Below are 144,179 nucleotides of genomic sequence, written 5' to 3' on the forward strand. Positions count from 1 at the left end.
TACCTGCCTGACCAGGATTCTGACCTGGTTCATAAATGAAGTAAAAATCGCACAAATCCAAATGGAACATTCATTTAATCAACTATGCTTTAAGAATAAGCAAGAAAAAAATCACCACCACCAAAAAAAAAACACCAGACCCCACCCCAAAATGCTACAAACCATAAGCTAAGCTAAGGTCATGGAGTGGCTGCTTGAAATGAGCTCTTTCAATTCCGTGTTGAGCTGTGTGAGGAATAAAGTCATCTGCATCCAAAGAAAAGCAAACCAACTGCTTTCTGATCCGCTCACAGCTGAGCAGGCATACAGGGAATCTAGGCTTGAAAGTTCTTAGATACTCTTGTGTTTTGTGCTGTCACAACATTTGGAAGGTACGTGGGCAAGTCACTTCTGCAATTGCGAGAGTCTTCAAAGTCTGAGCACTTCTCTACATTGCGAAATATGATGGGAGTGGATTGCACAGCTGTTTTCCACCTGCTGTACAGCTTCAGCTGGAGGAACAGCTAGACAAAGTGCAACCAAGCCATAGTGTGAAACATCTCCAGTCCACGGAGGTGATCGAGGCCCCTCGGCACATGAAGCAGGGAGGCTGGCTACCCCTACAAGAGTAGCTTGGCCACTCCTGGCCCTGCGCTCCTTCCACCGAGCCATTTAAGAACTTTTTGCTTTCATTCCTGGGTTTGGGCTGTGAAAGAAGGGATTAGACTAGCAAGGGCACACAGGAATGCTACGGTGTAGTTTGGAAACCATACTTCGGGTTGTTCCCTTGGAGCTGACCCTTCTGCTACTTTGCAGATGAACAGACTCCATTTTTATAAAAGAAATTCACAGCAACAGTGGAAGCGCTGCTTTATGAGAAACTACTTTTTAAATGAGATATTCATGATGTTTGTTTCGGTTTTACACGCCTCTGTAATTTTATGGGAAAGAGGAGGTGGAAGTCTGAGGCCACATAAAATCTCATGGCTGGCAGAAGCCAATACTGGAAGTACCTGTTGCAGTCCTGTCACAGCTCTTCCTCGTTCCTCCCACTTCACCGCACTGTTCGGAGCTCTCAGGGAGTTTGCTGCATCTAAGGGATTTGTGACCTCGCACTGCTCCTGCTCTCAATGCTCCACGCGCTGCTGTTTTTGATTTCTCCCCTCACGTCGTGCCGGTGCTTGAGCAGTGGCGCGGGCAGGGGGACAGTGCGAGCGCCCCTCACCGCTTTGGCGGGAAAGCGGTCGCGGCCCCCTCGCTCGCTGCCGGGGGCGCCCATGGCGGGCCGCGCTCAGCCGCCGACGGCGGGGCACAGCTGCTCTCCAGCCGAGGGAACGTCCTCGGCAGCGCCATCTTCCCTTTTCCCCCGACAGCGGGGCCGAGCAGCCATTAACGGGCGGCGGGAGGAGGCGCCCGGTCGCCCCACCCCCAGCGGCCGCTAACGGCCCGAGGCGCCGCCTGTTTGGACGCTGTCTGTCCATCCGTCTGTCCATCCGTCTGTCCGTCGGTTTGTTGTCCCGCGGCAGCGCCTCCGCCCGCCATGGCGGTGAGGCGGCCGTGGCGTGGGGCCGCCGCTCCACCCGGGCCGCCCGTCCGCTCCTCCCGGCGGCCATGCCGGCAGTCCGGGGGGCGGGCGGGCGCCGCCATGAGCCGAGCCGCCCCGCTGCTGGCGCTGCTGGTGGCGGCTGCGGGCCTGGCTGGCGCCTCGGCCGCGGGCGGCCCGGAGGTGCGCAGCCTGCGGGGGAGCTGGCGGCTGGGCAACGGGAACGGCTCGGTGGTGCTCCGAGGGGAGGTGCCGGGCTGCGTGCACACCGCCCTGCACCGCCGGGGCTTCATCCAGGTACGGTAGGCCGGCACGCACGGCGGGGAGAGCCCGGCAGGCCGCGGCCGTGTGGCGGCCCGAGGAGAGGCCTCGCCCCAGCTGCGCCGCTCCCGGGTGGGCAGCCTGCCGCAGAGGAGAAACACCAGCCCCCCCGGCTGCCCCCCCGTGTGAGGTCTGCAGAAGCACGCTTAGAGGCAGCCCCCTCGGCCCCCGGGAGCTGCCTCAGCCGCGGCAGGTTCTGCCAGCATCGCTAGCGCAGCAGCCAGGCTTCATTGCCTTAGTCCCTGCAGCAGCAAAGGGTTTGGTGGCTGCGGTATCCTTAGGTGGGTAACTGGAAGTCACTCACGGCAGAGCAGGCCCAGGCTGGGCCAGGAATACAAGTGCAGTGTGTTGAGATTACGTGGTTTGGACACGGAACCAAGGTGCCGACACCAGGTATCTACAATATCACCACAGCGTGTAAGTCATGTTTACCTACAGCATTTCCTCAAAAGAATGAAAAGCTGAACCCACCCTGTTTAAATTTGACCTGTTGATGCAAGAAGTCGAGGGATTTGGGGCATTTCAGTCCATTGAAGATCCCTTTTAACGCTTGCAGAGCACATCAGAATAGTTGAGACTGTCAACTCCCATGCTGCAAAAGGGAAGTATATTCTGGAACATGGGTATAAAACTTAGATTTAAAAGACTAGTTCCTGCCTTAACACTTTTAAGAAGCTTTGCTGCTGCTGTGTACTATTGCCTCTTCTAGTTTTCAGGTTTATGAAAACATAGTGACCACTTTATGGGACAAATTATCAAAACTGCAGTTGTGGATTGGTAGCAGAGTTTACCCTGATAACAGCGTAAGCTGCTTGTCACTCAGGCCTGGCCAGAAACATGTTACTGACTGGGTCATCATTAAAATAAGATGCCTTTTTGAAAGGAAATACATAGAAAGTGAAATATGTACCTGGAACAAGGAAAAGACAGAAAACATAGTGAAGTTAGCAAAATTATCTAAAAATTGATAAATGCACTTCTGTACTAGGAAACCTGAAGTACTGTCATACATTGTCTGAGTATATCAGACATATCTATATATTGTGTTTATTGTGGGCCCAATGTTGCATTTCTTGTACAGCAGTTATTTAAAAAATATATTCTGGATGCATGCATTTTATATTTTCTGTTCTTTAATTTTTATTCTTCAGATTATTATTCTGCTCCACTCTGACTAAAGTTAGAGAGGTATAAGGAGAAAGTGACACCACTTCAGACAGGATAATTTTAGCATTGTTCTGCATTGGTGTAGCTTGGGAATCCCAGTACTGATAATGGGTGCTGAGGAGTATCATTACCAGGTAAAAGAAATAGTCAACGATGGAAAAATAAATACAGTACGAAGGGATAAGCTGAGCCGTGAAAGTGGGTTGTTTCAACATCTGTGTGCTAAGTGACATGACATTTTGCACATAGGCAATTGAGGTTTCAAAATGGCTTTCCTAAAGTTTTAGAAAGTGCGGTGGGCAGGTAGACTACATATGGAGGATCAGTGAAGAGAACTGTGCCAGTTTCTCTCATGCACAAGTGCGTAAGAAACTGAACATCTGAGATGTTTGGCTGTGCTGGGAGGCGTTGCTGTAAGAAGTGTGAATAATCATTCAGGAGAAACTGTGACCAGTGCGCTGACTCAGGCACGCAAGATAATGACGTAATGGAAGACTCACATTTAACTACTCACATTAAGTACTCTTACGAAGTGAGAAAATGTGATTGCTAATTTAGCTGCATTGCTGTAAAATGACTTGTAACTTTAGCCATTTTAAGCAGCAGTATGATGTTTGGAAATGAGGCTGCGATCGTGAACTCTCATGTGCCTGGGCAGAATCCCAAGCCTTCACAGAGGTGGGAAAGCTTAGTCAGCCTGCTGGCCAGCAGCTTGGGTCTTGCTAATAGGTAGATGGGTGCTTGGCTAATTAAATGCATGATGGTTGGTTGTGGACGCTTAGGACATGTTTATGTGAATACAAGTATGAACTTGCTCCAAACATGTGCTGGTATGGCTGGTTATGAACCCACTGTAGTCTGGAAACAGTTGCTAAGTTGGTGGTGTTAGAATTAGTATGCTCTGCCCAGGAGCCGAGTTAACTGAAATGCTTCACTAGTGTGGTTGCTTGACCACGAGACTGGACCCAGCTGGTGTCTGGCTAGTTCCAAGCTCAGAAGGAATTAACTTGTTTCTATGTATAGGCATGTGCAGGTAACTTACGATCAATTTAAGCCTATTCTTACTCAGGTTAGCAAAGCCCAGTTTACAGAAATAAGTGTTGACACAAGTATTTGCACCAGGATAACTAAACTGTTTTAAAATTACAGTTTTGTTTAAAAGATAGAATGGAGAGCGTACCAAATTACGGGAGCAGCCTTAGCAGATTTCAAATCTATCACAGTATTAAATGTAATCAATCACTGCCACCACAGTTGTAGCATTCTTCAAAGCAGCAAACCTGGGCTGTTTAGAGGGAGTCAGCGGCGTAATTCTTTACTGCAACGCGTGGCTTCATGCTGCAAAGCATGGCTCAGCTGTTTGTCCTGAGCTTTCTTCATTGTGGTGAAAATGCTTATGACCAAATGGTTTCAAATGCAGCTGCCTAAAATCATATTCCTGTATTCCTGTTTATACAAAAGCATGCATACAGCCTGAATTTTAGAGGCATAGACCATAAAGGTTGCTCGGTTTCTTCGGTGCTCATTATTTCTGGAAATCAGCCCTTTTTGGTGTTGTGTCAAGTGTAGAGTTAGGAGTTTAATTATAATTGCCTAAATACAAAAGCTTTGGTCTTCAGTATTTTTTCATTTGCTCCTTTCACTCTTTGCCGTGGAGTGTAGGATTTTTATTCATCCCACTGCAAATGTCACTAGACCAGCAGTCCAAAAGCTTACTGCTTGTAATCAAAAGCAAAGATTGGTCTGAAAAGCTGTACCAGGAAACAGGAGAACAAAGCTGGTGGGAACTAAATTATTCTGGATGGCAAGACCCATATGCTTAGCGACCTAGTGAAATCTATGTGCTGTTTTCTGTGTGACTTGCAAATGGCAAATAGCACTGCATCCTTTGCTTCTGTGTCCTTGGGAATGTTTCATGGGTTAGCGACCAAAACAGAAATTTAAAACAAAATTTGGGAGGGCCTGCTCCAACAATGTAGCTGAGTGGGCATCTCACAAATGAGGGGAAGGAGGGCAGCAAGAATAAGCTGCTGGATATTAAGCCTGCAAAATGTGGCTTTGATTGCAAGAGAAGGCTGCAAGCGACTTATTTGTCAGTATGTGGTTCATTTCAAATTTAGGTCGATGCGCAGACTGTTTTTGCCCAGGGATGCTCTAGCTGATTGCACATCTATAGCCTTACTTTAATCTGCTGTGCGGGTTATACATTTGATTTGAAATATATCTCTCTGACACTGAGGGTTTGTTACTCAACTGTCTGGATCCTCTTAGCATTTGTTCTAGAGATGTCTTTACTCTTTGGCTTATAAAATATACATTGGATGAACACATCTTTTTGAATGCACCAAATGCACGCATCTTAGAAAATGCTCTTGGGGGAGATACTTTTGAGTTTCCTAGCGAAATATGATTTTCTTCTGTGTTCAGCCAACGTAGTTCAAATGCTGGATTAACTATGATAAAAGCTCAAAGGGCAGGAGGTAGCATCAGAGTATGTGTTCAGCTGGGTTGTTTTAATAACATTTCATTAGGACTCCGTAGCTCTTACTACTATTTACATGTAAAATTTAAAAAAGGCATGACAAACGCACTTAAACGAGGGTAATAGTCACTTGAATAAAGTTAGTGCAAAGCTTGGCCATAAGCACAGACATTTTACAAGCTTGCAGCAAATCTGTTGCTAGCCGTACATTTCTGGAAAAAGAAGATTTGCTGAAACCATTTTGTGTGAAGATTTAGTTTTTACCTACTGTCAGCGTAGTATTTTCTTTCAGGCGCAGTTCTGATAAGCAATATGTATCAGCAGGTAACTTGTGCATTAAATCTTTGTGCTAGAAATAGTTGTCCTCTAGCATGTACTGTCCAAGTACTGCATGATGCCATTTCTGCTGGCAGGTGACTCCTATAAAATTTCAGTTCTGATGAATATGGCTATTGTAGCTGGATTTTCTCATCTGCCAGCTGTTTGCATTCATACAGAAAGGCTATTTTGTCTTATTAGCTGTCACTTTAATTTGGCAAGAACTATTATGGGGGGTCTGCAACTGTGATGCTAATACAGGGGCTGGATAACATTGTAGATTCTGCCCCGTTACACAACAAGCGCATGCACTTGACACGGAAGGTTACAGTGGTCTTGTTCATACTTCGATATTAAAATGTATTAGAAGAGACAGAAGCCTATGCATCTCAAGTGATATTTCTGCAGTTCTGTAAAGTAGCGTGTATTTTTTGTAGCTTGTCCTGCATTTGTATAAAATATGCTGTTGCGTATTTTCTGACACTTCATCATGACTTAGATTTTTTTCAGAGCAAGCCAGGTAACAATTGCATTGGGTATCATGTGGTTCTAACAGGATAAATGGCATTCACTGATGGAATAATTGATTAATATAAATAAATTATTTTCCCTTAGAAACATATGTGCTCTGCTGAGTTGTGTGAACATATGTGGAAGTGTTCAAAAGCCTTAGTGAAACTTAGGATGAATATCGAAGGGCACTCAAGTTTATCTTTCGAAAGCTTGTGAAGTTAAAATAGGTAAAAGTTATAGTAGCCTGTTAAATACAGCAGAGTATTCAAAGAATATGAAGCAATGGGTATTAATACCTTGTTAATTAACTCTTTAGTAGTATTTGGCTCAGTGTTCAGCTGTAACACATCTTGAGCATAAGGTGACATTCCGTTTTCTGCTTTGTTAGAGGAACTACTGAAAATGAATTACTTTAGGATAAACTTCCAAAACCCAGGTTTCAGGAACATGATCCATTCATCACTACTGTTAGTTCAGCTTGGCTTCAGGCTGTGAATACATGAAACTGGGGTTGCTGAAGATTGTGTAAATGTCCTGACCGATGTCGCCTGAGATATCAGGGAGTGCATGGATATAGTATCGTAACCATTTAGCTTCCAGTCTGAAGTTGGCATTAAACTGTAAATCATGAAACATCATTTGCAAATTTTATTTTGGTAATCTGTTAAATCAGCGGGATTTTCTTATGGTGTACTTTATAAAATACCAGCAGAGTTGATTTACGAGAGAAGAGCATGCAAAGCAGTTTCAAATTAGATCATAATGAAAGTAGGACAAGGCAAAGGAATCTGTTTTTTGTTCCCTTTAGTACATGTCATTTTACTGCACGCTGATCTTCTGCTTGGATCCCGCTGCCTCTGCCCGGTGCCATTGAGGTGTCTGTGCCGCGCTCCCGGGACCCCGGGTTGCGTGGGGGCCTGAAGCCGGCCCTGCATGGGGCCGGGGCGAGCCTGGCACAGCTCGCTCGCTTGGGCTTTGGGCCTCACTTCTTATGTGTTCCTGTCTCATCCGTTTCTTAGCTGATACGGCTGTAGCTTTTCAGTGTCCCCTTAAAGTCAGTGCGAGGAGGAGCTTCCATCTAGCTGCTTGGCAGCGCTTGCAGTTGAGTGCTGGCAGTGGTTTTGAAGTCCTGCTGATGTCCTGTTATCCCAACTGGAAACTGCTTCCTTTTGATGCGCTGTAGCAGGGCTTTTTACCGCATCTTAGCGGGTGATTTGCTTACGGCAGTGAAGGTGGGAGCAGAGAACAAACAGGCAGCGAGCTTGAGTGGTTCAGAAATTTTCCCCAAATTGCAGGGAGCAGGAAAATGCAAGGCTGTAGTGTTTGGTGGGGTCTAAAAATAGTTGTCATTGACTCCACCCCTCTATGACTTTCTTCCAGGAACACGTTGAGCTAATGAATGTGGAGTATGTTTAATACATGTGCGGTCTATTTCCTACCATCTTTGAAATTCTCCCAGTGCCCTTAAGAGTTTTAGATTTGTCTTATTTTCATCCAGTTTTCTGCAATAAACCTTTAATTTTAATGTGAGCTGATTTAGTGTGGGATGAAATTCTGTTTCAGATAAATAAAAATAATTTGACTTCTATAGGTACATCTTCCAGCACTCAAAACAGTTGCATTTAATAATTAAAAAGTCAATAATCTCGCAAGTGTATTGAAGAAGTCGTTTTCCTTTCTTACAGGACTTTGTTGTGGTTATGCATTTTTCCTGAACCTTGATAATTGCCTTAAAAGCGTCGCTTGAACATTGCCACATAACTGATTTTAGAACAAGCAATATTTGTCATGCTTAAAATGACTAACCAGTATTAGCATTTAACAGCTTTTCTGTGTGATATGTAAGCTGTTTTACTAGTTAGGTGGCAATGATATCAGTAAGCTGGTAAGTTTTACGTAAAGGTATACAGAACTAGGAGCTTCCCATCCACCAAAAAGGTGGATGCCTGCGAGGGAGCAACGGTATTCATACGGGTCAGAAGGGGATAATTAGCACCTTCTGTGATACATATTTTACCAGTCAGTGCATTTCTTGAAGTTTGAAGGCTTTAGACAGAAGAAGGAAGCCCCTTCAGGAAAAAGTATCTGCAGTATGCTCTGAGGAGATTTAAACAAGAAGCTCTGTTTGTAAACTGCTGTAAGAGCCCATCTGATGGTGTAGTTTCTGCCTCTGATGAAACATTTCTACATTTCTCTCTGCTGCTAGACAACCAGTTTTGTGTTCTCCAGATGTCAGGTCTTTCTTCTTTAACATCTCAGTAGCCGTGCTTTCATGGAGAAACAGTGCAGGTTTCTTTTATGCAGGGTCTTGATCTTTGGTGGGGCACTGATGTTGATCGTCTGCACTAATCAAATTGGTTTTGGCTTTACAGTCTGCTGTTGCTAGTGCATTTGCAACTTGCTTCTTATGTGTTTTGTTAAATATTTGACACATACACAAGTGGCAATAATTGAAATTTAACATGTACATTTTCCAAAACATAACCTAAAATACAATGTTAAAACAAGATAGTCGTTTAAAATGTACTTTTTAAGGATACATTGTGAGTTTTCATGGTCTCTGACATTTGACACTTGCCTTTCGTTGTCTCAATAGAGTAATCTTAACGGAGTTTCTTTTATGAGCCTAAATTTTGCATTTTAATATGCATTTATTAGTCTTAAATTTTGCATCTTAAGAAAAGTATGAGATATATTCCCCAAGCATTTTGCATATAAAAGTAATGGTATGGATATCTTAATTCAGTAATTTTTCTGGTAAGCTCATGACAACTTAACTTTTAGAGAATACACTGTATTGCCAATACAGAGGTCACAGATTTACTGAGGTTAACAAGACCTTTCCTTCTTGACTCTTATTCCCGTGTAGTAAGAAATTTGATTGATCGAGCATAGCATGTTGAGGCAAGGCGACAACTTCCTCTCTGTGTGAGCTCAAGGAATGATATTTATATTACTGTGGGACTCCAGAAGAGATAATTCTGCTGAGAACAGTCACTTAGATGTTACAGTTTTGCTCTGCTGTGTAAATAGGTTTGTGTTTATACTGCAGAGCCTGGCCCTATTAGTTGTGAAACAAATATGAGATATGAAACAATATTTCTGAGAAGATTTAAATCCACAAGTGTCACTAGTATCTATACAGACTCCTGAAATGGGTAGAAAAAATGAGATTCGTTGAGAAGGAAAAAAAAGCTAAGCAGATTTTCTTCAGTGTGAATCTGGGTATTCCGGGCAGAGAGTTAGCTGTGCTGGTACTGTAGAAGACTCGTATCAAAGGGAACCTTAATGCAGCTATGCTCTCTCTTAGCTGGGTTTGAGTCACGAAGTCCAGAAGAGATTGATCTTCGTCTTGGGAAAGCAGTTCAGCTGTGCAGCTGCTGAAGAGGATTGAACTGAGCTGTCAGTCACTGACCTGGGTACCTGCACTCTGAACTGGCTGTCACGAGGATGTAACACCATACCTTTCTGCTGCGTTTTTATCCGGTGCAAGGCGGTGGGTTGTCAGGTCCACATAACTGATTCCTTCAGCCTAGGTTAGGAACGTTGTGACCCACCATAAGGTAATAAATACAGCATGAAGCCAAAAAGGTTGAGGACATAGCTGAGACCAACTGTGCCTTTATTCTTCCTGGGTCATGTGACTAAAGGGAAAAGAACACATTCAGTATAAATGCAGCATTATTCTCAAAAGTGGTCGTTTAATTTTATACAACAAACTAAATTGTGTTGCTTCTCCTCTTTCTCCCTGCCTTCAAATATAACAATTTGGTTTAGCCTTATCACATCAAGACTAGTTGATGAGGACGAGAACCAGCTGGAGTATTTGCAGTTATTTTAAACTGCAGAGATTTGCTCACTGCTGTCCCTAGAGGCCTAAAATGTCATTTCTTTGCCTCTTAAAATCCTGTTAGTCTTACTTTCTCCATCATTATGAGGGTGATCAAGTTTCTGTTCCTCTCATAAGTCACAAGCTGTCCTGATTTTTTTTTCATTTTCAGCCCAGTCATTTCTTATGTAAAAACAAATCTTGCTGCCTCTAGTTTGAGTATGAATGGATTTAGCAAGCAGGTTTTGACCTATATAAGTAAAGTCAAATATTACCAAAGCGTTGCTTTCACATACATTTCAAAGGTGAAAAGGAGTATCAGGACTGACTAAATAAGGTGGATTTTGCATTTGCAGACTGCCTGAAGCAAGAAATGCCCATCTAATGGATATTATGATGCATTTCATATGATAACACTATTACTAAATAAGTCTTGTAATTTTCTTCTTGTTGGTCTGTTATTAGGATCCATACTACAGATTTAATGATGTGATGTACAGGTGGATCTCACTGGATAACTGGACTTACAGCAGGACTTTCAAAACTCATTTTGATGTCAGGTATGCAGTAAAGATATGTCTAAAATAGTTCTGTGCCATCTTTCATGTAGAATTGCTGGTTAATCCATTAGCTCAAAATATGCTTAATACTTTTGTATTTTTTATTATTTATTTGTATTAATAAAATTGTGCAATAATGTGCAGCTGCAAAGTTGTTGCTAAAGAACACTTCAGTAGTTGCTTTTTCCTGTTTTTTTTTTAAATTCTTAAAAATTACTTATGAATTACCAGCTAAGGGAGAACAATACTTAGGGTAATTGGAAGCTAGCACATCTGATATCTGGTGGGTATGTGAACATGCTGTGTTGCAGACTTGAGCCACTTCAGCTGTCATGTTAATTTAACTATTTAAAGATATAATGTAGCCACACTAAGTCAAACATTTTTGGAGGTAGTTGAGACAACTGCTGCTAAAGATATGACATACATTTTTGTGTTGTCTGTCTCCTGTGTGTAGGTATTCTAACAGTTTTTTATGCATATGTTATTTTCTGTAGAAAGTGGCAGAAAGTGAATTTGGTTTTCGAGGGAGTGGATACAGTAGCACAGATCCTGATCAACAATATCACCCTCGGGAGAACAGACAACATGTTCAACAGATATGTAAGTAATGTGTTTATTTCTGAGGGTGCTTCTGTTTTTTCTTCAAAGCCCTTTTGTGCTGAGCACTTTCAGTGCATTCAAGTACACATAAAAATAGGTCTTTGGGTGCAGAAAGTATTGGACCTGCGGACTGCATGTGTAATCAGATAACTGTTAGAAAGAGAAGTGTATTTACCTTTTCAGTAGCAGCAGGGTCAGATTTGGAGGTGAACGTGTCTCGTTTTAAATAAGTGGACCCATGCAAGAGGATCAATTCAGCTAATAGTGTAAGTCTTGCTTCTTGGGATCTGTCACAGCTCCAAGAAAACATAAGCCTTAATCTGTTGTATTAGCTGTAAATCTGCTTACTAATTGACATTTGAATGGTTTACCTGTGAATACAGAAAAGAAAATGCACATGTTGCAAAGCCTTTGTAAGTGTTCCATGCCTTTTTTTTTTTATATATAGGGTTTTTGATTGTTAGTATTAGGCTTTTGATAACTTGTCTTGCGTTTTTGGGCCTAGCCAATGTCAGGATGAGAGTACTCATCATGGAGAGACCTTGAGAGCTGCAAAAACATTCAATCGAATTTTATAGCTTTAAAATACAAAATTAATCTGGATACTAGCATAAGGGACAATCCTTACTTTTCTCTTAAAAGAATCAAAAGAAGAAAAGTTAAAGGAAGAACATTAGTGGAAAAACTGAATTACAAAGGAACTCTGGTGTCTTCATATCTCAATGTTTATGATTCTGACGGGTTTTATTGCAAAGGTACTGGCCTGAGACATGAGAGCTAGATTCTGCTGCCTGGGTCTGTGTGACCTGGGACAAATCACTTAGTTTCTCTGTGACTTAGTTTTACCATCTGTAAAACAAGAAATTTCATAGAGCTTTTATGTAATTGTAATTATTTACTATTTGGAGAGTATCTAAAGGATTGCCAGTAACAGGCTCTGTAGAATTGGGAAGTGATATTATTTTTCCCTTATTTCTGCAACTTCATTCTGTCCCAGATTGTAACAGTTCATGAAATGGCCTTCACTGTAAAACCAGTCTGAACTGTATTAGATTGAGTCTAGGATTACTGCGAACCAGACTTCTTGCTTTGTTCACCTGTTCCCACATGACGACTATGTCTGCAGGAAGGACTCGAAAGCTCTTTATGGGGGATGCTATTTGCTTTGTAATTTTCTGCTGTATGCTGCAGACGTAAGTGATGCTAGCTGGGCTGCTCACAAGTTGGAAAAAATTGCCAGGACTTGGCTTGTCACAAATGAACACTGTGAAGAAGAGGTGAGTGTTAGCCATTGGAACCATATTATCTTGATAGCACAGGAGAATTCTGAAACGGAACATTTGTCCTCCTGTCCAGCCATACTGAAGAGGATTTTGTAAGCCAGAGAGGAAGTCCCCAAGTGCTTTATTTAGTGCTGGCATTGAATATTATCTGTACGTTTGGGGGATGAGAGGGCAGGTGGCTTGAAATACAGCTTTGCAGCATTCACACAAAAGGCAGCCCAGTGGTTTGTGGTAGGTAAGCTGGCAGCACAGTGGGAGTTGGAAGGACTCCTGCACAGACCAGCTTTCTGAGTTGGAACAAGGTGTCTTTCGAAAGATGCAGATGAGTTCTGAGTGAGGAAGGTGGGTAAAGATGCTCTTGCCGTCCTTATCCTTCAAGCACTTCTGCATGCAAGCAGAGTACTGCAGCCTGCAATGGGGGCTCAGTATGGGGAAAGTGGTTAGCCCAGAAACATCTCCTTGTATCTGGAATGTTACTGTGTATTTTTCTCAGCTTAAGAAGTAGCTTTACTTTTCCTTCAAAACCAGAGCCTGTTGGGACTGTAGTTCAAATGCCTTGGAGTAATATATGTATGGTATTAAAATCCCAGTGTAACACTGATTATAAATCTCATAAATAAATGTCAGCGTTGTGATGATTCTGTTCTGTTTTCTTGACCTAGAGCTTTGATATTACCAGCATGATCAAGGAGGTCAATTTTGTTGAAGTCCGTTTCTTGTCAGCCGTTTCATATGCAGCAGAGCAGAGCAGATGTCACAAAGCATACCGCATCCCCCCGGCGTGCCCTCCACCTGTGCAGAAAGGAGAGTGCCATGCTAATTTCATCAGAAAGGTAGGGGCAGAATTGTCTATCTCTGGCTTCAGGCTTGGAAAGAGAAATGCACCACGTGCTGTCCTTACAGATGTATTCTGAAACCTGCAATGTCATCTGATAAGTAGGGCATATTTTTCATTGCAGCTTCCTCCTCCTGTCCCCCTCAAAACCTGTAATCTAGCATGTTGATACTACAAGAGGCATAAGAGGGCCAGGCTTCATATCTAGGTGATAAGAATGTTTGAAGTGCTGTTTGCATCAAGGAATCAGCAAGGAGACTTGCTGCTAAGAGAGCAGGATAGCACTGGGAAATGTGTAATCATTAGGTTTTGATCCACTGGGTGGGTTTAGCAACAGTATGCTGACAATAGAGTTCACTGTTGCAAATGCCAGTGTATATTGCCAAGGCTGTAAAAATCTCAGCCAAACAGCTTTGTGAGTGTTTTCTGTTGCTCATGTGCTATGCTATTTATATTGGGCAGCTCTGGCATGTCCCAAGAAGTGTTATCTTAGAGGACCTTTTCTCATCTTATGATGGTATTTTGAAGTGTGACTTACAAGTATGCATTCAGTGAAAACAACAATGTAATATACAATGAACGAAGCTCAGAAACTCTGATTTAAGACATGGCTTCGCTGCTGTTAAAACTTACTCCAGGCAAACTATCATTTGAGTAGCATCTCATATATTTCTGATAGCTTTGCAGCAGCTAGAGACAATGGCTAGCTATTCTTATTTTGGAATTTCCCTTTTGGGGCATTTTTGCATGTTTGTCTCCACTTAAATGCATTTCTTATTAATAACTTTTAATCTTTTCAATAAAGTCCATTTAGAGCCTCCTCAAAAAAATGGCTGATAATCTAAACCTAGATGTGATTTCCTTTAAAATTTGTTAATGGAAAGATGGACCCTGCATTGTCCTGGGAAGATCCTTCAGGATTAAGATATTGTCTTTATTATGACTTGCTGCTACTTTTATTTTCACTACATTTTCGAAAGTTGGTCAGTTCTTCTGAGTCCACTGTGTTTCTTAGAAATCAGTGCAGGGAGGAGCTTGGAAGGAAGAAGGCCCTTAAACAGCTGTAGATTTATTTATAGAACAAAAATGGCCAGGAATGATTCTGTGCTTTACTGAACTATACCTTTAAATTTGCAAGAAAGTACCTTAGTGCTTTTCCTCAAAGGAGTTTGCCTGTACTTGGAAGCTGCTCCAGACATTTTCAGAAACATTTTTAGTTCCAAGTATATGGCAACAACAGCAGCAATGTCAGCGATGTCACATTTAAGAGCAAACAGACGTACTAGGACATTGCTAAAGTAAGCTGGCTCCTTACCATCTTAAAGTAACAGAGAGCTGTTTACATGTTTGAGGTTCAGGATTAAGTGCAGTAAACGTATCTAAATCTTAATAGGAATCTCTGGCAAAACACAAGCCTTTCACTGGTAATGTGATACAAGCATATTGTTATTAGGACATACTATTTCTAATAGCGGTCTCTGCGATGTTAGTGAAACCTGATTGTGAAATCTGTCAGTGATTCATTTGTTTATTTTTTATAAAGGGAAAATTACTTTCAATCTACTTGTTTTCTAAGAATGTGTTGTCCCCGTTTTTACACTTGAAATAGGTACTGTGCTCGCTTCCTGGAAGGCTCTTTTGCAACTTGATAGGCAGGCTGACTCCAGCGATGCAAGGGATAGGCCAGACTTGTGCAGTGTGGTTTGCCAAAATTAGTATGCCTCGGCTGTAAGTTATTAGTCTCTAAATTTAGAACTGTAGGTCACTGTACAAGACTTTAAGGAGATCTATTGTATTTGCTTTGGGGGCTGGGGCTGTGTGAAGCTTGGAGGGCAGCTGAGTAGATGTCTTCACGGAATTTGTTAACTAGAGGTCTGACCAGGTTTGAAAATAGCTAAATGGAAAGCAATGTAGGTACTTCTCTGCCTGACGAGCATTTTATAATTCTGACAGTTATTCTGATGTTAGAACCAGAACTAAGCTATTTCTCAACCATGGTTTTGTTCCCTTTGTTTTTGTATGAGAACCATAAAAAGGGGAGGAACAGTGAACATGACTGAACTACACAAATGCACCAGACATAAGCATCTCTTTCCTTGTACTAATCTGTGGAGTTACAACAAAAAATAGGGGATAAAATATTTCAGATATACCCACAGTTTGTAATTTGTTATTGTTCTTGTAGAATACTTTAACATTTGTAACCATCAGTTTTCTGCTTACTTTGTCTTTTAGGTATACAATTAAATACTGACATTACAAACTAAGATAATTCAGAGCTGGATTGAGAGTAACCTGCTGGCTTGTTTTTTTGATCTTTACTGTTTTTTTTTAAGTGGTGGGTTAGGTGGTGTTTTGCTCTCTCACTAATATAAAATTTTGCTATACATAGATCTGTAATACAAAATTGTATTTTTGAATATAATACAGGTAGTAGCAGCAGAGTTCCAGTCAAGAAATAAGAGAAAAAATACTGTAGGCTCTTCTGGGTTTATGGAAATTGGAAAAATTATTTCAGTACAGGGCAATATTTTATTTCTATATAACACATGATTTTTATTTCTGGCACAGCATCAACGTCTGTGTGAAAAACAGGCAATTGTAACATAATCATTCTGTATTCCAGGAGCAGTGTTCGTTTAGTTGGGACTGGGGCCCTTCTTTTCCCACTCAAGGAATCTGGAAAGATGTTAGGATTGAGGCCTATAACCATTATCATCTGATTTACTTTTCTGTGACTTCTTTCTTTGGTAAGTTGTGTTACTACTTTTTATTGTTGTTTTGCCTTTGGAATACAAACTATTGTTAAGCTCAGTTAACTATCAGTTTAGGAAAGGTTCTGTTGTTGTTATGACTTTGTGTCTAGTTCTTACCACAGCACACACTTTTAGGTCTTGAAAACAGTACGTCAGTGCAAACAACAGTGATTAAAAATGTTAGAATTGCGAATCTGTTTTTGCTTGAAGTTTCACAAATAACTGCAGAAATATATGTAGTGTAGCTGAGGTTAGGTCCCGTTCTCCTGTTTTTAGAAATTTCTTTTTTATTGGCATGTGTTTTCACTGAGACTCCCAATAAATATGTCTCACTTTTGTCTCACCTCCATTTAAAACAAAGGCAAAGCAGCTACAGGAATTTGGTTTTGTGTTGGGAAGACAAATGCACAGTGAGCAGAGTTCCAAGAGCGCTGAGTTTTCAGGACACAACATAAAGTCTGAGACAGACAAGCAGTCGTGCTATGCAAGAATAATTTGTTAAGGCTGCAATTTGAGAGGATAGCCTCTTGCATTCCTGCTACCTAACTTACCGAACCGGTTTCTTCCCTTGCCGTGGTCTTTGATTTTCCTCTCGTTTGTCCTGAAGATCATTGCAGCTGAGCAAAAGTAGTTAATTTTCTCGTGAAACTTTCTGTGAAAGGTAATATGCCCCATTGTAGACCACCTGCATGGTTTCTTTCACTGCCTGTTGAGCCCAGTCTTCAGTGGAGTAAAGGCTAGCACATTAGTCCTGTGCACTGGGTTGAATTTCAGCCCTTGGGAATAGAGTTGTTGTATATGAATAAAAGAGGAAGACGTTACTCCCTGGCTGCTTTTAAAGCTTCCTGAAATAGCTGCAGGTCTTAGCTAGAATTAACGTGACTGGAATTTCCATGGAAAGCCCCAGCACAGACTCTGTGCTCCCTAAAATTTAGTTACAGTAAAAATGTTTTCTGGTCCCACAACATTCCCACAACTCCACCTTCTGGCGGGTAAAGTCTTGCTCCAGATAAGCAGAAGAAGCAAACCTCTTTCATTCATCAGAGAGTGGTTTGGAAGCAGAGCCAGAGTTTATTAGTATTCAAACATAATAACATTTAAAAAATAAAGAGTAAATGAGCAACTTGAATTTAAGCTGCCTATGCAGTTATGTTGCTCATCAGATTTGGTGTCACAGCCTTTTGACCACTGAGTCTGTAAAAGATTCATTGTTCTTTATTTCTGTGCCTAGATGTCACAGTTCATGCAGTTAAGAGTGGGCTGGAATTTCCATATGCCTTTGGAGGGGAGGGAAAACACACTGCAATGGCTGACCCTTGTGGGGTGGGGTGGATGTTTAACCCCTTCAACATTTCTAAAAATTGATCTTCCTTGGGTCATGCTGCAGGTAATATAAATTTGGGAACACATTCATTGCTCTTCATTCTACAAAAGACAGTGAAAATCACACCAGGGCTGAATGTAATTCTTTGCTTTTGGAGGGACCTGTCTTTTTCTTCTGGAGGAAGGAGAGCTAGAATATATATGTGAAAAAAGAAAGTGATGAGTAGTTTGTATACAAAATGTGTCTTAGTTCTGGTTTTCCTTATTTTCTGTTTCATTTGCTTTTGCTTAGAAACTCATCTGTAATATCTGAAGTATAGGATTAGTCAGACTATGATAGTAGAAAGGTAATTTAATTGCTGAAGTTAATGGAATATTTACACATTAATCTTTAGTACCCTTGACCCTGGCTTTCGTTACTCAGTAGGTTCTGTAAAGGAGAGGACTGTCTGAGGTAACTGTAGAGAGATCTCAGGGAAGTCATTAACTTGTTTCCTCTGCTACACTTCAGTGGCAGAAGGGACATAAAGAGACAGCCCGTCAAGTCTAGACACAGTGGGCCCAATTCATCCCCAGTGTAACTCCATTCATTTTGTCCAGTGACTCTGGGATGAATTCAGCTCATTTTCTATTAATACTGTTTTTGTTTCATCAACAAAAGTGATTGTACTGCCTTGTGATTACGATCTTTCCCAAAGAGTACCATGTTCATATGAGTGCTGACTAAAAGCAAATATAATGTTAATGGGAGTTGGTGGGAAAAAATCCTTCCTGATGAAGTGACTGGTGGCATGGTCTCTGACTGTTGTACAGAACTCTGAAAAACTCCTGGATGGCTTTTGGATGAAAAATAGAGAGAGTTATAAAACATAGGTCATATTGCATAGTTCTCTTCTAAGCCAGCAAATGCAAACACGGATGTCAAATGTGCTAAACAAGAAGATTAACCTTGTAGGTCTGGTTCAAACACAGCCTGAAAATTGTGAAGTTTAATCTGAGGTGTTCTAATTGTTTCTTTGATGAGAGATTGTGTTAACTAATAGGTATATAAACACAATTTCTAAATTCCCGTTTTTTCTTCCCTTTCACTTAGTAAAGAGTGCTCAGCAGTGGAGTCTTGAAATCGAGTCTATTTTTGATGTAGTCAGCTCCAAGCCCATTGCAGGTCTTGTGACTGTGAACATTCCCAAATTGCAAACACAGCAAACATTCAGTGTGAAGCTTCAACCTGGAGAAGGCAGCATTGTGCTGCTTGTAAACATCAACAAGGTAAGGAGGTGTGTGTGGAACCCTAGCCAACTGCAAAATGTTTCCTCTGGTTTCCAATGTGCCTTTCTGTCTCCATGCCAGTTTTAGGTCTCCCCACCTCCTTACTGTGTTCCTGACTGTAAGAACAGTTCCGTACCCCTTACAGGATAGACCAGTTGTTTTCCTCTCTAAAAACTGATGTCTGTGGGGCAATGTAGCTTAGTGTCAAAAAGATGATTAAGCCTTTCCCTTGCTGCAAAACAAAAAGATCACATCATCACCAGCCACTGTTAAATGAGCTATTTAGGTAGATAGCCTTTGGATACCCTATATCACTTCACTTAACTGGCAGTAGGTATCTTGTCACCCATGCTATTATTTACTGGGCTGATCAGGACTAGCATATACTGCAATGTGCATGGTTCTCCCAGGAAAAGAGAGGAAACATACCTCAAACCTCTCAGTAGATACTCTTTCAGGTAAATAAAAGCAAAAGAGCCCTATAAATAACTTGTCTGTCAGTAAGATTGGTGGAAATTTTGTGGAGTTGTGTTTCCTTACATTGGCTTGTATTCCCTTGGGTAGACAACACTCAGGAGGAATTTTAGAGAGGTAAAGGATGCTCTAGTGAGGAGAGAGCTCAACTGAAAAATTATCAATTGGTATACACCCCAGTGATGGAACAGCAAATAATTGGTCTGCTTACCATCAGAGGGTGTTGGGAAACTATCTGGTGGCAGATTTACTTCACCAACATTATTTAACTTCTATAGAATTTGTTTATTTGTTTGTTTTTTTCAGAAACTGATTTTTATCACACAGGTATAATTAAGAAAAGATAAATAGGCTTGAGAGATGAAGAAAATCGGTGTGTCTGTTCTAGTTGACGAATAGGTAGGTGTCTTGAGATCGGCAGTGAGTCCAGTGTGGCAAAAAGAAGCAAGAACTTTGTCTTGGCTTCTTGCTCGGAGAGCAGGGCCCCAGTAGAACTGACAGTGCAGAACTGAAGCTGACAGCAGCCGGCCTAGGCGATGGGCAGGGTGGGAGCCCTGGCAGGCGCAGTGGCAGCCACTGCTGATGGTGTTCTCCAGTAGAGCCAGCAGCATAACGGGAGCTGCCCTCTGCTTCACTGCCACAGGGCACAGTTAGATTTCCGGGCAAGCGATGTGCTGTGAGCAGGAATTTGGGGCTTCTGGCAGTTAATAACGTATGAGGGTCTGCCCTCAAACCTTTGTATGTTTTACGGGTTCTACTGATTTCTCTGTTGCTGTGTAACTCTGTATTTGTTTCCCTGGTTTGATTACAGTATGCGTATATTCTCAAGTTCTCTTGTCAGTTGTTTGAGTGGAGAAAAAGCATGTGTTAAAGGCAAGCTAGGTATTTATGTTCTAGTATGCACCTCAGTGACTTTCATACTTATGTGCTTTGTTGTATTTTGACACGAAAGTATAAAAGCATACAAACATATGATTTTTGTTACTGTTGTCATCTGATATGCAAGTTGCCTGAGCATTAACAAATGTCCAGTTTCACTTAAAACAATCATTAGTCTCTGCTTAGCCTTTTCAGGAATTACATTAAGCAGGCACTGCAATATGAAACTTCAAAAATGATTTTGATTTATTTAATTGCCCCACCCCCAACCTCAGAAGAAATCTGTTGGTGGAGTATGACTGCAAGTTTGTGAGGAAGCACTTCCTTCAGAGTAGAGTCAACAATGTTTTATTTTTCTTTGTACTCAAAAGGCTTTGCTGCGTGAATTCACAGCAGCTGATTTTATGAGAAGCCCTGCAATGTGTTCTCATGTATCGAAGAGCCTAATGGAGCACTTACTCTGTATGACAGACTTGTGTGGGGCATGTTAAATAGTGAGACCTCACCAGAAATTTATTTCTGGTTGAGAGTTTATTGCAGATTATGTTGCAAAGTCAGTAGGTGTTTCAGCGGTGCCTATCCCCCAAGATGTGCAGCAGTCTTCCTGCAATTGCCACACAAAGTGCTGTGTTGCTAACATGACAGCATTTTGCTTATCAGCTAATGGTGAGCGTGGGGATGACATCATTAGTGGCCAATGAGACACTCCAGCCGTGCCGGGCGGCTGCGAACACTCCCTTGTTGTTGAGGCACACGCTGATTTTGTGCTTCCGTTTGTGTCCGTGCAACACAGAGATTAGTAATTCTGCACAAGCAGTTATGAAAATTCTGTATCAGGGAAGCTGAAATGTTGGTAGATACGTTCATGGTTGTGTCCAAGTACGGCCACAGCAAAACATATTGTCAAGCTGCTCTCTGGCCTCATTTTATGTGAAAAGACCGAGGCATTCCTTACGTGAAGCTGTTCAGTGCTGATCCCTCCATTGTTTGGCTGCATGCGTGGCTTTCTTGCCACGATTTTTGTGTTGTGCACTCAACTGGCAAATGTTGGCAATAGGATTGAACAGCAGAAGTAGGCTGCTGGAATGAAGATATAAGTATTACTCTGTGACTAGAAAAATTAGAAAATTAAATCATTCTGTCATCCTAGAGGTAGTTTTTTTATGTTTGTAAAAATTATGGAGTACTAATGACGTGATTAGGAAGCATAGAGAAAAAGCAGAAAACACTGAAAACAAAGAATGAAACAAAATTTGACTTAAAAGCTTGACATAAGTGAAGTAGTCAGTATGGTCACATATTACCAAAGTCGTAACTGAAAAGTGTCACCTCTGTATATTGAATGTTGTATGTGGTAGGTGAAAAGGTCAGTGAGAGGGAAGGGTATGATACAGAGGCTAATGAACAATGTCTGCTCCTGACACAGATATTTGATTTTTGGAGGAATATTCTGTCAATGTACTTCAGCTGAGGGTAGCAGCCAGATGTGCACATGCGTGTGTACGCGTGCTTATGGCCTGTTGTGGACACAATAGATAAAGTGACAGCCTGGACTTCAGTGGAAGAAATCATACTTCTCTCTTTAAGTAATTTTCACCTCAGAGCTGCAGCTGGAGAGAACCCATTTACCATGGCTCAGCTATAGCACATAAACTAACTAGACTTGTGGTAATTTACTCAAAGGTCTCTGAGCCCCTAGGTGTGTGCTGTGCCTCTTTCTATACATACTGGTCTGACTTTGTCTTGTACGTTCAAGAGTTCTACAGTGGAGGCTTGGTGGCCAAATGGGCATGGAAAGCAAACTGGATACAACATGACAACAACTTTCGTCATGGAGACGGGATACCAGATTGAGAAATTTTCAAAGGTGAGCCCTTTAGTTTGATTACAGCTGGCATTGCACTGCTGCTGTTAGGACATCTGCTCTGTGTATTAGGTATCTAGAGCTCTGAAGTATTTTGCTGGATTGTAATATGCATGTGAAAATGCTAATGAGAAGCAAGAGTTTTTTTAATGTCATACATACATTACATAATAATGTTTTTAATCTATGTTTACCTGTTTTCTGGTAGCCTTAACTTGCCTTAAGTGTATGGGTGCCTTTACGTGCATTCAGACTTGGAAGATGGCTTACAGTTAGTTGGAAACCTCAGAAAGGAAAAGATGTTTACTACTTAAGTTTTCTATCTTATGAAAAAAAGCACTTTTAAACTTGATATATCATGCTGATGTTTTTATATCATGTACTGAAAACCCCTTTTAGATTTGTGTAGATTATGTGAAGGTTTATTAGTGAGATTTTTTTTTCTTATTAATTCAACTTTTAAAAAATTTGAGGGATAAACACATTCCTAAAAAGCTAACGTACACTCGACTATTAGAATGTGATAGATGCGCTTCAGGTTTAAAAAGAGGTACCATCTTAAATATGATAATAATATTCAGGGATATTTGCATAAGGATTCCTGCAACACACTGGCTGTATAATTATCTATTTGTTTTTACTAAGATGCATGGAAGAGGTAGTTTTCAATTGTCCATTAAAAAACCATCATACAAATTAGACTGGGCTCCTTATGCCATCAACATGTGGAAACAGCCAAGTAAATTTACACATTTATTAGGTGGTTCCGATGTGTATTGCTTCAATAAAAACAAATCTGGTCACCAGGCATCTAAAACAGCTATTTGCTGTGACATTTGTTCTTGTGAAAAATCCTGTGAAAAGCAGTAGCTTCAGGAGTCTTAGTCATTACAGAGCTAGTCCTTAGTTTTCTTATGAAGTCATAATAATAATTCTTCACCAGCATTAGCAATTGAATTTTGAAACAATTGAAAACCCACACCAAATAAACATGGCATATTATGCTTGGAAAACATGGTTGTGGGAAATATGGCTATAAAGCCTGTAAAAATGAAAATTGTGCTGTTACTGTGTGAAAACTGCACAATGACAGGAAAACTAATTGGTTCCACTTGGGTAGTTGCGTCAGGATGTTTCATAGAGCCCTGTGGCATCTGATCATAGGGACTTCATGGTCTACAGAAGATATTAAGAAGCCTCTTTTTTTTTTTCTCCTTAAGGGGAAAGAGGAGAAGAAAAGCAAATGCACTACACAGTGGGCATTATAAAATTAACCAGCATATGAAGCCTTGACAGATTCATAGTATGAAGTCTAGTCTTCTGTCACGTGTTCTGTGAAGCTCTGTCTTGGAATCTGACAGATGCACATGCACCTCACCACCATCACCGCCTGCCCCGAGCTGTGCAAGTGGAAGAAGGCTCAATATGCAGTTTTTTCCATGTCCTAGCACAATTTGCTTCAGGAGACACAATCGGGGATACGTGTTCCTGAAAGTTGTTGTTCTGTTGTCAGTTCTGTTGTCTGTCTCGTGCTGTATCCAGGTGGAATACATTTCCTACCCCCATGCCTCTATTTAAAAAGAAAAAAATAGGAGTGAGACAATTCACAAGCAGTGTGTCCCTGTATGAGTATCTACGTAACTTTGGACAGGTGAAAACTTAAGGGTGAGAACTGTGTGTGTTAGAAGAGACAGCTTGGTCTTATGTTGGATTCAGTTACCCTTGGCCTGAACTACTTTCTGTTTTCGGACATGATAGAGTAGTCTCCAAAACTGATGCTTTGGGAAAATTTCTGGGTAGCCTCCCAGTATGTACTTGCGGGAGGTCTGTGGAGCCCTAGCCAGCTGTGCTGGGAACCTCCTTGGCTCCTTGTACCTACTCACTCCTGTTGAGAGAGACGGAAACCCATAACAGAATAGTGCCAATGTCCAGGACAGGGCTGGTTTTGTTTTTCTATTTGAATTCTTTGGTTTAGAGTTTGTTTCTCAGGATAATGTGAAACAAAGTCATAGCTAGACATTATCTTGGAATGGAACTGGTTTTCTTGTGGGAGGGTCTGTCCAGTTCTGTTTGCTATTGATAAGTTGCTTTTTTTTTCTTGTCATGCCTACATCAAGGAATTTATTACCTCTTTCATTGCCTTATGAGGCATTTGTTTTCTTTTCAATTCTGTTTCCCCATCTTTCTTATTTTTTCAATGCTGTCATCAGAGTTTTTTATTTCATGAGGCTGTTTTGGTACTTGGAAGATCTTAACCTCTAGCTGTCTTTCCCTCCTTCCATCTACCCCCTCTTTTCCCCCCAGACCTTTTAGCATGACTTCCAGAAGTCATCCCTTTTGGCTTTGTAGTTTTCACATTGCTTTCATGCTGCGTGCTAATTTGTTAGGTCACTGGGGCGTTCTGTGATCTTATTTCAGCTCTAGGCATCTTCATCTCTCTTGCTTTTCCTACTGGTAAATCTGGGAACGCCATATGTGATCCACGGGTCACTTGACTGGGTACAGAGCATTTGTATGCAACTTAAAAAGACCGGTGTCTGTTTCTTAATTTTGCTCATAACCAGCTGATAGGTCTGTGGTGGCTAGAGAGCCTCTTCTGTGTGCTCCAAGACTGGGAGAAATGTTCAGTCCTCACGTAGCAAGGTCTGTCAGAAAGATTTCAAGGTGGCCACGGTCTTGGTAGCCAGAAAGGCACATAACCAAGCATGCCAGGTGCTAGTTGTCTCCCCTTGCCCTTCTTTACCCCACAAGGCAGAAGGAAGCTGTTGTAGGAACAGGAAGAGGTGCTGTGTTACCAGGTGGGCCCCTGGGGAGCAATGGAGTGGGAACGCAAAGGCACCAAACCCTGGAGGCCTGAGAATATGAGATGGGGGCTGAGGAGCTTTTCCTCTTGCTACTGCTGTATGGGTGGTCCTGGCTGGGTGTTTCAGCCTCTCGGATTGCCTCGGATTTGGCCAGTTACATGAGTTCCACTTGAGCATGAATAAAGCAGTATCGTATTACTTCTGGTAGTAATATAAATACTCCATTACAAATGCACTCTGAGACAGTCCCAACCTGCCTGATGACATCCATTAAGAGGACCTCCCAAATACTTTGGGAACCCCAACTATAAATCCCATTCCATTTTGTGCCACAAAAAAGAGCTACACTGAAGACTGAGGAGTTTTTCTTCAAGTAATTGAATTCTCTGTAGGAAGGTCATAACTTTTTTGCTAGTGTAGTACTCGTAATGTAGTTTTTCTTTTGCAGCCTTCAGTAGTTAGGGTAACCGTGAAAATTGTATGAAATACTGTGTTGTTTTTTTTTTAATTCAGCTTCTCATGTTAAAATAAATCTGCAGAATTCTAGGAATGAGTGTAAGACGCTTGTCCTAAAGCTATGTTCATCATGCTGGTCTGTATTCAACCAACCTAGCGTGCAACAGGATTGCAGTAGAAAAGAGGCAGTGATTTTCTTTGTCTTCCCTACCACTAGAAATAATTTTCTATCTGTGTGATTTTTTTGATAAGCTTGAAAGTTTAAAAAACACAGTCCCACAGTGGGATTAGTCATTTCCCATTTGAACTTCAGCCTTGTCTGGTGTGTGAAATAAAGAATTGCATTTTATCTTAAAGACAGGTATATCACTTACTAGGTTAATTTTAGCCTGATTTACTGACCGATACCTGTCTCAGCTGTAGCTTGTGGCAGAGAGAGAACACGCTGTGCTGTACAAGCTGACCTTTTGCAAAGGTATAGCAAATAGTCATCTGAGGGAGGAGTGGTTGCTATCTTAGCCGTAGTCTAGAAAAAACAAGGTTCCAGCCCTCCTGACCCAAACTTACTGCTTGGTGTGAGTTGGCTGAAATTTGCTATTAGCTTTCCTTCACTTATTAAATTTCCCAATTATCTCCCTATGACAATAAGCAACAGGTACCAGAAAGAAAGAGTTTTCTTTCTGGCCTAGCTAAGTTGAACTAGAACAAGGATGCAGGAGACAAAGAAGTCTACAGCCTCCCTGAGAGATGTTTTCTGTAATGCTTCTCTGCTGTGCTCTGCATCTGCCTCATGGCAGGTGGGGAAGACACTGCTACAAATAAGGGCTAGGTGCAACGTGTTATTGCACTCAACTAACTGCTCTCTTGTGACTATGGAATTGACTGTGCTTATGTCTGTGCAATCAGGATATCCCTCAGAGAAGCGTTGTTGCTTTGGCTGAAATAAAGTCCCAGGAAATGTCCAGAATGATTTCTTGAGAACTTTTCTTCCACTTGCAGCAGGAATATTTTCTTGTTTCAGCATATGCAGTACACAATGCCAGATACTAGGCTGAAAGAGCAACCGTGAAAGTTTGGCTTCTGCTTGAGAAGTGCTTTTATCTGGAGTGACCTTTAATCCCTTGGGCAGAGTTAGTGGTTATTTAGCTGATCTCCCTGAAACCTTTTTTCTGATCATGCTGTTCAAACACAGCTGCGAGGGCCAGAGGGCCCTTCACTTCCAAAATGGCATTTGTGTTTGCATGCATATCTTTTTCTGTTTAATTATTACACCTATTGAAAATGTATAATACCAGGGCAGCAAAAGAAGATTTTGCCTTTACTGGATGAACCTGAAGCTAGGCAATCAGGGACAAGACTTACAGTTGAGCTGCTACAGTCTCCTTCTGTAAGGAGAAAATTGCAGTTTAAATGGTGTGTCTGATCTAATGCAACCACTGCATTCTTCTTGCTGGTCCTCAGCTGGACTTTTGACTGAATTCTGCAGTGAGCAAACACGCACCTGTCTCTGACATATGTACACGCATGCACATGGACGCTTGTTTGTGTATGCCTTCTCTCTCTCCCTTAATATGATAGTAACTTTAAAAAGTGAACAGGTTTATCAGAAGGGTTCTTTTTAGCCCTGTTATAGCATGTTTTAATGAAGGAGGAATTTAGAGATGAGACCATGTCTTTTGACTCCTTGACAAATTCTAAGCTGTTAGTGTTCAGTCGAATCCCTTTTGTAACGGTTTTCTTTACTTATTTTGTTTTATTTTTGTCTGCTTTAATTCCAAGTTTCATGTCTTCACAGGCCTATTTTCGGACAGTAGAACTTGTTCAGGAGCCTATTCCTGGCTCACCAGGTCTGAGTTTCTACTTCAGAATCAATGGCCGACCCATTTTCATTAAGGGCTCGAACTGGATTCCAGCAGATTCTTTCCAAGACAGAGTGACCTATGACATGTAAGCCACATTTGATGTTCTCTAAGGAGAAAGGATTGTGTTTTCCTCCTCCCGACTCTCTATCGGCACTCTATCAAAGGGTGGCATTAGTGGGCGGAACTCCTTTCAAGGTAGGACGCTAATTGTTCTGGGTTGGAGGCCTCAGAATTAGGGCTTAATTGACATTAGTGTATTTGAGTGATGTTCAAGGCATGGAAGTGCAGTAACTGATAGGAAGGTGGTTGTTTGCTGTCCACAGGTTACTGGCCTTTTGGGTATTTTTAAGGATGATCCTTGGGCTGTCTGATCCTATTGCCTGGGACACGTTCATTGGTACTCGGAGGAAGTGCACTTCAGCCATGTCCTAACCCATCTCGTACAGGGAGACAAAAGTGCATAGTAGCTTCTCTCCCTTTTTTCCGCCCTTGGTCCAGGCTTCCTGGATTTCAATGATGCAGCACCCCAGAGACGCAGGTGGGATGGGGACCACACTGTACTTTGACTAAGGTTTGCTCTGGGTAGTTGGGGAACGAGTTCAACAGGACATGCTGCAGTGTGCATTCACATGCAACTTAGAGGCTGCCAGCATGATTAAAGAAAAATTAATGGAGCCTGAATCCCTTAAAATGAGATTCAGAGTCTCAGCCTTTCTTCTTCTCTCACTCCCTTCTTCTCGCTATGCATTGTGGAACTCGGGAAGAGAGTATAGATTTCTGAATGTGTTTAGAAGAGGATTTAAGTTCAAGTGATAGATAGTTAAAGCAAGTAATATCCAAGGAGAAAAGAACAACCTGATTAAGAAAATACAGTATTTCTAAACCGCGTCCTGCCAATACTTCTGTAAAGGCACTTACTTGCATGTGTCACTCCATCTATTTCATAAGTGTTAACAGGACCAAGTAACTTTTTCTGCACAAAAAATTGCTTTTTGAGAACTCTGCCCAGACATGCAGGCTTAGAAGGTATCAAAATAGTCTGGTTTCTATCAGAGTTATATGTCTTAGATTGCCTGCTAATGAAGAATGTTTGGGAGTTTGGGGGTTTTTTTGGTATAACCTTAGAAACTCTTAAGTGATACAGTTTCACAAAACTTGTATAAATCTTCTTTTTTGTATTTGACAGATTATGGCTACTCTTGAAGTCTGCAGCAGATGCTAACATGAATGCACTTCGGGTTTGGGGAGGAGGAGTATATGAACAAGATGAATTTTACGATATTTGCGATGAAATAGGAATAATGGTAAAAATAAACACAGAACACTCACTTAAAAACTGATGAGAACTTCTAAATAAGAATCCACTCTAAATGAACAAAAGACGAGAATGAATACAGAAGTTCGAGCCATCTTTCCAAAGGACATGGTAGAGTACCAACCTGAGAAGTCAGATCAACCTGATTTTTTTTTTTTTTTTTATTTGAATGCTTCCTGATTACCGAGGCTGTCTGTTGAAACTGGAAGTGATATTTTTGAGACTTTATATTAGAAACTTGGCTTGTGTTTTCTCTTGTAACTAAGGCTACAACTCTGTTGTTCACTCACCCCTACTTCCCTTCCCAGGCCAGATTCTCCCCTTCATCTCCTCTTCCTTTTCTCCCCACTGTCTTTTTTTCCTGTCTCTCTCTTACATTTCCCAAAACCAGAGCAACAGGACTGTGCCTTTAACTTTCTGTCTTCTAGTTCTTTTCAGACCAAAACTGTCATCTTTATGTGCTGTATCTCTTTCCCAGTTCTACATTTCCTAATCTCTTGGGAAAGAATGAGAGAAGAAATGAAAAGCTGAGGGACTGGTACTAGTGATGTCACTTAACGCAGGAAGAAGATGTTTACTCTGTAATGGTGAGCACCATAGAAGAACTTCTGCAGACTGTACACATCAGCAGGGACTTGTAACACTCAGTCAATTAGTCGTGAAACAAGTAGTGCATGGGAGGGCGGTTATTCACAAGACCAAATAATATTTTTTCCAAAGCAGCCAAACTGTGGGGCCCCGTAGCTGTGCTTAGGGCTTACTCATGTGAGAATAGCCCTGCTGAAGAATCCGAGTTCTTGAGTAGATGCCCCAGATTGAGAGCAAAGGCCTTGCAGTCTGACCTCAATGAGGGCTGAAGGCCTGCTGTATTTGAATTTTGTGCTTTCAGGCACCTGCAAGTTATCAAAACACCTAAGAAGGTAGTCATGCTTTTCTCTACTGTGGAAATGGATTTTATTTCTTTTAAAAGTATTTTCTCCTTTATAGCTATAGCTGAAGGGGTTTGGAGGTTTTTTTGTTCAAACTTTTTAAACAAAAATATTTCACTTGGCCTGAAGCCAAGCATGGAAGGCCTTATCCAAAAGGCCATTTTGAACAAGCTGTAATTGAGTACAAATGTAGCTGTAAGGGGAACACCTGCTGCAAACACTGATAATCCTAGATGAGCACCTTTGATTATATGAGCTTGGAGGCACATGTTAATAAGTTTTGATGAAATAGTGACTAGACGACTGAAGGCCAAGTTACATCTGGTATTAAAATCCTAAGAAGTGTGTTTGGTCTTACTCTACAGCATAAAAAATCAGAGAAACAGAATTGATGCCTTGCTGCCTTCTGCTGTGTGTGCTTGAAAAAATAAAACGTTACATCTATTTTAGTCATCTGAATGAATGCCCTGATTTTAAGGGCTTCTGAGCACTTACAATTCTTATATTTTTGACACTAGGCACCTAAGTAGGCCACTTAGATCTGTGCCCGTACAGTGCTCAATGCAAGATTTAGATCTTATTTAACAGCCAAAATAGCAAGTAACTGCAGAAAATGGGACCCTTACTCTGGAGGGGGCGGTGCTGGACACTTTTGGTTTTGTTTCTTCTGATAGTCTCGCAAAGGCTTAAAAGTGCATTAGAGTCAAACTGTGCATAAGGAAAAACAGTGATAGCTCACTGAGGGGAAATAGCAAGAGAAAGTTTCTTTCAATAGAGAGTTTTGTCTCTACACAGTCACTGAAGGATTCTGAGGGATTCTTCAGCAATAGCTCTGCTTTTTTGTACAGTGCTAGGAGTGTAACAATTATTAATGGATCCATTGCCTCCCACTGTCCTGTTCCCTGTCTTCAGTTTTCTTGGGGAACATATGCTGAAAAGAGTCATGGAAAAGCATGTTCTCACGGCAAGGAAAATGCAATTGTATGACAACGGGTCTGGCAATCTCTATTATTTATGTAGTGTGGTATTCAGAAAAGTGTAGTCTCCTACAGACTCTTTTGGGTTAACATGCTCCTTCCAGAGATCTTTCCGTTAATGTTTGAGATGGACTATCAGGAGTCTGGAATTTACAGCAATTTGAAAAACAGAACAGGTAAAACAAGAAATCTTACCCATCTCATTGGGCTTCTTCCTTTTGCCTTTTTTGTAATTCTTCTCCTTCAAGGTACAAATGGAGTTCAGTGCTGAATTGAAAGGTTTGCTGTTCTTTAGTGGTATCTACTTGATCTTTCTTTGAAGAGAAGGATTGCTGTGTTGTTAGAGGACCTAGTTTGTTTCTGCCCCTCTTACTGGGTAAGATTTGCTCTTTTTAAGATGAATTCATGCATTTAGTGTGGAAGTGTTCTTTTAACAAGTACACTTGAACATCTGTTAAGTGTGCTTGATACCACATTGGAAGAGTTGCTGTGTCTCTTTGATAAGTAATGGGGATTTGGTGTTACATCTGCAGAGTAGTAAATACAGAATTGTTCTGTTCAGCTGGAGGTTGTCCCATGTTCACATTTGAGCATTGGATGGGTTCTAATTATTCCACCGAAAATTACTGAACTCAGTCTGCTGAGCAATATTCCACTCATCGGTGAAGGCTGTCAAGATCTGACTCCTAAGGATAAATATTTTGTAACTCTGATATTGAGGAAAACCACAGTGGAGTATGCATGTACTGAACCCTATGGAGGATGTGAGTGTTTTGGTGATACTTTCCAAGTATAAGAAACAGAACATTTCAGTTTAATTCTTTTTGAGATAAATAACTTCTGTGTGAGCAAAGGATTGTGCATCCCAATAAGCATGTGTTTTTCAAGTATGTAAAAATGATTTGCTAACAGGTTTTTTTTGTTTTGTTTTTTTTTCTTTTTTTCTTCTATTTTCTTTCCTTTTCGCTGTAGATTTGGCAGGATTTTATGTTTGCATGTGCGCTATATCCAACTGACCAGGATTATTTAGAATCCGTAAGAGCAGAAGTTTCTCATCAGGTATTTTGTCCGTGTGTCGAAGCTCTGTTTACCATTACCTCTTTTTGAGTGACTGACTGTATAAGTTAGCTTTCCAAAAATGCTTATTTAGAAGTGCTTGTTAGTGTACGTTTATGTAGCAGACACAAAATCGAACCCTGCTAAATCCTCTTTAACTGACTTGCAGGAGTAGTCAGTCAAGCAGAGGTGCAGACTTTCCTCATATCCAGACTGCCCTCTTCTCATGGACATGTAAGAGCATTCACTGAGAGCAAGCTCTAATGATTGCAATATGCCTTAGCACAGAATTTAGCCTTTACATGTGTCTGAGTAGATGAGGATGGAGGTACACATATGCATATGGTAGATATATGTCAACGTATTAAAAGTTTGCCCCTCTGTAAGTGTATATTACAAAAGTTTGAGCCTGGTGGAGGGCTAAGGGAATAGTGAACAGTGTGGATACAAACAGGAGTTGTAGGCTTAGCATATGTAATGTACATGTGGACTTGTAATTCAAGTAGTAATAAAGTGCGGTGGGTTTGTTTTAATTTTTTTTATTTTTAAAAGAAGTAATTTTGCTTGACTCCTGAGGTTGTAAGTTGTATTTCAGGTAAGGCGTTTAAAATCCCATCCATCAATTGTTCTGTGGAGTGGTAACAATGAAAACGAAGCAGCAATTGCAAGCAACTGGTTCTCCATACCTTATGCTGCCAGAGAAGTCTATATCAAAGACTACGTGATGCTTTATGTGAAGAACATCCGAGAAATAGTTCTTACTGTAAGTGACCTCAAGAAATTGTAGGGGTGTATGGCTTGGCAGAAGGTTTAAATGTTTGCAATTTGAGCGACTTGGGATGTCTTTTTTTTTTAATCCTTTTGGAAAATGGAAAAGGCACATTATTGAGGAATTGCACTTTCCAAGCTTTTATAAACAACTCTAAACTCAAGGGTTGTCCTCAAAGTGAAAGCAACCAAAAAATTACTTATATCTTTAACACTTTGCGATGTGTAAAGGAAGACCTGAAAATATAGGGGATCTTGCTTCTTTTTTCCCTTCCTATTTTTAATACCTCCCCAAATGCCTTCACTTCCAGTGGACAAAAATCAAATTGCCCATTAGTTAATTAATCTAGATGATCAGATTTCGTTTATCCTGATTTTGTTGACGGATACTGTAAGAAAGATTTAACAACCCTCAGGCCTTTTAATAGCAGTTGAAGAAATTCATAAAGATGTTATTTCTTCAAGTGTGCTCTTCCAGTATTTGACTTAAGTTTTTTGGCTTAAGCAAGTTAAACAAAAGCTACGCTAAACATTGTCCTCATGCTGTGTAGTCATTATATTGTGTGTTTTTTAAAACAGACTAATAGTATTTTACAGTATACGAAGGCAAAATAAAATATTTTGAGATAAGACTTAAACTGTGAGCATGCAGACCAGAAGCACCTGAAATCTGTGAAGTCCACTGTGATTTGGCATTACCTATTTTGCATAGCTTTTGTAGTTTTATTTTTCCTCCTAGAAGTATTGCAGTTCTTCATTATTTAATGGAATCTGCTTTTAACTAACTTTGATGTGTGTACATAGAGTGAAATTGAGTTAAAAGTCCCAAATTGGGGTTGCATAACTGTATAGGGATTAACAGACAGTGCTTGAACCACGGGTGAATATTCTAAACTCCCCTGTTAGCTAAGAGACAAAACGTTGCAAGAGTTTTGTCCAGTTAGAACTTCCTTCTTCAGATGCTCGTGGCCTTTTCCTTCCCAGTTATCCCTTGTATGGTATGATCTTATCGACTTCAGGGTATGATAATTTTAGTCTAATCTCTCCTTTATGGGATGAGATGCGTTTCATGTTATGAGGTTCATGACCTAAAGTTTCTCTTTGCTAAGACAGGCACGCAGTATGTAGGTGACAGTGATGTTATTGCTTGTTATTGGAGGCTGCTGATGTTGCCAGACTAGTTGTACTCTTAAGAATTTAGAATACCTTTCTACTGGAAAAGTTGAGATAGAGGAAACAATAAAAATGAGGCCAGGTTTGAAAGAGCCTACTGAAAATGAAAAGGATGCCGCTCTTGAGGGCAGTTATGCATTCTCAATGGTAGTGGTGTTTTATATTCCTGGTTAACATCTTGATTCTAGGTTTCTGTATTTCAGTCAGGTTTTCTGGAACTGAGTTGTTTGTAAAAGTATGCTGTGGTGTTTCTGTGATTAGCTACATGAGTTGGATAGCCAGTGCCTGTGCAGCAAAGTGAGGTGTTCTGTCTTGATACTGGTTTTGAGTTACAGTTCACTTGTCACAGAATCACAGAACGGTAGGGGTTGGAAGGGACCTCTGTGGGTCATCTAGTCGAACCCCTCTGCCGAAGCAGGGTCACCTACAGCAGGCTGCACAGGACTGTGTCCAGGTGGGTCTTGAATATCTCCAGAGAAGGAGACTCCACAACCTCCCTGGGAGTGCTGCTGTTCAGGACAGACCCTCTTTTATTTTAAACCTACAGAATAACTATTTTGAGTGCCAGAAGGAACCATACAGTGAAATAATTTCAGGTCCTGTGCAATACAAGCCAGCTGAGGAAACTTGTAACTACTAGCAGTACTGGACTGTATAACTTAAAAAGACTTCGAAGTTTGAACTAAGGACTTGAAGGAATCCAGGATATCCTATAGTAAATTGGTTCAGTTAATTATTAATTATTCATGTCAAAAAAAAAAAAAAAAGAAAAAGACGGGGGCTTTTAAGATTTTTCTTAAAATGAAGCACGTGTCTAAGTGCTTTGTTGTATTCGAGCCAATTGCTGTAACTTGTAAATGGTAACTAACTCAGGCCCCTATCTTACTACAAGTAGGGTGCTAAATGAATTATACCTGTGAAAGGATTCCTTCAGTATTTTGTAGAGTACTGCTAAAAGATTTAGTACACTAAATCTACTGAGGCTATAAATAAAGGCAGCTCTGAACAATTTGAAATGTAACCCTTCTTATAGTCTCATCTGTCTCAATGTGCAGAGCCAGCCAAAATTACAACAACCCGCAATGCTACCATGCAGGCATTCGTAGCAGAATACCTTGGCTTTGTTAGGACTAAATTTTGATGACGACTTAAGAAGAAACGGGAAAATCATGGCCTTGTTCCTACAAAAACACTGCAAAAGTAATGATTTTCCATAAAGAAGTCACAGTACTCAAATATTAATGTTCCTTGAGTTTATTTTTCACAAGGCACACTTTAAATAGATTTCATTAAGAATTTAGAAGCATATAAAGATAGAAAAATCTCTTGATGAGAGGAGAGACTCCCTTAGAACGGCAGAGCAGGCAATATCATGCCCAGCTGTCCTCCAAGAACATAAATAAGAAGCTAATTAAGCAAGTAACGATGATGAATGTCAGTACACAAAGGGCAACATTGCCTAAGTGGGGACTCAGAAATTTGGAAAAAGCATGTTCTCCTTGCCCCTCCCTCCCATCCCCTTTCAAAAATGTGGTCTATGTATTCAGATGATAAAAGCCATTCACTTTGTGAGGGGGGTGTGGTTTTGGTTTGGTGTTTTTTGGTGTTTTTTTTTTTGTTTGTTTTTAAATCCCAGGAAGATAAGAGTCGTCCTTTTATTGCATCCAGTCCCACCAACGGCTTGGAGTCAGTTAAAGAAGGTTGGCTCTCCCAAAATCCTTATGATACCCATTACGGTGACACTCACTTTTATGACTACAGCAATGACTGCTGGAACTGGACAGTGTATCCTAAAACTCGTTTTGCTTCAGAATACGGATTTCAATCCTGGCCTTCCTTCAGTACAATCGAAAAGGTAAGGCGGGGCTTCCATACCTTACTGTCCCATCTTCCCTCATCTAGCGAGGGCAGTGAGTCTCTTCCCAGCAAACTACAGCATCCGAACCATAGCTGGGATAAGATGTCGTTAGGTGTGGTATGGCGCAGGTGGGATGGGGGTGTGCGCTGGCATGGGAGAGAGTGAAGTGGGACTGTTTCCCTTCTCATTGTTCAGTATATTCACCTTGATGTTGCAAGAGGAGCCAAGTTGAGATGAGAGCCTATTATGAGACTATTAATTTTAATAGTAATTCTATTTAATACATAGCTTAGTAATGATTGCCTGACATCTGTTTCCTTTTGCTGTGTCTAAGCATAAGTGTTCATTTAGAAACAGAAGAAATGTGACAAATGCTGAATTGTGCTGAGTTCTACAATGTTTCAATTTTTATCATGTTTACCAATTTATTTTACTTAAATTACTTGTTTCTTTATGTCTTACATATAAGAGGATTTGGTTTTGTCTTCTGTTAAATTTAGATATTGTATATTCTATCTTATTATCCAGTTGGAGCAGAGACGTACTGTGCTGTTTGTCCGTTTGTTCAGAGAGAAGGGAATATCATGCTGATACTCGTGCATGCAACTAAAAGGAGTTCAGAATGTTCTTTTCAATTTACTGGGCAAAGTGTATTATCTGAGACATCAGTACATTCATCCATATTAATAACAATGAAAAATATTCAATCCAGCCTAAAAAAGAACAAATTTAAATAAAAAGATTTTATAGAGATTGTAATTACAATAAAAGCTTGACACTAATAACTGTATAAGCTATGCTGCATTGTTGTCCTTAGTTGAAAAAGACTGTTTAATGATCATTTGTTTTCAGAGACAGGTTTTGAAAATACACACATTATTAGAATTTACAGCCCTACTAACTTCTGTAACTTTTATACCTAAATGTGTTTGACTAGAGTACGTTCTTCCATCTTAGTCTGGGGTGTTTCTGATTTACTATGAATGCAAGCAAACCTATGAGCTCCCTTGGCCAAACTGAACCTTGGGACAATAAGTTAAATGTCATTGAGCCAAAAGTTGCTCTTCTGGGTACGACAGCAATGTCTGTTTTCATTTATTTGTACAAGGAGTATAAGCAAAGGGTGTTGCTGATTCAAAATCCTTGCATGACTGCATGAGGCACTGTAGAAATATACCACCAATTTTAAACGGTTTGGATGATGTCAGCAGGCTGTAATGGATATCCTTTCCTGAATATCCTGTCGGTCATTAAATGCACATTTTGCCTTTTCATTCTGATCTCTTTCTTTTGTGTATTTTAAAAGGTTTCCTCCACTGAGGACTGGTCCTACACAAGCAATTTTTCTCTCCATCGACAACACCATGAAAATGGCAATGATCAGATGCTTCAACAGATTGGGCATCATTTCAAGCTTCCCCAGAGCACAGATCCTGTAAAAAAGTTCAAAGATATGATTTACCTCACTCAGGTAATGGTGGTGTCTTCAGTATAAGTAGCTGTCAATACTTGTTCCATTAGATACTGTCAGCGGTTAAAACTGGGCCTGTTCTGTTTGGTAATGTTCAGTTATATGGAAAGTTTCTGCATTGAGGCATTGGAGGGTCCAGTTTAATTTGGAACGAGCTTGTCTCTCATTTATTGGAAAGAGACTCCAGTTTTCACCATAGAAGGGCTGGAATGTTTCTCGGGGAATTTCCCAGAAACTGGCTCAAGGGGAGAAAGTCTGGCTGTGTGTATGACCTTGGTCCCTGTCCCCAGCTGGGACCACTCATGAAGCTGGCTGGGAGAGCAGGGACGTGCTGCCCTGCCTTGGTACGTAATTTTTCCTGGTGCTGCTCTGTTACTCCCTGTTCCAGGGTAGGTATGCTGTGCTCTTCATGTGGCCCCTGTAGGCTTACTCCTTTGATTTTTGCCTCAAAGAATACATGAGCTTTTGAAACAAGACAGTTTCTAGAGAATGCAGTTCTTTATGAATGAGACTATTAGTAGCCGTTGTTTTGTTACGGACTCAGATATTGATATTTTGCAGAATCTATTCTGGTTTTTTTTTCAAATCAGTCGGTTATATTTTGCTCTTCATCTGTAGTAGTTTACCTTGTGCTTATTTCTGTCTTCGTGATTTCTATGTGATGTCTAAATGATGTTAAGTAACTTTTTAATGCTATTAGGCAAGTTTGAAGTGCTGTTCCTTTTTGTTGTGTTCCAAGAATTTCAGAAACACTCTTGATGGGAACAACTGCGCATTCACTAAGTTTTTAATGTTTGAGAGCTGCTGTCAGCAAGTTTTATATAAACACAAAACAGCTGGAGAACTTCAGGCACTGATGACAAGAGAACAAGGATAGACGATGCTGTGAAATTGAAAACAGGGGTAAAACATGCACAGTGAGGTTCTGACTCAAAAAGCTATGAGAGTTTCTGCAGGGTTGTCTGTCAGGGCCTTATTAACAGGTTAAACAATTTAAGAATACCAGAATAAGGATAGCAAAAAAGATGAAGAGAGTAAACTTGGCTCCAGTGGTTAACTTAAAGACACTTAAGAGAAGTGTTCTCTTTACCTTTTGAGCTGTCCTAAAGAATAACTTTTTCCTTTCTTTTGAGACTTCCTTTTAATACCTGCCCAGCCTGGTAATATACTTTGTGAAGAAAATAACAGGCTGTTTGGCTGCTATTGAGAACTTGGCCAGTGAAAAATTCTGAAAAGTCTTTTTTAAAGACAAAGTGGGGAAGGAGACAAGAAGTGGAAGTGCACACGAAAAAAAGGTTGCTCTTTTGGTGCACAATTTTGACCATGTACTGGGAACAGGTGGTCAGAGTATAGGCATGTGGGCATCATGGTGATGTATGCTGGAGGTAGGGCAGCATAACATCATTTTGCAACTCTTGGGCTTTTTATTTACATTAATTTTTTAAAAATATATTTATTTTAGTTTTTTTTTCCCCTGTCTTCCGTTTTCCTTTCAAAGACCCTGTTGCCCAGTGGCCTTCACTGGATGGAAGGCAGGAAGTAGCCCCTTCAGAGTTTCTCTAAAGATACTGCTTGCAAAGCTGTTGGGAGCTGCTAGGAATAGATCTCCTTCAAGCAGAGGCCCACTGCACTGCAGATGTATAGTCTTCAAGGCTCAAATTTAAAGTTATGTGCTGTTGCTGTGAAGTCTGTGTTGTATGTTAATAGAGACACACGTGCTTTGAAAGTAAAGTGAGATACAATACACCAAAAATATTTTTTTTATGTGTGTTTGTTGACCAAGGTGATGCAGGCTCAGTGTATAAAGACAGAAACTGAATTCTATCGGTTTAGTCGAAGTGAAATAGTCAAGGGAGAAGGACACACAATGGGAGCTCTTTACTGGCAACTCAATGACATTTGGCAGGCTCCTTCCTGGGCTTCCTTGGGTAAGTTTTATAACAGTCTGGTGAAAAGCACCATCAGTCCTGTTTTCCTCATCTGGAAGTATCAGAATAAGAAGTATGGCTCTGCTCTCTCTCTTGGGCAACTTTGCAAACTTTGAACGTGTTTCTGTCCATCCTTTAGAAATGCTTTCCAGAAAAGTGTTTTTCAGGATTGTCCTAATAGACTGTGAAAGCAGAAGAGGGTGAAGAACAAAGCAATTCTTTTTCTGTGGACGTTCTGCTGTTCAGATTTAGCAGCCACTAACTCTTACCCTCGTGTTAGCAAGGTTTAGTTTAGAGAAGTTAAAATCATATGTAACTCCTAATTTCTTAAAAATACAGTTTTTTATTTAAGCAGTATTCTCATTCCTTCTAAGGAAATAATATCATTGAAGCCAGACAGAGCTGCCTGTTAGGAAGCAGTAATGGTTTAGACTGAGGGCACAACCCCGTTGTGAGGTAAACTTTCAGCTGCCCTTGGTTGTCATATGTAGAGCTGGATCTTCCTGAAAGTGTGTGCAATGTATCATCTAGGTTTTTCCAGAGAATTTTTGCCTTTTTTTTTTTTTTTGCAAGTTTAAGTATTTTAAAATTAGAAAGATAAATTCTTCTAGAATTGGAGAATTCTAAGAAATTCTGTTTCCAAAAGGGCCTGTCCTAGAAATCCCTGGTTATATTTATGGGCTCAGCTTGTATGTACCTAGCCACCCTAGGTGAGAATGGACAGAGAGGGAGCTAGTGGGATAGGAAGGTAAGAAGGAGCACCAATGTGCAATTATACTTTCTATAATATCAACAAATCTGGTTGATTTTGTTCCACCTGCCCCCCCCCATGGTAAAATGATTGAAACCTCACCCTTCAGTAGGCAGTAAGGGCACTGTCAAAAAAAGCTGCAGAACTGCAGTCCTTTTCTGAGGAGGATGAGATTTCGTATGTAAAGGCTAGGCATCTAGATTCCTTCTGTGTTCAGTTGGGGGGGGAGATGGTTATCTCTAGGGTGTGATTCATTGTGTCCTCAGCTATCTCATAAGTGGGATGAATTATCTTCTCCATGTTGAATTTGATTTTCATAGAACTTAGTATGACACCTCTCACCCAGCATAGCTTCTGAGAAGCTCTTTATAGGAGAAGATGACTAGCTTGAGATTTGATGTCTAACTTAGTGTCAGGTGAGGTGAATCACTCTTTGTGACTAAATTATTCTGCTAATATGCTATTTATGCACATGATATCTCCTTATATATTATATGTGTATTTTTTTCCTTTTAGAACACAGAAATGGAGTAATCGGACATATAAAAAGATAAGTCAGTAAGAAATAGGAGAGGAATGTGTGGTATGAGGGAAGTGATTGTGTTTCATGTTCTGAACATTTTGTCTAGAAGCCATTTTGAAATGGAGAAGCTGTTCTGTGGGCAGCTCTATAGGACTTGGGTAGATTCTCTTTCAATTTTAGTTATTTCTCACATACTCTGCTTTTGAAAATCTTGGTTTAAGAGTTTAATGTGTGATGAAATCTGAGTGAACCAGGAAAAGCTAAGAGTTAGTGTGAAGTTCTCGATCTGTCCTTAGAACACAATGCTATTTGATTTTGCTTTAAAAAAAATTAGCCCACCTCCCCCTCCTCCTCTTTCTCTGGGAGGTGTTTGTCGCTCTCTCCCTTCTTCTTTTGCTAGTGGTTTGTGGTGGTTTTTTCCCGTTTCCTTTATTCATCCGAGCAAAGCAACTGAAACCAACAAAGGAAAATGAACCAGTAGAAGAAACATGCTATTTTGTTTAAATGTTAAGGCAGCAGTCCAACTATCAGGCTCATCTTTCTGGACTTTCTAGACTTGTATTAGGAAATGGAATATCCCAGTGTTCGTTTTTATGATTCTAGCAATGGCTGATGCTCTTAGGCTTTAAGTGCCTCAAGAGAAAAAAATGCTTGGGAAAATGTCTCTTTTTGAAGACAGGTGTATTGATAGATGAAGAGGAGACCATAAATGTCGGTTTAAGTACAGAGCTGACGTCATTGTAGAAAATATATCAAGTACTTGAATTATTCATATGTTCTTGAAGTTAGTGTACAGAAGAAAAGCTCAGCAAAGATACAGCTGTCCCTTTGTTTTGTTCTGTTCCCTCAGTGGAGTGAGGAAAGGTTTAATATTCATTTAATTAGTCAGTGTGGTAGAGGGATTTTTGAGATGCTAATGGATGAAATTATGCAAAACTTCAGAGAAATTAGTTTTATTTGCACTTCAAAAACACGTTTCTGCATCTTGTTAGATGGCACAGTAGTATCATCAATGAGTGTTTCTTATTTAAATCTGTTATTTCACAGAGCGCCAGGGAGGGCCTTACATAATTTCCCGTACAAAGTGGAAGTGTTTTCTTGTGAAGTGGGAAGGGGAGAAGGTAGCAAATGTTTCTCCTTTTAATTTACCTTTAAGATGTTTGCTTGGGAGTGAATAAGAACACAGCACTCCTGTCATAGTACTTCTGTCTTCAGTTCAGAAGTAAACAGCTTTTACCACAACTGGATTTTCACTGCTGGCGGCTGGTTGTGGAGCCAGTTGTGTCATGTTGTGTTCTTTAGCATCTATGCAGTGTGTTTTGGTGAAAAGCGCTGCGATACACACGGCAATTTACCTCATTCCCACACAAGTGTCACCTTGAGGTACCCAGCTGGTTTGTCATGAGATTCCCTTGAACAGATAACTGGCTTTTACTGCAGGCTCAATATTTAGAGCCCCTGATGAGCTGAAACCACAGCCTATTGTGGACAGTAACAGGTACGAATTCATGAGACTGAGGTGAGGAAAGAACTAGCAGCATGCTTCTCAGGTTGCATTTAATAGTGTTAAGTGATTAATTTAAAATCTGTTCCAGGGAGAACTGTTTGTTCTCACTCCTGCTATCAGTGTAGAAGGCTACAGGGAACAGTCAGAAAAAAGGGTACTGGGGTCTCATTACAAACCTGATTTTAGTTTCCTGTTCTGAAGTTTGATACTGCAGAGAGTGCAGACCCCATGTTATTATCCGGAAAAACTTGGGGAACTTGGATTTCTTTAAGCATTCATTTAAATGTAGGGGGGGGGGGAGGAGAAAAGCACCCCAGGGCTGGTTTAAATAACTTTTGACTGATGCCTTTGGGCATGCATGTCCATAACAGGAAAGTTTAAGCCCAGAGATTTCTCATGATAGCTACCTGATCTCTGGATTTCTTACATCCATTTTTGGGGCAGGGGGAGTATTTTACATGCAACTTACCTATTTTTAAATCAAGAAATGTGACTGTGGTCTTAAGGAAATCATGACAACAGATGAGCTGGAGAATGTGGCTTTTTTAAAATCACTGAGCTTCAGCTGTGCTGTCTGAAGTTACTTTAACAATTGTGTTACCAAGATCCTGTTGATGGAAAAGTTCTCTTTGGAAGACCCTTTCTGTGAGAAACTGCTCCGTCAGTTGAGCTTTATTCTTCAAAATGGCTCTAGGCTTTTTGGGAAGGGAAATACCAGCCTTGAAAGGCTGATCTGAGGCTAGCAGATTAGTGATGTTTGCAAACATCCCAAAAGGATAGCTGTAGTAGTTGAACCCTAGAATGACTTTTGAAATTGTACAAACTTTTAAGTGTGTGGTTTGTTTGCTTTTGTTGGTTGGGTGGGTGTTTTTGTTTGTTTGTTTTGCTCGGTGGATGTGTAATGCCAAGTTTAGCCTGAGTTGTTTTCTTCACTGCACAGGTTCTTTGAGAATCTCTGTATCTGCTGCGTAGGTAGCAAACCTGCTTTCTGTCCCTCCAGTAACCACTGCAATGTGGTCATGTAGTCCCACTGGAAATGAACGCACAGCAGAAACTGAGGGTAGGGCCTATTGGAAGAGAAATGGGATTTTATGTTACACTAAATAACAGAAGCTGCTCTACTTCAATTGCATTATTCATTGTCATATTTTAGACAGTTGTAGCCCAGATTTTCATCATGTAAACTAAGTTGAGGGAAAAATTCAAGGCAGCAGGGACTGAAACCTCAGCCCATGCTGGGTGACTTGTCTGAGGTTGAGGTGGTGTGTGTCTGAGGCCTTCCGTGAGCAGCATCTATTGCACTGATCTATTGCACTGACAATTGAAGTTCATGAGAGTCTTGTAGCAGCTCTGAGGGCTGCAGGGAGTTCAGCCCTTCCCGAAGCCTGAGGTTAGGCACAGTGCCCATTTCTCATACAAGGCCTGTTGCTTTTATTTTTTAGATCAGATGTTGCCCCACAGTTTATTTCAGATAATCCATCCCCAATCCAAATCTCTCATCTTCTGAAGTTTCATGGCCCTAAAAAGTAATTTGTTAGTGCTCCCTAGGTTTGGCAGAGTTGTCCTTTAGACCACCAGCGTTTTCTGCAAGAATTGTCCTTGGAATGCAAGAGCATGGCTTCGTTCATGTACTGAACATCACCAATATGCTGAGTATGTTCATCAGTTTATCAGCAGTCAGTTTTGAGGAAACTCAGCAGCCTCTCTAAAGATTTCTTTCAGGCTTATTTCTTTGGTTTGCTTCAGCGCTATTAACTTGAATGCTGGTGGTGTTTTGTTGGCAAGTCTGATCTCATAGCATGGTTGAATCTTATGTGGGTTTTCCAGACAGATACGAGCTTTTCTTGCTTGTTCTCCAAGATACCTGGTTGTGAGCTTGCTGAAAACAAGGTGATGTGAAAGGTGCTAAGCTGGAGCTAATGCACTTTGCTCTCAACAAAGTTCATTCATTTCTATGTGGAGTACAGACAGACCATGTTCAGGTCTGCCTGTGAAAGCCACAAACACACCCTTCACTGACTGTTATCACTCGGGATGAAGTCCTTAATTGTGAAATATTTGAAAGTGCTAATAGCTTTGTATAAGCACCAAAACACAGAGAGGTAATCGGTTACAACAAAAACGCATTACTGGAAATATTTTTCAGCGTCCCTGAACTTTAAACCTGTTGCATACAACAAAGAGCCAGAAACAAGAATGAAACAGATATCTAACTTTTCTTCCCTTGTGAGATGATGCAGCTGACCTGATACTTCTTTTTAGTGCCATTTCAATGACTAGGTAATGGTTGAGGAAGGACAGAGGTAAAATGCTGACAGTGGGTGCTAGATGGAAAGTTAATAGAGAAAGAAATGGGGAAGCAGCTCCTTTTTCAAAATCACTGTGTGGCAGTGTTGAATCTGGCAAAATTGCATTTTTTGGAGAGGACACAATGTTTGATGGCTTTTCCAGTTTGTTAGTGGGAGACTGTCAAAGTATTGAAAGTAATGACATCCAGCTTTCCATCAAATAGGCAGAGTGAACTGTTTGGCATGTGTCTACTAAATTTCATACAGTTAGTGTTGTCTCTAGATACTGGCAAATTCATTTTGCCTAACTTAGATCTGTCTTTGGTTTGAGAACTTGTTTTTTTGCTTCCATTGCTACTGATGTTCCTCTAAGGAAGAACTGAAAGAGGAGAACTGAAAAAAGGGGAAGAAGGTGCTTTGTACAATCACCAAAACTCAGACACTGTTGTCTTTTCACAGTGGTGATAGTTTGTGGCAATGCCACCAATTCCCATGTTTGTCTGGATTCTCAGCAACATAGATGCTCCAGCTGCCTGCTTAGTATGTGATGCCCTGTGTCAGTTTTGGTAACGTCACCTGTGTTTAAGGCTTTTTTTATTTTAATCGAATAGCAGCATAGAAATGATAGGACCAACACTTAAAACGTGTGACAATTTGGTGAAGCTCAGAAAAAGACTTTAAGGAGGTTCAGATCCCTTCCAGAGCAGAGCCTTGACTGGAAGAAAACGGGTAACTTAGTCATTCTCTGCACCTGACAGAGGTGACAAAGGGGGAGGGGGTATTATATTGCCATAGCAGGACCAGAGAGCACAGGAAGAATTGTGTGCCAAGGCAATTTGGTCTCCATCTTTCTTCCTTTTAACCCTTTTCAGAGTATGGAGGCAAGTGGAAACTGCTCCATTATTTTGCCCAGAACTTCTTTGCACCACTGCTGCCTGTGGCCTATGAAGACAAAGGTGTGTTGTACATTTACGGTGTCTCAGATCTTCACGTGGACCACAAGATGACTTTGAGGGTAAGTGATGTCTCTCTTGCCACCCTTGTGTCCCTCCTGCAAAAATGTGAGAAGTTGAATAAGCCTATCTTTATATACCCAAGCTTTAGTAAGTTCATATTCGAATGCAATGAGGTGCTATTCTTGTCTTTAACCTTCTTGGGGGCAACATTATCCTTTCTTATAGTAGTGCGTACTGCTTCACAGAACAAGGAATTAATTGCCTCGCTTATAACCTGTAGGTATAGGCCTGAAATTAACTATTCTGTTGAAATCTTAAAGGAATTGGTGGTTAAATAGAACAAAGTGTGGAAAATGGTACCTCAATACTTAACAAAACTGTTCCCTAGGTGTTAGAAGTAGATTAACAAAAGGTGGGGGGAGGAAGGATTGTACCATTGCTTGCTATTACTCTTACTTACACTAGTTTTGGAAAATGAACTAGATTATCTTCTGAAATATCAACAGAACATCTAGGTGTACTTTAATTGCAAGGTCACCTCTACAATGTCATCGTTTTACAGTTGATGCCGTAACTGTTTTCTGATAATGCTATAGAAACTGTTAGGATTTCTGTGGAAGTATTTGGGCTGCCGAGTTGTCCTGTAGAACACAACCTTCCTTTTCAATTTGTTACACTTTGTCGTTGTTACTGGTATGGCAACCAGATCTCAAATAAATTTAGGGGCCATTTTGCACTAGGAGATACAATTCCTGACGTAAGGGGTGTCCCATGTGAAAAGGCTGGGAAGGACAGAAAAATAGATCTAGAGACGTGGAATGACTCATTAGTCATTTCAGAACTTCGTAGTTTGAATATGCCTAGTTCACTGCTCTGTCTGTTGGGCTGCTATGAATTTTCAGTTTTATAAGGTTACTTTATATATAGTAATATATAGTATAGAAAATTGTTGCAAATTCTGGATAGTCGGTTCTTGGAGAAGGACTGCACTTAATCAAATTGTTTATTTCCGGTCTGAGTTACTATAACAGGCTTAAATTCAGATTTTCTGATAGCGTCAGAGAAGCATTGGCAGTAGGGTAGTTCTGATGAATACTGTATTTCGCACTTCAAGAAAATTTGGACCTTGAAACTTCTGAAAGGAGTTAAGATCTGTTCCTGACTGTGGACCCCTGTTAAGGTGAAAAATAACCTAAATTGTTTGAAGAGATAGAATGCTGTAATTCTCATTAAGTGCCTATCTTTGAAATTATGCTGCCTTTTTTAACATAAAGGCACATTCATAATGCGCGCGTGATCTCTGGGAATGTATATTTTACTGCACTAATATAACTTCTATAATGACTTTTAAAATGGTGCAGCTTGCTTCTGTTTAACGGTAATTGTGCAGAAGCTCTAGATTACCCACTTGGGTTACATCAGATAACACTGAGCAATCTCAAGAAAATCCTTTGTCTGACTTTTTTTAATCAGGGAGGGGAGGAAAAAGAGTCAACAAAGTAGTCACTAATTCCATTTCCCAGCACTCCCTTGGCAGGAATTGGCAACCCCCTCCTCTCAAGGAGCCTGGAGAAAAAAAGCCTTGCAGATCAAACACACCAACAGATCCAGACTGTTTGAAGCAGACTGCTTGTTAGGTTTATATGATTTAATTATTATGCCCTATCGATTGTTTAAATCTTTGTGGAGTTTCTTGCTAGATGGAAATCAGCTGGTACTGTCAGGCAAACATCTCTTGCAATAAGCAATGTGGAACCTGGGATGCTGGGTTGTTTCCACAGATGTAACTTTGCTTCTAAGCTTTGTGCTCTCTCAACGTGCTTGATAGGTCGTTGTGCATGCCTGGAGTTCCTTGGAGCCAGTATGCACCCTTGCCAAAGGCAGTGTGACTGTTAAAGCACAAAGTGCTGTCCCCATCTATGAGGAGTCCATAAATGACTTGCTGGAAAGATGCAGAAATTGTACCAGGAAAAGCTGCATTGTTACTTTCTGTCTTGTTGGAGAAGGTGGGCTCCAGAGTCCTGTGAACCATCACTTTCTTTCATCACTGAAGGATGCTGTAGGATTAGAAAAGACCCAGCTTAGTGTAAGTATGAGTCATGCTGAATTACTGTACTTGGTTTTGCTAATGGTTTGAGTTGTTTGCCCGCTATGCAGTGTCCGATTCCTCTTAATGTTCTTTCTCCTTAGCTGTTGCAATTCTAGCTTCCATGCTGAGTTCAAAATCAGTTGTTTTTTTTCTGTCACTATATGCATATCTAAACAATGAAGTCTCCATTTCATTTGTTTTGACTGTATTTCACCTGACTGCTGCAGCACTGCTCCTTTCATTCTTTTGTCCCTAGATAGCAAATAGCATCATGGCCAATGTGTTGGCTTGCAGACAGTACTGTACGTCAGTGCTAGGTGATGCTGGTTCAGCTGAGTGCAGAGTGCATCGTTGTCGGCAGCGTTTGCTCTTGAAGTGCTCAGACTCTCAGATCAGTGTACCATTGCTAATATGCAGTATTGCATGCGCCCTTCCTTCTTCTGCAAATCCCTGCCCTCTAGCTAAGGGTTCTGATTTGCATAATAGCAATTATTTCTTAATATCTGGCAAGTGCGTCAGTCTTCTGAACAGGCTTAAAAAGCATCAGTGTTGTATAACACTGTCATTTAGTCCATTTGCTACTTTTCCCTAGATTTCTTCCGCTCCTAGCAAGCGTGCTCTATATATAGAGAGCAAGCATACTCTCTGTGTGTGTGTATACACACATTTTGCTAAGCCTCACTTCTTAGCATGTAAATCTTATTGCAAAATTCTTAATCAGCAGATTGGCAGGATGAGGACCTGCATATTCTCACATTTGGCTTCCAAACTGCAGCTTTGCTCTTTAGAGCTAAGCTAAACAAGGGGGGAATAGAGGTCTTTAATCTCTTTGAATCTGGACGAGCATAATTGCTTTACAAAAAGAAAATGGGCCAGATTTTCCCCTCTTATCTCTTTTATAACAGCATGGTCTGCCTCCTGAGTATACAAAGGAAAGATATCAGCCTGTTTTGGGGTTTTTTTCAGCTGGTGGCACAATCTGGAGTCTGAGTCATGCTGGGTTTTTTTGTGGATGACATCATCAATAATAAAAGCTCTGCAACTGGAGCATCATTGGGAAATTTCACTCCTTTTTCCCATGGCTGTGTTGTCTCCGCAGTACTAACGAATAAGGATAGCTAGCAAGGATAGATGCAAAGTGGTTATTTTAAGGAAGTATAGAGCTGTGATTTAAAAAATTATTCTGTTTTGTGAGAAGCTGGTGCTTCTGTACATAGTTACTAATAAACTAACTAGACTTTCAAATACGTTGCTAATCCAAGTGCTACCCTTCATAGCATTGCTTTTAAAAAACATGAAGACTTTAGTGTTTCTTCAGAAAGCACAAAATGTAAAGGATGTGTGCTTTTTCTTAAAAATGAATAGTGTTGTCTCTCTTGTAAGCGGGACATTTTCTGCACTTAACATAATTTGTCTGCTTTTTATAAGTATTTATTTGGTATTTGAAAATGATGTAGCATAATTCATGATGGTGAATGGGGAGTGCTGTGTGAAAATGCATCCTGGTTGTGCTTGTAAGCCTCTCTGAGATGAACTACCGATAGAAGTTAATACAAAACATTATACCTTGTTCTGATATTTCACAACATAGCTGCCTTCTAAATGTAGTATAAGGGCTTCACTGCCGTGTTCCATTTAGATGAGGTGACCTACTGTGTTACTGTGATTTTTACCATCTTTTGCTTCTGTCTATTTCTATTACCAATGTAATTGGAAAGGCCAGCTACTTTAGTAGCTGTGAATTTATAGGTTGAGCCAAGTATGTTCGTGGAAGGACAAAACTTTTTCACTGTAGTAAGTATAGGTACAAGTCAGACTACCATTTATTCAGTTATTTTCATAAGAAGATGGTAAAGTGGTGACACTACATGGCATTTTTCCACAATCTGTAGTATTCTGTAGGAAGGCTATAATAACATTTGCAATTTTTGCATGATTTTTACATAGGAATGCTGTTGGTTTGACCTTTTGTTCCAGAAGAGACTTCCAAAAGAGAATAGTAATTTTGACCAAACACGGTTATTTACTCCGTTTTACTGACATGCGGGTCTTTCCCAGTTTGGGTGTAACTGGGTTCTGCTTTAACATGTATATCTTATTTTATTTATTTAATTTTTTAATTTATCTTCCAGGCCTCTGTATCCCAACAACATGACACTTATATATTTGTTCTTCAGACCACTGCAATTGCTCCTTTTGTTTCTCTGGATGTAGGGAGTATAAAGGGCAGATTTAGTGAGAATGGTTTCCTCATGACTGAAAAGAAGAAAGTGGTCATGTTTTATCCTTGGGAACCTACCAGTGTTGAAGAATTAGAAAAGTCGCTAACCTTGACCTCTCTGGTGGACGCTGTCTGAGGATAGTTCATTTCCTTCTGGATAAGGAGTGAAAGAGGAGGAGGAAAAAAATCAGAAGAATTTGACTAAAGTTGAAGTGACCCGCAGCTTGAGCAGACTGGAGAACATACTGTCTATTCTGTCATGTGTGAATTTTACCTGCTGGCTCAATGTAAAGATGTCAACAGCAAAGCTTGCGTATAATATATGTGGTGTATTGAAAGTACGGCTTTCTCAAGTAACGGGGGAAAATATCTTCCATGGACAAAGTGGGAGGGGTGAGTCGGTGCAAGAGAGCTAGTCCAAGTTCTCCAGTTCACATGAGATTGGAGTTGTGAATTCATCCGAACTAAGAGGCAACGCAAATATGCACCTCCAGACTATCGCTGTAAAAATCCCTATTTTTTCCAGTTTCACTGTGCCATAAGTGGAAATTCATCTTAGGATAACAGCAAGGTATGCCGGGGGCAAGGGGGAAGGGCAGGGAGTGAAGCTGAGACCACCCCCACATGTATGCCCCTACTTGGAGTGGTTTGATCTTATCTGCACCCAGATCAGGAGAGCACTACTCCTACCCTTTCAGATCTGTGGCTGTCACATCTGAGCCATCAGGTGTCCTGCCTGCCTCCTGCAAGGTATGCTTCCAAATAGACATGAAACCTGGGCTGTCTAGTCAGACATCAGGCAGATCTGTTCCCCTTCTGAAAGGGGAATTGAGTAGGAGATTGTTTTCTTCTCTCTACTCGTGCAACATTGAGCAATAACCTTGAGAGCTCTGCATCTAGCTTTGTCTCTTCCCAGAGGGCTGCAGGTGCAGCCACAAACCTGCTGCTGCTGCATGGGATCCTGCATAATGTGGCATAGTACGAGATACGCCTGGCTCTGGGGAAGGGAACAGGGAGAAGAGTTGACCAAATGTGCAAAGAGAAAGGAGGCAGCACGGAGAAGAAATGGTCATGTGAGAGGATCACAGCGTTACAAGTGACTCCATTTTCTCTGGTAGATGCATAGTGCAGGGGATGCTGTTCTCGCTTGGATGTTGCTGCACAGCTGTTCTGTTACCTCGTGGCATTCCTCACAAGTGGCCCTGTGCTCCACATTGATCCTTCTCCCTTTCCAACAAAGGAAAACCTCAACATCTTAATTTTGCTTCTTTGTGTGGGGGTTGCCCGTAGAAGACACGGTTGCCATCATTAGATGTGGTGGCACATTGAACGCCTTAGTCCATATGAAGTAATGGTGTTTCACCCTCTATTCTCTTTCGGAGTAATTTGTTTATAAAATGTTTAGGTTGCCCATAGAAGTGTCATCTCGCTTTGGCATTTGATACAAAGAAAATATGCTTGCTTCAGTATGAGGGGCTGCTGTAGCCTGTGGAGCTGAAAGCCTGAGGGCTCGGCTGCGAGGAAATCCAAGCCACAGAGCCCTGAGCAGCTTGCTAAACATTGGGCTTGTCTGTCAGATGTGGTTTGAAATGCAGCTGGGATCTTGCTGGGGTTCTGCAAGGATCCTCTCACAGTGCAAGCAAGTATTGATTTTCTTGCAAAGCACCTAGCAAAATCACCACTTTACAGTAGAAGATACTTGAACAATCTCTGCTGGTGATGTCCATCATCGTCGTAAAAACACCACGTGGATGATGCTTGTTGGGGGTCTGGAGCACATGTGGGGAGAGCGGCTGTGTATTCCATGGGTCAGAGAACTGCGAACTGGTGGTGGTTTTCTTGCAGTAATCACAGTTTTAATGGCCAGATAGATGAGCATACTGACTGATGCTCGGCAGTCTCTAGTGCTTTTTGAACTGGGCATTAACCAAAACTGACATACTCCTGAGCAAGAGGGAAAACTTAAAAGACGAAAGAGACATGAGATAAATAGGAGTTGCTTACAAATGCTTTATTAGGTCACCAAAACAACTAACTGCAGTTGCATAGGAGGGTTTTTCTGGTCCAGAACTTCTCCTAGTTGAAAGAAAACATGAAAGCAGTCAAAATATGTACATGTATGTGCCAATGTTTATAGGTTATATAAAATAAATAGGGAAAATGATAGTCATGAATAAAACTTATCAGTTAGAAAATGCAGACATTGATAAAGGAATTTAGAAGTTACCTGAGAGGCATCCTGGGCCAACAATACAAAAAAAATCCTTCAGGTTTTTCAGTGTCCTGGGATCAGCAGAATTAAAGCAGCAACAGAATTAATACAACGTAAGGATGAAAAAATGTGGAGAAAATATGGAATAAATATGATTAATAAATATTGCTGCAGTGTATTAGGAGAAGGGCAGGTTGGTCGATGTCTTACATTGATGTAGAAATGTCTCTCCCAGCAACATCTAGACAGAATTTAAAAATGGCACTTAATAGTGTTAAATAAATAACACTTTGACAGAATTACTTGTTTCAAAGACAATCAAGAGGACTATCTGAAGGTCAGTGACGTTTGTTCTTAGTGCATCTCGGAATATGAGTGAAGTTTCAGAGATATAGAAGGGAGCTTTTGGACTGCTGGAAGCCATAAACCGTGAATTTGGATAACTGTGACCTTGTTTAGCCTGTCACGACTTCTAGGCAAAATCATGAAAGAAATGACATGGTGCGTGATGAATAATTGATGAAGTGGCTGGGCACCTAACGCCTGTCAGCACTGTTATGCAGAACAACATTCTTTTATAAAATAGGATTTTTTGCTGTTGCATTCTGTAGTTGCCAGATTGGCATAAAAAGGTTCAGACAATTTTTAAATTGTTGTTATTTTTGAAGGTCAGGTGCTCCCTAAAGAGTGGGTCCATTCTTTCTCACTGGAAAGCTTTAATTCCGCACTAGCTGCTGTTATGAAAGATTAACAATTGCTTAGGCCAAATGCTTGAGCTCAAAACAGAATTTAATGGGGGAGGTTCACTTCCATTATTGTCTTAATATCCTTAATATGTTCTTTTGGTTTCCTGGTGTTGTAGTAGGTATGTATTAATAGATGCTATTTTCTCCTCTCCCCTGTGCAGCAGCGGCTGTAACGTGTACCTTGGTTAACCATTTCCCCTTGGTACTTTCGCCGTTGTATACTGTGCTATATTTGGTGGTGTGGTTCTGCCTGTGTCTCAGATCGGGGCAAAGACAGGAATGCAACAGTGAAGAGGGCTGCATCCCTCACTCCTATCCACATTCCTTCTCTAGCCACCTGAGTGGTGTTGCAGCCACTCGGCAGCACCTGTATTGCCAGTTGTGTCTGATGGGCTGCGGATCAGCAGCAGGAGCACTGGGAAAAGCATTTGGTAAGTGTCATGGGGGCTTGTCCTCGGTGTCATTGAATTATTGGTGGCAACAGTAGAGGGGAATGGCCTCATCAGCATTCTTTCAGGGTGCAGCCTTGCAGCATTTTGTTCAAGGGATCACTGGGTTTGCTTGTGCTGGTGGCTTTTGTTTGCTTTCCAGCTCCTGCTGGGCTGTTCTCTGCCGACAGAAAAAGTGGCAGAGTTCCCCTCAGCAGGAGCCATGACAAATGCCCTTCCAGAACAGAACCTGAGAGCAGGTTTGGAAGAAAGCTGTATGGCACTGGCTAATTCATGGTCCTAAAACTGGTCTCTGGCAGAGATTTGGCTCTGAACCCATTTAGGACCTGCAGGGACCATTCTGAGCCTCTTTGTTGGTACTTTCTGCCATGTAAGGAAGAGCTGTTCTGCTCCGGTTTACTGCAGCATTTCCTTGGAAGCTTTTCCAAGTTCTTCTAGATCTTTTCCAGGAAAGAAGCATGTGAATGTATCTATAGTTCCTCTCTAAGTAAGCGTTCATAGCTCTTTGTCAGTCTTTGTTACCTGCGGTTTGCATACCTTGGAGCCTGGACAACTTTTCTGCCTTAGAGGCACGTCTGTCTGCAGTACTTCTGTTAGTCCTCTTGGTTTTGGAGACGAGTAGCAGAGACCACTTCGGTGACCTGTAGCAGTGTCAGGTGCAGAGGAACAGGCCAGTGAGTTTCTTATTCTCAGTAAAGTTGCAGCTTACAAGGCAGCCTTTACGTTGTCAGAATCGCAATTTTCTTTCTTACCCTCTGAGGGGTAAGCTGAGTCATCCAGGAACTTGCGGTTTGAATGTTTAAGGACATGTTCCAGTCAAAGAACTGGGTTTACATAACTCTGTTTTCCAGTTAAGATGTTACAGGATAGTGATGTGAAAGCCCCAATTTAGTTTAATTAGGGTGGAAAACAAAAACAAAAATGAAGAGTACAGAACCTTGAGATTACTTAAGTTTTGCCTCTGCCAACACTGAGGAAAGGCCATCTTACTGTAGGAAGTAGAGTTGGTTAGTAACGACCTGTAAATACCAGTTTTGATTATTAGTGTGCATTGTAGCCAAAATAGAGGTGTCTTTGGTGTGGGCCATTACAGTGAAGGCAACATGCTGCAGCCTGAAGGGAAACCACACCCTGAGGACTAGTCAGGAGGAAGGTGGTGAGCCTGGTTGCTTATCAGGACCTTTTCGGGGGGGATCTGCTTTTGGAAGTTGATCTTTCCTGAAGGGCTCTGTGAGTGCAAAGCGGTTCGGTATTGCTCGCTCTTGGCGTGGCTTTTTTACTTTGTGGCTCGCTGGGGACCTGGTTGGCTCTGTTGAGGGAATGGTTGTGGTAGAAGGGACATTACCCTTGCGTATTAGAACCACTGGCCTGTGGATCGAGCCAGGCTCTCTGGCCCAGCGGGGAGGTGGGTAATCCAGAACAGGAACTCTAAATAAGAATGAGCGTGGTCTGTGTCAAGCACGCTGTTCTCAGATGCAGCAGCTGAAAGTTTCAATCCTTTTGCATCGTGGTGAAAAATCAAAACCTTAAATGCTGGCCTCTGATAGCTCTTGGCAAACTGGGATTGTCGGACTTTTGCCAGCATTCTGGCTTATCTCCTCATGGTGTAGCAGTCCTTCTTTGCCCATTGTAAATATGCTAGATAGCGATACTCGGGCATGCTGGCCCTGTGATTCTGTCTTGCCAACTAGCACTTGACATACCAGGATTTAAGCTTCAGCTCACTTCCCCGGCAACCGCAAAGGAGCGATGGTGTGAGCCAGCCCTCAGGTGGTTTCCTGTGAGTGGAAAGCTTCATCTCTTGTAAGAGGTGTTCCGTGGTACTGGTAGGGTGGTAGGAAGCTGGAGTTGGGTGGCCCAGCCTGATCACTGGGGAGGAGCTGCAGAGCTTCCATGAAGAAGCAGGCCCAGGGCTGAGGACAGTGATGTGGTTTGTGTATCTGGCCATCAACTACCCATCCGGGAGGGCTCTGGCCACAGATTTTGGTTTGTACAGTAGCCAAACATATAGTTGCCTGCCTGGGCTGCTGAAGACAAGAAGATACTGAGGTGACTGCACATCTGAAAAACAAGTGAGGTGTTAGTCATGCTCCTGTTTTTCTGGCAAACATCATTGTATTTGCTAGCCCAGAAGGCATGATACTACTTGGTGCACGTGCGCGTCTGTGTGTGCTGACTCAGCCAGAATGTCAGCAAGTGCTGCTGCAGGCCACAGGTTAACTGATGTCAAGTCAGTCACAAGTGTTCTCCCTCGCAGTGTGTAATGAAGTCCACTGATCTGCTAGTGCTCCTCTGTATCATGGAAATAGCAAATGTAAACGGATGGCTGAAAATTTTTTATAACGGTTGCTTTTAAATGAGCCCATGAGGAAGCCTCTACAGCTTTGACTAACGTACATACTACAGCCTGGCTCTAAGTGGGGCATCAGCCAGCTTCATAACCCAACCCTGAATGCAGACAAGTAAGCCCTCGGGAATTAATTTGTGCTGTCTTTTACTTGTAGCTGTAGGAATCTTCTGAAGCCAGCAAAAGCTCAGACCATGCCTTTCCCAGCTGCTTCAGAACCGCTCTATTGTAAGAGATGATCACACGCTCCAGACGAGCCAAAACCTGTGGCTGGTGGGCGAGTATTGACCATTGCACCCTGCGCTAACAAACTGGCACCACCACTCCTGCCCCTTAGGTGGAGGGAGCCAGAAGAGTTGCTCTTTTTTCCTTCAGTGTAGGAAAACAGCATTTCACTTGCCCAGAAAAGGGAGAAAAGACACTTCATCCACCACCACGTGCAGGTAAGATTCCTGTCCTTCCTGCAGAATTCTGCCTGCAACTCCCCACTATCACATTCATTTCCAAGCTTGTAAATGCATCCCAGGGTGATGCCAGAAACTTGCAGCTGTGGCAGCCAATCTCATATCAAGGGCAGTTCTGCTTTCTGAATATTCCTTTTTACATCAAATGTAGAGAAGATCCGTAGTGTTCTGTTGTCACAACTTTTGCTGCACTCCACAGGTTTCTGGCGTTTATTAGTGCAGTACAGTAACAAAATAATGTAGCAAGTTCCAATTACTGCAAGTGCAGATTGTTTAGAATTATTTCAGATTTTGATCCTCACTAATTAATTTAATACTAAGCTTGACTGAGGATTCCCAAAGGTTACACCGCACTACATTCCAGGAAAAAAATGCTTAATTAGATAATCTTTCTTATTTTAATATTGATCCATTTAAATATTGCAAGTGTTTCCAGATAAATCTGTGCAGTCACTGCCAAAGCGACAGGAAGAGTGGCCAGCACTCAGAAGGACAAACCCCTAAAATCAGCTTGTAAGGATCAGTTTGAGGTTGTTGGTTGATGCTGCTAGGAAAGCAGTTGCCAGACTGCCATTTAAAGCACTTGAATACACAGGGCCTAGGAGAGATGTCCTGCTGCATGATCACTAACCTGAGGAATAGCTGTTATGCAGCATTTCGTCATGAGGTGCTTAAGGAAATACAGACCCCGGTGTCTTGGAGTGGTTTAAAAGCAGAGCTGGTCAGAAATAAGGCTAAAAGGCGTGAATCAAACAGCCAGGATGCCGTGGTGACCTGCAGGATTGTAGAAACCTCAATAGGTATCTCTGCCAGCCCCCTGAGTTATGCTGGAAATTCTGTGGCAGCAGAAGGTGCACTTGACTCGCACAGCAGCTCTGCAAGAGCTCAAAAAGCTCCTCCACCCCCAGAATACGAGAACCTTTGCCTGCTTTTGTTACAGCTGGAATGCAAAGAACACTGCACAAGTACATTAATTGAACAAAACCCCACACACCTGTGACACTGCATATGTAGATTATCCATACAATAATGGAAGAAAGAACAGCATTTTAACTACTGATGCATCTTGTTCTTTGGAACCAATAAACGTACTCAGTAATTCAGTGGGATATGATATTATTTCACAAGTTTTTCATTACTCATGGTTTAATTCATCACAGCAAAAACTGCTCTAAACGTAACAACTCTCAAGGTTTATCTCGATTCGTTTTCTCAGGAGTGACACCCAGGTTGCTGACAACTAAGCTGAGCCAAGAACACCACAGTCAGTCTCTACCTTTGTGCCAAGACTGATAACAAGCGGTGACGATGGTACGATGCTGCTTGTTACTTTTTCATCATGAAATCTGATTTTGGTATTCTTAGTAAGGCCAACATCTGTAACGGTTACACTCACCGTCTCAGCAGTAACATGCAACAAGAAGAAATACTGCTCAGGAACACAGTCATTAGTTGTTCTTTGGGCTATCTAGAAACTCCTCTGTCTCATTAGAATTTTGCTGAGATGCTAAATAGTTGCTTTCACTGTAAATGATTCTCTGCTGCCATAATTATGAGAAATAAAAGCGACCACGAGTCAGAAGCACAGGCAACGCGCAGCTGCTCCGCAGTTGCTGATGCTCCTGGTCTCCTACCACAGCAGATACTCAAGCTTTAAGACAGGTGGCTTGCAACCCTGTGTTTATTTTTAGTACTTGGAAATCAGCATAATCTTGTATCAATACCTCAATCTTCAATAACTCTACTTGAAACATTATGTAACAATTACAGCAAGCGTAGAGAAGGGATTTCATTTTGGGCTTTTATTATAAAATAAAAATAAGCATTTAAAAAGCACATTTTTTAAAAAAAGGAACAGATATAAAAAACACTATTTACAAATAGGAAAATGCCAAAGTTGAATTTTTTTTTGAATAAGAGGCACCAAAGTTTTCAGTTTAAATACATTATTTGAAATATACAAGATTCTTTTTTAGGATTCTCTTCTCTCTCTGAGTTGTCATTGTGATTAAAGTCATGATTTTTCTCTGCCAGCTATTTTATGAGCTCTTTTCATGCAACTGTGCTGCCAAAATTACAAAGAGAGCAGCTAGAAACGGTATCCTTTGATTGCGCTGTACGCCTTACCTCTTTTTATTAAGTGACGGTATTATACATTAATAGAGTGATTTTCATCTAAAAAAGAAAATCCTCGCAAACCAGAAATGCTCAGTCAGTCACTCACAGTGTCTAGTCCTGCGTAGTAATGTGGCAGTAGAGCCCTGGTTATTGTACATGGCTTGTAAATGAACAAAGTTAGATGTACTTGAGGCAGGAAGCAACAGCTCGGAGCCACGTGCTGAAGTTGCCATTGGTTCAGGTTCACGTGTGGTTCCTCCAGCGCGCTTGTGGTTGGGAATTCAGTTTCCTCTGGCCAGGATGACACCAATGTAATTTTAAATGTCACGCTTGTTCCTGTAACTGCATGTTTCTAACTGAGTATTACTAGTTGGCTATATAATTGCTTTGCACTGAACTTTCACGTCTGTAGCCCAGGGTCATTTTGCTAAGTGTTACTGCTGACTTGCTGTTCAGAGAGTCTGAGTAAGTAAAGCTCAGTTTGCGGAAGGAGGTCTCCACGCCACTGTCACACATGCTTTCGTTGTCTTGAAATTTGCCATTATAAAGCTCGCCTGAGGGAGAGAGGAAAGGGACATTCATTATTGTTTGTGTTGATTCAGTAATGCTGCTTTCAGAAAAGCCTAAGGAATGCAAACCACTAGGTTAAAGCTCTTCTACAGGAAAATAACTCTAACTTTAGATATTATAATAGGAAAAGCTGTGCTGAATGTTCTCAGTTGACCACAACGTGTGATCTGATGCGCTGCTGGCAGAGATCGACTGCAGCTGGAGCTTGGACAGGACAAGAAGCATGGTGCTCTGCTGACACTAATGCTGTCACCCCACTAGTCAGGACTGCCCGAGTGTGGCAGTAGCATGGCAAAAGGTTCTCTGGTTCTCAGATTCCTGGATTCTGTGCAAGTATACAGCCCCAGGATGAGGCTCCCAAAACCTCCTCGTGTTATTTCAGTTACAGATTTGAGATAAATACTTGAACAATTTTCATCTCATTAAGCGAGTCTGAAATAGGAAGAAGTCAGCAGCAGCTGCCATCTGCGCAGAATCCAGAAAAGGAATGCCTGACTGCCAAAGAACTGTATCTGAGTTGCAGGTAAGATGTGGGCTCAGTGTGACTAGAGCAGTGGTTGGCATATTAGCGTTCACTATTATTTTTCTAAACAACTATCTTAAAATAAATGACGTGATGCAGGCCATTCACATTGCAAAGCAGCAGAACCCCTCTTACCCTCCAAGGTTAACCTAAAGAGGTAGGATGTGTACAGGCACATTTTTGGATCGGTACGAAGCTTCAGTCCGTGACTGAACAAACAATTTTTCTACAGAGAGTAAACTGGCAATGTTAGACCAGAATGGAGTTACTGTGTTGTTTCTTTTTTTTTTCCAGAAATACCTACAGTATTTTCACCCAGGGCATACATTTCCACGCTAGGGTGCTGGCAGCACTACTGGTGTTCGAACAGAGCATCAAGAAAAAGGGTTTTGTTACTTGACATGGCCAGGCAGTGACTGAATATCCCTGGTGACTTACTGCCTTCTCACAACCTCTCTTTTTCTGTTAGTAGCGTCCCTTGCCCAAAAACACCGTAGGACCTCCATCAGTGAAGATGCTCCAGACTCAGCTGGACATGAGAGAGGCAGCCTCATGTGATGTTAGACTGGCCCTGCTCTGAGGACACAGCTGGACAGCATGACTGCTGGGGGTTCCCTGTAACCCCAACCATCCCCACCCTCTCTGCCTACAAAACACTGGGCCACTTCAGAGTGTCACGCATTGTGGAAGGAGGAATTTAATACCAAAGTCTCACAGAGAAGTTTATGAACCCAAAACATTTTGGTTTATCGGGGATGGGGGTGGGGGGTGGGTGTCAAAAGGTAATGGCCTGGGAGATCAGCCCCTAGGTTATCCCCAGTACATCCCAGGAGTCGCCATCGGTAAATGGCAGATGTCTGGTTTTAGAAAAGGGAGCCAGAATCATCAATACGGTAATACAGGACTACTGATTCAAATGGCCCATTTTCCCCCTCTCTTCTAGGCCTAGCAAATATCTATGACGAGAAAGTCCTGCTGCAGTAAAGCATTTCTGAAGGCGTTGTGTGTAAGAAACCCTGCAATTTATCAGCAGTCCAAGGGGGGGTGGGAGGGGGTGAGGAGAACTGAAAAAATGTTTTTAATAAAGCTGTTGATGTGTTGCTGTCAAGTTTACCTGTCCTTCCATTTGCAAAGGTGGGTGGTGATGATGACGGAAGAGCTTTCGCTGTACTGTCCTCCTGGTGAGATGGGCCTTGTGAGATGCATAGTGCTTTCTGAATGATTTCAATGGCTTCTGTGTGATCCATCTGTCTCAAAGCAGCAATCAGCTCTTGCACTGTACCTCCAGAAACCTAAGAGGGAAGACACCATACGCTCACCATCATCCAGGCTGGCTAAAACCGAAGGGCTGCACTGTCTCACCATGCAGGATGACAACATTCCCTACATGTCTGTGTGTTCTTTACAACTTGTTGCAGCTGCATTACCTCATAGTTATCTAGCAGAGTTTTCGATGGGGAAGGGCTCAACCTGAAGGCATTATTAAGTGTGCCAAGACCCAGATGTTGTGCTAGAGTGGACCAGTTTTTGTTTGGATGAGGCACTTCCAGTAGTTTGTAAAGCTGCGTCTTGGAACTTTCATTCAGCTCTCTCAAATGTCCTGAGGAACAGAGAAATATGTTAGCGTATTATGTATACAAATCATGCACCAGTTCATTTCACAGCAGAACCAAAGCCACGTTAAAGAGTATTCTAGTGTCCATCAATCCCAGTGTTTACTCATGTATACTGAAAATATACTCCTCTGTGTCCTTGTGACCTACATCTTAACAGAATCACGCTCATTCTCTGAACGAGTGAGTGGGAGGGCACCTCTTCTCCCTCCCCACTTCAGTTGCAAGCTAGTGCAGGGCCATGGCTTCTGAGAGTACACTTTCACTACTTAGTAACTAGAGGGATATTGTCAAGTCTTTATAGATGTTACCTTGTGTCAGTAAGTCCTCCGAAACCACTGCTGGCTTGTAGTGTTTGCCATTTAGTATGTCATACACCTAAGAGAATACATTAAAGTCAGTATTTAGCAGAAACTTGGTTAGTGTCCATTATTTATCTTGACAAGACTCAGTAGTATTGTGTAAAGCCCTAACTCCATCTGTAAATGGCAATTTTGTCTGTCCCAGGATCAGTATGACTAAAGATACAGCAAAGTGTGAGGGAAAAATCTGGAGAGGTTAATCTCCCTTACCTTTAGCCATGCCATCTGGCAACTGTTTTCAAGCTACAGAGGAAGTCTTTGCAGTAAATAAGTGGCAGTATCAGTGGCTAAGTGAGGAGTTATTGCCTATCTTCAATTAGTAATTTAAAACAAAGCCTGGGCTACATTATCACCTAAGGCTATGTGGTTAGAAATGCTGACTGCTTGTACCTTACACTCCCACCAAACCAACTGCATGTAATCAGCTACTGAAGCATGGATGTGCAGCCTAATCACTGTTTGGGTAGGACACAAGACTGTCTTTTCCCTACGTGCACAGTCTGAAATTCTGCAGAACGCGCACCAGAGAAACCCACTGGAGAGTGTCTCTGAATACGGGCCTTCGAACCCAAGCTGCCCAACCAGTTAAGTCCTTTTCCATACTGAAGGCTGTAGTGCAACTATTTCAAGAAGCGCCTGGTCATTCCTGTTCAGCAGAAGTAATCTGCTAAGTGGGGCTTTCTTCCAATGCTATTTTATGGTGTTTTTTTGTGGCTGAGTTAGTTTAATATTTGATGGCAAATTAGTAGCTTGTCACCACTGAAATAACAGTGGATGCAGTGAAAAGAGCTGAACTATCATTTGTTATTAAAGAAAAAAAAAAACCAGACCACATACCTCACAGTTGGCTGCCATATCCAGTGGTGTTGTTCCAGGCACAATCCCTTCATCATCATCTTCATCATCTTTCACATCATCTAGATCAAACAATGGCTCAAAGTTCTCAACGTGAGGATTTGCACCTGGAAAAGCAGCACGCAAAAAATATCATAGGGCTTCAAGTTGCTGGTCAACAATATTTAGAACATACATTCCAAGTTCTGAAAGGCAAGTCTGCTAATTTATCTACTGAAGCTAAATTACATTTTATATTACATCAGCAAATCATTTCTTCTATCAGCTGAAGTTAAATGCTGTCACATGTCTCCATAATGCTACTCTCTATAATAAAGAAGGGAGAAATGACAAGCAGAGTGTTAGGACCCAAAGAGAGAGCAACAATGCCAGCGACTGACTTCCAGTCCCCTTCTTGGCTCACACAGAACGCAGCGTGTATGTAATGAAAGGAGGGTGTGGTGCTTCCTTTTATAGTGTCAGAGAATTGAAAGACCAAGCACACAGCCAGAGCAATGGGAGGCTTGGACTTCTGTTTCAAAGGAGAAAAATCAGGTCTAAATACAATTGAAAAAATGTTCCAATACATATTCAAAGCTAAATCTTCCACAGCGATACGAAATAGGAGACACTAACAAGCTCGTGTTGCAGTGACCTATTTTTTTTTTGTTTTTAAAACAGTCCAACACTTATCCCAACTGTGTAATGAGGTCTCTTCTCTGCTTCAGCTGTAAAAAAGCTACAAAAGAAATACTCAAAAAACTTCCAAGAGCGCTCTAGAGATTTTTTCCTTGACTAACGTAATTTGCTTTCTTCAGCCATTAGATGGTGCCAAAGAGTAGTACAGCACCTGAAAGTAGGCCCTTCCCGAGGAAAAACCAGCCACGCTGCTAACATCTGATTTCTTCTGCTCGTTAAACAAGTTCACTGGCACATTCTTTTCTGCTTGCAGTTCTTCTAACCTGAATTTCCACTGTGAAAGAAAACTCTCCAGCAAGTATCCGTTTTCATACCTGCTGCTGTGAGAACTGCTGCCAATTTTGTAGAGCCCCTTCCAGCTGCTATGTGAAGAGGTGTCGTCCCATCATACGTAGTGCTGTCCACATCTGCGTCGCCCTACGTTTTTATTGAACGACAAAGAGAGTACAGTACAGCTGCAGAGACTCAGGCCTGCATAAACATTGCTACTGTGCAAATAAGCACCATTCCACACCTGTTCACATGAAAACTCCCATCACTGTCTGAAAAGAAGGAATTGGGCAGTAACTCCAACTGTCTGCCTGCAGGAACAGGTGGTGGTTGTGTGCTCCGGTGTCAGAGCAGGCGGCACAGTGTATAAACCCAAACAGGTCAGGTCGATAAAATCCACTTTATACCCCACGTCATAGTTCTGCCATCCAATTACCCGTGGCGTTTGGAGCCGGAATGGGTGCGCGCAGAATGCTGCCATTTCTGCTGCTGCTCTTCAGAAGAGCGGGCAGGCTGCTGGCACACGGGTACACACGCACCAAGGGCGGCTGCTGCGGCCAGCTTTGGGGGTGCAGAGTCAGGCACACTGCGATCAAGGTGTTAAAGGGACGAGATAAATATTTATAGGCATATGCAACTATCTGTGCACACCTGTACACACATTCCACTTCACAAAGATGAAGCGATTAACTGGTTCATGAGTAGTTTCATTGGCTGCGGGGATTACTCTGCGCAAACTAAACATGGCACATGCGGTCAGGGCAGGGTCACAAACTGTAAATCCCTCACCTTGGGCAAAAGGTTCACCAGCAGTGCTGAACGAGTAATAATGAACAACATTAGCAATAATTTTGCCATTACACCAATTTAAGTAATCGAGTCAATAAACAGGAAAAACCCCTTACTGCTGGTTCCTCTGAAGCCCTTAAGGATTTTCAAGAGTTTTTAAATATGTAAGTGAAAAGACCTGGGAGAAAGAAATTCTGCTCTCACCTCAAGCAAAAGGCAGCAGGCCAAAGGGATGTTCTCGTGTTCAACAGCTAAATGCAACGCAGTTCGTCCAGATTTTTGTTCCTGAGCATTGACATTAACTCCAGCTGCAATCAGCTGTTTGAGGCAGGACATGCTATTTGCCATCACCACCATGTGAATTGCACTGAGACCTACACAAAACAAAGCCCATCCACTGTATGCATTAATATTTGAAAAATACGGAAATGTCAGAATAGTGAGTTTTGAAGTGGCCGCATCTATGAGAATTGTAAAATGAGTGAGAGCTACTGCTAAGCATAAGTGACTTACTTTGCCTGTTTATACACTAAAAAATGGTGTTAATGAGAATGTTCTTTGTGCATAAATTGGAACTAGTTGTGTTACTGATGGCGAATCAAAGCCATGCAATGAAAAAAAAACCAAACCTAAGAAAAATAAAATCAGCAAATTACAAGGTAGAAAAGAAGGCAGAAACTAAAAAGCTCACCTCAAGTACCTCTTTGCCTCCAAGGAGAGCAGCCTCAAAAAGAAAATCTGCATCTTGCTACTAAACAAACAGGTAACCTGCACTGACCCCATCTGCTACTGAACATCTCTTCTAGAAACATTCTAGGGAATAACTGGGTTTTTTAGTATCATCCTCTTGTAAGGTTACACTGCCCTATCACCTCAAGATTACCTGCACCAGCTCAAAAAGAGAGTAACAAAGCCTCGTATTTAAAAACCGAACAACCACCCCAACCCAACCAAAATCCCCTCTCTCTGAGGAACTTCATACAGTTTTTTGATTCCCGTAATGATATTTTTAGGTCAGACATTTTACTACCTACTAGAGTGGGAGTACCAAACTCAAATGACCTGTACCACTGACAAATGGGAGAATTGTGTTGTGGTTATTTTATAGGCTCTAATGCTGCATGGTCACAAAGTACCAGATATGAAACCTGACACTGGTCCAGAAATTATTTTTGAGGGGATTTCATTCACTAGAGAGGAGCAAACATTTTCTTCTGGAGGGATTTTTTTTTTTTAAATGGTGATTGCACAAGGTATCTCAGGAGGAAGACAGTGCTTGAAGTTTTGCGAGATTAAAAAGAATATACAGTAACAAAAATTCAAATCCATACTGTGTCACATGGCCATTGCCGGTCTTCATGTTCTGTATAACCAGAAAAGCCGCATGTCTGTGTTCTCTCATCTGTGACTGCAGGCATATAAAAGCCAAGGACAGCAGGTGCAAAATGGGGAAAGATGCTGTTTCCATGTCTGTATCTACCTGTGTAAAACCACTGTGTCGGCAGGAACTGAGGTGTGCTTGTGTGTCTGGTAAGTGTAAAATATAGCCATTAACTTAGCATACCTTCACCATTGGAAAGGTCGACCATCGGAGATATCTTCTTATGCTTGAGGAGCAGACTCAAAATCTTGTCATCTCCTTCAGTAGCAGCTAAATGTAAGACAGAATTACCATGGCGATCCAGAAGGCTGGCATCTGCTCCAGCCCTCAGCAAGTCTTCTACCACCTCTGCCTGCTTTGTGATGACTGCCAGGTGCAAGGGCGTCTAGAAGTGACAGAAGCAAGCCATGAGAACATAAACAACAGCTACCTCACTTCTACAGAAATCTCTTAAACCTATAAAAGCCGCTAGTGCGAGACGATGTTACTCCACTTCAAAGCCAACAGAAATGAAAAGCTTGTGTATGTGTACTTTTTTTTTTTCCTACTGCATACTACAAACAGGGTTTCTACTTACTGGAAATAAAAGCTGCCTTGCCAGTGTCAGCAGTCAGACTTTGGGAGGAACAAAGATTTTGCCTACTCTTATAAGCCAGGACACCGACCTGGTTATTTTGAGCGCTACGGCGCAAGGGACGCAGGAAATGAGGTAATGCCTGCGCCCCCCAGACGCTGTAACCCTGCTTTCAGCTGCCCCAGAGCCGAGCTGGAGCCGCAGAGAGCGCACCCATACTTTCCAGGGCCTGCTCAAGCCTGCCTTTGGCACTGAACTGTGCTCTGACTTTGCTCCTGCATAGGAGGTTTGCAGCCACGGGCTTAGCATTTCCGTCTCTCAACGTGACTGCACAGAACAGAAGAAAATCCTGCTGTTCTGGGCATTTGTCACAGTGCAGAACAACTGTGCACTTACACAGCACGTGTCTAGCTGGTTCTATCTGCACGTTCTCCGTTTGTGTGCAAAGACACCTGCAGCACCAAAAGTCTCTCAGGCTGGGAGGTTTCCAGTATTTCCAGAGGCTGATTATACACTGCATTCCTGACAGTCTTGCCAGTGAATAGCACCATGTAGAACACACTCAGAAATACATGTATTTAAACAGCAAGGCATTCCAGTAAGGTTTGGGAAATCATATTTCGAACACCAAAATAACCTAAAAATTGCACATGATTCCATCTCTGTATCATTATCCTTACCTTATCAGAGGACTATAAAAAAAGGACTAATTCCAGCTCTGTACAATAAGCTTGTGTTTGTCAATAGATTGTCAACATACTTGCAATTAATTACTGAATCTATAGGGTACATGTACAGTTCAGCTTTCATAATACCTGTACGGAAGGAAAATTCTAGCCCAGGCCCACATTCCCTCCCACCACTGGCTTAAGGTTTAAGTAGAAGGTAGGAATAGCTGTAGAGGTCCTGGTAGTCTGAGATTTATTTCTTGTGTGGAGCACAGCCTTTGCTTCCCGTTTCTGTTAAACAGAGGGCACAGAATTCAATTCAGAATCTCCTGCTTGCTTTCGTCAACCTCCACATTTCAAATTTGCTTTATATGAACGTAAAGATGAAACGTGAAAGAGAATAAAAAAGTCAAAATAAACCCCCTGGGACTATCTGTGCAGAATAAAAACCTGCCTTTACTGTTCACAGCAAAAGAAAGGACACAAGTGCCAGAGTGCTGCCATGTAACCTCCAGCTGGTTACCTTTGGGACAACCGAATCGTGTGCACAGTTGAAAGGAGATTTTTTTCCAGGCAGGTTTCCACAGCTCTTTTTAAAGCCTGTTATAATACAAAAAGCTCAAACTTTGTCACAGATGAAGCTGAGACTTGTGCCTGGCAGTTAAGAGCTCTTTTCCTACTAGGTACAAGCCATGGGGATGGGCTTTTTTTTGTTTTGCTATAATGTTCATCTAGAAATGAAAGGGAAATCTTGGTGCCTGTGTGATGGGCTATAGGAAGGGCATAGCTTGTTACAGCTTCCACATGCCTACAGATAACTGATGATGCCGCAACTGGCTCATCATCCCAAGTTACTCTATGTCAGAAAGGCCAAAAGAGCCCCGAGGTGGCATACTGTAATCCATACCGCTGGTTTAATACTGGAGAAGCCAAATAATGAAAACATGAACTGAAGAATTTTGTATTTTTGGCCTGTTCTATGATTCTTCATGATATATGGAGATGTTTCTGTTAACATCAAGGGGAGTTATGAAGTGAAACAGTGAAAACATGCTCTTGCTCCCCCACCACCTTGCAATACGCCATTGTGTTTCTAAACTTATTTGCATTACAGTTTGATCTGGGCTCATTCCAACAAATAGAAGAAAAATAAGACAGACAGTAAGTTGTGCAATTTCTTGTTTGCTGGCTGAACAATCAGTAAGACTTATACCACCACAAACGTGCACCTGATAAAGGTCGTTCCTCATGTTAATGATGTCGTTATAATTCAAATCAGGCATCACTTCCAACAGGTTTTTCACCAACTCAGCATGAAAATGGATAATCGCTAAATGAAGAACACTGAAACAAACAACAACAACAAAAATAAACAAATTCACACTATTTTCAAATTCTTACAAAAATTTTAAAGTTTTGCTGCAGAGCTGGCTGAATTCTAACCAATATAAACACTTCACCATTAGAGGTCATGATTTCAGCACTAAATAACAGCACCTAAAATGAATCCCAAGATTAAAAACAGCTAGTCAGAAGGTAACTGTGTTTAACCATTCCATCACAAAAGCAGACTCAGGATGGCTTTCCCTGGTCCTGAGCATAACTTGTCTACTTGTCTAATAAATAGAAACTTTGTAGCACAAAATAATTGTTTCAGAACTTGTTGAAATCCCCAGATTCTTTGCTGTTTTGTGTTTTTTTTCATGTTTTGAATTATGCAGCACATGAACACCTCTTACTGTTAAAACCTTCCTCCAGAATTTCCACAGGCGCCTCTGTCACCAAAGCAGATTTTCCCTTGGGGGTTTCCCCAGATCTGTGGGTTTTTCTTTTCTTCGTTTTCAAACAGAAAAATGACTAAGGATTCAGGCCTGGTGACTAACAGCCACAGGATTCGCAGCAGTGGCCAGAGCTGTCATGCCAAAGGAAAAACCTGTTTTGGGACATGAGTGACTCTGCACAGCAAGACACTTCACCACTTCCACCAGGTTAATGCAACGGCCTTTCCCGCGCTCGCCTCCAGAGCCAGGTCCTTCACCAGCAGCCAGAAGGGCTGCACTTGCAAATCGACCCCAGGAAAGAAGCAGGTTGTGAATCCCATCACCCCTCCCCAGCAGAGCTGGAGTTGTCTCATTCCCTTCAGGGTTCATTACAAAGTCATGACCTTTGTTTTGAAACGTATCTTGCCAAGCTCTCCCTTAACAGATGTGGGCTAACTTCTAGATTCACTTTTTAGCATAGTGCTGCTGACATAAAATATCAACATAGAACAGGTGTGTGTGTTACGCTGCTCCAGAAATGCCTGAATATACTCAGATCTACACTTTCATCAGAAAAAGAAGCTCCTTGCCATTCGGGGCGTAGAGTCATCTTGAAATTGAGACTGTGAGCACTCAAAACCAGATGATATTTTGAAAATGGAAAAAAAAAAATTTCTAAACCAAACTCACTCTTGAAGGGCCTGTTTTATTCATTCTGGGCACTGCCATCGGCAGCAACATGGCACCTTCCCTCCTTCAACTCTCCTCATGCTGTTCAGACAGTCCCACCACTACCATAAGAGACCTGTTCCTCTGCTCTCTGGTAGATGCTTCTTGTTATGCTCTATCACGCTGACATTTCATTTCTACATCTCACTTCAGAAACGAATTTTCTCTTCTACTGTCTTTAGTTCTCTTTCCTGTAGGAATTATTTTAATTGTACCCTGCCACTACATGTGATGCTGTAAAGACATGCTGACTAGACCATGAAAGGGCAGTCAATTCTATTTCTTCAACAGTCCTACATCAAAAAATGCATTTCTGCACTGCTGTGGAGGCAGAGTGCCATGATACCGTCAGGCTTCTGGAGAGCAGTGGTACTGGTATAAATGCAGCAACGGCCGGTGTTACTGAGTGCCCACTGTAAGTACACGCTAATCACAGATTAACGTATTTTGTCTCTAAGCCATGAAACACAACACAGGGTCCCATTAAAGGTATTTTCATTCCCTACATACTACTTTGATGAAAGATGAGCAAAATTGTTGACAGCAGTATTTCTTTAAAAGCTTAAGGAAAAATTTGATAAGTTTCTGCCATATAATTTTAAAGATTAAGTGAAAATTAGGAAAACTGACTTACAAATTTTAACTTTTTTTTTTAACAGCTCCTTCGAGAGAGCTGAAAGACAGTCATCACAAGTTTGTTTTGTTAAAAAGCTGCAGAGTAATTTAGATGTATTACACGCTCACAGGAGAAAGGCGCTATGAGCTTGAGCCTCAGATACTTGCAGGTACTTCTTGACTCAGAAAGAAAACAACTGTTTACCATCATTCTGAAAAGTATTTTGACTTTGTTGAAATGCCTCGCAAGTCCAACTCTGAGGGGCATCTTATTGATATTTAAATGCAGGTCCTACTTGCTCAATACTCCTTTACCCTCCCCCGCTTTTTTTTCTGAAAAACCACAGAGGCTGTATTGTCCAGAGCGCTACCAGATTTTGTTGCTAGCTCCTGCCTCGTTGCTAGCTCCTGCTTTCCTCAAAGCAGACATACGGCTGCCAGCTGGAAAGCAAAGCAAGTACAGGAGCGATCTCTGATTCTGCAGTCCTTAGCGTATGCTGGTTATCAGTAATCTGAGACCTATTCTCACTGAAGGTGGAGTGGAAGTACTGGCCTCTCACGAGTAATCAAACAGTGGGAAAGCACATCTCCATCATGTGTAATTTTCCATCTACCTACACACCTTCAGGCTGCTATGGCTTCTACTGTACAAAATACTGCAATTTAAGGAAACAAGTGATTGCACAGGGCCTGCCAAAAGCCTGCCAGCTAAAAAGTGAGGATGTGATAATGTCACTTGCTTATTCAAGAGATTATCTTTGCATGTGTTTAGAGCCATTTCCATTGAATTTGCTTTTAAATAACTACTCATCATTAGTTCCTCACTCTCTTTCACTCTCCTGAGTCCCACAGGATCTGCATAGCTGTAGAGGAACAAAATGGATGTCTACTGCTCACATTATTGAGGACTGATAAGCAAATATTAGCAGCCAAGTCCGCCACAAACATCTGTGCAATCCCTTGGACAACAAAAGTACAGTACGGATGTAGGCGAGAGCAAAATACCGTCCTCTGGGAAGCACCTGATGTCAGTGAGAGAAAAGCAGCACGGACCCTCCAGCTGTAACTTAAAGCTTCCTACGAAGACTTAAGGACTTGCATGGAATAAAAAGCAGGGCCCTCTCCTTCAGCACAAAGCTGAGTATCCGCCATCAGCTGCGTATCATGATGCATGCATAGCACTTCATGCTCAGTCAAGATTTTAAGGAGGCAAACTCACAACATGCTCAACATACCCTCAACGACCAGATCACTTTCTGACAGGTACTGGATCAGTGAACTTTGTGGTGCGAGTGACTTTTCTGCAAATGCAACAAAAATGTCTAAATCGCAGCTGTACCTCTCCCAGACAGCACAAAGGAGAATGATATCCACTGGGTTAGAGCAGTGCTGTGATCCATCATCGGCACCCACAGGGGACAGAACACACTGACCACACCATCCTACCACCACAAACATGACTTTCAACCCAGTAAGTACAGGCCAACTTACTTGTCCCCATTATCATCCTGGACAACAGTGAGATGGCGCTGCACAGCCAACAGCATCTTCACATCTCCAGTTACAGCATAATCAAAGAGAGCATTGCAGTGACGCTTGGCAAGCTGCATGGCCTTCTCCAGGAACCCACCATCTGCAACACAAAGGTTTGTCTTCATCAGTTCGGTTGTCTCACTCGCAACACCATCTTCTTCTGACAGGCATTTGTACTGCCAAAGAAATATGAAGTGCACACCACCAAGCATTATCAATCGATTCACTGAGATGGGTTGCTAACTGCTCCTGAGAGGTAAGGATAGAGGGAATGAGTGCCTTGGAAGAAAAACAAAGTGCATGCTGAGCACTCAGGCAGCAGGAATCCTGAGAACAGTCAAACTCTGGAAGCTACCTTTAGTTTGAATTGCACAGAATTAACTGCACTGATGGGCACTTGTGTGTAATGAGACAAAAGGAGCAGGAATATGGATTTGCTTGGATAGAACCTCCCGTGCAGTTCTGAGTAGGTTAGACTGAGGAAACTGAGGCACAAGAAGCTGAAGTGACCTGTCAAATATTGCACAGAAACTCACAGAAAAGCTATGGAATAAATGCAGGGCTTTGTGCCCCCTCTCCGACTCTAACCATGCAGTCTCTCCCGGTTTACAGCAGCGGCACAGAAAGTCCGTTCACTTGTTTAAAACATCCCAATGTTTACAATGCTCATTATTTGTAGTATCTCAATTTTAGATTTATAAAATACACAACCACTGAGATTTCAAAAAGCAGAATTTGTCATGGTGCGGAAGCAAAAGGGAGAAAGGGGAAGAAAGAAACTCATTTGTGGAAAAAAAGTCACTCTAGCTGCTCTGTCGATACCTTTGTGGTTCTGTATCGGCAAGAAACCAGCGAAAATGAAACAGATGAAACTTTCAAACCATAGCCGTCATTCTGGGAAGCAGTATCATCTGAAACCAGCCTGTATTTTAAACAGCTTTATGTTTCTATAAAGCCTTGTAAGTTTAGAAATTACTAATAGCAAACAAGTAAAACAGACTTTGTAATTTAAAACACACAGGGAAAGAATACCCAGGATTTCCAGTTACACAAAACTGGGCATTTAGACTGGGTTAGAAGTGTATCCCTGATGAACATGAATACATCGTTCCTGTAAGCCGAAGACTTGCTCAGCCATACACAAAGCTTACTGTTCTAGCTAATACATCGCTGCAGTTCCTATACTATATGCTCAGGCTGACATATTTATACTTGCTGTTTACCTCTTAAAACTAAATAGCAGCATTAAATGGATGTTATGTTCAGGATATATACCCAGCGTAAAGGGTGTTAAGCAGTTCAGTCTTTTCTCATTATAGACATTTCCAAAGTCCAAGAAACTGGATGCTGAACCTCCCTGGTTTCTGCTATCAAGCACACAGAAAAGATACCCTTCAAAATACTACAAGATAGCATCTTTTAGTCTTATACCCAAATGTACTAACCTGCAGTAGCCACTTCATGGAGCCTGTTCTTCTGCATCTATTCTTCATATAACCTGGAGCTTGAAATTGCCTCTTTTCATGCCATTACAACAGATAAAGAAAAGAAACATTCAACTTCCTACCTACAATGTTCATTGCTCGGAAACCAGGTCAACAATTCAGGCCCCTCCTTGCTGACTGCTACACGGACATTATTATTTCTTCACACATAGGCAAAAGATCTTACTCTCTGAACCAATCACAGGATTTATCACAACCAGAACTGCAAACGGCAAGTTCTTCAGCTTTTCTCAGGAGCATCATCGGTTTTTCAGATCACAAGAAGCTACCTCTTGGAGGCTTTTACAACTACAACCCATCTACTACATGATTTTGGTGACCCAAGCCAGTTTCTAGTGTGTGCCCTCTCCCTGACCAAGGAGGGAACAATAAACATGGTCTAGATCACACTGAACTTGAGAAAGGCCAAGAACAAAAAATTCCCTCCTGCTCAGTTCCTACCACTACCATATCTCTCTAGTCCAACTGCTGTTTTGTTAAATTTATGAGAGGCTCGATTACTCAAATGCTTTTAAAAAAATCACCACCAACTCTTTTAAAAAACAACCCAGGAAAAGGAAGACTGTCTGGGAAAGGGTGATTTGTAGTCTTTGTGTATTTTACAACTCTACTGCTAAATCATTTCTAGTGACTACTCTTGCCTTCCTCCCCTTTTGTCCACTGGTTTGATACGTAAGACTTTGCTATCCAACAGTGTTATTTTAGCATGTACTTGTCACATGGGAACAGATACATTTATATTTTAAATCCAAACCTTTAACGCTACTTTTCATGCAATCTAATAGTAGAATTTCAGGGAAGAACTACTGCAACATTCACGCCAACATCCACTTACTCATCCATTAAAGCCTATCAAACATCAAAAGCCATGTCAACTGCTGAATTGTACTCCATGTACCTTCACTGCTTTTAGTGCTTCTCACCCAGGTTTATTATAAAGCAGTGTTAAATGTGCCCAGCAGGCTAAGCTATCTCTTCTCCTTGCATGACAAGCAGAAGCTCAGCTGCCCAGCGGCAATACAAAGGTGGAAGGTTATCTACAGAACTATGTATGGGGAGGGACCTTAGTTTTGAGGGACTGGAATCCCTCCTGTTTCCTCCAGGAGACATTATTGTATTTTGAAAACGGCACGCAGACCTTTATGGAGTTTTCAGGCCTTTAACAGCAGCTTTGCCCACATCACGGTTTGATCTACCCTAAACACATTTATTTTGTCACTTACCCTGCCACCTGCAATCTGCTTCATTTACTTCAGTTTTACAGGAAGGAGCATCCTCCCTCTCCTCAGTATCACCAGAGGTTCTGCACTCATTCCTCTCCATAGCTTCCACCTTCGCATCATGTTTCGTGTCCCATTTGTCACTTTGTTTATCAGAGCTCCCCCCATCTTGTTCAGCTGTGCTATTTGATAGTCCTTCAAACAAAAATTTGTTTTCGTTAGTGTCCAATACTGTTTCTTTTTTATGCAAGTGATGAAGATCAACTAGCGAAAACCAAACCCTGAAGAACTCAATACAAAAATTTACTTTGACACAGGTGTTATCGTTAAACACTCATGAATCACAATACTGCAGATGCCAACGCATGTGGACAGTCATAGCAATGTAACTTGCTCTAAAATGACGTTATGTTTTTGACAGCCTCTGCTTTGAAGACAAACCTTTATATGTATCAATAGATATACCTCTCTTTTTATGACACAAGAATGCAAGTCTGAAGTATTCCCAGGAAATCTAGCAGAATTATTCACATTTACTTTTGTTCTTCTGACAGCAAATTCAACCCTGAGACTTTGCAAGTAACTACAGAGTATTCAATATGTGGATTTAAAATGAGTTGCCTATTTTAAGAAGCCAAGAATGCCTTTAATTATTAATTCAATCTCTTCCATTGACTTTTATGTTTTTTCTCTGGGCTACCATGTAGTACCAGACAGCGGCACCACAGGAAGATACCTTTTCTCTGGTCTAGTCCTTGGGTTACCTGTAATCGGCACATTTAAGCAAGCAAAACGGTTGTTGCTCGAAACATACACTGAACACAGAACCTGATTGAGGGGTTCTGGTGACTGCTTCTCAGGAGTTAGCAGTAAAATGGAAGATGCACACAGCTTTTAAGCTAGACTTGGAGAGAATTAAAGAGAAGCAGGGCAGTATAATCTACACATACGCCTCCACTGGCAGAGGTTCTAGAAAAGAGACTACGAAAAAAACCCTCCCCAGCACACTTAGCTAGACCTGCATGACACTTCAGCTGATACTGTAAAGAAAATAAAGATGGTCAAACTCAATTCAACTGCTGCAAGAAAAAAATTTTTACTGTTACCATGTTTCATTCCAGCATTAGACTTTGTTGTGCCAGGGTGGAAATGCATCCCTCCAAAAGCAGAGTATCCATATGAAGGGTAACTGAACCCTAAAGAAAGGAAAAAGGTGAAGAATTATTAGAATTATACCCTAAAGCAACGAAAACATCATCTGGAAGAATGCTGAACCTAAAGAACTGAAAGTTTGTTTTCTACATACCTTCTGCTGTATTCCATCCGATTAAAATTAATTTTCCAGAGTGAAGGCAAACTTTCCCCTACCCCTTCAAAAATCCAAAGAAGTTCTAGATGGTTGGCTAGCGACACTCACTATCTCAACATCCATAAGACCGCACAAAAGTGGTATCACTAGTATGCCTCGACTAAGACTTCACAAGTTACCTCCATGCTTTTCAACCTTTGTGATTACAACAGATTTGTATCCTGCTGTTACGTTACAGATGTGCTGCTAGCAACGCATGTAACAATCTGAAAACTGCTGCTGCATCCCCTGCTCTAAAAAAAGGGGTGCAAAGGTACGGTGGTTCAGATAACGTTTCCTGATCGACAGGTTTTTAATGCTCTGCTGCAAGATTCAAGGCAATGCTCTTATGATCCTGCATATCAGATATGCTCTGGCTTCAACAGATAGAGCACAGTAGAAAATTTACTAAATAGTATCTCATTTTTTTTTAAATAGTTCTTAACAGGGTTAATTTGTCAAATTCCACTCCTGGCCCCAGAAATAATTAAGAACCTGTTTAATTTTAAGCACACAATATGGTATTTAGCTGGGCTGTCTCATGAATTTCAGTGCCTTCAGGGCCCTAGGAAGCAACAAAGCTAAGGCGTAATGGATTCCCTGCTCGGACTCCCTCAGCTAGCAAGGTGTTACCTGTGACTTAAAGCTTCAAGGAAGAGAAAAAAAAGTAGTCACCAGGAGCCTTATATCCAAGTAGAAAGGCAAAGCAGCTGATGAAATCTTTAGAAAACAAGGAGATGCTTGACTGAAATGAGTAACAGTGGTACAAAGACAGGAGAGTCGGGTCTTATCTACCTAGAAGATAACATAATCCTCATCACATTTTAAAAAACAGAATTAACAACTGTCCTGTTCTCAACATAGAACCCCTTCCCCTCTTCACCCAAAACTGCTGCCTTACCAGAACCAGCACCGCCACCTCCCCCTCCATACATGCCACCGCCTCCTGTGCCACTGCCTCCACCATAGCCATCAGAGAAGTTTGGCATGAGCTTCTGTCGTTTCCTTTGCACTTCTTCTTTATCTGGGTTAGAAGGAATAGACGGGATAGGAGTCACTCTTAATGGTAGCCAGGCACAGAACAGGATGTGTGTACAGAAAGCACTACTAAAGTTTACTCGTTTATAAACGAAAATGCAGAGTGCTGTAGAAGAGTCAACTCTCTTCTAGCTCCAAATAACAGAGTAACTTGGCATGCAATGGAGCAGTGAGAATCCCTGTGAGAAACAAGCTATTGCCAAGTCGCCAGCCAGACCAACAGCATCGCTCAGGCCCGCGTGGTCTCTTCAAGTTACGTCACGTGGCTCGTGCTCAGACTGGGAGGGGAAATGTGCAGAGATGTAGTATGGGGCCCAGAGTTTCCTTCAAAAGGGTCTCATGTAACTAAGAGCCCTGGACATCAGTGGTCCCAAAATTCTTCTATGTCTAAGCCAAGTAATAAACCAGCACAAGTGCCCCAAATCACAAATTTGCTCAAGAAAATTTGCCTTTGGGGAATATAAGCACAGGCTCTTCTACTAAGCACATCTACTTCAGAAACTGACCCTTACCAAGGGGTCAGCAAATCACAAGGCACTTTGATTTCCAACAATGCAGAGTACCTGCAGTACCCTTTGAACTTCTGTTTAAGGTAAGGATGGTGAGAAATGGTGAAAACAACATTTGCTTCAAATGATTTACTTAAAATATCAGAAAAGCCACCAGAATAAAAATAGCTTATTTTCAGGCAGGACATAATACTGTCAAAACATGCTGAGCAGCAGTAGAAAAAAAGCCTAAATATTTTATAGTGTAAGTACAAAATAATCCTTAGCCCCCCCTGGAAAGCAAAACACAAAGATGTAAAAGAAGAATCCCAGTGACTAGGGAAAGTGAAAATGTCATGACAAGAGCTAAAAAAATAGTAATACAAACATTATGGGGGTTAAAATCCAGTAGAACTGCTGAGGAAAGAATAAAATATCCTTCCTTCATTAAATCATCTTGTAATTTTCAACAGCCATATGACAAAAAGAAATCTCATGCACAGGCACATCAGTCAGTGCATCAAATGAGACAGCTGAATATATGAAAGAGTATACTGAAAAGTACAAGTGCATTATTTCCAGGCATACATGACCTGTAAGTATGTATGCATGCACGCACCAGGCATACTCACACTGATGAGGAGAGAAAACTCAAGAGAGCAATCTAGTCAGAGAAACAAACAAAAAAAATCCACATACAGACGGCTAAGTTTGTGTGAACACTTGCAACAAGGGGAAAAAAACCAGTCCCTAAATTCTAATTTCATTATTAGGTTGTGTCGAGGATCCGAAAATGCACAACTGTGCAATTCAACAATGTTGAAATAATTTTACTCCATTAAGAGGCACATAAAAAAGGTTTGCTTCAAATCTGGCAACTTTGCTCTGCAGTTGTACACTTCATTTTCCATAAAACTTGTGCGAGCGATTCCTAAAATCATTACTGATATCAAATCCTCTAGCAACTCTGGAAGTTTTTCCGAATTCATGCTTTCTGTTATTTTATTATAATAGGAATAATGTAGATGCACTTGGACATCAAACACCACCTCCTCAGCTGCCCTTAGCCCATTACCACCGATGCACACATATTTTGGAGAGTATGAAAGGGTATTGATTTCAACATGGCTCTCAGCTAGGCACTGAAAACGTTCAAGACTGGGACTTAGCAGTGTAACCTGCAGGCAGATAAACTGTTAAGCAAAAAGATTATTGTCTGCATACAATGAAACACTAATTTCAAGTCTGACTTGGGCCTCAAGGCATTTCCATATCATTAACATTATTCATATTTAAAACCATGACTGCTGCTGCCATTCAAGTCAAACATTTCAAATGCAGACTTCCAAGGGCACAGATCTGCTAGTTAAACTTCAGTAACAATTTAGGAAGCAGGTCTGACGCCAACTATTCTCCTTCTGCTAAGTGACTAACTTAACACAAGAGACTGAAACAACACTTTCCCTGCTCTCATAACAAGTGTTTTGCGCTACTTTTTCCACCAGATACCAACCCATCTTTGGTTTAAGGTTTCATCTGGAACTACTGACAGTAAAATGTCCTCAAATATTATTTTGCAGAAACTCAGAGGAAGAGAGTGCCATCTACTGTATGGACAGGCACGTGTGCACACAGAGGAAACTTGCAGGGAGTAAGCCCCACTAGGAAATTACTCACGGATTTACTGCCTACCAGTCCAATAACAAACCTACAAACCCACCCCAGAGCCACCACTTTTCATATTAGCTCTGCACAAAAGGAGTAGGCAAATATCCTAGTTTGTAAAAATAACAACCAAAAAAAAAAAACCAAACATCCCTCATCCAACTAGTCCTATCTTCTTAAAAACATTCCTAGAGACCCTGCAGTTTCTGTTTCCAATATATATAAAACAGGTTTAATGAATTACCTTTGATTTCCGGATAGTAGAGGAAAGGCTTTGGTTCGCTTGTTTCTAGATCCGATTTCCGACGCAGTTGTACAAACACAGATGCTGGCTTTGTAATGTTAACATCTCGATACTTGGGTGTTTTGAACACAATAGCAAACTGTGAAGGAAAGAACGATAAGCACCTCTATCCTGGAGCATGGGTTTTGACAACTTTGCTTTTACATTTGTGTTATTTTGTAGGAGCTGGTTCATGGCTTAGGAGGCAAAAATTCTTAGCAAAAGGCTGTTACAACAATAAACTTCCATTTTAGTTTTCAGTTTCACTTCTGAGTCCTAAAGCCTTTTGGGAAAGACAGAACTGCCACGAAAGTATCACCAGATCATGTATCTTAGTACTGCATGACTTGTCGCCTCATCATTTAGCACCTATTCTGTCGCGCTCTCAGTGTGTTCACAGGAGCTCCGAGAGCTTCTTCTACACCCTACCCCAATCTACACTGGCTCATGTTAAAGCAATGGGTCTATCTCCCAATTTCCTCGCACTGTATTCCCAGCCTGCCTAGTTACCTAACATACTTCTTTAAAGAACAGGTAAGATTGCATTATTATTAGGAAGTAAGCAACAAAAGAAGAAGTTAGTATGGGATACAGATGCTTTCACCTAATTTACTAGTTATAATATAATCCTCGTTTATGGAGATGAGAAAATCATTAACAAATGACAAATGCTCTGTTACTTACCTGTCTATGTACATCTGTAGGAGAAAAGTCTCCAAAGCCTTCCCACATACCTCCATTCTCATCCTCTTCATAGAAACGTATTTGAATATCATCTGTGAAGAGTGAAAGAACGACTCTTTCGGATGTTTGTGCATTTGTTTAACCTTTGGCTAAGTTTATTTCAGATAAAAATCAACACGGTTACGTTTTGTCTGGATGATACTACGACATGAATAATACTTGAATTATCTTTATCCATTTTATGAAAACATCACAACCCATTTTTTACATCAGTTTTAGATCACCCTAATTCTAATGACTTCACTGAAGTCGCTCTCTATTTACTGAGCAGTAAAAGCAGAACCAGGTTCACTACCTCTTCCTATTTTAGGGTTATAAAACATTCCAGAAGTGCTTTATTTGGAAAAAACATGTAGGGAGGGGAGAACTTGAAGCGTGAAATGTAGAAACCACTCTCTCTCCTCCAACAGTTTCAGTTCAAAAAAGTGCAGCAAAACCTGAAGTGCCACAGTTCAAGTTCCGCTTGCTGCTGGCAGAGTGCCACTGTGGAGCTGTGGCTCAGGAGACGGCAACAGTGTGAGCGAGTGGCATGTTGGCAGTGATCCTTCAGCCCCTGAACACAGCACGGGCCAGGAACATGACATTCGGCTTCTGCTCCTCTTAAATTTTCTTTCATTCTCTTTGTATTTATTGGTTTATATTTTTTGTTGAAGCTGGGAAATACCACACTAGTATATGCCTTCCCCAGCACTCTTGGTAAGAAAAACTAGAAAAAGCCTGCTCTCTTAGGAAGACTGATGCAGGACAGGCTTCTGGAGCAGACAGACTGTTTCCTCTGATCCACCACCTGCTAGTCTCAAGACTGTGAACCACCACTTCCAGCCCTGCTGTCCTGCACACGCAAGCTCCTTCAGGCAGGAGGTTTCTGAGAGCAATGAGGTCAGGGGAAACCCCAATTGGGCTGAGGGGAAACCCCACCTCAGGGTTTCCACTGAGTCAGACATTTATTTATTTTGTGCACAAGAGCTATATTTCATCTCAGTCCTTCTGATAGCAGAGGGTATATATGCTACAGAAGGAAAACAGTTCTTTCAAAGCCCTTAAAACCCTCTCTCCTTCCCAAGTGGCAGAAGAACATTTGCAAGAAAGAGAGGTGGAAAAGGACAGTCTGTATTAACAGAAAACATCAGTGTGATTTTATCAACATGTGCAGAGACTGATTCTGAACAGCTGAGAACAGGGCACCCACTCCACCCTGCAATCTACACCAGGGAATCCCAGGTACTACCTATAGCTGAAAAATACAAAGGATTTTCCCCACTCCCATTTTCTTCTTTGTAGTTCAGCCCAAATACTACAACCGATCACATTACCCGTTATCTTCCCATCCAAAAACACAGCATCCAAATCCACACTGCCCAATCCCGACACATTCACAGCCATGAGCAGAGATTACCAAAGTAAGTCTGCGAGAAAGATCTGTTTACACCGAGTATCTCTACCATTATCATACACATAAAAATGAAGTTACTAGCAGAGGTGTTGAACACATTCAGTTCCCATTGGTGGTTAATAGAGAATGCTCATAATTACTTTTTATAATCAGGAACTTAAAAATAAATCAGAAACTTCAGATTAGTTCAGAGCAGGTGTAAGTTAATGGAGTCAAACATCAGCCAGGACCCAACAACCCACAAAAAACCCAGAATGTGGGCAAGGCCATAAATTTGAGAAGAACAAAAAATGATCACATAGTCTCTGTGGAGGCAACACAAGCTGAAATTGCTTTGAGACAGACTATTTTGATTTACTCCATTTTCTGGACTGCTAGCCTGACTTCCAGAAAAGGTGAGTGCTTACAAACGTTGCTGCTGTGCTGTCAGACTGGGAGAACACTAAGGCAGCACAGCAGGAGTCACGTGTACTCCAGATGGACACCCCATGTGCCTTACAATACTGAGGACTCTTACCTTTCTGAACCTTGTCACAGAGAAGGTAAATCTCTTCCCCTCCTGTTACGCACCCTGCTGTTCTGTCCATTCTTACAATCTTTAAGTTGGAGGCATTGGGAGCTTCTATTAAAAGGAAAGATTAAAAAAACACTTACCTTTGTAACAGTTTTAGATCACAAAAAAACCCAAGCGCAACACACAGAAATGCAGCAGAAAGACAAGCCTCCAACACAACCTACCTAAATTTGTCTACATTTTTTTAAACGTGAACAAATCAATAGTTTTTCATCTGAAAGGAATAATCTTGTATCCTCTAAACTTTGACTGAATTGTGAAGTATAAAATAAGACCCTGGCCATTCCAGCACAATTACTGCCCTAGTAAAGTAGCACAGCAGTGAATTGCATCCAGCACTCTGCACTAGTACTAACTTTATGACAAGAGCACATTACAACAGGACATAATTTTTTCTTCCCTGCTTTCTTGACAGTGTGACACTCTTGAGAGCTCTTCCCTGTATCCCACTATTGGAATGCAGTATGCATTGCTTTGCCTTACACTGTGGCTTACTTGAAAGCATTGTCAGTCCTCGGCCAGCGTACTGGACTGCGACCAAATAGCCCACCTCCACAAATCTTAGTAAAGGCATCAATGGATACCTGTTAGTCCTCAAGACAGAACTCTCATCTGATAAATAAAAGCAGCTGTGATAGACAGTTATGCTACCACAAGTTGTGTCTGCCCTGCTGAAGAGGCCTGCCTTCTTTGCTTCAGTCTTCAGTGCTAAGACTGGCCCTCAGGAATCCCAGGCCCGGGAGGTAAGAGAAGAAGCCTACAGAGAGGACGACTTTCCCTTGGTCGAGGAGGACTGTGTGAGGGATCGCTTAAGCGATCTGGATGTCCACAAATCCATGGGCCCCGATGGAATGCACCCACGAGTGCTGAGGGAGCTGGCGGATGTCATTGCTGAGCCACTCTCCATCATCTTTGAGAGGTCCTGGAGGACTGGAGAGGTGCCCGAGGACTGGAGAAAGGCCAATGTCACTCCAATCTTCAAAAAGGGCAAGAAGGAGGACCCAGGGAACTACAGGCCGGTCAGCCTCACCTCCATCCCGGGAAAGGTGATGGAGCAGCTTATCCTGGAGGCCATCATCAAGCAAGTGGAAGAAAAGAAGGTTATCAGGAGTAGTCAGCATGGATTCACCAAGGGGAAATCATGCCTGACCAATCTGATAGCTTTCTACGATGACATGACTGGCTGGGTAGACGAAGGGAGAGCTGTGGATGTTATCTACCTTGACTTCAGCAAGGCTTTCGACACAGTCTCCCATGATATCCTCCTGGGGAAGCTGAGGAAGTGTGGGCTGGATGAGTGGTCGGTGAAGTGGATAGAGAACTGGCTGAATGGCAGAACTCAGAGGGTTGTCATCAGCGGCGCTGAGTCTAGTTGGAGGCTGGTGACAAGTGGTGTCCCTCAGGGGTCAGTACTGGGCCCAGTCTTGTTTAACTTCTTCATCAACGACCTGGATGAAGAGTTAGAATGTACCCTCAGCAAGTTTGCTGACGACACCAAACTGGGAGGTGTGGTAGATACACCAGAAGGCTGTGCTGCCATTCAGCGTGACCTGGATAGGCTGGAGAGCTGGGCAGAGAGGAACCTGATGAGGTTCAACAAGGGCAAGTGCAGGGTCCTGCACCTGGGGAGGAACAACCTCATGCACCAGTACAGGCTTGGGGTGGACCTGCTGGAGAGCAGCTCTGCGGAGAGGGACCTGGGTGTCCTGGTGGACGACAGGTTAACTATGAGCCAGCAGTGTGCCCTGGCTGCCAAGAAGGCCAATGGGATCCTGGGGTGCATCAAGAAGAGTGTGGCCAGCAGGACGAGGGAGGTTCTCCTTCCCCTCTACACTACCCTGGTGAGGCCTCATCTGGAGTACTGTGTCCAGTTCTGGGCTCCCCAGTTCAAGAAGGATGAAGAGCTACTGGAGAGAGTCCAGCGGAGGGCTACAAGGATGGTGAGGGGACTGGAACATCTCCACTACGAGGAGAGGTTGAGGGAACTGGGCTTGTTCAGCCTGAAGAAGAGAAGGCTGCGAGGGGACCTTATAAATGCCTACAAATATCTGAAGGGTGGGTGTCAGGAGGATGGGGCCAAGCTCTTTTCAGTGGTGCCCAGTGACAGGACAAGGGGCAATGGGCACAAACTGAAGCAGAGGAAGTTCCGTCTGAACATGAGGAAGAATTTCTTCCCTCTGAGGGTGACGGAGCACTGGAACAGGCTGCCCAGGGAGGTTGTGGAGTCTCCTTCTCTGGAGATATTCAAGACCCGCCTGGACAAGGTCCTGTGCAGCCTGCTGTAGGTGACCCTGCTTCGGCGGGGGGGTTGGACTAGATGACCCACAGAGGTCCCTTCCAACCCCTACTATTCTGTGATTCTGTGATTCTGTGAGGCTTGAGTGGTGCCAATGAAAAGTATCAGAAAAAACCCAAAAACCGAGAAAAATCTTTTGGAATTAACATCCAAGAATTCACCTTGGGAGCTCAGATACTAGTAACTGACATCTACGTAGCAACTTAAAACAGCAGAAAGATGCATACAAAATCTCCCCTCTATTCGTGTCCTTGGTTGGAGTCAAAATTTTGACGGTCAGATTCAGGAGGACAGGATAACTTCAGCTGGTTTTGTATGTGTGGATTGATACACGCTCTCCCTCTGTTGATGATTTGTCCTCCTCCTCCTTGCTTTACAAACCCTCTTCTACCATTATGATCAGGCATGACAAAGAGCAACGAAAACAAACGGAATCTGTAATTGCTTCTAATGAAAATCAAGATGCTATAAAGACACTGCTCGGTAAATCACCTCAGCCTCCAGATGAAAAGACTGTGTTTTCTCATCCAGAAAACGCAGGTTAGGTGAGCCACAAGAACAGCAGACATCACTTTTTTCACTCCATGAATATGTGCAAAATGGCTGCGCTACATCACTACATTCCCCATTTAATAGCAATCAATAGACTTTAATAGAAAAGTTGCATATAATATCTTTTCATCAAGGCTTCGACCTTAAAAAGTGATGATACAGACATGACTGTTGCACAAAGATTAAAAAATGGTACTACTTTGAGTCATTACAGAATGACTATCAGGAACATGGTAATCCACAGCTACAGGGAGGAACACTCAGGCAGAAGAAAGGGTTCAGGTAAGATGAGTAAGTGTAATTGAAAAGCACAAGGGAAAACATGAAGTGAAAAGATTAATTTAGAAAAAAGACAAAGAGAGGGATGCAACAGAAGTGTGAAAAATACTGACAGGTCTAAAGGAAATGGATCAAGAACTTGGTTGTGTTAATCTCACAAAACAAGGACAAGCAGATGGACAGCAAAACCAAAACGTGTCAAATTCTCAACAAAGATTGAAGCAAAGTAGTTTTTTCCTCGCATCTTGTGTGACAAGACTTTGCCATAGAAAGCAACTGAAAACTCCGCAAAATTCAAGCACTTCTTATGAATGTAACAAGAATTTACAAAATCCTCATAATAAAAGTGGCAGGATTGAACATGTTAACAGCGAAACAAAATCTTCCTTTACAGCTTAAATCACCATCTATTAAAAACCAGAATGATACCATGTGTACTTGGATAGGATAGACATGGGGCCAATTATCCATGGGCTACTTACTTGTTATTGATCAAACAATAGGCAAGCAGCAGGGCTAGATAAGTCTACGTATAGCAATATCTATATATCATCTTTGTATGTACAAAAGCTTGCCCCTTATTAAAAAAGTAATTAAAGCCAAATATACTTACTGCTGTCATATATTGCATCTGATATAACAGGATCAAGCTTCCGTGTGAAACTGCCATTACTGTCAGGGAGGAAGGCTGTAAACATAAGACGCACCACACTGAGATCCATTTCTTTAGTCTGCTGTACTGCTGCCTGACGGATAATTTCTTTTTCTCGTTCTGGAACCGATAAGTAGACAGACAGACGAATTAACACAAGGGAAAGGGGACCCATAAGAAAACAGAAAGCGTGTTTTCCAAACATTACCATCAAAAGGCACCAATAGCAAGGAAATATTTTCATTTAGTATCCATCTGCTTCTCTCTTTTTAAGCAGAGGAGCAGCTATTCACAATATACTGCATTCAACTTGCACTTTGTATTTCAGATGTTATTTAAGATAAGGCATATAATTAAGAGACATATAGAAAATGACTGTTTTCTGCTCTCAATTTATAAAGGCTGCAAAAAGCTCAAAGGCTGCCACTAAGAACACTGGAATGCCTGGTATCAGAGTGATAAACAGAAGGCTGGCCTCTCAATACATTGCCAGAAAGCAACATAGATCACAGGTTTTACAGGAATACATATGGGTGAAATCACAGAATCACAGAATGGTAGGGATTGAAAGAGATCTCTGTGGATTCAGCAGCTGAATGAAACAGTATCCTCAAAAGAAGGTCCCCAAGTTACTGAAGGATATCATGTGTTGTAGCAATAATGCAAAATGAGTCTAATTATCAGCTTACTAAACAGGGTAAGAGCAATCAAATATAGGTGCAGAGGTGGGTACAGGCAGCTACGGAAGGAAGTTGCTCCATTCTCATGAGCGTGTTGACAGAAAAGACTTTCAGATTCCCTAAACCATGGGAACAACACACCACCTCTGAAAGCACATAGCCATAGACTGCTTTCCTACCCAAGGCCGCCTTCTGCCTAAGAATCTGTGTTTTCAGAAGCTAACCTGTTTTTAGTAAAAGACCTATTAAAACCAGACCATAAATTTGACATACCAGTTAGCTGTCTGTCTCCACATCCTTCTGCCTGCAGATAGCCAAGTTCAGGATGCACCAGCAGTCCCGGGTTGTATCCCTTTTTGCAAGCATCTATCATGCGTGTTTCCAGAGTTTCAAACACTTTCTTCTTTGTGACATGAAGTATTCCAAGATTTGCAAACCTGCCGAATTTTGATGGAGGGAAATATTTTCCTGACGCTTTATGCCAAACCTGCAGTAGGCTTGCTCTCTCTTACCACAGGCAGCTACACAACTGAAGTTAACGGGGACGCGACAGGCTTACTTAGGCACTATTGATTCTTGAGCACAAGTTTTCCAGCAAGAAAAATTCAGCCAAGCTTAGAAAACTTGTAAAATGTGCACAATTATACAGCAGTGATCATATGGGTGCACAGGATTCTCCCATGGCATAAGTAGTAATCTATTACGTTTCAGACTTACTGTTGAAGCAGCTTACAAAACATCTGAAAATCTGATTGTCACACTTTGTTGGCTCTGTCTGGCCAAAGACATTAATACGTCATTCTATATGGCTGTTACGCAGAGTAACTGCCCAGAGTAAGCTCCATCCGTTCAAAATGATTTGGAGAGCAAGCTCAGAGGCCAAAAACAGTGCAACATTTTCCAAAGGAAACATTTTAAGCAAGGACATTCAGCAAGACACTTCAGGTATCCATTTGGATGAAATCTTCCATAATACAAGATCTGCTTTTGTAAAAATCTCCTGGCACGTTTAAAAATCAATTAGATCTGGAAGTATGAAAACAAGACAGTAACTCAATTTTCATGTGGGTCAACTGAGGATAGGAAAGCTGTTTCTAAACATCTGATGAAAAACAAGACAAGTTAGGAAATGAGCCAAACTTTTCAAGATGAAAAGAAGCATTTAAAATAAAGCTATTTATTTAAATTGTTGTGCTTAGTAAAGTTAGTGCACCGGGCTTGGACATCAAAAGTTACAGTTTAAAAGAATCTCTCCCTCCCAACCTTCTCAGCTTTTTAAACTTCATCTTCTTCACCAACAAAGACATTCTTGAGATCACAGAACTGAACCTCACAGCCAGGATGAAACCTGATCTAAGCCTGAAAACGTAGACAGGAGACTCAGCTCCATTTACTGATATAAACAATTATTCTTTTAAATTAAACAAGAACAGACCAACTCCAATTTCACTACAACCTTACTCCTTTAAACTTAAAAAGTTTGACTCATTTAGTATTTTCATGTTTAGACGTGTCTTGCATTAATTTCAAATATACTAACCCTATTTTCTTCACGCTTCTGTCTTTACTATATTCCTACTGGCAGACTTCAGCAAAAGTAAAACATTGCTCAAAATGGTAACAAAGGCTTTTCTTCAGTAATTTCACAGTCCCTTCTCTTTGATCGAAACTACTTACATTTTAAAGAATGGACTTACAATACAAATTTGGACTGCACACCAAGAGATTGAAACTCTACAAATTCTAAGTGAAAATAATTTGCTTAAACCTATTTAGCTTGCTTAGGGCAAATTCTACAAAGCTAAACAGAAATTCCATATATTTTTCTATTTAAGATACAAACAAAACACAGATCAGAGCATGAAGACCAGTGCTCCACTTAGCTGCCTCTTAGTAGTATTTTTGTATTGCTCCTTACAGTGTTTATACTTGATTCTCTCTCCCTTAGCTCAGCTTTACAAATGAGTTGACAGACTTACCCTACAACCATATCCTTAGGTCCTGCATTAACCGTGCATACACCGTCTTCACAAAATTTACCCACCAAGCTGTGAGCGTGTAAGTGGACATACTTCCCATTAGTAACTAACTGGACGATTACTTTCGCAGGTCCAACATAATTGCAGATCTGTAAATAAATATGAAAAAACGTGGATGCTTCTTTGGGGTTTTCTTAATGGAACAAGCAATGATTCCAGCTGAGTATTTTCTGTCAGCTAAGTACAATTGAACTTAGATAGGAGAAATGTGTATGTATTTCCTCGTGAATTACAAGTGACAAATTAACTCGATCAGATCATCACAAATAAAAGCCAATGCTTTTTTTCGTGATTTAACTTGACGTACAAAGAGCAGGAGTAGTGACCAGAAAAGTTAAGAAATAAAACAAAGCTGAAGGAAAGTGACCTTCTGTTTCCAAAATCATGGATCTCAGTGTTACATGCTGCCAGTTACTCCACATGGCCCTCCTTACATTTCAGTTAGTACACTGAATTCGCAACAGACACTGTTACATGTTAAGAAGCATACAGAAAATGTATCCATTTAACAAAACCCCCTACATTATTTTGCCCAATTTGAAAACACTTAGAACATTATTTTTAGATATTATGATTGTTTTAAAACATTTTGGCCTCATTACAATTACTCTTCAGGCAGAGATTTTAAAGTGAATTAATTCTGTGTTCCTAGGTATTTTGTTAGTTCAATATGCTACACAAACACATATTACCGAGTCCAGTAAATATTCCCCTTAAGTGTACATGAGGAAACATGCTACATCTCCACCTAAAATTTTGCAGGACTAGAACTATGATAAACTGGGTGTCTTCATCTAGCCAACCCTGGAGGATTACAAAGCTTGTTTTCCCTGTTATAGTTTCTAATTGCCATATATTTTTTTAATAGCTGTTAAAATTGTGATGTCAAGTAATGCCTCAAAAACAAACGTTAAATTACTAGTAACATGCCATATTGGTAAGTTATTTGCTTTACACATACTATTTAGAACTTCATTTTCTTTCCTCGCAAGTAATACTCTTCAAGTCAGTTATCAGTTATGCACCACTTTCAAATTATGCTGAATATAAAATTACCCCACTTTTAAAAACACAAACATTACCTTCCCTTCCAATTCACTTAATTGACCCTTTTATCAAGGTTGGGTTTTTTTCCCTCCTCCTCGAATTTTTCTTCTACTTTGCCTTGGGCAAAGTTCTTTGTATTACAGCAGCTTACAGATCTAATCAACCATGGTATTAAAGGATCACGATAAACATTAAAGTGATGAACTGAATACTTAAGGTTATATTGTTGATAAAATGCTGATAACCACGGATTGCCACAATTTCACCACATTACTAAATCCTGCTAGCTTCCTCCACTCTAGTTAAACTCTCTCTTGAACCCATTCCATCACAGCTGAAACACTGCTTAGGTACAACACGTGCCCTCCCCGTCTTCCTATTCACTGCTAAAAGCAAAAAAATCCCAACTATGAAAAAGCTGTTCCAGGAGGAACAGGTGTGCAAAACTCCTCTCATTACTCACTGCCTGCTAGTTAACCATACAATACTGTATTAATGTGCATTTTACAATCAGCGGCTTCTAAAATACAAAACACAAGGTACTCATGCTTCCCTCCTGTTTCCAAATTGTAATCCCTCCTGGACTGAAACAATACAGAGGTGCAGAATAATCACTGTTTCACCATTTCCACCATTTACCAGCAGTAAGAAAACGCAGGGATCCTTTCACAAAGTCATCTGAAAAGAAAATGATGGCATTTGGTGCTACATGTCACCACCACTACTACAATTAACTTTTCAAGGGGGGAGGGAGGAGCTTTTAAAAACTGGTTTTATGTCTCACTAAACAAGCCTTTCCCTGCTATAAAGTTCCCAGCACATCTATAGTGTTATATTCATTATGAGTAACATGCACGTTCTAGTATCACATCAGAAAAGTTCAAGACAATCCTTGATCAGCTGTAGAAACCACAGCAAAACTGTAGGTAGGACTGCTGCACGTCAAGGACTTTCCAGCCCCTGAAAGCAGAACATGTAACTGCAGCGGTAACCAGATTGCAATCTCCCCCTGTTACTCAGCTCAGCATGATCTTTGTAGTCTCTCTCAGGGGAAAAACAAGAGACTTCTTCAAACGCAATACCTTATGTAGGTCATAAGGCAAGAAAGAACTATTTTTGTCATCCAGTCTGATGTCCTATGCTGCAAAGGCTACAGAATGTCCCTGAACTGTTTCCTACCTATGTTTCTTATAGAAAGACTTTCATACCTGATTTTGAGACACCCAGGTTATTTTGGTGCCCAGCAAAATAGCCTCAGTGACTAAATATCCTTAGGTACCACAAATCAGGTCTGAAATAATTTTTCCATGTCTTTGAATCATTGACGCCACATTTTCAGAATAACGTAAAATTTATTCTGGCACCAAGATAACACAAATAACTACCACCTTTTACATAAGAACTTAAAAAACACTGTCAAAGGCATTAAAAGGTAGATGGTGTATTACAGTGCTGAATACCTACAGAAATGTAAGGATTACGGTGCTGTCACAACAACATACACTCAGCATAAGAGGGAGACTGCATGTGGGTGCTGTACTGCTCAAAATCAGAGCTGTGATCTGAAAAAAAAAAAAAGCTACTGAACTTCAAATTAAAGATAGGGGAGAAAAAAAAAAACCCAAGGAGTTCCTGGGAAGAGCATAGCTGTAATACTTGATTACATCCTGTACTGAAGCAGCATTCAATTGATCTAATCTGATAAAAGTTAAAATGCTGCAGGCTCACATTTATCTGTTGTTTCTGTTTGAGAGAGATTTGTCTGAGAGATTAAAAGGACCCTGTGAACTTGAAATTGAGTCAATTTCAAAACAAGAGTTGAAAGTTTTTTCAGTTATTTCACATCCTTCTGCAACCCAGACCCCAGCCAGTTTTTTAAAGTTTCTGAAACTTTACAAAAACTTTATAAGAACATTTTCCCACTTCAAAGATGTTTTTTCCAGTTACTCTTACAAGCATGAAGTGAAACCAACTGGTCAATGGCATAAAGCAAGTGATGGAAAACACCATGTCGAACCTACAAAGCCAGCTATTTCTCTTTCTAATCACTTTGTCATAGCAACTATAGCCCCAATCCTGCCTAACCTTCAGAGTGTGACTAGTGCTGTCCTCAACGTAGGCACAGAAAAAGTGTTCCACAGATGAGGCATCACTCTGTAAATGGTGTGTTTTCACAGAGCGGCATCATTTTTTTTTTTTTACTTGCCAGTTTAAGGCAAAATATTTCAGATGTGGTACAAATTGTTTATGCAACTGAATACTTACTTAGAGGTCTAAGAATAAGCAATGTAAAGTAACGCAAACCTATGGGATCTGAGGATCTTCTGATCCTCTGAACGCAAGGTCACCCTCATGTCAAAAACACAGAGTTATGTGCTCTGCTTTAGGAGCCCAAATAAAGGAATTCTGTGCCCCATGTACAGCCAAACTAACCGTAACAGTAAAAAGCACAAATGTCACGGAATTTAGCTTTGGTTGAATTTGGTTCAGTACAGGTTTTTAAGAGGGGTGAAGATTTATAACAAAAAGTCTGCTTGTTCGTGTCTCATGTTTATTCCTTAATTCAGCTGTTAAATGAATTTTTAACTTCTAATCAGCAATCTATCACTCTACAATTTAATTCCTACGGGGGAAAAAAGCAAATGTGCTGCTCCTTTCTTCACCAAGAAGGCTCACGAACAAAGTACCTTGCCTAATTTTACATCAATTTCCCTCCTGAACTTGAAGTATGTGCTGAAATCCCAGTTTCAATAAGAATGTTTAACTGAGGTATAACTTAGGACAGCCCCAGTATATGACTGGATGGGCAGTTCTATTCGGGTGCATGGGTTCAGGGCTGCGTAACTGGTATGCAGCTTCGATGTACAAGCTGGACTGCACAATGTCTGAACTCATTGGCAGAGAGATGGTGCCATTCGCACGGGCACACCTCTGAGCAATCGGTTATTCGGCCGGGGCTGGTTTACACCCAGCTCACAGACAACAGGCAACTTGAGTTTGCAGCCACCTATGTAGATTTGCCCCCAAGGAGATGAAAATTCAGGACATTTCCTTCACACCACTATTTTCAGCAAATTCTTTTCACACCCAAAACTGGATGGAGTACTTCAGTGCAGAACATGAATCTGCCTACACTAACATCAGTATGCAAGATCAGGACATACATGGTAAGCATGTAAGGCCAGTGGAAATTTTCTGTGTATCTTCTCTCACAGGTTTTCAAATACATAAAAGCAGGAAAATTATGAATAAAAAATTTAGATAGTTAAGTAAGCTGGTGATAATACTAGACAACCCAGTCTTATTCTTTCTTCTTATACTATCGACTGTTCTTTTCCCTGGACAAAAAGCTCATGATGAATAAGCAGATCAGGAGCTTTGATTTCAACTGCTCTAGATAGTAAAATTTTCCAGAGTTTTGTTACTCACACTAAGCAGATGAAAATGAAATTTAAATGAAGAATTTTAGGTAGCTTTCTACTGTAATCATGAAACTTGTCATGAAATGTAACTTCAGGATCTACAATTTCTCTGCTCTCCATGACTACATGCAAAGTTATATAAAATCCTCTGAAAATGTAAGATGTTTTGTACATGATATTAGGATTACTGTTTGCAAACACAGGGTTAAGCAAAGGAATGTAATTCCATAAATCATAAAGATTAATTAACCCCATTTTTGGTACTACAGAAAAATGCTGCTGTTATCTAGACTCCGTTTGTCATGGCTGTGCGGTTAAAACAAGAGGTTTTAAATCAGTTCCACCTTGCTGGTCAGTGCAGATGACTGTGCAGGGTAAAGACTGGCATTCCAGAACTGCTACACTAGCTCCTGACCTACACCATCTCATAATATACTATACAGGAGGTGGTTAAATATGTAATTAACTTTGAAAACATCTTGCTTAGAGACACAGCAAAGCCTTCAGCACTCCAGCTTTTAAATGAAAGACACATATCGATGAGTTCCAGCTCAGCTACAAATTAGGGACTAGGTGTAGGAAAAAATAAAGGGTAAAGTTGAACAGTCCACATTATGGAAGAGGTAATATCAGATAAATGCTTTCTTTTGGCCTCCAATCCACAATCCTACAACAAGAGACTAGGGAGACTGCAATGCTTTTTTTTTGTGCACTGAAGATGTCTATTTTCAGGACATTCCATGGTAGCTACTGGCAAATTACATCAGGTTTCTGTGCAGAGCTGGCCAAGCAGAAAACAGATCCCAGCGTGAGCTGCACTGACCACACCACCGCCAAGATTTAAAGATCTGTCACAAAACCTCCTTTCCACAGTACAACCAAAGCTCACGCTACTGTCCTTTCACAGTACTGGGATCAACTAATGGAGGTTTTATGGTGAAAGCCTTGGCACAAGAGTGAAAAAAACCCAAACAAACAAAAAACCTGAAACAAAAAATAAACCCAATGCAACAAAACCCGGCGATCTTCAATTGTGCTCACCGCAGTTATGACAAGGCGAGCACCCTTTGACAACACACAGAAGAAACTTACAGGAAAAGGTGTGAAACACTTCTGTCTTTACTGGCACCACTTAAATCAAGAACAAGCACTAACAAGCAATGGCCTTGAGGAATTTACTTGTTGTGTTCCCTTGCCAGCCTCTCCCAGCAGGTGTTGCCATGGGGGGATCTGTACTAGAAAAAACCCAGATGCACACAGTAGGACGAGAGGGAGGAAGGGGATGGGACACACATGGGGGGGGGGAGCTCTAGATGCAATTAAAACCTGATGATCAATGAAAACAGAAGGTTTGATGGAAAGCCAAAGAACATTTTGCTTTCTAGTTTACTCACAGATAAATTTTATTTCCTGTATAACTCCTCACTGCATATCCCCCTGTCATGCTACTGTGCGATCCACCACACCTTTTAAAGTATCATTTGTATCATTATCAATACAGACTGGACTTGAAACCAAATATCTGGCTCAACTGAGGTAAATTATTTTATATCTGAACATACCAGTGAAATTTCATTCATTGGTTCATCATCACCATCACAATAGTAAAGGGAAAAGCAAGTAGATCCTTTGCCTGTGCTAGTAATTTTTCACAGGAGTTTTGCAAGGCTACACGGAATTAGCTTTCCTAGCCTCTTCTCAACTTGCAAGTAACACCCTAGGCTATCTCAGCCAATGCTGATTATTTTCCATTGAGTCATGCTCATACTGATTCATTATGGAGATGCAACTGTTCCAAACTTCAGCCTTTCTCAGGAGCTGCAGAAGAACTACATGCATACTGCAGAGAAAGCTGAGGAGTGCCACACACCAAGACAGAGGGTGATTGTCACTCTTCCCTCCACCTCTGTCCCCATAAAGGAGAGAGTAAGAGGTAACACCAGAATTTAAGTATGTTGACCTGTTCCTCATGAGATAATCTCTAGTGCAATAGTTCAGAGGTAATGCAATACAAAGACTAAGACTTATCATTAAGTTAAAAAAAAATACTGAAAACACACAGTGTATCTTTTCCCTGCTTCCACAGAAAAAAAAATTGCTGCAAGAACTATAGGCAGTTTTTCTCTAATCCTACAATGATTCATCATCACTGTTCTAATCTTCATATTGTGCTAGCACAGAATGTTTCTTTGATTAACATCCTTGAATTTTTTCCAGGGAAAAAAAGGCCCCAAAAATGCTCAGTGAACACCTGAACATAATGCTGCTCCCATTAAAATCAGAAGTTTTCCACTGACTTTAAAGGAATTAAGCCCTTAAGAACACAGTATCCTAGAGATATTGAATAAGGAGTAACATGAACAGAAAAAGAAGGAAAAGCTGGTAAACAGCATCTTAGAGCGAAGGGGAATAACTGACCAGACTCCCGCTTTGCAGTATGCTAGAGGTGGAGTAACTGAGCAGCTCAGGCCTTGCTTTGTGCTAAAACTTGCTGCTCAACTGCTGGCAGATAAATACGGTGCTGAAGTAACTCCACAAAGCTGAAGACAAATTCCTTTCCAAAAATCAATTACATTTTGAAAGTTGGGATTGAAATGCAGTCAGTCTTGAGTAATTTCATACAAATTTATGACGATGTGCAGTAAAATCCTATACACATACATATGGCACTTGCATTCAGTTTGCAAAACTGATTTACTTACTTACTTTGACCTGAGGGTATGATTTTTTGTTCTTTTCACTAGAAGCACCAGGAAGTCCACCATGTGAAGGCCCTTCACATACGTATCGGAAACGAAACCCCCTCTGTGGAAATAAAGGAAAAAAAAACTTCAAAGCTGTTCAGAAAGAAAACTAAAAAAATTTTAAAAAGCAGCATATGCACACACGAGTGTGCACGCACACACACAAACAAGACTTGCCCAAACAGCCCAAAAGGCAAAGCAACCTCTGCAGTTACAATGCAAGACAACCCTGCCTCTTTTCACCTCTATGTCTTCGGTCCGACACATCCAGCAGCCATCTATGCGGCCTTCCCCTGTCTATTGCCCTTGCTACCCTAGCTATCCTAGCATACAGTCTTACCCCCTCCAGCTGCCTCTGCTCCACAAATGACCACAAGCACAGCACTCCGCTGGTGGATCATCCTCACCACCCTGTCATAAACTACTGCCCAGCTTGCGACATGGGTACTCCACTGCAGGAGCTGCTTGCTGAGAAGTCATGCATGGAAACAATGGTTTCTCCTTAGACACCGCACACTGTAGGCTCTGCCATGCAAAGACACGGCCTGATCTGGGATGAACTAAAACAAGGAAGAGGCAGAATATTCTTCCAAGAGTTCACAGTACACTGCTGCCTCACCTATGAACACGAAGTGTCCCTATTCTTGAAGAGACGCATGAGCACAAAAATGTCTTTGTTGTGTGGCTGAAACAAATGTTCTCTACCACCTCCTGCAAGGAAGACTGGGATCGCGGCATGCTTCTGCAGAAGACCAAGCAGAGGATGGGACAGCTTTTAGTCATGCTCTTCCCCAGTCTACTTAACAGCTCTGTTAAGACAGGATTTTATGCAACTGACTGGGAGAGGCAGGAAAGGGGTCTCTAAACTGTAATGGCTTAAGGATGAACACTTTTAATTGCTGATGCCACCAGCTAAAGGGGAACAATATCCTAGCATACTCCAGGGCGATCTTCACTCAGCAATTGCTTTGTACATCAGCTGCACGAAAATTAATCCGTGCATTGGGATGACTTTCATACTGTCACGCAAGCGTAAGTGTGTGTTTGCTACACAGTCGCAAAGAAAGTTACATTCAAGCATTCATCTTCATTTTTCTTGGGGTTATTCAAAACAGCCGACTGTGATGAAAGGAATCTCAAAGGACAACAGAATTTCTTTACGATGACAAGGCACAAGTCAAAAGTTCCCATAACTTGGGAACAGAATGAAATGTTTTTATTTTTTCTTTCATGTGTTTCAAGAAACAAATTCTAAAAATCTTCCATGTTCAATCTAATCATTTACATTTCAAAATACTGGGGTACTGCAAGAGTCACTTCTAAGATAAAAAGCCTATACTTAGCAAGACTTTTTTGGGTTTTTTTTAAACCCTCATTATTTTTTCTGTCTTATGACACTTCCAGAGAGACAAAAAGATGAAAACAGAACAAAACAGGAAACGATTTAACTACAAAAGTGAGAGGAAAAACTGCTCATGGTTAAGTGCCACATTTGTTAGGAGAGTTCAACCTCTTCTTTTTTCTCATCATAAGTCATAATTTTATTCAAAGCTGAATATAGTCACATAGCTACCTTAAAGATTTTCAAAATGTAGTGTTCATCTTACCTGTTTCGGCTGTTCTATGATTTGAAGATATGGTCCATCTGCTAACATAAAAGAAGAAAAGTCATAACAGAAATTGTACTTCTATTACTATGGCATATAAGTCGCAGGGGTAAAATTCATGTCCTTGACTGTCTTGAGGCAGAATTATTGAAAGCACCTAAGCATCTTCAGAACTTAAATTTTAATAAATTATTTAATCACTTGTCAGTCTGTCATTCCCAACATTCCATAAGACCAGTGGAGTAAGAAGGGAAGGATTAACTCAAAAAAAAGAAAGTTAATTTTAGCTCAGAGGGCCTAAATGGACAGCTCTGATCACTCAGTTCAGACTCACAAGGGTGAGTAATAACAGGTTCCTCCCCTTGCCACTGCCAAGCAGCCTGGCCTTCCTGAGCAAAGGTTAATTTTTGTATTTAAACCCCCTGGGATCTAAACACTATAGTCATAAGCTTTTGGCCCCAGGGCTTCCTACTGAATAGGTGCTTTTGAAAGTCTAGAGACAGCCAATGGTAAGCTCTGAGGTGTGGGAATATAGGAGGAATTTAAGCTGTCTCAACATGCCCTAACAGTCAGAACTGCTTTTAAAAAAAAAAAGCCTGGAACTGAAGACACCAAACAATTTACATTCTTCTGATAATTTCAGATACATTGTTCGGTTGTGCCTCTAAAAACATTGAACACACTCTATTTGACTACACATGTAGACTCTATAATGTGATCCATCTTTGAGCATGATGCCAATACACAGGATTAGGTTCTACCAGAACTATATTTGTGCCTTTCAAAGAAGGATGGCTGCAAACTACCTCTTAAAATGCAAGCCACTCCTGGGTGGTATTATTTCTTCCCTTGTAAGCAGAGAAAAAGATATGGATTTCAGTGCTAAAAATTCAGTTGTTATCAAAGCAGATCCCAAATGACAGCTTCACTGTGAACACCTACACAATATTTTGCCAGCTATATTCCTGTCAGAATTATGTGTCATCACTTACACTCTATTGAAGGTATTAATGCTAAGGAATCAAGCAAGCTCACTGGGACACATGAAACTTCCAAAGAAGACGAGCCACAGCTACGTGGCAGACCCTGCAAGCATATAAAGCATATCATGCCCTGCCAACATCCAGGTGTGATCTGCCTCCGAACTGCACTATCTGCAACAACCACGCCATCCAGATACCTCAGCTAGGTAGTACTTGGCTTTAGCACAGAACTACATACTTGCACCAACTTTGCTTTGCCAATAAGCCTAATGTTCACTGATAATTAAAAATGGCAGAGGATTAATTAATGTATATTTTATAGTATAACTACATGCATCTTTCTCAGCTCCTTAACACAACTTCACTTCAGTGATAAATAAATAATAATAAAACAGACTTTCATGTCTTTAGTCAGCACAGGTCTTAACTGAACAGGCTTCTCTCAAAATGAAAGTTTTGATAAATATGCTAACAGACGGAATTAGTATTTTGCTGTTGAAGTTAGCCAACTCAGCTACTGAACTAGCTTCATACCAAAGTTCTGTTGCAAATGTCAGTGTCACAACAATTTCACATATAAATATCATTTATTTCCCCAAGTCCAACACTCTTCCTGTGAAAAAGTAAACAGTGCTACAATTAAAATCTTGAAGGCATGCAAAGAAATTGCCTCCAGACTATATACACATCTTCTTACACTATAAAACATGAAACAGTTTGGACTTCAGAAACTTTAAAAGATGTAGAGTAATACTTAGCTTTAGTGTGGTTGTATGTTTCAGTTTTTGTCTGTAACACGGAGTCAAGATGAGTCGAGTTGGGTTTAAGCATTACATCAGCACTTAAACTTATGACTTCTGTTCATAGACCTCTAACCATTCTGCTGCTTTAGGCATCTAAAATTTTATATTTTAACAATCCAGAGGCCTTGCATCTTCTGGGCACTGGCAGAAATAATGCACCTAAAACACAACTGTGTAGTTCAACTTTCAACCAAGCCTGCAGGGCAGGATCCGCCAAGTAACTGTTCTTTGGCTGTTCTCCCCTTAGGAATTCATTTTCAATGCATATACATTGGCTTAGTATCAGCACAAAATACTACTGCTTTCTCTTAAACATTAGCCAGAAAAGGAAGCGTTCTTTTATCCAACACCTCTGTGGCTGCAGCAGTGCCCCAGGATGCAGCAGACTCAGGTTCCAACTTTTCCTCAGCATAAGGAAATTCAAACTCCTAAGAGAAGGATATACGCTATATTGGCATATTGGAAAGCTCACAGGGAATTCTTCGTATGCTGAAACGGTTTCACCTTGCATGGCACTCATGAAAACTGAGGAAAATAGAAAATTTAGGACTGTGGTTCTTATGCCCCCTTGTAAAAAAGTTTATAAAAAGCTGATATACACTGATACAAAAAAAATCAAAATATCTTACGTACTAATACTACGGAAGTGCAAAAAAGAGGTGCAGTGTAAATGTACAAAGGCTAATTAGATTCCTGTTATCATTAACCCAGATTATATAAATCATATACCAACGTATTTAAAACAAAATCTTACAAGGTCTTATTTTAACCTTTGTGTTTTGTGACTAAACATTTTCTTTTTTACAATGACTAAGTGATTCTCTGGTACAGCACCTGAACCAAGTACAAGTAACAGTACAGAGAAGGCACTCTAATGCAAGGCACTCAATTACACCTGCAATGCTATTTAAAACTAAAGTAGCAATATTCAGGATAACTTCCAAGTATAAACAGCATGTTATTTTGACTTTAAAAAAGATTTTACTTAGCAGAAGGTCTCTTACAGCTTTATTCACTAAACTCTGAATACTTTCCACAGGTACTTCAGATAGACAGCCTAACACTGGCTATGTGTGGTTCCTTCTTTCTCTCTCTCATCCTTTCCCATGGGGAAAAGAAAATATGCTTAGTGTTTTGCTCAGGGAGTTTTTAATATTTCGCTTCTATTAGTAGGCATTTCTGGTCTAAAGAGACAGCAGGAATCTGAAGATGTAGACCTTGTAAGAGGAACTAATAACGATGAGATTTGTGATGACCTTCTGCGCCTCTGTTCTAGGCTGGAAAGTTGCTTGCTTCAAGTTCTTGTTTAACGAGCATCCCCCTTTTAAATGTTAAACAACCACAAGAAGGAACGCTATTTAATGCATAAAGTTCTACTTCTGCCCTACAGAAAAGGCTGAAGCGGCGTACAGTCACAGAGCTGACCTCTACACAGGGATGACTCTCACGGCTGCCAAGAGTCGAGTTTTGACATGAGCACTCCTCACAATTTGCCTGGCACTGCTGCAGTCGGGAGGGCTAAGAACTGCAGCTAAAACATGCAGTCCTCCAGCCCGGAGGGGCTTCAGTGCAGACTGCCACATCCTGGGTATGCTTCAGTGCTTCCTTTTCTGTCTTCTCGCCTCAGTTGCCACAGACCAACTCGCATCCCACTGCCTCCCCTCCAGCCTGAGTCACAGTCCCACTTCCCCATGTCTTCTTCAACTGCTAGATTTCTTCATTTTCCTTCCTGACTGAGTCAGAGGCCCTCCTGCACCTTGACACTCCCACCACTTACATTCCTCCTTCCTCTTGACAGGCCTCACCCTGCATACACGCTTCCCAAAGGAGCACCCATTTTAGGCTCCCTCTTTGTTCCTTCCTCCCATCACAGCAAAATCAAGAAAAAAAAAAAAAAGGTCTGTAAGGCTGGGGGGATATCCCTGCAAGTCTGTCAGCACCGTAGGACTAGTGAGATCCTTTAACAGCTTACCTCGTACCTGAAGCCACTCAATTTAACCTGCAACCAGAGCTTGGTTCTGCCTGTTCTGGGGTTCCCACTAATGGGGGGGAGGTACGGGTGTGACTTGATCCAGATCTGTTAGTGGGAACCGCAGAACAGGCATCTCACCCTTGTAATTGTGTGCTGTTTTGCCCTGTGGACACAGATGAAAACGCTCATAGCCTCTCGGTTTTGGCTGTCAAACCCAACACCAACCCTCTCGTGCCCATCCTGGCAGTGGTATCTTGCTGCTAAAAGCTCTAGATCTAGTGTCTTTTCCTTCCTGAAGGCCCATGGGAGCATTTGTACGCCCTCCTCTCAGGGGTTCACCTGCACTGGAACACTCTCTTGCATCTCAACTCCGCAGTGTTCAAAGCATGATGTTTATAGCAAGCAGCACACAGGCTTTGCTTAACCTCTCTCTCCCCTCAGTTCACTCTTCAAAATACAAGCACATAAGATCTAGAAAAAACACCAGCAGCAGTATGCAAATCTGCTCTTGCTTCTGAGGATGAGGGCCACTCATCTAATTTTTGGTGGTGGTCAGGCTTCCTTGAATCTCTTCTTAACATTATCTCTCTCTGAAAAAACATGAAACAATGTTTTTTGTAAGTGCCTTCTTTTTCCCTCTATGCCCTTCTCACTTCTCAACAGCAAGCAACACAGAGGGCTGGGCAGCGGAGCTTAAAGAAGTATCAGAAAACTGCAATTTTAGCAGCCTCCAGGCAATACTATTCAGCTGCCGATGGCCCTGCTTCAACTTCACAGGCTTAGTCTGACTGTAATAAAAAAGCCACAACACCTCAATGCCAACAGTTAGTTAGACCAGAACCCCTGAAACACAAAAGTTAACCAGTTCCCCAAACCATCTCTAACTGGCACACAGATTGCTACGTTATGTGGTTGTAGTTGGTCCTGTATAATCAAGTGGAAGCAAGAAACACTCAAAGTTATAACATCATTTGCTCAGAGCTCTGCCCATTTCCTCTCCAGTGTAAGGCATTGCTTTGTCCCTCCACTACACAGTGGACATCACACTGACTCAGATCTGCTTTTACACCACCTGAATACGTGCCATGGATAATGTTCCCTCCACCCCGATGCCACTGAGGATTAGTACCTAACCCTCAAAGGCAGGACACTTCCCAAAGAACAAGCTGACTCCATGACATATCGCTCTTGCTGCTGATCGCGTTTTAAACACACAGCTCAGTCCCGCATTTTGCACTGTTATGGCACTTGCTCTGCACACAGCCTTCTGTCACTAAAGGCACACACAGGCTACTTCTCTCTCTAGATTTAGATGTAAATATAGAACTTGAACCACGTAATGATTTACCACAGCTTTAGAGCCAAAATAATCAAGCCTAATTTCTACTTATAACTGACATATGTGAGATAGAAAAAGAAGAGAGCCAAGACACTTGAGCACTGACAACCTCATTGAGAAAAACCTTGTCCTGACATCTCAAATAAATCTGTAAATATTAGCATAACAGCAGAACATCTATCATCAGAAAGTCCCCAAATTCCCTAGCTATTTGTTGATTCAGCTATGCTGGCATGATACAGCAATCCACAGTTATATATTAAACCTGCCTGCCAACGTAGTAAGTCTGACATTGTGCCTTTATGAATGTACAGACTGAAAGATGTAGGCACCACACCAAATCATGTGCAACAATAAATGTCTTTGGTTCTCTCTGTTTAAATCATCCAGCTTTCCTGGAGAAAAATCCTTCTCAGAACACGTCTTTCACCCTCTCAATGTCTTGGCTGGAAGAACTTTCAGAAAATCTTGCATGAGTTTTTAATTGGCCTTGCTGTGTAGAAAGAAATCCTTAGTTCCCACTCGGAAACAACTAAAACATATTATATAAATTATTATATTACCTTACAACCAAAGAGCTAGTCCACAGTAACAACACACCAGTTTCACACAGTGGAGGAAGTAAGCATTATAGTGGTACTACTCAAGAAACAAAATCACTATGGCATCATCAGATGGCATTGAAATGATCAACTTTTTCTAAAACTTATGATTAACTTTTTGTTTGCGATAACTTCAAATTCATGATCCTTTATTAAATCCCATTTTGTACACTGGGAACTTGCCACCAACAGTGCAGCAGCAGACAAGCGCATTGCCATTAAAAAGCCCGCCTTTTCTCAGCAATTTTGCAAATTAAGGATAGAACTAGATTTGGCCCAATAAGAGTTTTCTGGGACTCCAGAGCTCAGCGAATTCTTGACTCCCCCACACAGTTCTAAAAACAGTTGTTTTCTATTTCAGACAGGACACAGATGTCTGAAAATCAGTTTTATGTATCTGAATAATTTGTATGGAATGAGTCTGGCATGAGTAGTACAGAGTGAGCTTAAAAGGTACGTGTAAAAGAGATGATTACGGAGAAATCAAAATTCCAATAAACTTATTTGTTCCACAGAAACTCTGTGAGAACAGTGAAAAAAAATTCTTGGTATACAATGCACAAGCCCTTTAATCCTACACAGATGAATCTTACTGAACAACTTTATCTGCCTTAATAAAAACACACTGCAAACAAATGATTGCAACATGAGTATGTTGGATGCTTGTCCATATTTGTCAAGAGCTTTGCTCATCAGAACTTTTTATCTTGAAACAAAATTATCTATACCATATGTGTTTCTTGATCCTGCCTCACTACTATTCAGTCAAGAAAACTGAAATATGGTTTAAACCAGGAAACACTGAAACTGCAAGCACACCTTAATTTTTATTTTTAAATCAGCATTTATCGCTACTTTAGGGTAGAATTTTACCTATAAAGTAAAAAGCTAATTGCTGATTTCATCTTATCCTTCACTGCTGTCAAGTGTATCAAACATTGCAAACAAAAGTGATTTGCATTTTCAACAAAAGAAAGCAATCTGCAATACAAAAAGATACCAGCTACACCCTGATATACCAGAATCAAACAGATCAACAACAGAAAGTTGTCATGTTAAAAGACATTAATAGCTATATTGAAGATATATTATTGCAGATGCACATAAAGAAAAACCTCATACCCTTACATAATTTTTTATTTCCTTCCTCCTTCCACATCAGCTATTCTAATAAACTAACCAGGAGAAAGAGCTTTCTAAATTCAAGCAAGTAGTAATACTCATAAAGATATTCAATAAACAAAACCAGTCCAAGGTTGATCAAGCAGCTAATACTGGCTGAGATACAACATACTTATTTGATATTCCTGTTCTGGAACCATATTGGAAGAACTGCATATCAGACCTTCGCAGGATACTATTTGCTTATTTTCAGCAGTTGGTTGCAAAATTTGACTCTGAACTTTCAAAACTAGTGTTATTATTCAGGAAATTGTCAAGTACTTTTAATACCCGACTGCCACTTTACAGGAAACAGAGAAGTCACCAAGAAGGAAAAACAGATTCGAATGATACAGGAAGTTGAATATACCCAACATTTTATTAGTGAAAAACAAGCACCTTAAGAATTATTACAACAAATGAAACACTATTCAAAAGAAGTACATGTTGCACTCTGCAAACCAGCAATACAAGCACGTAGATCATCAAAGAAGCAAATTTAGAAGAAAATGCAAAATAATTTATAAAAACAGGTCACGCAAACAATTTAACTGAAACTGTCAGCACCTGTGCAAACCAAAAGAAAATCAGATTTGCCTCACTGTTCAAAGTTACGTGATGGTAAGAAAGAGATGCATAAGGGTGTAATAAAAGGTCTAGCTGACAACTTTGGGATCTAGTATTACGAAATACAAGAGTGTAAACAAAAAAGCCTCTGAGAAGAACTTTGCAAAAAAACAAACTGGAAGCAATAGCAGGACAACAGCACAATCAGAGTAACTGTTCCTACCTGTTCGTAGTGGTAAGTCTGAAGTGATGTAATTCGTATTATTAAATAATGCATTCATTCCCATTAACTGATCCATTGCAAACATCTATATTGAAAGAAAATATACTCTTCAGTACTTCATATATTCATAATTTCATAAAGCATTTATCAGCACAGAATTTCAAAGTTCTCTGCAAATATTGAGACTGCAAACACCCTGCTGCAATACATAAACTTTTTATATCTATTTTATTTTTTGCTGGCAACAGCAGTACATGCAAAGCTGATAGTACTGACCAAGTCTCACCGGTATCATGAGACTGCAGTGAGCTCAGCACAGTTTCCAAGTACACATTTTGCTTACGTGCACTAACAGTTATATATTCAGAAGAGTTTAGACGGTAAAATCTGAAAATCTGACCCTAGACGTCTTGCTCAAGGCTTTGCTGAGAACCTGTGAGTTTTAATTTCCACTTCTGTGATTAAACTAGACCACATTCCTTATGTAAATATATTTACAAGCTCTAATTCAAGAAAACAGTATACCTAGGTTAAAGTTTTTTTTTTTTCTTTGAACACTGACATGTCTTAACTCACTGTTATTGTTGTCGGATATAAATCTATCTTCTTCCAAAGTGGAGCAAGCATAAAGGATTAAATAGTTTCTTTTTGGAAATTAAGGCGAGTAGAAATGATCTGTTCTTCACTCAAACTTTTCACTCTAGTACCATTCTCACAATTCAAATGAATCATAAAATGATTTAATGCAATCAGGAAGAGCTAGGCCTACTGATCTCTGTGAGTGAAGGAACATTTTAGTCATCAATGTCAATGCAAATTTCACAAAAAAAACATACAAAGGGGCCTCCTAGGGCATAACAGGCTTTATTTGCAGATGAATTCCAATGCCCACCACAGAAGAAATTTTGAAGCAAGTGTTACAAGCAGACAGGGTGTAAAAATGAGTATTTTTTTAATTGCTTCTTTCAGCAGGCCTAGCCTTCCTTTTCAGTTCAGCCATTTCACCAGCAGCAAGGCACTCAACAGGTCACATAAAAAACACCAAAGAGAAAAAAAACCCTAGATTTCCCCAAACCTGATTTCTAGCAATAGCTGGAATGCTTTTATATCTCCATGTTGTCAAGCCGAGGAGACGACAGGACAGTATGGGAGGAAGCCAAAACAGAGAGCTAGGAGAGAATACGGGGATCTTCAAAATACACAAATCCACTTACTTGGGGATCAGACACTCCCATAATATAGGAATCTTCTCCCGCCATTTTAAGTCCTGAAACACAAACACATGATCACAACTCTCATTTTTTTCAATGCACAGCAATAGAGAAACGTGAAAAATGTTAGAGTTAAAAGCCCCATCTCTGACCCTTCTTATTTTACTCATAATGTTTATGATTTCTAAAATAACTTCTTAAATTTCTTAAAATTCCTCAGCATTTGCAAGGTGCAGGCTAAGGACAGGACAGGCTACAGCTAGGATTTGACTGTAATGCCTGGGGAGCAGGCAGTGGAACAGTCCTCAAGTCAAAATTTATTAAGATCAGGAATTAATCTGTTTCTGCCTTTGCTCTGACTATTCTGCCACTAGAGTTTAGGCAAAACCATTATTATATTCTGCAAAAGCAGCACTCTGCATTTTTATAGAATAAAAAGACTTCTGAGCACTCATGAATGCCTAATGGTTTTCTTGTGAAGTAGTACTAAATGCAAGATAAAGATGCCCAAGAAAGAACATCTGTCATGGGTAACCCAAATATTTTTTCTTTAAAAAAACAAACAGGAGTCAAACACTGACTACTACTGGACACTTTCTTTTCTAGATGTCCACAAGTGCTTGGCACCCACAACAACTCAGTGCTGACAATGACAATTATGGATGCACAACATACCTAACCCTCTCTCGCAGGTCTAAATGTAACTGCTGCACACTGGGAAAGTTTAACCTGGCTTAGTTTTCCTGGGGCCAGCAGCAAGCTCGTAGCAGAGCCAGGAAATTTTCTTAGGAGTTTATTAGGTCTATTACAAAAGATTAGTGTTATTTCCTTTCATGTAGACGTTGTTGAAAGAATTACAATTTCACTCATGTTGATCTTACTAAAAAAGGCCGTCCAAAGGCACATCTGAAAATAACCGTAGTGACTATTTCAAAAGACTCATGTCTGCATGCAAGCAGACACTCTAAATAAGGTTAATAACTAAGAGAAGATAGAAACATGTCACTGGCCCTCATATTCCACCACAGTGAACATGAATCATGTTTTCCAGCAAAGTCAAGTCAACGGTGAAAACCTACTGCCCTATGAAAGAGAGTGGCAAGTGATCAGTAAACCAGTAAAGAAAAACTGAGTCACTGTGTACCTTCCTACAGAAACTAGAAAGACAAATATCAAAAAGAAAATTGGAATACTCTGGTACTTCACTATGACAGAGGCTCAACTCAGCTTGTTAACAAGCTCCAAAGACAACATACAGCTACCCATCCCAAACAATCAGAAAATGAAAGAAAATTTACAATGGAGAAATAGGAGACACTTAATATCCAGATGACTTCCAGGAAAAAGAGGTTCATGAGGATAAAATTATTTTTCACCTAGAAAATAAAAGCACTCCTCTGCTTGTAATTCATTTTTAGAGAAAAATATTTACTGGGTAGTATTTATTTGTAGTATTTGAGAAAATATCCAATAACTGGTCATAAGCTTTCAGCCAAAAATGAGTAACAGATATAACAAGCAGCCACAGTCACCAATGCTGTACTTCATCACCTAATACATCATGATTTCAGCAACATAAAAAACACCTGTCAATCACATTATCTGAAGGCACATTCTGCAAAGCATTATTTTCTTCAATAACTTGCTATTGTTATGATCAATCTTTATGGAAAAAAAAGTCAACATACAAAGCATAACAAAACCTTCAGCATACAACAAACTTTACTACAATGTTTTTATTTGACATTCTGTTTCATGGAAAGAATATAACCCTCATCACTAACTGAAAAGTTACTGAAACCACTGCAATAACTGTAATCTATTTTTTGGGCAAACATTTCCCAGTTAAAACTATAGATATTACAAAAAACAATCTGAAGACATCAACAGCCAGCATTTTTTAGGAAACGTCAGAAAATACCCACCCTGCTGATGCACACTGATTAGGTAACTGTGAGTGCAAATGCTAGACAACTTCTGCATAATCAAAACAAAAACTGGTCCTAAAAGTCTTGTTTCGTGATCTCTCATACTTTATCACTTACTATTTCACGAGTCACATACGTAAAATTGTGTTCCAAAATACCTAAAGTACCCAGATAACACGGTAAACATGCTTGTTCAGAAAAAAAAAAAAAAAATCTGAGACGCTAGTATCAATAGCATTCGCTCAGTTGCCTGTTTGCTAAACGTATACTTCTTCACAAAACTTTCAAACCAAGCACCTCACAGCTTTTTTTGTAAGCCCAGTAGCATACACTTAACAGCACAGTCTATCATCTTTGCCCTATTGTAGTTTCTCAGACTGCATCACTCTCGCTCCAGCAGAACTCTGTGGGAGCGGAGCAGCTCTCACACCTGCTATGCTTCCTGGTCACATTTACAGTTCTCCACGACTTCAACAGAGTGGAAAAATACCGCAGAGGCAGTATTTCTGAAAACTTCTCATTTAAAGTACTTTGATATAAAAATTAGAACCCATACAGAAATAAACCTATGTCTATCTGAATCAGTCCTTCAATTTCACCTGATCAGAATGGTCATTTCTGGCTCCTTGGCTGATGCAATGACAAGAAATGTCGTAAGACCCAAACAGCAGTCATTAAAGATGAACGTTACACTCAGAAGCAGCAAGGTTAACTACCCATGTACTAGCCAGTTGCTATAGGTACTCATTAATTTCTAAGCAGGTATTAAACACAACCTGTCTTGCACCAAAAGCACAGGTGTGTCTTTCTTGAGATCTTTTGTGTTCAACAGTCAGCTGCAGCGTTTCGGCGAGAGGTTAAAGACATTCTCTCTGGCTTGAATGCTAAGCCAGTTTATTATAAACACACCATGATTTAGATGTGCAAACATATGCCTTTGTGTATGTAAACTTACACTTGATTGCCTTTTCAGGTCCTGGACAAAAATTAACCCAGCAGTTCATATGACCCCTCTAAATGACTGAAAACACTCAGTTTCACTATATGTTTCATTCTCCTTCAAAGCCAAACAAGTAACAAAAATATTCCAGCAACGCTCCCTCCAAAATAGAATTTGTTTCCTTAGGATTTATTTCGTTAACAAACTCCTAAGCCTCCTCTTCTTACAAGAAAATTGGGGCAAATCCAGGGATTCTATAACATGGTTAAAAACCAAAAAGACACTTGCAGAAAAACAGACTCTAGCACTAATTGTATGACTTCTAATTGGTCTCTTCCCTTACTGCTTGAGTTTCTAAGCATCTTTCCTACACGCACTGAGTGGTAAGATTAGCATCTACCACGAGTAGCTTTGTTCATTCTCTCCTTACATGAGCTGTATTTTGGGGCAGAATTTGTTTTTGTCCAAGCTGTATTTACTGCCATACGCATCTTAGACAAGTCAGGTCAAAACGACCTCTCTCATTCAAAGATGACTGGGATCAAAGTTGTTCTGTGGAAGTTCATGATACCAAATATGCCTGCTTCCCACATAATCTCTAATTCCCACAAACTGTACTGCAAACTTGCATCTACAATAAAAAAATACCCCTACACCTGCTGACCACAGTCAACCACGACAGCCTCCACCCTGGAGATCATCTTAAGTCTTTCAGATAGTGGGGCACAGGAAACTAAACATTTCAACTCACGGTATGTTTTAGTGTGAAAATTCAAAGGCAGGTGCAGGAACGTCATTTAGCTCCTAGCACAATAGGAAAACGTAAAATCCAGCTAAACTTGTCCAAAACCACACAGCTATGCCTTACTGAGGGACTGTAAGAGTGCATGCGTGTGCATACGCATATATGTGCAGTATTCCTTTCTCCCCACAGTGGGTCAGTTGCCATTGTGAAAAAGGTTAAAAAAAGGAGAAAGAAAAAACCTAGGAAGATATATATGCATACACATATATGGAAGATGATGGAGTTGCACCACCAACCAAGCAAACATAAGGCAGTTACTTTGCATCACTACTCCTCCTTAATAACCAAGTAATACCAAGTACAAGTAGACACAGCTGGAAGAACACGAGTTCATTTATTGTATTCTGAATATTTGTTTTCAAGCTTCGAAAGGATCAGGCATTTAAAATGGAAACAACATAATTAATGTAGGAATGCTCTCATCCAGGAACAAGAATTCTAATTTCTGTTTATCTAGATCATTTGATTTCAGATCTCACTTGCTGTTCTCCAACGTACACTGTATCTGACTACCTTTTGAAAACAAAGATAGGTTTCTCTAACCAATTTTTTTAGCCCCCCAATTTTTTTGGAGTCCAGATCCTTCCCTCTACTGTTCCTCTTCAACCTTCTGGCCTGGATTTTAAAAATGAGGTAAACCATCTTCCTCTTTGATACCAGCATCTAATCCAATACCTACTCAGCGAATACCTACAAAACAGGAATCCTATTACCCTTCTACAGACAAGCATAACTCGATGCAGATTTCATCATCTATGAGGAATCAAGCTTTGATGTTTGATTCAGATACTAATAGTCCAGTTATTTCTGAAATCTTTTACAGACATCTCATCCAGCAGCTGCACACCTTTTAAAAAATTAAGACTTTAAACTTCATTCTTTTTCTTTCTAGCTTTGTTCTCATACTGACCTGGCTAAAAACCTGAAAAGTATATATACTAACAAATTATGAAGACTTCTTATTCCTCTAAGCAGGAAACAAAATAATTTGAATATTACCCTAAATAGTTGAACACCACCAACACACTCACCCCCCCCAAACAAAAAAAAAGAATTTTGAGCTTCAGTATACCCCAAAACTATCTATTCATGTTTTAAAGTGCACCAGTGCACTTACTGATGAAGCTAACATTTCACACAGGACCAGAGGGGAAAAAAAAACAAAAACAAAAAAACAATGAAACATGACATATACTTTCTTTCCTAGACATTAGAAGAAAGACACAGTAAGCAGCTCTCTACTTTTATCTATGGTCTTTGAATATAAACACATTTTTTAAAATCAATTTGCAGAGATGAAGGATGAACAGTATCACCAACTTTACCCCACATAGGCCTGCCTCATCATAAAAGAGCGTGATGACTGGTGGAAACTCCTATCACCCACTCTTTTCAACTTTCTGTACTTTGAGGCAACAAAACAAAACAAAAAAAACATAAAAACTGATGTAACAGGATGCCCACTATATCCTCAGAAAATGAATGCAGAAGACTAGCACCAGGGTATCTGCCTGCTGTTGTGTTTTAAAATACAAAGTATCAACTCATCTTCTCTAAAATTTTGCCATTATTTTTTAATTAGTTCAGTATAAAAACTGAGTTCAGGACAGATTAATATTTTATGGAAGAAGGTTTAGGTTATAGCACAGATCAGTTTAACAGGATGGAAATTAAGGCATATTCTGTAAATGGTACACTGAGATAACGTATGTTAGTGAATCATCATCTTTATTACCCAGACTTCATTATACTCGTGAACTGGAAATAGTCTGACGGTTTAAATAAATTTCTGTGTTGAAGAACATCCATCTGTCACATTATGAGACAATTTACATCAACCTGTTCTCACCTTTCAAGGCCAGGATTCAAGAAAGCAAGCCTCAAAACACGAAACTCAACTACTACGTTTCAGCTGACTTGATACACTGACAGCACAGTTCCTCCTGCAAGTTTTCCAGCAAAGTGTTTTTTCTCTTTAACTTGGCTTTCACTGGAATTTGCCTGTTAAAAATAAACTTCCTTAACTGGACACTGAATAGAAGTCATAAAATTCACTGTGATTATGCTCTTAGCCTGTTTATTTTGCTTATTAAAAACAGACAGGAATAAGGATGAAAGGCAAAGACATTCGTTGTTTATACATTGTATTGTAAGTATATTTTTGTTATATCAGGGCCATAAAACACGGCAGTCTGTCAGACTGCAGAGAACTATGTTTTTAGGAACAGCAGCAAGTTCTCTGAAATCCTGCAGAAGCTATGATACATTGAGGTAGAAACAGTAACTGTTGTACTGTACAGTCTATATAACGTGTTCTACCTGGTACGCTTCTTTTAGTGGCAGCTATCCATCCTTGAGCCTCACTCTTCTACCCTTTGCAAAACATAATCTGTATCTGTATAGAGACAATTGTTTCAGAGCTCAGCATTTCCCAACTAGAGATGCTGGGAAATGTATTGTGCAATAGACGCTGTGAGTTGCTGGGTCAGGGCTGGAAGGAGGACAAGAGCTGCTGAGATGATTTTGGCTAGAGGACAGCGCAGGCTGCTCTGACAGCACAGAGCTACTGATCCAAGACGTTTAGTCTCAAGCCTTCATCACTGCAGTGCCTTCAAAGTCAGGGTGCTGCCCATCCCTTTCAGCACCCGGCCTTTTCACCTTAGCTCTGGCCACCTCCTCTCAACTTCATCCAGCACTTTATTTCCATTGTAACCCAGCTATTTTTCCCAAAATATTGGGAGTACAGTTCCAGAGCAAAAACCTTTGGTTCAGAATATATTCTCAGAGAAGCACAAGGAGGGGCAAAAAAGGAAGTTCGAGAACTGCTATTTTCTACCTCTGCACAAAACAGCAGGCCATACATATACACAGGCTTAGGTGTTCTGACGCTTCAGAGGACACACAAGCTGGGTAAGAAACCTACAGCAGTTACATGGACAACCCTTAGTCAAAGCTGCGCATGTCCTTCTAACTGGTTTAACTTTTTAAGGCTGAATAAAAGTGCTTTTTTAAGAAAAATAAATCAAATTTTTGTTAAAGGCAATGTAACAACAGTGCTAATAGTGTACAGGCAGGATTCCAAAAAGTTGCTGGCATTTTGAACACATATTGTCCCAACCTGCTCAAAGCAGGTCTACACAACTAAACTCTTAACAGCTGTTAGCTACCAGCACCTTATACTTCGATCACTGCTGCCATTAACGAAGCTGCTACAGAAGAAAATTTTCTTGAGAGGGAGAGGGGAAAGAGAGACATCTCCCTCTTAAAGCAAAATCTTAACACAGAAAAGGTTTTACCAATGGTTATTTACATTGCTCTCAACTACTCATTTTGACTGCATCCATTTCAATAAATTATACTGTTTCTGAAGTCTCCAGGAAAAGGTTAAGAGTGGACCAAATATTTATCATTTAGATGAACACTGTCCTGATGCACAGTCTGGAAAAATTGGGAAAAATTCAAGTTATACACAAATATACATTTTTATTTTTTAAAATAAAAGGAAAAGATGTGCTACAGAGCAAATCCCCTGATTATTCAAAATAAAAGCTTATAAACAGCTGTAGTATTCTGAAATACACAAAGCAAACGGAATCAAAATACTAAGGTAACATCATGCATACTTTCACATTATTGGTATAAATCTCTTCAGCACAAACAGGAAAGAAAAAGCATATAAAAAAAACCATGAGAAGCCATTGCTAACTCGCTCAAGTTGACAAGGAGCCACATCAACTGTATGTTTTTTGAAGGGATTTTAACTCAGTACTGAAACAGTCTTGAAATCTGAAGTTTGTCTTTGAATGTTAAAAGTTTACTAATATTTCTTCTCCCACCTATGACTTCAATACCTAGGGGCGTAGGGGGCCTTTTTAAGGAAACTGTATACCCAGTATAAAACTCACAATGCTCAATTTCCGCAAAAGCTGCATTCAAAAGTTGTATTTTTTAGTTTCCTTCAGCTACTACAAAGACATGTAATCTCTGAATAAAGATTTGAATATATTTCTCAGTATACAAGTGAAATAAGGTTTGTGCAGAGAAGCATTTTTATCAAAGATACTACTTTCCTCTGCAGACTCTTTCTCATCTGTAGACTGCTACAGCTGCAGTAACACTATATAACCCTAAATGACACTGTTTGTTTTTCTAATATAACAACACAAATTGCCTCCTCTTGTTATTAATTAAGTCTGCTTATTATTTCCTGTTGGGTGGGACCTGAAAGTTCTGCTGTGTATTTTTTAAATTAAAAAACTGTTTAAGTTAAAGTTTTCAAATACTTTCAGTCATGAGCAGATGCATTATTGGACAACAATATGAAAACTACACAACATTCAGAAAATTAAATCAATCACAAGTATTAAAGAGATTTCAGAAGTGTGAAGCTCTGAATCAGAATTGTTGGGCGCAGAATTACTGTAGGAAGTCTAGACTCAAATTTAGTACACCAGATAACTATTCAATTTGAAGAAAAACTCACAGCATGAGGAAATTGACTTGGCAAAGACTAACTAAACTACCCGAATGGTTGCTTTATTAAGTATATTTACAAACAGCATTTTTAAATGTTTTGCTCCTTTCCCAAATCTCAAAGTAGTGAACTAATACAAGAGGAAACACTAAGATGCCATAAAAACATAAACTGTTTTTCCAGCATATTGTTAGAATAAAATGAGAATGTTTTCGTTAAAATACCTTCAAAGCAACTTAAACCAAAGGAATAAACACTATTCAAATATATAGCAAACACACTCTGGTATATGTATAATGCTAAGTATACGTACAAATACTGAGGTTCAACACAGCAAAGCAGCTCTAGTAACTACACTGTATTTTAGCCACATAGGGTGGTAGGTGGTAATGCTACTTAAGCTAACCCGAATATCATGTTAAAACACTCTTACTTTTTCCAACAGATTAAAAAGAATCACTGAATGTTCTTTAGAAATAGTTCTAGTTCATACAAAGTTGTTCATCGAAGTCAAATTATAACTTAAAAATCCACGCATACCCATTTCGTAAGCCTTAAGTGTAATGAATCACCAATATTAAACAGCAAACCTTTTTCCTTGGGCGGGGGGAAGAAAAGCATTTCCGAGAAGGCCAGCAACCAGCAAACCCAAGATTTCAGAAGTCCAGTTCACATAAGGTTTGCTGTATCACCAGGCACTTTCACACAGGTTCTGGGGTCTTACTGAAGACATAGCCCCTCACTTCATGAGCCATGGCAGCAGAAGAGGGGTCAGGAAACAGCAAGGGCTGTTACCACTGCAATCACAAAAGCGAGCTAAAGGATTCTCACTGTCCCTTTGGCTTTGAACAGCCACTGAAAACATTAACATGACAGAAACGGTCAGTTAAGTAACACCAGTAAGTGGAACCACACAGGCAGAACTGCATCCAGCACTGTTACAGTTATACCTGAGGTTTCAAATCCACAGGTGCAAGTGGTCACTAAGGCTTACATTTTTTGACTTTTACAAAGACATAGTAAAGCTCCTGCAGCCTCAGTTTTCTACAGTAACCTATAACAAAAGCCACTTAGACTAATGAGACTCCAAAAAACATATGGCCACGCTGTTTTTACTTCTTTTGTGTGTTAAAAATCTGTTTGTGTTTAGACAGATAGAAATATGATTTTTAAAAGGAACAACCACAAAACAAACAAACAAAAAAGCAACACCACTCAACTCAGACCTACTCTGCTCTTGATCTGTTGATACCAGTACAGCTTGCTTGGAGGATGCCACAAAATACAGAGGTATTTCAGTTTATTTAATTCTGCGTTTTAAAGGAAATAAAAAAAAATCTGGCATTGCTTTTCAAAGGAACATAGAAGTTCAAAGAGAAAAAAAATGCTAGTAATAGCAGCAATAGTAGCTTCCTCCCCACACACGGTCTGCCAACTCCACCTAAATCCTAAACAAAGGATTTTACCTTGAGACGAGAACAATTTGAAACATCTTTTACGGCCTTACTTCTGAAACTGTCAACAGTGCTTCAGCAAAATATGCATGTTTAAATGAAAGTACTGAAGAAGACTCGCTGAATTATTTCTATGCTCAAAATTAGATGCAAACTTAAGTGTCTGACTAACCCAAGGGCACAGTTAATTACAACTCTAATTATGATCTTATCAATGTAGAACTTTATAAAAGGTTCACAGCTTACTTAAAGGACATCAGATAACAACTTCCACTTCTCAAATACCTGTGTCTGAGCTAAAAGTGACCAAGAGCAGGAATTTCATTAGTCGCCTGAAAACATCTGTTCCTCTTTGTTTTACAATAGCTGTATTCTTTTGTGTCCAAGAATCAAAGAAGAGCTATCAACACGTTGGAAAAAAAAATTTAAAACTAACTTAAGACTTTTCATTAGTTGCTTAGGGAAATAAGCAACAATTTTATTTAAGACTTCTGCATTTAGAGTTGGCAAACATTTACAGCACCGAAAGGTGAGAAGATTTTAGCAAGGACATTTTGAAGCAATCTCTGAAAACCTAGAGTAATTAACCACAATCTCTGAAGACAGCAGAATTTTCTCAGCACCAGCTACATCAGAAAGCCAACTGTAAGTCAGTAAAAAGTATATTGTCTTTCACTGTATTTTTGCAACTTCATGACTTTTACTTTGTATGCATATAACTATTGAGGGAGACTTGAACTTGCTAGTCAGCATAGAGCATCCTTGACAGTAAAGACTCACAGGCCTTCAAATTTCGTTCCTGTCCTTTCAAATACAGCAGTGACAAGCACAATAACATGAATTCCTAACTTCACTTACTTCTGACGTTTGTATGTATTCATGAGACAGTGGCATGGGAAGATTTTGGGAAAAGGCAATTATGAAGACTATTGTTTTAATGAAAACTCCAAAATCTACTAACTAGCAAATTTGCATCAGATATTTATTTGTAGGTATCCATTACTGAATTCACATAATGCCACCTCAATGAAAAACAGTAAAATTCAATTTATTATTACAATTTATTTTAGAAGTCAAATACATAGCAACAGAGAAACAATTCAATAGCTGTTTTTCAATAAATGAAGTAGGAAATTTTAGAATGTGCATATAAAGGAAGTATCACTGTTCACTTTTCACCCTCCGCCCTCTCCCCAGATTCCCTTGTTCTCTCTCCCAGCATGCTTTTTTTTCCACTAAACTCTTCCGATTTCAAAATACATGCTACAAAAACATTACCAAGGCGCTAACCGAATGAAGCATCTACAAGTATGAAGTTTATCTGCTACAACATTATTTTTTAAAAACTCACAACAATGACACAAAGTGATACAAAGCCATTCCCAGTTTTACAACCTTAACTCTCCTCAAAGTGTATTCATTACTTGCATGAGAAAATAATTTCATTTTTTGATGATGCTAATGCTGATTGACACTTCTTTAAAAAATGGGACAGAGTGGAGGAAAAAAAGGCTTATTCCCTTCTGTTTAATATTTCAGATGAAATTCATTAACAGATCTTGCACATATTTCAGCACTGAGTTTCCTTGAAATCTCCACACTTTGTGGCAGATCCTGACGATAATATTTCAGCGTGTCAGTTAAATTCTAGAGCTAGGGAAGTTTACAGAACAGAGGATCTGCCTCTGGATAGTTACAGGCTGCTTTTTCCTCTTTGATTTTCTCAAACTGCAGTCGTTTCTGTAGATTACAAAACACTGCAGACAGGATGATGTCTTAGAATGACGTCTTGGTTAACGATTTCCTAGAATGGGCAGCTGCATTCTCTTTTGAAAGAACAAAAATACTTTAACAGAAGTACTATTTCAAAAGGTGATACTTCACAGTACATTGACTCTGGATAGCAAGAAAAACAGTGTGCTGTATTTTCAGCTCTGTCCTGTGAGCTTGACAGTGGTGGTGTAGCACCTTACAGCACGTCAGGCACAAGGTGATATCTGGCAGAGATTTCATCCACGTAGTACTAATTTCCTCTGTGAACAGAATAAATGAAGATGTCTTCTGAAGCACAAAACATGTCTACATGATTAGCACTTCAAAAACACTTTTCAAAAAATAATCTGTATTTCCTTAAAAATGTTATTCTTTAGCAAAGATTTTCAGCATTTTAAAACAGGAAGTTGAAATACAGCACTGAAGTTATTACGACCCCTTGCCTACCAAGCCTTATTCTGCAAATGCTTACAGGCACTCCTATTTACTGCTCTGAATGAAGTTACACAGCAGTACGCTGCACTCCGATAACGGCCAAAGCACACACAGCTCATCTGTACCACGGTTCAGACGTAATACTCCCATTTTACATCCACACAAAATAAGCCAGTAGTGCTTCTTTATCAAAGTTACCATCAAAGCAGCAAGTGTCAAAAGGTAAAAGAAACCAAACAACTGCGACGATGAACAGTTAACAGTCCTGTTTTTAAGGTCGAACGTAACAGAACAGTCTGACAACACTCCTGGTCCTGGTGCGAACATTTCAGTTTCATCACTTACCACTACTTCGGCTCTAAAAACCCTCGCTACTCAGCACCTCTGAAGGCAGCCTTCACCCACACCATTTGTGACACTTGGCCAACTCCTGCCAGCCCCATCCAAGACCAGGCGACCAGGCCGCCCGCGGCAAACCCACGTTCGCGCCGCAGCCGCCCGTCCCCCCGGGGCCCGCCGGCGAGGCCGCCCGGCAGCAGCGGCTCCGGGCCCCGCAGCACGCAGCGCCGCCCCGAAACCAAGAGCACCTGGAAGGGCAGCACCGCCTCGGCCAACGCGCCCCCGCCACACGGTCAGCAGGAGCTGGGCGTTCAGACTTTCTCATTGTCCTTGGCAGTCCCTTCGCGGACACCCTTTCCTAGCGGGGGAGGCCCCTATGATACATCAGCAGAAAAGCCCACGACGTGCTTCAAAAAAAAAAAAAAAAAAAAAAACAACAAACCAAAACCAACCAAAAAAACAAATCACAGAAGCGGGGTGAGGCGGCTCCCGCGCTAGCCCAGCGCGATTTCCCATATCCGCAACAGAAGGGAAAGCGAGCTGGCCACCTCGCCATCGCCCTTTCCCGACACCCCGCGCCGGGAGGAAGGGGGTGCCCGCCTCGCCGGGCCGGCAGGACCCACAGCCCCCACCAGCCCCTGCCCGCCGGTTTCCCTCTCGCTGCCTGCAGCCGCCCCGGCCAGCGCTGGCAAACCCCGCGGCAACCCCTCCCGCCGCCTCAGCGGCAGGTCCGGGGGGCCTGGCCCGGGGCACACGCTGCCCGTCGGCAAACCCCCTCCCCCCGGAGTGCCGCGAAGCTCCCCACGGCGCTTCCCCGCTGGCCAGCCGGAGCAGGGCGCAGCTGCCCGCTCCCCCGCCGGTCTGGCCCCGCAGGATGGAGGAAGCGCAGCGGCCGGCGAGCGGGCGCGGAGGGGAGGGAAGCGCAGGGCAGAAAGCGAGCGGCGGGCCAGGGGCCCCCTGAGGCTCACCCGGGGCACGGCAGCGCAGGGCAGGGCTGGCGGCGGAGTCTCCTCGTCGCCGTCTGCCGCTGGCGGGTCCCGGCCGCGCGTCCCTCAGCGCCGCGCCATGTAACCGGCGTGACGCCGCCGGCGCCGCCCGCGCCCTGGCTCCGCGCGGACTTTCCCCCTGCCTCCCTCCCTCCCTCCTTCCCGTCCCGTCCCACCGCGGCCCCGCTGGCGAGGGCAGCCGAGCGGCACCGGCCCGCGCGGCCGCCGCCTGCGTAGCCTCTTCCCCCGCCTGCCCCTGCCCACCGGCCCGCCGCACTTCCTGGCTGGAAATTCCCGCTGACGCTCCGGCGGCGCGGCACGGGCGGGGCGGCCGTTGGGCGCGAGCAGCTCTGAGCACCGCTCCGGCTGAGGGGAAGCCCGCCCCGGGCGGGCGAGGAGCTGGGGCAGCGCCCGGCAGCCGCTCTCAGGCGGCCTAATGCCCTTCCCGGGGACGGGCCCTCCCGCCGGTAGGAAACCGGGCGGCGACGTGAGCCTCTTCACCCCGGGGGAATCGTCCTGTCGTCATCCGTGTTGCTTGGCCTGCAGCGGCCTTCTCGGCGCTTCTGTGGAAGCAGGCCCAGGCTGGTGGGTGCCAGCGCTTTCCTGTTGGTTGACCCCCTAAAAGGTTCTGGAGGGAAGAGAGACACCGCACAGAGTGAATTTAAGGCTGCCTACGCGGTGCCTGGCTGGTGGCCGCCTTTCATGGGCTCTTCATGGAGCTCTGAGCAACCTGATCTACTGGAAGGTGTCCCTGCTCATGGCAGGGGGGTTGGAACCAGATGATCTTTAAGGTACCTTCCAACCCTTACAATTCTATGGTTCTATGATTCATGAAAGCAGATTTACTGACTGACTTACCACCTGATGTCTGAGAACAGCACTGAGCAGTGAGAACAGCTACGTAGCACCATTTTTCCATGGATTTATACAGCTTCTGGCAGAGCAGACTCCAAGGTTGCCGAACTTCTGTTAAGTAGTGCTGACCATCAATAATACGCTGGTCTTCTTAATACTGAAATCCAAGTTTGTAGTCCAGTAACCAAGTCTCCCAGATGCATTTAACCAAGGCTGAAGAAAGTCAGCTAGTGCTGCATTTAATTGGTACAAATGTTATGTGAAACATTGGAAGTTCCGACATCTTTATGCTGGGTCTTAAATGTCTGGGTTGCTAAGGGTGAAGAGCGTCTCAAATCGGCAGCCAGCTGCATTAGCCCAGAAATTCAGCCGCGCACCTGGAAAGCGCCCGTGGGCGATTTTGTTGTGCTAAGGCCACATGAGGTGGAACTTCACTAATTGTTTATCTCAGAGTTGAATGAGTAACAAAAATCCTAATTTATAAGAAGGATTAAAAAACCCGCAACCTATAAATGAATGAAATGATGCGACTATTGCTTCTTGTATTGAAGCAAGGAACTGTAATCCAGAGCAAAAATGGATTCATAAGAAAGAGGGTCAAAACATAAGTCACCTGTTGATTGGGACAAGAAGAAAGGGGTATTTCACCAGAGAGCTATTACAGCCTTATCTTGAAAACTGCATAGATAGTCCGGTCGTGTCACAGAGGGAGGCTATGCTGCTGAACACTTCCAGTCTACCATAATGGTAGTTGATTTCCTTTCTGTGAAGGGAGCAGATTCAGATGTTACACCTTGTGCCTCATCTCTGGGTTGGAACTGAGACGTACTCCTTCAAAATCAGTGCTGAGACTGTGAAAGCGAGCTTGGAAATGCTGATTTTCTCTGTCTCTTGGTAAGAGACCTGAAACCTCATAGAGGTTACACATACGTCACATATGAAGAGACAGTCGTTTCCTTTATTTGGATTGCCACTCATGCTTCTTGATGCAGTTCTAAAAATGTGTTCCCCCATTCTCTTCCCAATACAAACTGGGAATTGCAAATGACTCAGCATTTCTGAATAAAACATGGTTTTCCTTATTAAATGGGGGTACTTTCTGTACACTTGAGACCCAATATTAATCTTTTCTGTGGAAGCAAGTTCACTAAAGTAAGCAGAACAAGTGAGGAGAGAATCAAGTCCCAAAGCCCTTTAAGAAGGAAATCCAGATGATTTAAAATATGAGAAGTGTTTCAAAATAAGATCCATTTGAAAGGAAAGGTGCCCTGTCACAGCTAGTCAAAGGTGTGCTTACTGGGCAAAACCTGTATGAACAAGAACCAGGAAATCAGACAAGGTGGAAAAGTTCCAAAACTCGAGGAGACTTACCTGGTGGTTTTATTTTAAAAGGACACATTATCAAGGACTCAGGCTCAGCTTGCTCTGTGAAGTCTTAATCAGCTTCCACAAACATATAGGTTTTAAAAGAAAATCCTCTTCTCAATTCTATTTAAAGCATAAATTTATCTTTCTTGTAACTTAATAACAGAAATGTTATTTCTCCTGAAACCCCACAACAGTGACAGGCTGTAAGCCCAGAGTTTGGTAAAATTATCTTCACAGGACACTCTAGATAAATGAACTTCTTTAAAGCACAGGATTCTCACCTAAAGAGCCAAACGAATAATTATTTCTCTAATCCTGTTTCCAACCGCTAGGCAAATTAGGCAGATAATATAGACTCAGGTGTGAGTGGTTTGCAGTGATAAAGTGGTGCCTCTTTCCTGGAGAACACAGGTTTACACTATTACCATTGGTTACTGTTACCATATTACGGCAGCATATTACCATCTTAGAGCAGGTGGTTAAAGGTGAACCCAAAGGAGCAAGTATTTATGTGGCCAAGCTGAGAGAAACATTGTGAAATGTTTCTAGCCGTGTTATAGTTTCTGGTAGCTGGGGAGATGTGTTGGAGATAAGGCTTTCTAGTTCTGTGCTTACCCAGGCTGTCTCACCTCAGTAAGGTAGTGCACGTTTAGGTTCCCTGATATGTAAATGTAATCTAAGAGTTGTGCATGTGTATTGGGTTTGCATGACAAGGTTTTGGTGGTGGCGGCTACCAGGGTGGCTTCGGTGAGAAACAGTGAGAAGCTTCCCTTATAGAGCTAATGCCAGCTGGCTCCAAGATGGACCTGCTGCTGGGCAAGGCCGAGTCACCAGTGATGGTGGTAGTGCCTCTATGCTAACATATTTAAGAAGGGGAAAAAAAAAAACACCCTGTAGCAGGAGAGAGGAGTGAGTCTGTGTGAGAGAAACAACTCTGCAGATACCCGGGTCAGTGAAGAAGAAGGTAGAGGAGGTGCTCCAGGCACGGGAGCAGAGGTTCCCTGCAGCCTGTGTAGAAGACCATGGTGAGATAGGCTGTCCCCCTGCAGTCTGTGGAGGTCCATGCTGGAGGAGATAGTCACTGGCAGCTGTACTCTAGGAGTACAGATGCCTTTCTAAGGTCAGAATTCTTTGGCCTTGGTACGTTTTAATGCTATGACTAATACTGTTTCTCCTGAGGAACAAAGTGTTATTTCTGAGAATTAAGCTTTATTTCTCTGAGGATAAGCATGTAAGACTAGCAGAGATTTTTAAAATAATCACTCCACTTTGATTGGTGAGCTTGAATTGGGAAAAAGAAATAATTGAAGCTTCCTGCTTTGTTTTTAACCTGTTTCGGAGGTATTTATTGAAATCAAGACAGGATCTTTTCATTCCCGTTGACCTGGTAGCATTTATACTAAAACCAGAAGAGATGAGGGAAGTCTAAAATAGCTACTGAGTGATACTTCCTTTTAAAGCTTTCAGCTGCCTGTCTTCATTGGCCTGCTAGGCAATACTGTCCAAACCTTTTTCTGGTTAATCCATTATTTCTTTATCATCCAGAAGTTCTGACTTAAAAATTGATTTGCCTTGGGTAGTAGCCGATGATTGTCTTACACACACTCTCCTCCTCATTGAGATTATCAGTGTTTACCCAACATTTGCTGTTGATGTTGCCATTATCTCCTGTAACTGCTGAATACCCACATTGCAGCATCCATGAGAAGTACCTTCTGTCATCACTGTTTTCTGGTGGATGATGGCCTGGCCTCAATTCGTCACGAATTTCATCCACACTTAGACGGACACAGCAACACCCTGCAAAATTGCGAATGCTGTGGTGTCTCCTGTAGGTACATGGGTCACGTCCCAGACATACCTTTCATTTACTTCCTACAGAACCGCAAATCAGATACAGGATCTCATATTGCCTCCGAAGTGGTTCAGTCCTGTAACTATGCTAAAAGACTACATTTCTAGTGGATTGGGTAAAAGTGCCAGAGCTGAAGCAGGAGAAGATTTCGGTAGTGAATATCTGTTGGGGGGGGGGAAGTAGATTTAGTAGACTTAAATAAGAGAACCATGAGGTTGTAGACATGACTGATATATATATATATATAGTTAATAGAGAAAAAGGAACTTTTGGAGAAAGCTAGAAGTAAACAAGAAAAGGAAGATTAAAGGATTATAAAAAAATACAGAGGTCATGATGAAACCTAGAATTGGGTATTACTAAGGATAAGCACTAATCTGAACAATCTGAATAGGGGTGTGAGTGAACCTGTATTTCTATGTGATAGCTGACTTTTGCGTATGAGTTACAGATAGAGGTAAATAACTCAACAGGTTAGCTCGGTCCTACACCTCAAGTAGGGAGAACGAGTGGAAGACAGTTTATTAGATTGCCTGTTCTACAGTTTCCTTTCCAGAGTCCTATAGTTTTCTTGTATTAATAGCTGATATACAGTTATGAGTCTACTTTTATCTCTTCTTCCATGAAGTAAGCCTGCCAATTAATTTAGAAAACAAATCTAGGCATAAACACTCACATTAGATGTTACAATAATGACTTTAGCTCTGACATCATCTGAATTGTTTTCATGTATGAATGCTCAACATTTACTCTTATAGCTATGATACAGTGTAGGTTCTCACTTACTTAAAATCATGGGAAAAGCCAAGTAGAGATGGAAGTGTTATGTATATAATTTTTGGAATGGTTAGCCTAGCCTTTCCTCAGTTTGGTTGTGTAATGCCAGGCCTCCTTCCTTCTTCTCTTTTACACTGGCAGATAGCAAGCATTTCATGGCAAACCTCTTGGTTACACTGAAAAAGGTGGTTGTTATATTCTGTGTGAACTTACTGCAAGGTAGCTATTCTCAGTGGAGAACTACCCAGAGCACTGAGAAGTTGCTAGCTGTCTAGCTCATCTGGGCCCTGAAGCTTCTTCGTGCAAAAGATGCAGATTGCTCCAAAAATGTTGCATAGGCTGGTCCTACTTACCAGTCCAGGTTTAGAGGTTGAGCGGTGTGATACTGTACAACAGTATGTACATTATTCTGAGAATATAAATGGCTATGTTTATAGAAACTATTTATAGGACCGTTAGTGGTGAGTAGCAGCATAACAATGTGATGGACATACACCTCGGAGCCAAAAGCAAATTTCTACAGCGAGTAGAGTCATAGTTGAAAGTTGTGCTTTCTGGTAATAAATCTAATAATCTGCCAGTCAGTTCTTCAGAGTCTGGACCTAGTACAGACCATGAGTCATTCACTCTTCTGTTGCTCAGGTACCTAAGGCCTTGGACAGCCACTGAAAGCAGAGGGATGAGGTTTTGTTGTTTGAGTTCAGTGACAGCAGGTTCTTACCAGTCCACTGCATTCACTCCCTTCTCTTCCCACCTACCCTCCCTGTGCTATGATTAATACTGCACTATGCTCCATATTTCTTACATGAGTGGGTCAGTTTCTCATCGTAGTCTTTTGAATATCTGAGTGATATGTACTTCTGACTTCCATCTGATTACGCCCATCAGAACCCAGTTCAGGGGCCCAACTCTTTCCCTAAAAGACATGAATTCTTCCTATTATATGACTACAGCTTTAAAGCCTCAGCAATTTTTCACCCAGTTGGCTAACGCAAACAGGAACAGCTGTTTGATTCTTGTTGTCCTTGTAATTTGCTTTGTTAATAGCCACTTTCATTAAATATATGCTCAGCTCAATATATGAGGTCATTTTGGGTCAGGAGTACTGAAGAGGACCAAGGTAAACTCCTCAGAGGAAGTAGAATTTAGCTACTTTGTATTACTGCTATTTTATGCTTTAGCAGCTCTGTAAGGCCCAAATAGAGGAAAGACATTCCAGAAAGCTATGCATTGTACAAATATGTAGGGAAAAGATTTCCTCTGCCACAGAACTTTCAGCATCTAAATATACAATGGAAAACAGATTATGGAAGCATAAAGTGGCACTCTTATTGCTGTTTGAGCTCATGCAGTGATTCATTTAAGTCTTATGGTCAACTGTTAGTACTGATTTTCTGAGCTGTTTCTGTTGCAAGTTTTAAGCTTTTACCATAATTTGTGATATTCTCCTTAAAATTCCAGTCCTGGAATCTCTGGATATGTGGCTAGTTTTCTATCAGGTTTTTATGAAAACTTAAAACTTTTGTTTAAGAACCCAAAAGGTTCTTAACATCCAAAAGGTTCAACATCCAAAAGGTATCTTTTTAAATTGATGTGAGTCTCTATAGGCAAATCCTGTGGGTTTAGGGGACTTTATAAGTTTGTAATGATGAGGCATTAATAACAGTGAATGACGAGCTAAGAGAAATCACCAGTATAATGGATCAAGCCTTCTAAAAATACAAGATTATAAAAGAATATGTGGAGGGCAGTAAGAAAGGCAAGTTGTCTCATGGATTTGGTTTTGTAAAAGTTCTCATGTTCTCTACCTTTACTCCAGAGCTGTGAGGGCTAGAAACTTTTTTTTTGAAAAGTATTCTGTACTTAAAGCTGCAACATCAGAAACAGTACAGGTGCTATCTGAGATTGTGATAAGATGCAACAGGCTAATAAAAAGAAGAGAGAATGCCATAACAAGAAAAAGAACCCTGTGACAGAGCATGGTTTCAGGAAAAGAGAGAAACCTCAGTCTCCCTTCTACTCTACACAAGAAAAGCAATGAGTGATAGTAGTGGAGGAAGCAGAGTGTTCTCCTTATTCTAGTTTCTCTCTCAGTTCCCCTCTAGATTTACTGATTGGAAGTTGAAGCCTGGGTGATAATGGGACAGAGTCTTTTATTCTTTCTCTACCCTGTGTAAGAGCATGGTGCAGAGGCTTTCAAGCTAGAAATACTAACATCCCAGCACCGAATCCAGAACTGGTATGACTGTACAATTCTGTTGCTGTTCTCAAGCACGTTATCTTGGATGCTGTCGTGCTTACATGGCCTGTCTTGCTTCCAAGGCTAAGGATCCCCACGCAGTGCTGTAACACATTAGGGACATGTATTTGTACAGGCTCAAGGTCTCTGCACTGCTGAGACCTGACCTGAAAGTGCATATGACTGTTTCTCACCTGAGGGTGGGGAAAAGTAATTGCAAAGTCTTCAAATGTTGTTGTTTACATAGACATCCAAATAAGAATATGAGACTCCTGTTTAAACCCTTGGGTATATTTACAGCAGCTCTTCCCAGCTTTAAGAATTGTGCTGCCAACTATTGGCTGCAACCAAAGACACTCCCTCAGACAGCAGAGTGAGAACTTGGTGCTGCTTGTATCCAGATCAACAGCAAACTCTTGTTGACCTACCTGGTGTAGTGCTGGCGGTTGAGCGAAGATCTCTGCCTTCTCTACAGACTTGGAAATCGTTCTGACAGTGGGAATATGTGGCTGTAAATAGTAAGGCTGGGCAGCATGTGCAAAACTGTTCAGGTATTTTCTTGAAGCAAGACTTAGCTTTGCAAGCTGTATATTGGTCTGCAAGAAGGTAAGGTGGGTGTCATGGTGACTTTATGCATGCTTCTGGGTAGGTCAAGCTGGAGTCCTGACAGTGATCTAGATAGGTCAGAATAATGTGACAAAAATGCTATTCTTATTCTAAGGACACAGAACAAAAGCTCGGAGAAATTAAGATTGAAAATATGAATGTTAGGATGAATCTGAAATGCTGAGAATCTTGTTTTGCCCACAGTTCTTATCACTAGATAGATGAATATGCCCACACTGTCACTTACAATCTGTATGTGCCACACTCGGGCAATTCATATGGCCCTGGAGTCCACTGTGTTTTGCTCCATCCCATGAGAATAATTGGAGGAGGTGGTTGTGCCAGTAGAAGAAACTAATCTGTCATTGGATGATACTACAGGACCTGCCTGACTAGAAAAGTTTGACACGCTGGTATAGTACTTGCTATTTTCAAAACATTTGCCCCCATTGACTTCAGTTGCAGATGTGAGTGTTTTTAGCACTTCTGCAATCAGACTTGAGCATCCAGGTCAGGCACCCTGAAAATGAGGAACACTGACTACCTGTGAAAAATTTGGTTTAAGTGATGTGACTAGCATCACACAGGAACTCTGGCACAGAAGGTGTGGAGACATTACAGTTTACCCGGTCAGGACTAAGGATACAATCCTGTCTTTTCCAGTGGTTACCTGCTTGTTTGTTATAATTCTCCCAGCTTTTGCCAGCAAATTCATGGAGTCCCTATGGAAAGGAGTCTCTTTAATGTGCATTGCTTCTCTAGAGCAGACCCATCCTAACAACTCAGCTTGATACACATGCCCTGGAGTGGTGACTTTCATACAAAGCAAAAAGATTTTGCTAAAGTTATAAACTGGAAATTATCTCTTCTTACTAAGAAGTTCTCATCAATAGGTTGTTAGCGCTAGTGATATAATCAGCCCCATTCATAATATAAAGACAAACTTGTGCTTAGAGTGTAAGTCTCAGAATCTGGGTTCTCTGTGTAGACTTCCAGTGTAACTTCAGAGAAGAGAAAACTGTGACCATTTGTGTTAAAGGCTGGAGAAAGAGTGGGAAGAGCTAAAATAAATATCACAGCTAGCGATCAATTCTTGTTTAGTATTGCATGTAACCCTTAAATTATTTTCCATTTTTGCAAACAAATCTCCACATCCTGGTTTTGCTAACTTGAATAGCAAAACACTCTTATTTTGGTCTTCAGCTGACATGCAGTAGTGTGATTCCCAACCCCTGGTTGCATGAACCGCCTGTGGTGTGAAGCATTAAAACTGAATAGCTACTACAAGTCAGTCCCCTGACATGCCAGCAGTTTCATTAAGTTGTGCCTTTTAGAAGAGCAGCTTTAAAACCTTGAAAGAGTCTTGAATAAACTTGAAACTGGAAGAGGCAGGGACAGATTTAATCAAAATATGTATGACATCTTCCACTCTTTATCAATATTTTATGTGACAAAGTCGCATAAGCAGTGACTGGCTCCCTGAAAATGGAGCTAGTGATTCCGCCTCTAGAAGGTGTTCTGCATATGAACAACACAAGTTGAAACAGAAGTGCTGAGCAGGAAGGTAAACCTGAAAACTTGACTAGTGACCTATAAGACTCTTGACACCTTTTATCACGATGACCTACATAAGTCCACCCCCATTAACTTTCATCCAATATGACCTGAAACTGTCAGGCACTGTTGCATCTTAGGCATTTATTAGTTCTTTGGCGTTACTGAAATTGAACAATTCTCCTCCTCCTCACCCTTTTTAGAAGAAAAATATTTCTGAAGTCATTGATGGTCTCTCCCCCCAGTGTGAAGTATACACGTGACTCCTTACTTGTCATAAAATACTGTAAAGTCATAAATAATCAAGTGGCACTGCAAATGAGGATGCTCGCATCTCAAACGGTCAGGAGCCTCATGGTTTTCTGAGGATTCCAGCAGTGTTTCTCAGACTATGGTTCACGTCTTTAACAGAACAGGTCGGAGATTTCGGTAGAGAAGCCTGATCACATGCTGTGCATGCCCAAACCTGTTACAGTTCTTTACCCAGGAGCCAAAACCAACTACTTCTCTTTTGTCACCTTACCCCTTAACAGAATTTATGTTTGTTATTAAGGTCTCTTAATAGCTATGCAAAGCACCTCTCTTCCCATGCATATATCAAAACCATATCATCATGGAAAAAATTAAAAAATCAGTTCTGACTCCTTTTAACTCCTGCATGTGCTTCTGTGCCAAGACTGCTATAAGGGCCTGAGCTAGACTGTTTAGAAAATGTGCAATCAACATAATACTTTGCCAAGTTGTCACTGACCGTTTCTAGAAAGGAAAGTTCCCATTGATTTTGAGATCTAAATCTTTTCCACTTTGGCTTGCATAGAAACACTTGAAAGATGCATTAAAGAACAGACTCTGTGGAAAGAGTGGCACATACAGAAAATTCGCATCTAATTAATACAGTCCACACAAAACTTGGTCCTGCGCCGAAATCCATAGATGAAATAGATGTCTTCTGTTTTTAGCATTTAGTTCAAAATGCATTTGACAATTTGAACAATCTCCAGAATTTTCAGATTTGGTAATATTCATGTCAGACATTTTTCAGAAGCAAGTACTACTCCTGAGTGGTGAACAGCAGTTCTGGCATCTCCAGACTTATTGAAATAGATCTAAAAAAAACCTAGGCAGCATGTCAGACTTCCTACAGCAATCTAAACCTGTTTAACGAAGACTGGAGGGGAAAAAATACAGAGGAAATTCTGAGTAAATGGAGTCAATATTTATCAGTGTCTGTCTTGGCCATACAAGAATGGAGACAAACTTGACATAGAAGAAACAGGAAAAGCCCCAGTGGATTTCCATCTAATCCATCACATGAAACACTAACCCATACAGACAACTGGGCACAGTACGCCGCTCGCCACTGCGTGAAGGTTTTCCACAGCAGCACTAAATGCCGAAGAATTGTAGCACAAACAGAAGGTCACAGAGCTAAGGAAATAGCTCTTAAAATAACAGCTTTCGAAACATTAAATAGATTACCACAGAGAAGAAACAGTATGCTTGGCAATACCAATAAAGGTGAATTGGCACTCAGGTCACCTGATGAAGATATCATCACCTGGTAGGAGGCTGCTTCAGATATATGACATCATATGACAGAAAGCCTGAAGAGCCCTAACAGAAGCTGAAAACTTTTTTCTCTAGCTGCTACAGTGAATGGTTTATCAGGAAGACAGTAATAACAGAAAATACCCCATTTTTTCCATTATATATGGAATCTCTGTGACACTTAACAGCAGGGTGAGTCTGAGTGAAGACACTTGTTTTTAGGGGCTGTGCTCCTTTTTTTTTTCTTTAAAGGCTGTAAATGCCTTTTTTTTTTTTTCCCAAAGAAAGTGTGATGTGGTGAGAAATCTTTTGCAAAGCCTTTCTGTTTCTGAAGAACTCATGTACTTTGTGGTTCTGTGGGAAGGAATGTATTTAAGCTCCTGAGGGATTTAGGCTAGGCTTTGTGGAAAGAATGTTAAATTGTGAGCCTGGCTCCTAGAAGAGGTTGTCTGCACCCTGTGAGTGTTTTTAGGCTGTGTCTCAACAGGATTCACAGAAGTGAAGCACTGATGACAAGCACAGCAAGCTTGTGTTGAGAGAAAGCCTCAGCCTAGAAAATGAGTAGAGCATTTGAACTAGATGAACCTACAGGATACCTGGTGATAGCAGGAGCAACGTGATGCAGTCTGATGTGATAGTCTGCTTGTCGGGGCAAACAGATAACTGACTTCAAGAGTCTGGAAAAGACTGTATTGTGAGTTATCTGTAGGGTGCAAAGGCAGGGGAAGTTGTTTCCAGCTATAGGGACTGGCTTTTGAGAAATGCTAGAGAGGAACTGACTCTTGTGGTAAGATGGGTAGCAGTGACACAGGGAGGTTCTGCAGTCAAATTTAGGCTGTGATGTAGAAAACCAGAAAGCACAACCTCCATACATCATTTCCCGAAATGTGCTTAATACTACATGCAGTGCCAGTCAGATCTGCAGAGCTAGCTTCAATATCCAGCTGAGAAAATGACGTCAGAAGGAAAGTTTGAAAGTCATCAGGAAGAGGTCACTTCTAAAATGTGAGAAGTTACAGCAAATGCACACCACACCGTGCCTAAGGATCCTGGTCCTCCAATTGCTTCAGCTGAGGACCTGCCGAAATTCTTCCTCGCCACAAAAACCAATATGTTAACAGATTTTGATTTTTCCTTTACTGTGGGGTCAGGACGCTATAGGATGTGATCCACCATCCACAAATCGGGCTGTGGTCAGAGTTGTACCATTGTGTTTCCTTCATAAGCTTATACAGAGAGACACTTGAACTTTGACTTTAAGAAGATGAAGGCCAGAGTTGTTCCTTTACAGGTCTTCTGAGAAGTTCACCTCTTTGCATTGATCTGAAACGGTTATGTGTTATCAAACTAATATAATACTCTGTAACATTAGTTACTGCTTACAGAACATGAAATACAATAGATTTAAGAGATCTCCAGTCCACTAGCTGGATTCATGGTATAATGCAGAGAATCAGTGTTGCTGTTTCTAGTGTACCAGTACATACTATCCAGGCTTTACCACTAATCTGGCTTTCTCATTGGCTTCACCCTGAATACTGAATCGCAATCCATAAAACTAAATTTTATGATTTTAAGTGATTTCTTAAAAAATGCCTAGTTTAGCTTTTGCCGCTTGTCCAAAATTAAAAAAAAACAAACACCCAGCAAAGTAAGATTATATACTTTTAAAGGAAAACTGTGCAGTATTGCTTTAGACATCAAAATAAACACATGTAACTATTAAAAATCCAACAATAAATTATGTTCTGAAGAAATGAAAACACACCTCCCTCCCCTGAGAAAGATGAATATGGCAGTATGCCCCGAAGAGCATTAACTCTACTTTCTTAGACCTAGAGCCTGATCTAATTCCAGGGGGTGGCTGGGGGTGGGTTTGTGTAACAAAATCTTTGGAAATGAGAAAATTTTGCATCCTAGTGTTTTGACAATCAAACAGGGAATGCTTCTTTTTTCTCCTGATTCTGACTGTCTTCCCACCACCTATTTCACAAGAAAGGAAGAAATATGTTTTTGGCCTGTTTTGTTTGTTTGTTGTTAAAAGTGTCTGCAAGAGGGAATCAGGAAAAATAAATAACTGTAGAGCTACTGCCACCTACAGTCTTGCTGCAAAAATGCCAGCTTCGGGAAAAATACAGGAGTAGCAGTAATAACTGGGTCTTAAACATTCACCCAGACAACATTACAGTATAATGCAAATGATTTAAAGTACATTTAGAATTCACCTAAGGATCCTGAAATGCCTTTCTGAAGGATATCTTAATCACCTCCTATTTGCCTAGCCTTCATTATGTGATAGTTGATTTTTTTCTTGAAAATACTAGCATTTGACACCCTAAAAAATCCTCACTTTCTTTTCCCCACATTATGCATTGAACCACTTTAAAAGACACCAGGTGTAACGAGGACTAATTTACTGCTGATACCACAGAGATGAACACTCTTGCACCAGCTGAGCAGAGGTGAGGTGCATCCTGAGAAGCAGGAGGGTTCCAAAATGCTTGCGATGGGATCGTGGTCAGCTCTACAGTAGCTGTCTCTGGTCTTCCTCACACCGGGGAAACAAAACGTTGAAGCAAGAGATGAACCAGAGGTAGAGTTCTAACAGGTCATGCAAAAAAAGTCTCCAAAGAGTGAGAATTTGAAGCTGTACTCTTTGTCAAGTGCCTTGTTATTGCTAGTGAAGAATAGTTTTGGGTTTTGTTTTTTTCTTTCCCTCTGCTCCCTTATTTTCTAGTGGGTGTCAGCCAGTTCTCAAAGGATTTAGTCTAAAAAAGTCAGGAAATAGCAGGTCCTTTGAGAAACTGTCACTCACTTTTAGTGAGAAGACGTTGAAAACCTGCTGCATGATCTATTTCCCCCCTCATCCTCTTTAACCACCCAATGAGGTGAAAATGTGTTCAGTGGCGGTGTTTGTATCATTCCGTTCTGGAAGTAACACAGGCATGTGGACATATGTTTCATCGGTAATCTGACACCAAACTTAACTTTTTGTAAAGCCTTCTTATTAAACATGTATTTAACAGCCGGTTTTTTTTCAGGCTGTAGGCTACAATAATAGTATGTGTAATTCTGCTTGAGGTCGATACATATAAAGTATGGGCTAGTTTTCTGTTAATTATAGGAGCTTCAGCTGTTTTGAAAGTTTGTTGTCAGACTATAGCCTTCCTTTTAGTGATTTAAAAATAGTAACCAATCAAATCCAACTCAGATGGTCCTAATTAGTCATTTAGGCATGAATTTGTCACTGGATTTGGACAATGATTACTTGTATACCTGTGTTCCTTGCAAAATGAAGGCCTTTCACATAATTGCAGCATACAAATTGGAAATCAAAGGTAAACCAACAGGACAATGAGTACACTCTCCTGACAGCAGCTGCTGTGGGCATCATCTAGGAACACACGTGCTGCAGGTTTGTGACTGACTGTAGATGGAAGAAATCCAAGCCATAAGCAATTTGGGTGTTGAAGTGTCATATAGCTCTGGATTTGATAGGAAGCCATATGCTTACAAAACGTGGTATTAGCTGGGAATTTGGGATGCTTCAGGAATGGATTCGCTTCACGTCCTGTATCGTCCTTTTATGACAGTTAAATAATTTTTGAGGTTATATATGCAAACACAAGGATGATTCTGTGTGGTTAACGTGCTAAGGAAGAATTTGGACAGCATGAATTCAGCTTCCAACTCTGGGACAGTCTGTGACCTGGAGTATGCAGACTGAGGCAAGTAAAAGGGCTTAGACACATAGTTCCTACTAGTGTTCGATGAGTATTAGACACTTAAATTTCATTGCAGATTTGTCCCTTAAATAATTGAATGCAAAAAGTTTAATTTGAAATGAGGATCATATTTACTGACAGGGTGGTCGAACACTGCAACAGGCTTGCTTGAGAGGTGATCAGTGCCTCAAGCCTGTCAGTGTTTGAGAGGCATTTGGACAGTGCCCTTAACAACATGCTTTTTTTTGTCAGCCCTGAATGGGTCAGGCAGTTGGTCTAGATGATCGCTGCAGGTCCTTTTAACTGAAATATTCTAGTGTATTCTATTTCTCTCCGATCCTGCAGTTTTGCCTGGTTTGTTTGTGTAAGCTCTCCATTAAGGACTGTTTTTCACCAACACGTGGGGAGACCAGTGGTATGCTAGTCTCAGTGGACACAAAGATAATTCACAATAATCTGTAGGAGTAGTGATAATAACCACACCCAGCCACAGAACAGAGTTAAGAGCTTTCTGTTCTGTGCCTGAAATGTATTTATTTCACTGACAAGGACTGGAGGGGAAACTAGACTGACATGCTTTTCCCAGAAAGCAAGGGGTTCCTGTTACAAACCTGTTGTGGCTTTTGATGGTGTCTGACGTGTCTGAGTTTTTACATGTCTCTATCAAATTGTAAATGAATTTGTGGAAGACAATGAAGATGGAATGCTTTTTGAATTCTTATGACTCCAAATCAAAGGAAAACAATTTCAGGAGTTTGGATTTTGGTGTTTCATACTGTAAATAAAGTCACTCAGGACATTTTACTGCATCAGTTCTATCTAAAACATCATGATGGGAGGTCTTGCCACTATTGTAACGGTTTAATTTTTGCTGAGTGAAAAGTTGAACAAAATAGGTCCTGCAGAAAGCTTAAATCTCAGCTAAGTATCATTTTGTTGGAAAAACATTAATTTCAACACTGTTTATTTTTAATGGTATCTTCAGTGATGGAAAGCTTTTGAGATCGGTGGCGAGGCAGGACGTGTGACTGATTCCTGTAGCAATCTCATAGACCCTGCATCACAGGGACCTGTATCTGACAATGCCACATTGCTTACATTCCTCTTTAGATTGTTAGGGTGTCCTTTGACTGGCAGTATTTCCTGCAAAAATTGACAAATAAAATATAATTTAATGACTTCATGTTTTAACATGCCAGAAGAAAAGTCAAAGTCAGACACTTAATATCACTGCATTTTATACGTTTCGCTAGGCATATACTGTAACTGTAAATAGATGCAAACTAAAAACCACATTTATTCTACTGGTTGTGTTCCTCTTTCATATGAGATGTATTTCTGAATTTAAAGCATGTTCTTTCTGTCCTTTGTGTGATATCAGAAAGACGCACTAAAGGGAAAAAAGATCAGCATTCAAATGTGGTGTCCAGGAAGGAAAAAACAAAGCTAGAAAAAAGACATCCAAAATGTTGGCAAATTTTTCAAATACAATATCTACTTAACTAGACAGTGAGTGAAGAAAAGTGCATTACTTACATCCATGCTCTGAAACTTCTCAAATATTTCAGTGTATACTAAGGACTTGGGGAAATGCATGATTAATTTAATTTGAAACTGCTTACATAAACCATAGCATTCTTTGGCATTTAGTAGTGGTGATTAGGTAACAAAGCCACAGTTTGACCAGTATTAAAATTATTATTTTTAAGTATGACTTTTTAAAATCTGATTGGAGAAATTAATCATAAGAGGTATCTTCTTCTGGCTTCTCATGTAATTATTCTGTAGCGATTTAGTGGTTTCTTCACTTCCCTCCAGGAAGTGTTTTGTTTTTAACAAAAAAGGCTTCAGAGAGTCAGCTGGAAATGGAACTTTATTCAATGACGACCAATTAGCATGTGTGAGGCAGTAGCAGCCTACTGTACCAGCTTGTGGATGTTATTTTTCCTCAGATGTGTAAGAAAAAAGCATGCTCTGAACCTTTCAGTTTTGCAGCAACTGAGTAGAAACCATTGAGTCATTCCACTGTTCATCTGGTCTATGCAGATTACCTGGTTTAAAGGGACAAGCATCCTAGTATATACTGGTCATTTTAATGGCACTCTGATTGCAGTTGGTTTCCCTAAGGGCTACTGAAAGCAAACTAAGAAAATTAATTGCCTGTTTTTGTTTTAATTCGGAACTTAGCCTTGCCATAAACCTGTGAATGAGAGCCAGTGCATGGTGAGTTTTGCTGAGCTGAACCTGGCCTACTGGACCTGTTCCTTGGGAACGTGGTGTGCTGCTCTTCCTCTGAACCCCTTAATAAGGAAGGAAGGGATACGTGTTTCTAGTAGTACTGTACTACCATAGCTTGCCTGTCACTGACACAGGAAATATCTCATGCTTGGACTCCATTGTGTCTAATTTTAATTGTACTGTAATAGGTTACAGGCTACTAACCTTTTGCAGAGCAGAAGAGTATACATCAATCCCATCCCAAGATCTACATCGTAAAGGGGATTCAGTTTTACTCCTTCAGCCCCAGTGAGCTACTTAGGGAAGAAAGTACAAGATGCTTCCCCTCTTCATGTGTGCCTCCAAAACTACATTTAATCTTATAGCAGTGTAAGTTTTTATAGCTTCACCATGATTAGTCTCATTGACTTAGATCACCTGGGGAATTGGTCAAGAATCTTCCCTTTACAGCAAAGTTTTATGCTGACAACTGGGCTAATGCATGATCCTTGATGAATAATTCATGCAAAAATTGGCTAGAATACTTAAACCAGTGCAGGGCTGCAGGCTTACATGGAGAGCTTTCTGGATTTTTTCATGTCCAGTTTTAGGACGTAAATGGCAGAATACAACTACTATAAGTTTGTTAGAGCAGGAGGTTTGTACTTTTAAGGAAACTCTAGAAGTGTTGGATCAAATTTTACTGGATATAGGTATCATCCAAAAGGGACCTTGCTTTCACGTAGGAGACTCATGGTAGTCCACAGGCTTTTCTTTGTGAGAAATTTTCTTCTATGTTCAGAAAACATGTAATAGAAGTCTTTCCATCTGGGGAGAGTGATTTCATTAAAAAAAAACAACCCAAAACATTTGCTAAAAGTAAAAAAAATCACACCAGGACATTAGCTTGTATCTCATTTATTTTATTTTCTGGGTAGGGGTAAAGCCAAACAGTTAAAGCATCCACTCACGGCCTGCAAGTTTTCACAGCAGTATGTGTTGTCTGAAAACACTTCAGTAATGTTACAACTCCAAGCTGAATACTGGAAAGTGAAGATGTACTGGAAGAAGTTGCTGGCATTATCTCTTGGCAAAAGACTGTTAGCCCAATGCTTGGGAATAGGGGTTCTCTCTGAACTTAAGTCATCTGAATGCATTCTGAGTGGTGCAAGTGCTCATATTTCTTAGGATTGTGTCTCTGATGTACAAAAAAGACATATTGTGGTATTATAGACTGATACAGGACTTGTTGGAAGTTAGTTTGACACAAAGTAAACTGAAACTGGTGCTGATCTGTTTTCACAGCTGTCTGTAAACTGCAGTACCTCACGTTGCTACTTTATGAGCAGCTCTGCTCTCTGCATAGCAGTAGGCTGCCTGGGAGCAAGATAAAGAGCTGGGGCAGTTATCTCATCATGCCTGCATATCAGTCAGAGCCCTCCATGCCTGCTCATGACTGCTGCTGGTCCTTCTAAACACTGAGAAGACCAGGATCTGGAGTCTGTATGGGATGACTTACGCAAGTGTGTGCTGATGTTAGTGGGTTTCTGTGTATTTGTCCCGTATTTATATTGCAAGTGCAGCTACCATTCATGACTTAAATGTGATTTTTTTGGGGGGTAGGAGCTGGCCTTGCTCTGTCCAGCTTCTAGTACAATGGGATCCTAGTCTGGGGTTCACATATTGCTGTCAGAGGACAGTCTGGTACAGCAGTATTCTAAGTAAGTTAAATCCAGTCACAAAGTGAAAAATAGAATGTGTATCATTAGTGATGTTGACAACTGGGCACTTTTAGGGGTGAAATGATGACTAGTTGAACAGTTGTGATGCAGCCACATGCTGGTGGCATGCTCCCTGTGTTTAGGAGCATTTAATATCACTGCACTTACTGTGACTTCTATTATTCTTGCATTTCAAGCCTGGTGCAGCTATACTTGGTTGAACATATAACTATGGAAAAAACTCAACATGTTAAGAGTGACAGAACTGTAAGAAACACCACCTTGCTATCTTTATCTAACCTAAGTACTTTTAGCAAACTGCTTTCCATGCTGACATGAAAGTTTTATAGGAAATTTGTGTCAAGGAAATGCATGCTATTGTTTTAATGCAAATCTAATTACTCTGTGGGACATCTCAGATGCTTAGCAAGTCCTTGTCCAAGAATGATTGCCTAAGCTCTTTAGTAGCTCCAACTTTTGCAAGTAATTCAGAGAAACTGTTTCTGCTGCTTGAGTTAGAAGGCTTCCTGATGCAAACCTGCCATTCAGGCACTGTAATTAAGCCCCGATTTGAACAAAAATTCATGACAACAAGTAATAAAACTGTAGACCCTCATAGAGAATGCAAAGATGTTTAGAGTCTCTGGCAAGTGTCAAAGGAAGTAACAGGTGATGCCAGCAGAGGCCGGTTAGAAAAGGCGACAGGTACCACTTCTGCCTACTGCCTCCTCCTGGGTCTACAAAAAATATTTTCTGAGCATTATGCATGTCCAAACGCTGTTTAACGTGATGCAAATTATTTGTGCCAATGGGTTATGTAATTATTTGGCCACGTACAGCACTGCAAGGTGCATATTAATAACTGTATTGTTATTGCATATGGGAAGCTGATTAGAAAGAGCAAGCACAATTGGCAGTGCTAAAATGTATGTCCTGTGTTTGTACCATCTTTTGTAGTTGCATGGTACCTTTCAGAATTATTTAATTTCTTATAGCTGGTAAAAAGGAAAAAATGTGATGCAAACTGGTGTGTGATGTAGGAAGGTAAAGCACTTCAAGTCAGTGAAACAGTGGTAGAACCAAGTTAAGGTAAGAGCTCTCTCAGCAGAAAGGATAATTGACTAAAGTATTTCTCATCTCCTAAGTATGTTGCTTGCTTCCAGAAAGTATCTGGAAGTTTTTTTTCTCCTGAAGCTTGCTAAGATCCTCCACTCAGTAAAAGCACTTGAGGGTATACTAGGTGCCCTGAGGAACAGGGCTGGTGTAAGTTAGTGGTAAGCATGCTTTTGAGTGGTCTGTTTAACACCTAACACATCTTGGAACACATTGTGTTACCAAAATTCAAACATCAATCTTTGATTTTAAAACATTAGATCTAATTTTAAGGGCAATCAACACTCTTGATACTGAATTTTCAGTGTGACTTATTTACTTGGATAATACTTTCTCTGTAATATTTATTGAATAATCTCAAACAAATAAATTCTGAACTGCAGTAATGACCATCAAAGTTTGTGGTTTGTTTTTTTTGTAACATGACTGAATTAAAGAACAAAAATATGTATCTAGATGGAGCAATTGTTCTGCAGGTATCTCTGTTTAGTTGGTTTATAAAGATAGGAAGCTTGAAGAGTTTTTCTGAATTTGGTAATATGGAGACTGGCTTAGCTGAAGTGAAGACCTTGAAATGAAGGCCTTCCATGCTTTTAGACATAATAGTTTCTTGAAAACTATTTTGTGAATGGAAACTTAACTATTTCACTTACAAAAAGAAGATGAAATTAAATATTCATGGTTGGTTAGAGTCAAGTATAATGTGCTTTCTAAGAAGCAGAAAGTAACACCAGCAGTATTAAAAAAAAAAAAAAAGGAATAAAGATATGTTGTTTCTCTGAATCCTTGCAAGAACTACCACAGTGGTGAAAAAGGTGTGACAAATAAGCCATAACAGAAATAGCATTGCTGATAGCAAAGGTATTTTCAAAGTATATTACAAAGTCTTGGATTTGCTCCAAATTCCATTTGCAAACATCGATGAAACTTCAGAAATTGCTAAATAGAAGTTTGCTTGTGCCTCTTAAGAGCAAAGATCTTATAGTCCTGTTTTCAGTGGTTCTTATAAGATGCATGTTTCGCTATGCTGAAACGACAAGCACATCAAAATAATCTTATGAATTAACTGATTGTGATTTTTTTATTATGTCGTGCATCCACTTACAATCTTTATTTTAAGTTCAAGGCAACCACACAAGTAAGTGAACAACAGAGACCTTTTCTTGCTAAGAAGTGTCTCCCCAGTTTGCACATCAGAAAACCTTTGATCATATGTTCTGTTGAAGGCCACTGCTTCAATCATCGAACAGACTCATATTTGAACAGGTTAAAGAGTTCTAGTGGAGGAAGCTGTTTTTCTGACAGCTTCCTTGGCAGACCATTAGTCTCACAAGCATGCATAAATTAGTGCTACTTGTACCTTCTGGGGCATTCAGGCAGAAAAAGGGAATGAAGAGAACACTGGTCATTCAAATATGTGTCTAGGCAAAAATAGTATGATACAATAACACAAAATCTTTCCCCGTGACTTCATGTGTTCTTGTCTCTGCCAACTGATTGGGTTGTGGGGGTTCACTGTTCTTGAGGGTTATGTCCTAAAGACATTTTTCAATGTTTGTCAATCAACAAACTAAATACTTCCAGATTCTCAGCCTGAAGTTCTCTATCTGATTACTATTTGGCTGCATTTCCCACCTGGGAATATACAAAAGGTTAGTCCGTTTCCTCGAGGAAAGACTTTGCTGTTCACTATTCAAGCTGTTAGAGGAGCCGGCTGTGTGCCTCACAGGACACGAGGTGGCCTCTTCTCTGAATTTTCTGTTCATTTGCAAAACTAGATCAGGTTAGATGTGTCTGAAATGTGAAGAAGTAAAAAACTTGAAGGGAGAGTGTTGGTGGTAGCAGAACAAGAGATAAACAGGTCAAGACCTCTCTCCCTTCTGCTGCTACTTCAGTGGTGCTGCTTTCTAGCTGTAAGTACGTGCATCTCTTTCCTTCCCCAGGATACAGGCAATACAAAACTGGAAGGCTGTCCAGTCATTTATAGCAGGACTGGAGGAAAATCAGAAATTGCGATCCAGTATTCTAAATCTAGGGCGGTGGCTTTAGCAAGACGGTTTAAGGCTCAATCCTTGAACTTGGGGAGATAGGTAAGAAAGAGAAGCCAAGTCTCCAAGCTGTCTGGTAATAGAGACTCTCTTAAGTAAAGAAATTGTTTGGAAAGCCTCTTACCAGTAATTGCAGCTATTCTGTTGAGTGCAGAAATGAACTGGTTCGTTCCGTCCCCTTAAGTCTTTACTGGTATCTAGCAGTTGATCTGATAATTTTTATTTTTAAATAGCCATTCTGTAGTTCAGGACAATATTGTTTGCAATGTCTATATAGGGAAGGGGGGAGACAATAAAGCTTTTTTTGTGTTTGCAAACAAGTCCATTGTGACCTTGTGGCATAAAATCAGGAGCACAGCCTGACCCTTCAGTGTAGGAAAACAGTGCTGAGGTATGAAGCATATGGGTTTTTTTCTCTCTTGCTGTCAATGTAGAGAAGAAGGAGGATCTGAAATGCGACTTGCTCGTTTGATCCCTGCTGCCTGCTTTCCCATGTGCATTGTAGTTAGTTGTCTGCTTTGCCAACAGTACAACATAGAAAAAAGTACTGTTTCCTGGAGATAATGCATATAACAGGCAAATCTGGCGTTATCATATCACTCACAAAAAACCCTGAAAGCACCACCTCCTCAGAATGGTAGTGCTCTGAAGCTAAACTTTCACCAAGGTTTAGTTTGAGTGCACTTGTAGTGACAGAATGGCTGATGAGAGCGCAAGTATGAACTGCGGAATTCTTACTTAACCTAGTAAAGCTGTACACCACAGTAGGTATCTCTACTTGAAAATACAGAAGTAAAATATTAGATTCATTTACCTTAACCTGGGAGGAATGCTTTCAAAACTTACACATCCATAAAATGTGTCTGAAGGTTGTTATGTTTATGCAAGCTGTAAAATGTCCCCCGATTGATTGAGACATAATTGTGTCACAGGTGAGGCAGTCATGGCTTGGAGCCTGTGTACACAAGTCCTGGCATGCCTTTACTGGAACTAGGAGCATAGGTTAAGGACACCTGAGAAGCTGTAGACTTGAGTCAGCTTGGGTGGTCATTTTGGTCTCCGTGCCCACAGCTGGAGCCGGAGGACTGAAACGGCAGCAGAAGAGAGGAGGTGGTGATGGTGTGTGAAGGCTAGGGAACTGGACCAGAGCAAGCACCAAGCACAGCACACTGCCTAATTTCTCAAGTAAATCTTCAGAAGTCTGAAATTCCTACTTTATAGTGTGGAAATAATTCTCTTCTCCCTCAGAGTTGCTGTGTTTGTGCTGAGAAGGCCTTAACGGCGACAGCCAAGTTTTCAGTTGTACAAACAAATAAAAATGTTTCAAATTGTCCTTTTAACAGCACGTTTCTCATAAAACATCCAACGCAGTCAGATTATATCACTAAAAATAAATATAGAGTCAGGCATACAGCCAGAGGTTAGTGACAGTTCTGGTTTATCAAGAACAGCAATACTTGTATCTGAGCAGAGAGAACTGAAATACTCTAGCACTTGGATATGTGGTAATTAATGGCTCCTTAATAAGTACTTGGTGAAAGGCTGACGTACTGGGTGTTCCCAGTAAGTGACTGGAAGACGCATTGTTGGTGTGGCAGAAACTCAGATCTGGGTTCATAGCCGAATTCTTTCATTAGATCTTTAGTTCCTTAGAAAATGTAGTTGCCTCTGTGCCTTTAATGCTAGTACTCCTGTGCATTCTTAACTGTGTCTAATATGGCGATAAAATGGTAATGCAAAGGCCTTGTCTACCCTACCTGTCCCTCCCCAAGGGGTTTTAGAAGTACAGATTTTCTCACTAACACACTGGTGTGAGTAGCTAGTTGTGTGCTGTACATACACTTTTGGAGTCTGGGTTGGGATTAACTTCTTGAAAGCAGCCCTATAGAATGCACTAAAAATAAACCAGTGCTCCACCCACATTTGGAGGCTTTCAGATTCTGGGTTCTAATCTAACTTTACAGCATGGTTACTCTCTAATTAAGGATAACTTTCTGTGCATTAGAAACTGTGCCATGTCTAACCCCAATGTAAATAGATATATTAGCTCTTTGCCCAACATGTGTTGAATAACTGTTTTTAAGGCATTAAAAAAAGAGATGAACTAGCATTTGGTGTCTATACTGTAAAAACGAACAGCTTTGCCAGGATTTACTTTTTCACTGTAATGACAGACTTTCTTCATTTACTTCCATAAGAAATATTAAATTTTGTAAATGAGTCCATCAGTATTTGACAAACTCTAACTTACATTAAATATTATCTCCATTGATAAAAGGCCTACATGATTCCTCAAAGTTGTGACTTTACTTTGCGTAGCTAAGGACAAATATTACAAGTCCTACCAATCTGTGTATATTTACCCTGGTTTCTTTTACAGTTCTGTCCCATATGCAGTTCTATGGCTCTAAAGTAACTTAAGACTGTTGTGTGGAGTTGTAGGTTGTCGGAGTCAACAAGTCCCATGTTCATACTGTCGTAAACCTCGTGTAGTTTTTACATTTGTGTAAAGTACATGTACTATTTTGGAAGAAAAGTATCCATGTTGATCTGTATGTCTTAGTTAAAAGGACAAAAATCTTTCTGCTTTGATGGTTGGAATTTTTAAGTAGCTGCAAATAATTTAGTGTGGTTCTGACCTAAGAAGTATACAGAGCTTTTCCTGACCACAGTGTGCTGCTTCTCTATGGTGCCCATTTTCTACAGCAAAGCCCTTCCCAAACAGACAAAACTGTGACTTGAGCTAGGACGACAGCATCATGATTTTTTAAAATGGATTTTTAAACAGATTTTTATGGAGAATTGATCTGTCTATAGTTTGGTAGGCTACATGCATAGGTCTCCTGATAATGTAACTCTTTATTTAGTGTAAGGTAAATAAGCAGGAATAGCATCAGTCTAGGGGAAGGTCATGTGCTAAAATTAGCTAAAGTTGGCTGAGAAGACCTGAATTAACTTCTCACAGCCACTCTCCCTGATTATGGTAACCACGCATCACTGCCTACACGTAATCAAGAACATTGGTTTAGTAAGCTGAGATACAAAGTGATTTAAATTGATAACTATCCTTTCTTGCTTAAGTTTATCCTGAACTCACTAATTGAGGACTGCTCTTATGCTGATGTTCTGGACATGTGTGAGCAAGGAGAAGGAGGAAGAAGGAGAAATAACTTGCCCTGCTGCTCTGTGTGCTGCTTACACATGGGATCTTCACCATTTAAACACCATGAACTGAAACAAAGATCCATCTTGCAAGTGGATTGTCTTTAGTGTTGCTAGCAGCTTCAAGGGAGTCCTACCTGTTGGAGTAGCACTAAAGCTGTAGGGTTGCAGTTGTTAAACAATGGAAGCAAAACAACCCTAGCAATTCCAGAAGAAAGGGGAGGGCTGGTGTCTGATGTTGAAGGATGTAGAGGCTAGACTTCACATAAAGGAAAGACTGTAGGTGTATTGCTTCAAGCCAGATCTGGGGCTGCAACTAATCCCGACAGCATCATTTGGGCAGCTCAAATAATTTAGTGTATCATGATCTGAAAGATGATGAAGAGCTAAGGGGCGTCATCTAGGTTTTCTGGTAAATATTAGGCTCTGTTTAATTTCAAATGATTTTTTCTTCTTTGTGTTCTAGCTTCTGCAAAAGTGCCTGCAACTGCTGGCAGCCAGCGTAGTTTAAAACAGTCTTTGGCTGTTCCAGGATTGTGAAAACACAGAAGGGATTTAACACCTTTGCATCCTCTGGATCCTTCCACACTTTCCATGAGCTTGGCTTTCTGACTTGCAGCCAAGCCTTCATGTCTCTGCAACTGTCTGCTTGCTGGGAACGCTGCCCAACACCAGCACCTGTCAGAGCAGAACAAACTGCAGGGGCGCAGACCTCGCTGTTGATCAGCAGGGTGCTGGGGTTCAAGGGTGGGCGCAGGCCAAGGGGACAGCTGTGAACCTCCTCCTCTTGGCAGGAGCTGTGCCACGTGTACTCTGATACTGTGGGTTTGCTGTAACAGGACTAAAAAGTAATGCCCTAAAAAGGCAAGTAAGCGTCATATAGATTGAAAGAAAAACGCAATACAGTCATGAGCCATTACTGCATGAAATGTGTTTGATTTTGCACAACTTGCTAGGGAGCAAGTGAGAACAACTTTTAAGGTAACACCATATTGACTTTCTCAGGGTGATTCCAGTTCCCTGATCAGCAGCTCACCTGTTTATCAGATCTTTTGATGATGTACGTCCCTGACTTTCCATCCCTTTGTCTTCTAACAGCCATGTATGAGTGCTGTCCATGTCCATGCCTGTCTGCTGTCTCTGTGCATCTCCTAGAAATGATGAAACAGATTTAGGTCTTACAGTGCAACTCTGATGTTTTCTTTTCTAAGCAATTTTATCTCTCCTTACAAATTAAAGAGGAGAGAGAGAGGAAGCACCCCATCTTGTCCGGTCCTTTCTCTATAAGCTAAGCTACCAAACCCTGTCTCTTCTTAAGACGGGAGGAGTTTTTCTTTGGTTTTAGTGAGGCAAAGCCTTACTCTGTTCAGTGTTAAACACAGTAGTTAGTGATATTAAATTAAAAGAATATGAAATGTGAAACTTCAAGAATGTGAAATGACTTTAACACTAGAGCAACTGCTCATTTTTAAGAGCTGAGATGAGTGAGTGTTCATGGTAATTTTCTGATGGAAGTTTGTTTTGGATAAATCATTTGGAATTGTTTCAGTTATTTAACACAATCTTTCTTGAGTGTTGACAGTTGTTTTCACATACTGGAATATGGGAATAACTTCACAGTTGATATTAAGTTA

The 144,179-nt window shown here is 41.0% G+C and overlaps 2 protein-coding genes across 15 annotated transcripts; one reads left to right on the plus strand and one right to left on the minus strand.

Moving 5' to 3' along the window:
* Positions 1 to 1,519: 1,519 nt before the first annotated feature.
* MANBA (mannosidase beta) lies at positions 1,520 to 59,396 on the plus strand. 13 transcript variants are annotated; one of them, XR_012764051.1, is made up of 18 exons: positions 1,520 to 1,819; positions 10,618 to 10,712; positions 11,210 to 11,315; positions 13,261 to 13,431; positions 16,060 to 16,183; positions 18,606 to 18,781; positions 21,891 to 22,001; positions 27,054 to 27,205; positions 28,307 to 28,424; positions 31,314 to 31,400; positions 31,993 to 32,160; positions 34,975 to 35,193; positions 36,503 to 36,667; positions 38,451 to 38,595; positions 44,537 to 44,679; positions 46,449 to 46,706; positions 48,842 to 56,459; positions 58,219 to 59,396. XR_012764051.1 is itself a non-coding variant. In XM_075421444.1 (17 exons), exons 1-17 carry the CDS (start codon positions 1,520 to 1,522, stop codon positions 49,064 to 49,066), a joined length of 2,763 nt encoding a protein of 920 aa, XP_075277559.1. In that variant the 3' UTR covers positions 49,067 to 56,889. The 13 variants fall into 13 exon arrangements, 1 of the variants encoding a protein (XP_075277559.1); XR_012764056.1 differs by having other exon boundaries at positions 58,829 to 59,396; XR_012764057.1 differs by having other exon boundaries at positions 58,832 to 59,396.
* On the minus strand, positions 56,936 to 117,873 carry NFKB1 (nuclear factor kappa B subunit 1). Of its 2 annotated transcripts, none has more exons than XM_075421443.1 (24): positions 117,740 to 117,873; positions 104,627 to 104,679; positions 103,413 to 103,497; positions 95,763 to 95,803; positions 94,118 to 94,216; positions 86,883 to 87,031; positions 85,177 to 85,340; positions 84,185 to 84,343; positions 80,388 to 80,492; positions 78,418 to 78,509; positions 77,695 to 77,833; positions 75,161 to 75,283; positions 74,018 to 74,107; positions 72,915 to 73,106; positions 70,145 to 70,286; positions 66,779 to 66,893; positions 64,491 to 64,692; positions 63,131 to 63,300; positions 62,182 to 62,284; positions 61,172 to 61,296; positions 60,284 to 60,350; positions 59,787 to 59,959; positions 59,474 to 59,651; positions 56,936 to 57,820 (listed from the first exon to the last, which is right to left on the minus strand). In XM_075421443.1, exons 2-24 carry the CDS (start codon positions 104,669 to 104,671, stop codon positions 57,633 to 57,635), a joined length of 2,946 nt encoding a protein of 981 aa, XP_075277558.1. In that variant the 5' UTR covers positions 104,672 to 104,679; positions 117,740 to 117,873; the 3' UTR covers positions 56,936 to 57,632. The 2 variants fall into 2 exon arrangements, with proteins under 2 accessions (XP_075277558.1, XP_075277557.1); XM_075421442.1 differs by having other exon boundaries at positions 95,763 to 95,800; positions 117,740 to 117,819.
* Between the last annotated feature and the right edge of the window lie 26,306 nt (positions 117,874 to 144,179).

Source organism: Opisthocomus hoazin, chromosome 5 (assembly GCF_030867145.1).
Source record: "Opisthocomus hoazin isolate bOpiHoa1 chromosome 5, bOpiHoa1.hap1, whole genome shotgun sequence".
Taxonomy (NCBI): domain Eukaryota; kingdom Metazoa; phylum Chordata; class Aves; order Opisthocomiformes; family Opisthocomidae; genus Opisthocomus; species Opisthocomus hoazin.

Bases quoted from the DNA above. Each gene is read 5' to 3' on its own strand.
- MANBA (XM_075421444.1), top strand. From the start codon at position 1,520: ATGGCGGTGAGGCGGCCGTGGCGTGGGGCCGCCGCTCCACCCGGGCCG. The intron at 16,184-18,605 runs GTAAGTTGTGTT...CCTTTCACTTAG, and splicing joins TTCTGTGACTTCTTTCTTTG to TAAAGAGTGCTCAGCAGTGG. The intron at 32,161-34,974 runs GTAAGTGACCTC...TTTAAATCCCAG, and splicing joins TCCGAGAAATAGTTCTTACT to GAAGATAAGAGTCGTCCTTT.
- NFKB1 (XM_075421443.1), bottom strand. From the start codon at position 104,671: ATGGCGGGAGAAGATTCCTATATTATGGGAGTGTCTGATCCCCAA. The intron at 94,217-95,762 runs GTAAGATGAACA...TTATTTCCACAG, and splicing joins TCATAGAACAGCCGAAACAG to AGGGGGTTTCGTTTCCGATA. The intron at 78,510-80,387 runs GTAAGAGTCCTC...CACTCTTCACAG, and splicing joins CTGTGACAAGGTTCAGAAAG to ATGATATTCAAATACGTTTC.